Below are 144,179 nucleotides of genomic sequence, written 5' to 3'. Positions count from 1 at the left end.
AGGTGATGTCCACCCTCTGCTCATACCATCATTTCCCCTGCCATCATGGAGCTTTCCTTTGAGTCTGTAAACCAAAATAAATACTTCACTCCCATAAACTGCTTTTAGTTGGGTTTCTTGTTGTAGCAACATGAAGCTGATTGCAACAGCCATCATCATTGAAATGAATGAGCACTAAGATCTGTGTAGTAGAATCACTAATGACAGTTTTGTCCTTATGCTCTTGTACCTTTAAAACTGCCTGGCTCATGTAGGTGCTCAAAGGCTTAATAAATGCATGAATAAGTGAATCCTAGTAAGCTCATCATGCACCAGATAAAACAACATCAATTACTCTCAAGGAAAGTGATCCACAAAAAGATGGTGGACTATAATTCCTGATACATCAATTCTTAAAGTACTTTAAGATGTCATTTGAAAGGATTGCCTCCTTGTCCTTCTGTTTTGCTTTCCGTTCTCCAAAGTGCATCTTACTGTAGAACAAGCCACATTTTTACTTAGCATTTCACTCTTTGTCTGCCCCCTGCTACACACCTCTCAAATGTCACATGTACATGTATTAGTTTTATTCACGGAGGGTTCTTAGGGCCTGGACAGAGAAGACTGAGACAGAAACCGAAAGTCACAGTGGTAAAGATATGGCCCTGCCTCAGGACAGCCAGAGGTTCTGGGGACCAAGAAAGCAGCTTCACATGTGATATGCACTGTTTTGTGCACACACATTTGTATTGTTTTTCTTTTTGAGACAGAGTCTTGATACATAACCAAGCTCACCTCATGCTCATAATCCTCATGCCTCAGTCTCCCAAATACTGAGATTACAGGCATATGCCTCCTCGCATGGCTTGGTTGCCTAATTTAATGCAAAAAGGAAAGCAAATATATCATAAGGCTAGCATTAAGCACATCTAGATATCATCTTGTCTGTTATTACTGTTCACACTATTACTTTAATATCTGTGATGGTTCATCCTCATTGTCAGCTACACTGGGTTTGGAATCGCCCAGGCGATTTCAGAGGAGACCCACCCTGCCTGTGGGCAGCACTGTTCCATGGGCTGGGTGCCTACACTGAATAAAAGCAAGAAAACAAGCCAAACACCAGCTTCCTGACTGTGGACACAACGTGACCCGCCGCTTCATGCTCCTGTGGCCATGCCTTCCCCACCCTAATAGACTATACCCAACCATGAACCAGAACAAGCCCCTCCTTCTTAAAGTTGTTTTTATCAGGAATTCTACCACAGCAATGAAAAAGTAACTGATGCAATATCCACATACTAAAGTAGTGAGGGGAAATTAATCTCAAATGTAAGATTAAGTAACTTTTCACATATGGCTATACCCAGGCCACCAAGAGCTAAATTCATAAGGAGGAATGTTCAGATCATAAAGAGAAATAGTTAAGGCTCTGTAGGATTTGCTGACTATTCTTTCTGGTTTCTGCCAGTCTTGTCCTGAATCTTAATTCTGCATCAATTTTTGATCGTTTGTGCAAATTCTTGAAATGCGCATGAATGAATTCATATGATATGTAATTATGTCTGGCTTTTAAACTCAAAATCCTTGATATTCATCCGTTTCTGAATATGCTAATAGTTTACTTTTGTTGAAGTACATACTTATAAAGTATAACATTGTATGAGCATATATCAATTATTTATTGCTTATCTAATACTTTGTTGTAGGTATTTTATCTTTCTTCTCAGATTTGGTCAGTAGGCATTAAATATTCATAAACTTATAGACACATTTGTTTATGAACACATGCCTTCATTTCTCTTGGATATATTGTAGAACTAAAATTTTTAATCTTAATCATATGTTATAATTAGTAAAAATGGCCAGTTTTCTAAAGTAATTATAGCATTTATCCTAGTGCCAGAAGTAGACAAAATTTTCTTTTTTAACTATTTAACAAGTTTCATCAATACAGACAATATACCATGATTATAATCCCCTCTCACTCCTCTCCCTCGTCCCCCTCCCTAAGCCCCACTCTGCTGAATTTCTTCATCTTTCCAACTAGTGTCTTCTTCTTGATGCCAACGTTTTTTCCCCTCCTATCATGCAGATCTTGTGAGGTCATGAGTATCAAAGCCACATTGAGTCTGGATGACAGCATTGTAAGCCAGGCATGGTGGCACATGCCTTTAATCCTAGCACTCAGGAGGCAGAAGTAGGAGGATCCCCATAAGTTTGAGATCACCCTGAAACTAAATGGTGAATTCCATCCAGGTCAGCCTGAGCTAAAGTGAAACCCTACCTCGAAAAACCAAAAAATCAAAAATGACAAAAAAAAAAACAAAAACAAAAAAAAACACAACCCAGCATTGTAAGTAGTCCTCTCCTTCCTTTTACTCTTACATTCTTTATTTTTTTTCCAGGTAGGCTTTCACTGTAGCCCAGGCTAACCTGGAATTCACTATGTAGTCTCAGGGTGGCCTCAAACTCATGGCAATCCTCCTACCTCTGCCTCCCAAGTACTGGGATTAAAGGCATGCGCCACCACGCCCAGCGTGACTCTTAGATTCTTCTCACCACCTCTTCCCCGATGGATGCTGACCCTTGGAGGGTGTGACAGAGATGTTTCAGTGATGAACACTCCACTGTCACTTCTCAGCACTATGGTGAGTTTTTCATTACCCCAGTGGTCACCACTGTCTGAAAAGAGAAGCTTCTCTAACCAAAGGTCAGAGTAGCACTAATATATGGGCATAAACATAAGTGTTTAGAGGGCAGCTTGATGGGCATAATATATCCATTTAGCCAGACAACAGCAGGTGTTACTTCCCTAGGGCTTATGATCTCCCCAGCCATAGGCTTTTAACTACACTTTCAGTATCAGGCATGCATTGCCTCCTGCGAAACAGGCCTCTAGTCTTATCACAGAGCAGTTTGTTACCTCCATAACAGACTGCCACTATTGTGCCAGTTGGCACATTTGGCCTTCCTGGCCATCCTTATGGCTTTCAGGGTCCATTGCTGCTTAACATTGTTGGTGACACCTCTCCTCTGAAAGGCTGCATGCATCATAGCTCTTTCCAGCATCCTCACAGATAGTGAACAGGGAGGAGATTTCCAGCTCAGCTCCAGCTTGACATCCCAGTCTTCAGCAATAGGGTCTTAACATCTAGTTATGATGGGAAACCAAGACAATGGCCCATAAAGTTTGGGGGGCATCAGAAACCTCTCTGGCCAAGACCCCACTGGAAGGTACCCACTCCTGGCACTGAAAATTTTCTAATAGCAATCTATGGCTTCTGGATGCACTATTATCCATATCCATAGGATATTCCTGCCCATATATGTGTGTATGTGTGGTTAGCAAAGAAGTAGGTTTCCAAATGGCTTATTCTAACATCTTACATTTTGATTAACACTCTTTCTACCGTTATTTTCCTCCATCCCTCCACCCTAGTAATTTTTCCCTCTACTTACATATCTATAATACCCTCCCTTTAAGCTCTCCTCTTTCCTCCCACTTTCATAGCCCCTTTCTAGCTTCTTGGCCTCTGCTGTTGACTTTTATTCCAACTCACATACAAATCTAAACATTTGCAGCTAGGGTCCACAAATGAGAAAGAACCTAAGGAATTTGACTTTATGGGCCTAAGTTACCTTGCTTAGTATAATCTTTTCCAGATCCATCCACTTCCTTGAAAAATTTCATAATTTTGTTTTTTCTTTACTGCTGAATAAAACTCAGTTTGCATAAATGTATCATATATTCATTATCCATTCATCAGTTGAATGGCTAGATCCCTTTCCTAGTAATTGTGAATAGAGCAGCAATAAACATGGATGAGCAAGGGTCTCTATAGTAATGTGTAGAACCCTTTGGGTATATGACAAAGAATGTAATAGCTGGGTCATCTGGTAAATCCATTTTTAGCTGTCTCAGGAACCTCCACATCTGATTTCCATAATGGCTGTACCAGATTACATTCCCACCAATAATGAAGAAGGATTTTTTTTTTTTGTCCACACCCAGCATTTATTGTCATTTGTTTTCTTGATGATAGCCATTCTGACAGGAGTAAGATGGAATCTCAAAGTAGCTTTAATTTGCATCTTTCTGATGGCTAAAGATGTAGAACATATTTTTAGATGTTTATTGGTCATCTGTATTTCTTCTTTTGAGAGTTCTCTGTTCAGTTGTATAGTCCATTTTTAATGGGTTGTCTAATTTCTTATTATTTAGTTCTTTAAAATATTTATTTGAGAGAGAGAAAATGGCTATGCCATGGCCTCCAGTCACTGCAAAGGAAATTCAAGTGCATGTGCCACTTTGTACATCTGGCTTATGTGGGTCCTGGGTAATCAGACCTGGGTTCTTAGGCTTTTCAAGCAAGTATCTTAACCACTAAGCCATCTCTCCATCCCCTATTCAGTTTTTGAGTACTTTGTATAGCCTAGATATTAATACTCTGTCAGATGTACAGCTGACAAAGATTTTCTCCCATTCTGTAGGTTTCCTCTTTGCTCTATTCAGTGTCCTTTGTTGTATAAAAGCCTTTTAATTACATAAGATCCCAGTTGTTGATTAGTGATTTGATTTCCTGAGCAACTGGTATTATATTCAAAAAGTCATCACCTATGCCAATATGTTGAAATGTTACCCCTACTTTTTTTTAAATTTTTTTTTTTTTTTATCTATTTGAGAGCAACAGAAACAGAGAGAAAGACAGATAGAGGGAGAGAGAGAGAATGGGCGCGCCAGGGCTTCCAGCCTCTGCAAATGAACTCCAGACGCGTGCACCCCCTTGTGCATCTGGCTAACGTGGGACCTGGGGAACCGAGCCTCGAACCGGGGTCCTTAGGCTTCACAGGCAAGCACTTAACCGCTAAGCCATCTCTCCAGCCCTACCCCTACTTTTTACTCTAGCAGCTTCAGAATTTCAGGTCTGATATTAAGGTCCCTGATCCCTTTTGACTTGATTCTTATACATGGAGAGACAAGGATCTATTCATCATTCTACATATATATACCCAGTTTTTCCAGCACCATTTGCTAAAGAGGCTGTCTTTTCCTAGTGTCTTCTGCAATTTCTCTTTTGAGTGTTTTAAAGTTTTCAATGTAGAGATCCTTCACTTCCCCTTGGTTAGGTTTACTCCAAGGTACTTTTTTTTTGAGGCAATTCTGAATGAGAGTGATTCTCTGATATCATACTCACTATAGATCAAGAAATATCAAAAGTGACAAAAATCAACCTCCAAACACAACTTATGTAAGAATGGCAAAGTAGATTAAAAATACATTGATCAAATCTATCACATCAATATTTTTGCCTTAGTGGACTGGGTTTTGAGCTCTTTTCCTTCCTTGGATTCTTTTTTTGTTTGTTTGTTTTTATTCTTTTTTTAAATAATATGTCCTGATATAGAAGGTACAATCAGCACTTCCAGTGCAAGTCTATATACCTGGCTTTGAGGTAGGTATTGACCCAGTGTTAAACAGCCCTGTTGCCTTTTGGGGGGTGACTTCCTATCTTACCTGCATTGAATGCAAGGCTGGTTTCCTCTTTGGTGCACTGTGGGCTCAGCTCGGCTGGTTGGGTTGGTAGGTCAGCTGTGATGGATGGTGTGTGGCTGAGGGTGGCTCCTGTTCCTTGGTGTCCCAAGATCTCCAGTGGTTCCTGGTGCTAAGGGGAGGCTGTCGAGAGTGTCTGCAGTTGCTCTGGAGGGGCTTAACTGGGCCCACTTGTCTTCCCCCTCAGATTTTTTGATTTTTTCAATGCCAGCCTGAGTGGAGAATCCCCTCACCATAATTCTACTCATGCTGGCTCAGGCAGAGCCCATTGAGTAGAAGCTCTTCCCCGCTAATTGTTAGTTGTTAGAAGGCCCAAGCTCCCTCCTGCTTCACACTGGGGTCTCACCTGAGTCATTAATTCCCTAGACATCTGCACTTTTTGGCAGAAAACTGTAATGTGTGTTATCTCACCTCTTTTTGTTTCCTTAGGTTTCTTTGGCATGACTCCTATTATGCCACCTTAACCAGATGTCCCATGAGCTCACTGCCCTGGGCCTCTTTGTTTTTTTCATTCCGTTTAGACAGCAATTTAAGTTGTTCCAATTCTTAGAGAACACACACTGCCATCAGTCAGTTTAAAGTTTAGCCATTTTGATTGGTATATGGTGATATCTCATTGTGGTTTTAATTTACATTTTTCTTTTTTTTTAGACATATTTTATTTATTTGAGAGAAAGAGAGAGAGAATGTGCAAGCCAGGGCATCCAGTCACTGCAGATGAACTCCAGATGCATGTGCCCCCTTGTGCATCTGGCTTATGTGGGTCCTGGAGAATTGAACTGGGATCCTTTGCTTTGCAGACAAAGGCCTTAAACACTTAGCCATCTATCTTTCCAGTCCTAACTTACATTTTTCTTATAAATTGATAATGCTAGACACTTGGGTGTACTTGTTAGTTACTTGGATATTGTAGTGGTTTGATTCAAGTGTCCCCAGTAAACTTAGGGATTCTGAATGCCAGGTTCCCAGCTGATGGAGGAAGTGTATTGTTGGGGGCTGGCTTATAGGTATTATATCCAGTTTCCCCTTGCCAGTGTTTAGCATGCTGCTCTGTTGCTATTGTCCACCTGTTGTTTAGGAAGTGATGTCCACCCCTATGTTCATGCCATCATATTCCCCTGCCATCATAGAGTTTCCCCCCAAGTCTGTTAGCCAAAATAAACCTCTTTTTCCCACAAGCTTCTCTTGGTTGGGTGGCTTCCACCAGCAGTGCTAACCTGACTGCAATAGTAAAGTTGATACTGAGGAGCAGTGTAGTGTCATTGCTGCTTGAAACCTGATATGTGGCTTTGGCCTTTTGGAGCTGATTTTCAAGAGGAATGTGGATGAATTTGAAATCTTGGCTTAAGAGATGCATTGCAGTGCTGCAAATACAGCTTGATGTACTATTCTGGTCAGAACTTAAAGACCTGAATACAGTAAGAACTATGGACTGTGAAGTTTAGATTGTGGGGGTGAGATAGAGCTTTGCCTGGACTTGGCTCAAGCAGTTTGTGTGAGAGGCTTGCTGTTATGCCTGTGTCCTGAGAGTATGTACAGGATTGCATTGCATACAAATGGATTGGTGTGAGCAGAAGGGTATGGCACAGAAAAAATTGAAGTCTTTGGGCTGAAACTTCTGCCTGTTGAGCTGCAATTGCATGAGAGATTAATTACAACCATTGAGATTGGGCCAGCAGACCTGCATTGGGACAATAGAAAGAATGCAGTCTTTTGATGGGGCCTGAATGCTCAAGGAGTGCCCTTCTTTTGAAAGTCTGCTTTATTCCCCCATGGATTAACAAATTGGTAGTCCACCTGGTATTACGGAGTATAAGAAATGCAGGAAGGAGAGGGTCACTGGATTTGCAACACTGTTTTGTATTTTGGAAATGGCCATGGGCAGTGTGAAGCAGGCTTGTTGGTTTACCTGTATAGAGACCTGATGGAGCAGTGAAGATGAACCGTGGGTTGTAGTGGAGACCCAGTGGAGATGCCAGGGCCATGAGATGGCTGCTGAGGAAAGCTGCAGGCCCCAGATGAAGTTTTCCAGGTCTGTGAGTAGCCTAGCTGGAGGAGCAGAATTTGAACTCCAGAGACTTGTTGCTGGTTAGAACGATCAGATTTGGAGAGTTGTCACTGACTACAGCTGTTAGACTTGAAGCTTCAGAGTTTGATGTTTGCCCTGCTTGTTTGAAATCTTGCATTGGTTGAATATTTCTTTGCTATGCCCAATGCCATCTTTTTCAGTGTGTGTTTATTCTGTGCCATTATGGGTTTGGGGGTGATTTTTTTTTTTTTTTGGTGTTATGGCTGTTAAAAGACCTTGGATTATGAGGGTGTTTGAACATCATTGGGATTGATAAAAATTATGGGGACTTTTAAGGTTGGACTGAATGCATTATATTTTATAAAATGTATGGTTATCAGTTTGTAGAGGCCAGGGGCAGATTGTGGTTGTTTGATTCACGTGTTCCCCCATAAATTTAGGTGTTCTGAATGCCAGGTTCCCAGTTGGTGGTGATTTGGGAACTAATGCCTCCTGGAGGCAGTGTACTGTTGGGGGCTGGCTTATGGGTATTATAGCCAGTTTCCCCTTGCCAGGGTTTGGCACACTCTCCTGTGGCTGTTGTCCATCTGATGTTGGTCAGACAGTGATGTCCAGCCTCTGCTCATGTCATCGCTTACCCCTGCTGTTATGAAGTTTCCTCTCAAGTCTGTAAGCCAAAATAAACCTTCTTTCCCACAAACTGCTCTTGATCGGGTGAGTTCTGCCAGCAATGTGAACCTGAGTGCAGCAGCTATCCTCTTTCATAAAAGACTTAATTTAGAATATTAGGTTGTTTGGGCTTCCCTAATATCTGTTGGAGTCCACCTACTCTGGAGAAGTTACGTCATGTCTGTATTGTGAGTATCTTCTAGTCTATGGGCTGCTTTGTACATTCCTAATGATGAAGATTTTGATGAGACTACACATCTGTATTTAAATAACAGAAATATTTTAATTTTTTTGACGAGAGAATAGGCCTTTCCTCTTTTCTCCTAAGCAAAAGACATAGCTCTGAGTCTTCTCTCCTTCCTTTCCTCCCTTTCTACTTCTTTTCATCTTTCCTTTGCTCTTTCTTTCCTTTCCTCCTTTCTTTTTCTCTTCTCTTTCCTCTTGTCTTTCTCCCCTCTGCATTACTACTTTAACTCCTAGTTGTACGATCAGCAAAGAGGATATAACTTCAGAATAGGAAGTTCACTTCTGCATGTTTGCTGTCCTTTCCTGGCTTCTGGCTCCTTCCTCCTTTGTCAAGTCCTCCATTCCAGCTTTGAGGACAAGCTGCTTTCCTGCAGTGGCCTGGGGCTCCAGCCCTCATTCCTCACAGCTGGACGGGCAAGGAGCTGATGAAGGGCCTGGGCATGCTGCAGAAGACTTGTCCCCTAGGGGAGTGAGAGGTCCCCGGCAGGTACTCCAGGTGCTGCTGGCCCGAAGCATGGGGTCTGGTGCTTCAGTGTGGCTGTGTGAGGCTCCTGCTCAACTGGAAAGCACGCGGGCACCCAGGGTCCCCGGGGCCCTGACCCTGCAGTACGACTAGCCCAGGGCCCTCTGCTTTGCAGGCTCCGCATGCCTAGATGTTGCAGCCAGAGGAACTGGGAGGAGGAAATGGGTGTTGTGCTGGGTGAGAGTCAGAGTTAAGTCCCATCAGAGTTAGAACCCAGCACAGGGGAACTGTCAATCTAAGAGGCAAGCTGCCTTTAGCTCTCTGAGGTGTCCACACCCAGGTGCTCAGCTTGCCTTTGGGTTTGGAGTCCGAGGCCTAACTTGTTCCAGTGTGAGCCTTGAACCAAGTCTGGATTGATCACTTTATGTAGATAGATGTCCATTGTCTCATACACATCATTCTTTGTCACTGGTTCTAAAAGCGTGGTTTGCTAAGAACTGCTTAATAAGTATTTAACTAACAACTTCTGGCTATCTAGAGAGCCAAGTCTTCCTAAACATTTATCTTACTTTAAGACTAGAAAACAATTCCTGTTGGAAAATGTCCCCTTTCTAGGTATAGCATATGACATTATAGAATGAATACGCTAGGAAAGAAACCCAGATCTCTAACTTCAAAGCTTTGCACAACAAAGCAAGCCTCATAGAACTTGGAGAATAGTTATCATGGCAGAAATCTCTCTCGTTGCCATTTTCAGTGGTAAAATTCCTTCGGGAAGTTCTCTGTGTCTCAGACCCAAATTTCAATAGGAGCTTTAAGTAGCAAAGTTTGATTTAGAAAAGTAGATATGTAGAGTTCTGGGTTCTCTGGGGTCAAATAAAAGCATTCTATTTTATTTCTGAAGGTAAGTCAAAGGGGTGGATTTAATCTACAAAGCCCTTTTGTTCATGGTCTAAAATTCCTCAGCCATCTCAGCTCCCCTTCAAGTACTTTTCACAGCAATTGGATGCTGGGATCTCAGTGCTTATGAAGCAAATACCTGACCTCCAGGGAATATGAAATTTGGTCTTGAGGAAGATAATACCCCAAGCACCAATCATGCCCTATGTATTCACTCACGTTGGATTAAGCAAGTACAATTCTAACATCCAAACTCTCGCTTTCCAAAGTTTGAAATCCATGACTGAGTAGGTTGAAAAAGGTTTCACAAGAAATCACAAGCATAAAATAGTAGATTGGAGAATAGTGCCAAATAACTTACAGAGCAAAAACTACAGGTACCATATTATAAAACAAAGCATATCTTTTAAAAAAGAATGCATAGTAATCTAACAAAATGAAGGAGGTTGAATTTAAGAAAAACATTCTTAACAATGATTAATCATTTCTTTTTTTGCCTCGTGCTATGCCACAGCTCATATGAAGGTTAAGAAAGCCTATTAATTTAAACCTGGTGTTTTTTTTGTTTTTGTTTTTGTTTTTTTGGTTTTACGAGGTAGGGTCTCACTCTAGCCCAGGCTGACCTGGAATTCACTATGGAGTCTCAGGGTGGCCTCGAACTCAAAGCAATCCTACTACCTCTGCCTCCCGAGTGCTAAGATTAAAGGCGTGCTCCACCACACCCAGCCAAGAAAGCCTATTAATTGATATAAAAATTTATCTGGCCCCTAAAGATCCTTAAGAGCTGGTCTGAAGGACTGGGAGATACCTCAATATACTTGTCACCTAAGCATGAAGGCCTAGGAGGACCTGAGACTGACCGAGTTCAACTTTTCAGAACACACATAGAAACTCTGGGCATGGCCGCGCACGTCTTCAACCCCAGCCCATGAGGGCCAGTGACTGCAGAATCTCTGGGGCTCACGAACCAAAAACTGTGGCTCCAGGTTAAGGAACAGACCCCATCTGGAGGAAGTATCCAAGGAGCAACAGAGAAAGGCAGCTGAAATTCTCCTCTGGCTACCTCACCATGCCCATGGCATGTACACACATGTGCATACACCACACATAATATACGTATATTCTATACACACACACACACATACACACACACACACACACAGAGAGAGAGAGAGAGAGAGAGAGAGAGAGAGAGAGAGAGAGAGAGAACGCAGGACTGGCTCTGCTACAAATTTTGAAGCATCTTGGCTTTTTTACTCCTGGTTTTACAAACTTCTCTCAGCCCCTTTTCTTCTCTGTAGTTCAATTTATAATTCTAGACATTAATTGGGAACTACACATCTAGTTCACATGGCTTTATCCTAGTGAGAATTTTGACCTATGCACCCTCTCATCTTGGGTTAGCTTGTGGTACACAAAACATCACACACTCTGTGTTGTAAACCACAGCTTCATGAATTGTGGGTTGTGGGGCTGGGTAAATGGCTCTCAAGCCTGAGCACCCAAGTCGGATCCCCAGACTTCATGTCAAAAGCCAGAATTCATGGCAGGCTTCTGTAATCCCAGCACAATGATAGCTAAATGGGAAGCAGAACAGGAGAATCTCCAGGAAGCTCAGAAGCCTACCGTGAGGACAGCTATTAAGAACAACAGAACCAAGTGAGACCCTGTTCCAAACAGGGTAGATGTGGGCCTCCCCAAAAGTTGTCCTTGACCTCCAGACTGGCGCTTCCACTCACATGAACACACGTTTTATAATTTAAACATTATTGTTTAAATAATAAATTTTGAATCTGTGGGTTATGACTCATGTAACTGAATGTGGAGGTCATGAAAAACTTGACCAAAAATTAATTTAAAGTCAAGCATGTAATGAAGCTGAGGTTTCTTTTTTTTTTCTTTCTTTTTCTTTTTAGTTTTTTGAGGTAGGGTCTCACTCTGGTCCAGGCTGACCTGGAATGCACTATGGAGTCTCAGGGTGGCCTCAAACTCATGGCCATCCTCTTACCTCTGCCTCCTGAGTGCTGAGATTAAAGGCGTGCTTCACCACACCCAGCTCTTTTTTTATTTTTATTTATTTATTTTCTTTTGTCAGTGCCTGCCCATGTCGCATCACATGATTTCACCATAGCCTTGAGTTGGGGTGCAATACATGCACACTTTGCATGGCATACACCATGCAATGACAGCAAGCAGCACCTGAAACACCTCAGCTCAGATCTGTGGCTTCTTCATGTTACAAAGCATTGCAGTCCTTTTACTGTACATACAGAGTTTCCTGCCTTATTGGAACATTATGGCTTAATTGTGAAAAACAAAGACAGATGTTTCCCATCATAATCAAAGGGCATATCAAATTAGCATATCTTTGAATTGGACTGCATTGCAAAGTTTGGTTTTTGAAAACTGGTATTTGGGTTGCTGATTTGAGTTTTATTTTTTTAAAAATTTATGGAATGAAAGTTGGCTTGGGATGGGTGCAGAGTCTTCAGGTTCTGAACTGGCCCTGACCATGCCTCAGCCATTCTGCATGATGTATTCATGCCTAACAGCACTCACAGCTCAGAGTTACAAAATCAGAATGCTGATCAGCAATGAGGAATGTTGAAGATATTCTGTGATCCACAGATTTTATTAGGTTTGTTTTTATGAGGATGGGGGTGTTAAACCATTGGAGCATGGGCAATCCACCAGTGGCTACAAGCTACAACACTGAAGAATATGGCAATCCCCCCTCGACAAAACATCACTAGAGGGGGGGCTAGAGTGTCCTGAGCCCTCTCCCATCCATCATCCAATGTTAATAGGCCCAGTTTTGTGCAGGAATTTCACAGTTGTTATGAGTTCATGAGTATAATGGCCACATCATGACGGCATAACACAGCACTCTTCCCCATCCTCCAGCTTCAGTTCCTTCTGTCTCCTCTTCTGTGACATTCCCTGAGCTTAGAAGGGCTGACTATATACTTATTCACAACATTTTGAGCAAATATGCATCACTTTGTTAACCATGGCCTACTACAAAAGGGGCAACACTAAATTTACATGTATAGATACAAATATTTAGAAGAGTATTTGACAACATGTCTATTTTACAAAAGAACAGTAGTAGATGTTTCCCTAGGGCCTACGACCTCCCAAGCCATGTGCTTTTGACCAAGTTTATGGTACTAGGCATGAACTCCCTCCTCTGGAGCAGACCCCAAAGCCAATCAGAAAGCAGCCAGTTACCCCATGAGAGTTTTGTCACCATTGTACTAGTATGCACATCCTACCTGACAGGTTGGTTGTGGTTTGAATCAGCTGTTTCTCATAAATTCATGTGTTCTGAATGCTTGTTCCCCAGTCGGTAGAAATTTGGTGGAGCCCTGATAGATAAGGTGTGTTTTGGGGGCAGGCTTTGGGGTGTTATAGTCAGCTCCCCTTTGGCTCACTCTTCAGCTGCTGTTTTCCCATCTGCTGTGGCAAGGAAGTCATGTCCAGTTTTTGCTTATGCCATCCTTTCCCTGGATATCATGAAGCTTTCTCTGTAAGACAAAATGAATACATTCCTTCCATAAGCTGCTTCTGGTTGGGTATTTTGTCCCAGCCAACAGTAACGACAATACTTATAAAGCATGCATCGTCCACACCTGAGTAATACTGTTGATGACTTTTCTCCATTAGCAGCCGACATGGCATCTTTCAGCACTATGAAAGCTAAGCCAGCAAGTAGGAAGCTTCCAGCTCAGTTGCAGCTTACTCTACATCCTGCAACTGTAGCATGTGGTATCTTTAGCAACAGGATCTTACCATCTACTTTTGGTGGGCAACAAGGAGCAATGGCAAGATCTGGTAATTGTTTTGGGGGCCTCTATGGCTTCCCTGACCAACAACCCATGCCTGGCACTGGGACTTTGATTTCATAACCTATGGCTTCTGGGAATAGCTTTACCTGCCCATGTAGGGCTCATCTGTATACTCTCCCTCTCTTTTTTTAAACTCTATTTTTAATGAGCTTCCAAAAAAGCTTCTTCAGACATCTTTAGTTTTGATTCACCTTGCTTCTTAACTCTTCCTCTTCTTCCTTTATTCTTTAACAGGGTCTCACTAAGTTGGTCCAAAAGTGAGATCGAGCAATCTTCATGCTTTAGCCTCTGGAGGAGATGGCAAGAACATGCCACTATACCCACTTCTTGACTGCAATCTTAAGACAGCTTTAGTTACAGTTGAAAAGAAAGTCTTAGGCTGGTGTCAGTGACTGCTAGGATTTACATCATGGAAAAGAAATGTTCTCTCTGTGATCTGCTTCTCCAAAGACTAGCTGGAATGCTCAAAAGCGATATGTGTTAAGAGAAGTTGATATCATTGAGGGTCCAGAGCAAGGTACCAAAGTGATCAAAGGAGTGACGTATTCATTAAGATCAAGAGTCCTGGTGGTGCAGGCCACGTAACGGTGGCAAGGAGACATGCAGTACCAGATAAGAGTCCACAAATATTTGAAAGTGTTAACTCTACGAAAGCGAGTCCTTGTTTTGCTGCTTGGAGGTGACATAATGGGAATTAACAAAGTTAACACTCAAGACAGAACAATGCGTTCAGAAGATCAGAAAATACTTCTTACATAGAAAATGCAGATTTTGCAAACACACCAGTGAGAAGTGTTAGACTGATGGATAGCAAAAGCTAACCATGACCCGCGTACAGATCCCTGGATTTCACTGCCTTTCTTGACTCATTTGCCCACGATTTAATTCTTCTACATTATACCCAAGTTCTTTCACACTTTTGTGGGTCCCACCTATGACACTAGATGTATTCTCTGTCGCTTGGAAGTCTGCTGGAGGCTCAGTCCCCAGTGTGGTAGTGGGGGCAGAGGTGCTCTGGAATCTTTAAGAAGTGAGACCTAGTGGGGAATCACTGGAGGAGAGGGCCCTCCACAGGAGTTAAAGAACTTCTCACTAGACTCTGAGTCTGTTCTCTTGGGAGGGCTACGCATCACGCTGGCCCCCGTGCAGCAGGGCAGGCTTCCTGGATTGAAATGGGATCACATGCGCTCCTACTATTGTGTGTTTACAGCACACAAATGATTATGTAACTTGCTTTTTAAAGATTCAACATATGGGCTAAGGAGGTAGCTCAGCAATTGAAGATGCTTGCTTGAAAAAACTGCCAGCCTGGACTCGATTCCCTAGTACGCATGTAAAGCCAGATGCACAAAGTGATGCAAGTGTCTGGAGTATGTTTATAGTGGCAGGGGCCCCCAGTGTGTCCATATGCTCCCCCCCCCCCTCTCTCTCTCTCTCTCTCTCTCTCACACACATAAATAAAATAATTGTTTTTTGTTTTTCCAAGGTAGGGTCTCACTCTAGCCCAGGCTGACCTGGAATTCACTGTGCATTCTCAGGTTGGCCTCAAACTCACTGCGATCCTCCTACCTCTGCCTCCTGAGTGCTGGGATTAAAGGTGTCCACCACTACACCTGGTTTAAAATAATTTTTAAAAACCACAAAATGCAAAACACACATTTTGTTATGCATCTCTACCTTATTTTTTAAATCCACAATTTAACTGTTGCTCTGTTTCTCAGTTTTATTTATTGCTAACAACGTGGAAGACAGTCTCCCCTTCATGTTAGTTATCATGGAAACTTGCTCCCTAGATGTGTATGCTAATGTTAGTTTAAAGGCGGCACCTCTGAGCAGTAATGAGGACTAGGTAAGGCTGTGTGGGGGAGGGGTGCAGCATGAGGTCCACCAGATGCTGAGGAGATGATGGTTGCATGTTCTTGGGTTTTCCAGCTTGCAGAAATATAAGCCAAATAAACTTTTTTGCTTTACAAGCCACTTAGACTCAGTCATTGTGCAATAGCAGCAGAAAACAGATGGTGTCTGCCTATTCCCAGGAGGAGAGCAGAGATGTATCAGCAAGGCCACTCTGCAGCCACTGGCATTGGGTCTTTGGCTGGCTGGCTGGCAGCCTCTTCACCTTGGGGTCCACAGCAAGGTAGCTGGAGCTTTTCAGAAGATTATGGGTAAGGAACTGGGTGGGGTCTTTCCAAAACAAACTAACAATGGATTTTCCTTCTGTTTTCAGGTCAAATAGACACCTTCCTTCAAGGGTCGTGTTAATAATTTTCCTGAAAGGCTGAGGAAGTGCCCCAAGTATTCTGGAGTGTCACAGCATTAGGGGGAGGGAGCTGAAGGAGCTGGTCACAAGTCATCCATTCAGTCTCTGTAGTATGCTCCAGACAGAGAAAAGAGAGAGGATAGCAATGGCATGCCCTGGTGTCTCTCCAGCACAAACATCAGCCTGGATAATCTCCTCACGTACTTGAAGAAAACATAATTTACCACAAGTCTGTATGGATAGTTTGTAACCACGCCTTTGCCCCTTCTCACCTGGACTCAGATTCCCTTCCTAAAGAATAATGACTTTGGCTGAGCTGGGATCAAAGTGTACCAACCTCTGTCAGCCCAATTTCTATGACAAGGTCCTCTACATTGGTAGAGAATGCCTCAGGGTGAGGCATCGGGATGAATAGTACCACAGCAATGACTTCTGCTTTGATTTCAAATTGCCTCCACCTGAAAATGTTGTAGAAACCTGGGTTCGAGTCAGCGGAGAGGTTGGAGAACTCAGATGTGGTTTACCTGCGGGCCCAGAGGGTTCACACTCCAAGCTCTGGCCCCTGAGCTCTGGTGGCTCAGAGCTTTTGTAGGTAACACGAAGGACAGTTCGACATCTTCTTAAGTTGTTTCCATTACTGGTGGGTTCAAACTCTCAAGCTATGTGACTAAGGGCCATAGGTGGGACGTTTCTTAGCTGTCAGCCATTAAAGAAGCAGGGAAGCATGGGGTAGTCTGATGTGGCTGTGCTCGTGAGAGAACATGTAGTTGCAGAGAGGGTGAAGCTGCGCAAAGGACGGGGTAAGGGTGGAGGTGGAGGAAAGGCGGAGAGGAAGTGGGGGTGCTGCTCAGTGAGACAGCGCTGGGAGTGCAGGATGCCTTCGCTCACTCTTTGCCCTTCAACATACAAGCTAATACTCAGAAAGTGACTTGATAGCTTGATGTCACTGTGAAAAACAAGGAGAGAGCCTGGGGAGATAGCTCAGTGGGTGAAGTGTTTGCTTCACAATCTCCAGCACCCATGTGAGAAAGCCAGGCATGACAGAGAGCGCTGGCAAACCCAACGCTGACACAGTGGAGACAGGGGGATTGCCCAGAGTTCACTGGCCAGGTGGTCTAGCCTAAGTGGTGAGCTCCCGGCCACTGAGAGACCCTGTCTAAAGAAGAGGTGTACAGCATTCTTGAGGATCACAACTGAGGTTTCCCTGGTTGCACACATGCACACACACCTATACATACATGTGCCAACATACACACGCACAAGAAAAAATGAACAAAACTTGTAAAAAGATAATAAAATAGATTAAGAAGGAAACTCCAGTTCTGAGAAGTCAGGCTTGTATAACTGTAATATGAAATGCAAAAATTATGGAGCACAGAAAATACAAAATGTTCTCAATCACACAATTAACAAGAGTGGGCACTGAAGGGGTGGATCAGAAAATGAAATAAGGAATGAGGTCAGACAGAATAATATAGACATACAGTGAAGTAAAATATGGTGAGATGTGACACAATATAATACTCTATGACAGACCAGAAAAGTCTGTGCTTGGGCAAGAGAATAGTATTATATATCCTGTATACTATTGTATGCCCTGTACTGAGTAAACAGTCTGATTGTGCTGTTTCTTGAACGGCTGACAGCTAAGAAACGTCCCACCTATGGCCCTTAGTCACATAGCTTGAGAGTTTGAACCCACCAATAATGTAAAGAACTTAAGAAGATGTCGAACTGTCCTTCGTGTTACCTACAAAAGCTCTGAGCCACCAGAGCTCAGGGGCCAGAGCTTGGAGTGTGAACCCTCTGGGCCCGCAGGTAAACCACATCTGAGTTCTCCAACCTCTCCGCCAGACGCTTGGTTTCCCGCTGACTCGAACCCAGGTTTCTACAACATTTTCAGGTGGAGGCAATTTGAAATCAAAGCAGAAGTCATTGCTGTGGTACTATTCATCCCGATGCCTCACCCTGAGGCATTCTCTACCAATGTAGAGGACCTTGTCATAGAAATTGGGCTGACAGAGGTTGGTACACTTTGATCCCAGCTCAGCCAAAGTCATTATTTTTTAGGAAGGGAATCTGAGTCCTGGTGAGAATGGGCAAAGGCGTGGTTACAAACTATCCATACAGACTTGTGGTAAATTATGTTTTCTTCAAGGACCTGAGGAGATTATCTAGGCTCAGATTTGTGCTGGAGATACTTATAAAAACTGCTTCAAATCAATAAGAATACGCTAAATAATACAAAGCAACAGAAAATCATGATAGTGGAAATATACATGGCCAGAAACTATGTGAAAAGGTAAGTTCTTTCTTTAAAGGATTTTATTTATTTATTTGAGAGAGAGAAAGAGGCAGGGAGAGAGGGAGAATATGGGCATACCCGAGCCACTAGCCACTGCAAACGAACTCCAGACGCATGTACCACCTTATGCATTTGGCTTACGTGGGTACTGGGGAATTGAACTTGGGTTCCTAGGCTTTGCAAGCGAATGCCTTAACCACTAAGCCATCTCTCCAGCCCCAGGTAAGTTCTTTTAATCTAAGGAGGAAAGCAAGCTAAACCAATGTGAATCTATTTTTCTCCTAACTAAGGAAAAAGCTGAAAATGCCAACAAAATTCAGTGCCAGCATAATGAAGTTTGGAGTAAAGAACATGTTTTCACTTTCATCTGCAGCCGACAGAGATCATAACCGGTGTGACCTCTGCCAGTGATGTAGCAGCCTGTAGGCAATATCCATCTCTTTCATCAAGTCACCCATAGACTCTGAGGAGCCCAAGTGATTATTTTCCATCTTGTAAGGCCAGGTGCAGCCCGGGGGGGGGGAGGGGGGGAAGAAGGCAGTTCACTGCCTGAGCATAGAAAGTAACTTTCATAGGGATTGACCACAAGTCCCTTCTCCCTCTGTCCCATGGCTGGGAACTTGGCAGGGATGGGGGTTGGGGTGGGAATGTCCAATCTTTCTAGTGTTCTGATGTAATCCCTCTCCTGAGATCCTTCAGCTTCTTTGTTTAGCTAACCTTAATTCAGATTCTGCATTTCAAAGGCACGAGACATTTATCTATATCTTGGTGTTCTAATGTCTCCAGACCCTAAAGAACACGAGGCATGCGCTGAGTCACATTGCCTATTAGTGAATTTCCACTCTGGACAAAGGCATCTACATGGGGGAGGGGAGGGATGCCTCTTATTTGTTAAGCCTGTAAACTTAAGTCTAATGTGAGGAAATTATATATACTGAAAATGAGCCATTATGGTATTCTTATTTCCTATAGCACTGTAATGCTTTGAACGCTTAACCGTTTGACCTACCGTCTGCAAGGAACCTTTCTTGGCAGTACACATAGGCAGGACTATGACATAACATTATTTGCAATACCTACCAAAACCTGGAAATAACTATAGCTACCAAATATAGTTAGTGTATGAAAGTGAGTTATAAAACAATATAACATTAGCACTGTTTTGTTTTTAAAAATAAAATAGGGCTGGAGAGATGGCTTAGTAAGCACTTGCCTGTGAAGCCTAAGGACTCTGGTTTGAGGCTTGATTCCCCAGGACCCATGTTAGCTAGATGCACAAGGGGGCGCACGGGTCTGGAGTTCATTTGCAGTGGTTGGAAGCCGTGGTGCCTCTTTCTCTCTGTCACTCTCAAATAAATAAATAAAAATGAACCAAAAAATATTTAAAATTAAAAAAAAAATAAAATATATGTAGGGCTTATAAATGAACATTTATCTATGTAAGGCATGTTGGGGATGTGCGTGTGTTTCTGTGAGATTGTGAGGGGTTATGGGAAGTTTGGGTTGCGTGATATATGTGTGTGAGAGATCTGTGGGGTGTTTTAGTGTGTGATGCGTAGTGAACAGTACATGTGTGGCATCTGTAGTATATGATGCTTGTGGGGTGTGCATAGTAAGTGCATGATCGTGAGACGTGTGATTGTGAGGTACCTGTGAGGTTTGTGTGATGAGTGTTGTGTTGTGAGCAGTATGGATGTGATGTATATGTGTGTGTCTGTCTGTGGGGGGGTGGATGTAAGGCTTGTGGGTATGTAGTGTGTGTGATATAAGCAACTGTGTGAAGTTTGTGATGTGTGTGGTATGAGCAGTACCTGTGTGGTGCATGTAGTGTTCATGTGTCTGTGAGGTTTGGGGGAGGTTAGATAGCATGTGTGTGGTGTCTGTCTGTGAGGTATGTGTGTATATATACATATGTATGTGTGAGGTTCGTGGGTGAGAGCTGTTTGAGGGGTGAAGTAAGTGCATGGGGGGGGTGAGGGGGTGCTGTGCAGGCGGCAGCAGGGAGAAGGACTCTACTGCTTTCGCTGCCCCCAGTCTCTGAGTTCCCATCGTGCACCTGGCGCCACTGCTGGGGTCCGGGTGATGTTTCTCCTCTCATGCTGGCCCTTCAGGGAGGAAGTGGTGCAATGTCTATCCTAAGCCCGACACAAGAGACCTTTCTCTTAGGAATCTCCTTTGAGGTCCGTCAGAGATGTTCCCAGTGAAGGGAGGGATTGTCAGAGGAGTTTGTGACATAAAGGCTTTGTGCTGGATGCCGTTGTGAGACGGAGTGCTGGCAACACGCGTCGGGTATTAAATGTCACGCCGAAGGAGCCCTCCACACCTCCAAGAAGGTTAAACCAACAGGTGAGAAAGGGCAATGTTTCTCTATTCAGAATTTGCCAGGAGGAAAGAGGCTGCACCAGTGGCTCAGTGTTCCAGTGAAAGGGGCACCTGGCAGTGGACAGGAGGACCCCAGGGCAGCAGGGAACACAGGCTTATGCCTCTTGCCTTAATGGTTTGTATCTGTACAATCTTTTAAGGAACAATAACCATTAAAAGGGATACAGGTGGGATTTTTCTTTATTTTTCTATAATTACCCATCTTCAGTAACAAATTGTGTTTGTTTTCAGGGCACAAAATGGAACTTAAAATATAACATTTTTGTGGCAATATAAACATTTATTAAGGCAGTATTTATTATAGGGTAAAGATACAAATGCTGAAAAGACAGGCTTAACAAAATACATTATCGATTTGCAGATACTAAAAACAAAACTGTAAAAATATTCAATAACCTCAGAAAATTGTCACCGTCTGTTAAGAGGAACACCACAGGCAGCAAACAGCGCAGTATACAAAGGCACTCTGCTGTGAGCATGTGCAAGTCTCACAGCTTTAAAGGAAGACCCCTGCTTCCAGCTGGGAGTCTCTCGGGCCCAAGAAGCCAGCGGCTGTGAACCGCCAGGGCCGCCCACCTGGGAGCATGCGGGCATGCGTGTGTAACGGGGATGGCTAAATGTGACTTGCGGTCCAAAGATTCGTGTCTCCAGAATGGTGTTGTTCAGAAAGGGGGGAGACTCCTTTACAGATGATCGGGGGCCCTGCCTTAAGAAGAGATTTATGCACGACTCCAGGGACTCCATGAGATCTGCAACAATGAGTTCTTATAACAGAGCACGCACACTTGGCTCCAAAGTCCTGTAGCTCACACCAGGCTTGTCACGTGAGCTCTTCTGCACATGCGTCACTGATATAATCTGCCTTGAGGGCCTCTCACTGAGCAGAAGCCAATGATAGCTTTTTTTTCTTTCTTTCTTTGGCTTGTGTGTGTGTGTGTGTGTGTGTGTGTCTGTGCACATGCCCCACGTGCTCACCTATGCCAAGATGCTCACCTGTGTGGCCAAAGCAGAACACTAGGTGTGCCACTCCACTGCTCTTCCACCTTTTCTTATTTGGAGCTGGAGTCTCTTGCTAAGACTAAAGCTTGCTATTTTTCATGAGCCCAGGTAATTCCTTGAGGAAACGCATTGAACTGCTGAGCCACCTCTCCAGCTCAATGTTGGGCTTTTGAATGGAACAGCCTGTGAGTCAAATAAACTTCTTTTCATTTAAAGTATTCAGCCTCTGGTATTTTGTTATAGTGACAGAAAGCAGAATTCATCTACTGAATCAATTTGCTTTACTATTACTGGAGCCAATATATTACAGATAGCTAACCTTGACACACTGTGACCTTAGAACCTCATGAAGTTGGCAGATTACCTAAATCACTACTTGCTCTGGTATCTTGTAATTATGGTTAATTACTTCTAATTTACAAGTTTACATAAGGAACATTTCAGTTAATAGTGCTGTAGCACCCAAAATAAAATAAATGTAAGATTTCAAAAATTAAGTACTGTAAGGCTTAGTGATAGCCCAGCTGTAATTTTAGCATTCGGGAAGCAGAGAAAGAAGGACCAGCCTCATTTAAAGAGTGAGTTCAAGTCACCCTTGGCTAGAGTGAGAACCTGCCTCAAAAAACAAAATATAAAATGTATGTGCTCTGGTTGTGTGTAATGGTGAACATATGTATCTCAGATACATATGAGGCTGAAACAGGAGGACTGCTTCAGTCCAGGGGTTCAAGGCCAACATGGGTAACATAGTGAGACTCTTCTAAAAACAAGCACTTACACCAATCATTATGGAAATGAACATTGCTTCTCTGGTGATAGACAATTCTATCTACAATACATAGATCCATGATGTAATGACGTATTTATGACACAAAGACAGTCACAACGAGTCACAAATATTTGGAATAAAAGAATTCTAGTGTCTGATCACACAGAGTTTTTATTCCTTAGAAATGATGGCATCCTTTCTTTTTTTTTTAAATTCTCAGTGCCATGGAAGAACATATTTTTTTTGTTCATTTTTATTTATTTATTTGAGAGTGACAGAGAGAGAGAAAGAGGCAAATAGAGAGAGAGAATGGGAACGCCGGGGCTTCCAGCCACTGCAAACGAACTCCAGCCGCATGAGCCTCTTTATGCAACTGGCTAATGTGGGTCCTGGAGAATCGAGCCTCGAACTGAGGTCCTTAGGCTTCACAGGCAAGCACTTAACCGCTAAGCCATCTCTCCAGCCCTCCTTTCTTTTTGATATTTGAGAAAGAGAAAAATGAAAAATATTGACTAGGCCAGGTGTAGCGGTGCACACCTTTAATTCCAGCAGTAGGGGAGGCAAAGTCAAAGGCAGGAGGATCACCATGAGTTCAAGGCCACCCTGAGACTGCATAGTGAATTCCAGGTTGGCCTGGGCTAAAGGGAGACTATACCTTGAAAAGCCAAAAAAAAAAAAAAAAAGACTAGATAACTATAATGATTATAAAATCACTGTAGTGTTCAAAGAACTTGTGATTTCCACACCAAATGTACAAATCATGGAAGATTTCCAACCTCAGAATACAAAGTAAAAGTCTAATCAAGATGAAAATTAGTGACTTTCGAGATCCTGACCAACAGGCTGAGTTTGCAGGGCAAAGTGGCTCCACTGCACCTGGAAGCCAGCGTCCCTGGTGGCCATCTTCAGCTGACCTGAGGCAGATGCCACAGAACCAGCGAGCCCCAGGACCCTGGAGTGAGAACTTGGGGGGTTTTCTAGGTGCTGCCTGTAGACTCCTGTAACTTAACAACTGGAGAATCCAGGTTGGTGGCAGCACATACGTTCACAAATTCCAGAAGGTTCTCACAGAGATGCTTGGGAGGCAGAAAGTGAGACTGTTAGTGACACTGGGCTTTGAGTAGTGGCTGAGAGTGACTGTCCTTCATGCATTTATAATCAGTCAACAGACTGGGAAGGAGGAAATTAAAGTTTCTTCAGAGATGACTTGACTATGTAACAAATCCCAAAGATTTGACCAAAAAAAAACCGTTCTCTTGGAATAAATGATCACAACCAGGTTGCAAGATGTGAGGTCAGTAAACAGTGCTATTGAACTTCAACATATGGACATACAGATCTTTAGATGAGCTAGAGCTGTGTAAGGAGCCCTAGAGATTGCCAGGGAGAGAGTCTGAGGAGCGATGAAGGGCAAGTTCAGCATTGCGTTCCAGCGCAGGCAGCTTGTGCGGCTGGGAAGGCTCCTTATTGCCAAGATCTTGTTTTCGTCAGTCAGTGTGATCTGTAGATTCAGCGGAATCTAATCAAACTAGCTGCAAGGATTTTTGTTTGCTTTTGTTTTTGTGGATACCAGCAAACTGTTGTAACGTTTGTGTTAAAGGAACAAAATAGCATAATGCCAAAGGGCGTGCAGAAAGGTTAAAGGGAGCCTTCCAGTTAAGAAGGCGGAATAGGAACCTCAATGAAGAAACCTCGGGCGCAAGGGGGGTGGATGGAGAAAGAGGCAAGGTAAACACACAATTATGCCCCATTTCCAAAAAAAAACGTCCAAGTGTGTCAGGATCTTATTAGGCCAGGTAAGTTCCCCACACACATACCCCCACCCCGCAGGGAACCAGGAGGGAGCTACCGCAAGGATGGCCTGAACCATCGGCTTCTGGGACCTGGGACCAACCTGAGCCAGCGAGAGCGGGGGGAGCGCCCGCAAAGGGAGTCTCCCCACTCACACTGGTCCTGCAAAACCAGAAGAACCCGAAGGGGAAGACGACAGGGACCAGCTGAGATGATCAGGTGAAGGACACCTCCTCATATCTTCTGCAACTTCCCTCACACCAGCACCAAGTGCCTCCCAGGGCACCAGAGAAACCAGCCACCCTCCCCTACACAGCGTCCAGAGCAGCTGATGGGAAGGGCCGGCCTAACCAGGCAAGACAAACCAGAGGGTACCAAGTGGGGCCCAACTTCACGACTCAACGTAGGTGAGATAGAAACTCACCCTCAAAAGGTAAGTAGCCGCTCTGCGTAGTTTACACTGGGACAGTATAGACCCCAAAGCTGCATATATTAAAGGTCTGAGCTAGATACGCACATTGCACCTTCCATCCCAAGGAGGGAAAGAATTCAAAGCCCAGCCCACTAAAGCAGAAATACTTACTTGTTAGATCTGATGTATGTTTAGTAAACTTTGCCATTTTAAATTATTTGTGTGTTAGGGTTTTTTTTTTGTTGTTGTTGTTAGTTTTGATATGTCTTACTTTTTAGTGACTTTTGTTGTTGCTGTTGTTTGTTTTGAGGCAAGGTCACACTGTGACCCAGGCTAACCTGGAACTCACTGCAGCCCAGGCCAGATTCCAGAGCACCTCTACCTTAGTCTCCCAAGTGGCTGCATTAAAGGCATGAGCCACTACACCTGGCACAGGGCCTTTTTGTTTGTTTGTTTGTTTGTTTGTTTGTTTGTTTTAATCTCCACCCACAAAATGTATTCCATGATGGATGTGTTTGTATATTGCTCAGTTGAATTTTAGGTTTGCTCTGTATCTTTCCCCACCCAGACTACTATTGGAATCTCTCTACTGCTCTTTGCACACACAACCAGATACTTTCCCTCCTTTGCCAACCTTGTTTCACATCCTTTCCTCCTTACCCACTCCCCTTCATTCTCCTGAACTAAAACCTCCCACAGCTCCAACAAACTCTAAAATCTGTGGGACCTAACGGTATCCCAATGTCTCTCTCCCAGCTGCTTCCGTGACCTCCATCTTTCTCAAAGTTAATACTGATCCTCATCCTAACTCACCTTAACACTGCTCGCACTTCTAAGTAGTCAAAACCCTAGCGTACTTCATACCAGCCTTGCTCATGTCCCCACCGGCAATCACTGAAGTCAAAAGAAACATTGTTGCTAACTCTGTCCTAGGACATTCACACAGCAGGCATAGCCCCCAGCTTGGCTCACGCCTTCTGTTACTCTTGCAGTAATGTAGAGGCCACATCTGGCGCTTTGAGCTCATACCCTGAAGATACAACTTCTGATCTACACATCTAAGAATACAGCTGAAAACAGAAAATCCAAGTAATGAAATAACCCTAGATGTGAAACTCTAAACACAGTAATACAAGAAACACAAAAAAAAATGCTGGGAGTGGTGGCACACGCCTTTAATCCCACCACTCGGGAGGCAGAGATAGGTGGATCGCCATGAGTTCAAGGCCACCCTGAGACTACATAATGAATTCCAGGTCAGCCTGGGCTAGAGTGAGACCCTACCTCGGAAAGCCAACAGCAACAAAATAAGAGAAAAAGAGAAACACAATTCTTCCAAAAATTATAAATCCAACAACAATGATCTACAGTGAGACTAAATTAGATGAAATGCCAGAGAATTCAAAAGAATGATTATAAGTATACTAAAAATATAAGAAAGTTCCAAGATAAAAACAGGCTAAAGGAAACCATGACCACTCAACCAACTCCACAGAAAATGCTTAAAGGGATCCGTCAGACTGACAATAAGGAAAAGCATATACATGAGACCACAGGAAAGAATTAACCAGGCTTGAATAATCATTAACCAAGAGATTAACAGTAAAACGGAAAATACTACAAAGTCAAAAAGATTGAAAAAAATGTACACTTTTTAAATAATAACTCTGACTATCAACAGTCTCAATGCCCCAACCAATAGACTCAGACTAGCAGAGTAGATTAAAAGTCAGGATATGCTTATGGCCTCCAAGAAACTCACTGATCCATAAAAGATAGACATTCACTTAGGATGAAAGGATGGAAAATGGTATTTCAAGCATATGGTCCTAGGAAACAAGCAGGTGTTGCTATGCTAATATATGACAGGATAGACTTCAAACCAACATTAGTCAGAAAAGGAAAGAAAGCACACTTTATACTGACTAAGGGAATGAACCAACAAGAGGACATTGTAATTCTAAACGTACATGCACCAAACATGGGTGCACCCAATTTCATTAAAGCAACACTACTAATTCTAAAGTCACAGTTTAATATATGCATATTAATGGGCGACTTCAAGACCCAACACTGAGAGGTCATCTGGCAAAAATAAAAAGAAAGAAAGGAAGAGGCATCTAGATTAAATAACATCATTGAACAAGTAGACCTAATAGACAGCTACAGAACATTCCATCCAAATGCTATAGAATATACATTCTTTTCTTTTTAAACATTTTTAATCATTTTATTTAGTTAGTTATTTATTAGACACAGAGGAATAGAGGGAGCGAGAGAGGGAATAAGTGCACCAGGGCCTCTAGCCACTGCAAACGAACTCCAGACGCATGCCCCACAATGTGCATCTGGCTAACATGGGACTTGGAGAATTGAACTTGGGTTCTGGCTTTCCAGCAAGCACCTTAACCACTAAGCCATCTCTCCAGTCCCAAATATACATTTGTTTCAGAAGCACATGGAACATTATCTAAAATAGGCCATTAGGACATTGTTAGGACAAAAAGTAAATTATAATAAGTTCAGGAAAATTGAAATAATTCCCTGTACTCTCTCTGATCACAGTGGAATAAAACTATAAATCAATAGCAAGAAAGACTATAAAACATACATAAACTTATGGAAATTAAACAGCATACTATTAAATAAAATTAAGAAGGATATCAAAAAATTTCTAGAATATGAGACCCACTCAGTGGAAGGGAATTCATGCCTGGTACTGAGAACCAAGTCAGCAGCCTATGGCTTAGAAGGCCATAGGCCCTAGAGGCAAGATTCCACTGTTCTTTAGTTAATGGAAGGGGGTTTATTCATCAAAAAGTGTTCTAAATGTCTTTGTTTATCTCTGTTTATCCATGCCACTCTCACAGTTTGCTAGAGAATTTGCTTTTTACAGATGGCAGTGAACACCTAGGAGAACCAAGCTCCATCAGCACGACAAGAAAGCTGACTTTCTATCCTGAGAGGAGTCATCTCTATCACTTCTGCCAGGGCCAAGAAAGCTTTACAGAGGAAGTGGTGAGTTAAGTATCAGTGCTATTCTCAGTGCTAGCTTCAGAACCTCCTCCAGGGAGATGGCTGTAGGCACTGAGGAGACTCAAAACTCATCAAAGCAGAAAATCAGGGGCTGGGCTGGATAGATGTCATAGTAGTTAAGGCCTTTGCCTACAGAGCCAAAGGATCTCACTTCAATTCTCCAGTACCCACATAAGCCAGATGCACAAGGTGGCGTATGCATCCAGTTTGTTTGCAGTGGCTAGAGGCCCTGGTGCACCCATTCTCTCTCTCTTCTGTCTGCCTCACTCTCTTTCAGATAAATAAACAAATAAAATAAAATATTATAATAAAATTTAAAAAAAGAAAATCAGAGGCTACCAAGAGCTCAACACACCCTTCTAGACTCAGGGAACATTGGCAAGGAGGGTAAGACCTACAGGATAAGAAGGTATACTCTGAGGCCTTATCCCCTTATTCCCACTATAGAGGCCGGCTGGTACATTCATAACCCCAAAGAGATTAGAGATATCTTCACTGAGGAGAGCCATCAGTCAATAGGGGTGTAGGAGAAGAGATACAAGAGTTTAACTCAATCAGAATATGAGCAATTTTCCCATATATTAAAGTTCTCAATAAAATAAATAAATAAAAATTTCTAGAATCAGGGCTGGAGAGATGACTTAGAAGTTAAGGTGCTTGCCTACAAAGCCTAACGACCTGGGTTTGATTCCCTAGTGCCCAAATAAAACCAGATGCACAAAGTGGCGCATGCATCTGGAGTTTGTTTGCATGTACCTGGAGACCCCAGCATGCCCATTCTCTCTCTTATTGTGCCTATCTCTCTCTCTGCTTGCAAATAAATAAATAAAATATTTTAAAATTTTTCTAGGGCTGGATAAATGGCTTACTGGTTAAGGCACTTTCCTGCAAAGCCAAAGGACCACGGTTCGATTATCCAGGACCCACATAAGCTCAATGCACAGGGTGGCATATGCATCTGGAGTTCGTTTGCAGCAGCTGGTGGCCCTGGTGTGTGCATCCTCTCTGACTCTCTCTCAAATAAATTAAATAAATAAAAGTATTAAACATTTTTCTAAAATCAAATAGTAATGAAAGAACAACATACCAAAACCTATGGGATACAATGAAGGCAGTCCTGTCAGGGAAATTTATAGCTTGAAGTGCTAATAATAAGAAATTAGGGGCCAGGTGTGGTTGTGCACACCTTTAATCCCATAGAGGATCTGGGAGGCAGAGGTAGGAGGATTGCTGTGAGTTTACGGCCACCCTGAGACTACATAGTGAATTCCAGCTAAGCCTGGGCTAGAGTGAAAAACCCTACCTCGAAAAACCAAAAAAAAAAAAAAAAAAAAAAAAAAAGGACATAAATAATTAACTTAATGCTATACCTTAAGGCCTTGGAAAAAGAAGAGTAAGCCAAACCAAAAATCAGAATATAATAACAATAATAATAAAGATAAGGGCAGAAATTAATGAAATAAAACTAAAAAATACAAAAAAGCAATTAAAAATTAGTTCTTTGAAAAGATAAGCAAGATCATTAAGCCCTTAGTGAAACTAGAGACCCATAGTAATATAATTAGATATGGGCTGAAGAGATGGCTGAGTAGTTAAGGTGCTTGCCTGCAAAGCCCAAGGACCCAGGTTTGGTTCCCTAGAACCCACGAAAGCCAGATGCACAAGGTGACACATGTGCACAAGGTTGCTCATGCACACAAGATGGTGCATGTGTCTGGAGTTTGATTGCAATTGCTAGAGGCCCTGGCATGCCAATTCTCTCTCTCTCTCTTTCTCATAAATAAAATAAATTTAGAAAATAAAATTAGAGATGAAAAGGGCACCATTACAAAATATACGAATGGATGGAGAAATGGTTTAGTGATTGTGGCATGTCAGGTTCACATTGCTGGTAGAAATCAACCAACCAAGAGCAGCTTGTGGGAAAAAAAGAGGCTTATTTTGGCTTACAGGCTTGAGGGGAAGCTCCACGATGGCAGGGAAAAACAATGGCATGAGCAGAGGATGGACATCACCCCCTGGCCGACATAAGGTGGACCACAGCAACAGGAAGGTGTGCCAAACACTGGCAAGGGGAAACTGGCTATAAAGCCCATAAGCCCACCCCCAACAATACACTCCCCCCAGGAGGCACTAATTCCCAAATATCCATCAGCTGGGAACCTAGCATTCAGAACACCTAAGTTTATGGGGGACACCTGCATCAAACAACCACATTCCGCCCCTGGCCCCCATAAACTGATATCCATACATGATGTAAAATACAATGCATTCAGTCTGACATTAAAAGTCCCCATAGTTTTTATCAATCCCAATGATGTTCATACATCCCATAGTCCAAGATCTTTTAACTGAGCCATAATACCAAAAAATAACCTCAAAAAACCCATTATGACACAGAATAAATATTCACACTGCAATAGATGGCATTGGGCATAGCAAAGAAACATTCAACCAATACAAGATTTAAAACAACCAGGGCAAACATCAAACTCTGTAGCTTCAAGTCCAGCAATTCTAGCCAGTGACAAATCTTCAAGTCCAATAATTCTAACCAACAACAAGTCTCTGGCATTCCAATTCCACCCCTCCAGCTAGGCTACTCACAGTCCTGGAAAACTTCATCGGGGCTGGCAGCTCCTTGGCAGCCATCTCATGGTCCCGGCATCTCCACTGGGTCTCCACTGCAATCCACAGTTCATCCACATGGCCCCATGGGGTCTCTATGCAGGCAACCAGCAAACCCACTTCACACTGCCCATGGCCATTTCCAAAACACAAGACCATATTGCAAACTCAATGACCCTCTTTCCAGCATTTCTTATACTCCACGATACCAGATAGGGAGCCAATTTATTAATCCAGGCGGGAATAAAGCAGACTTTGAAGAACAAGACACTCCTGGAGCACTCAGGCCCTTTCAAAAGAGTCTACTTTCTTCTTGTTGCCCTAGCACAGGTCAGCTAGCCCAGTCTCAAAGGTTGTAATCTTTCAGTTGCAGCTGAATGGGCAACAATTCACCCAAAGATTTTTCTTTCTGTGCCATATCCCTCTGCACACACCAGTTCATTTCTACGCAAAGCAACCCTGCACAACTTCTCAGGACACGGGCACAAGAGCAAGCTTCTCACACAAACTGCTAGCCCAGTCCAAGCAAAGCTCTTTCTCGCCATCATAAGCCAAACCTCACAGTCCATAGTTCTTACTGCCTTCAGGTCTTTCAGCTCTGACCAGGATAGACCATCAAGCTGTACTTACAGCACTGCAAGGCATCTCTTAGGCCAAGGTTTCAACTCCTCCCACATTCCTCTTGAAAATCAGCTCCAAAAGGCCAAAGCCACACAGTCGGGTGTCTAGCAGCAATCCCACTCCATGGTACCACTTTACTGTTGCAGTCAGGTTCACATTGCTGGTAGAAATCACCCAACCAATACAAGCTTCTGGGAAAAAGAGATTTATTTTGGCTTACAGGCTTGAGGGGAAGCTCCTTGATGGCAGGGAAAAACAATGGCATGAGCAGAGGGTGGACATCACCCCCTGGCCAACATAAGGTGGACCACAGCAACAGGAAGGTGTGCCAAACACTGGCAAGGGGAAACTGGCTATAAAGCCCATAAGCCCACCCCCAACAATACACTCTCTCCAGGAGGCACTAATTCCCAAATATCCATCAGCTGGGAACCTAGCATTCAGAACACCTAAGTTTATGAGGGACACCTGCATCAAACCACCACATGGCACTTGCATGAAAAGCCAAAGGACCAAGGTTTGATTCCCCAGAACCCATGTAAGCCAGATGCACAAGGTGGCACATACATCTGGAGTTTGTTTTCTGTGGCTGGAGGCCTTAGCGCACCTGTTCTCTGTATCTGCCTCTCTCTCTCTCAAGTTAAGTAAATAAGTAAAATAAAAAAGATACCAATGAAATTCAGAAGATAAGGACATTCCTGAAAAACATATACTCCATTAAGTTGAAAAATCTAAAATAAGTGGACAAATTTCTAGACATACATGACTTGCTCAAATTATACCAATAACCAAGATGAAGTAAACCATTTAAGCAGACCTATAACAAGCAACAAGATCAAAGCAGTGGTCAAGAAAAATCTCCCAACTCTGTCCTTCAAAGAGAAACACCAATGCTTGTCAAGCTATTACATAAAATAGGAAAGGAAGTTACACTATCAAATTCCTTCTATGGAATCAGTATTACACTGATATCAAAACCAGATATAAACACATCAAATAAAATTACAGACCAATCTACCTCATGAACTTAAGTGCAAATATTCTCAGTGAAAACTGGCAAGCAGCATACAAGGAAACATCAAAGCGATCATTCACCCTAATCAAGTGGCCTTTATTTCAGAGATGCAGGGATGGTTCAACATTTGCAAATCAATAAAGGTAATACACCATATAAATGAACTCAAGGACAAAAATCACATAATCATTTCAATAGACAAGGAAAAGGCATTTGATAAAATCCAACATCTGTTTATGAGAAAAGTCCTGAAGAAACTGTGAATACATAAAACATATCTTAACATAATATATCTTTTATACATGCAACAAACCAGTACACAAAATTATACTAGATGAGGAAAGACTCAGAGTATTTCTACTAAAATCAGGAACAAAACAAGGGTGTCTACTTTCTCCACTGTTATTCAATAAAGCAGTGGAAGTCTTAGCTACAACCATCAAAAATGGTTTACTTCATCTTGGTTATTGGTATAATTTGAGCAAGTCATGTATGTCTAGAAATTTGTCCACTTATTTTAGATTTTTCAACTTAATGGAGTATATGTTTTTCAGGAATGTCCTTATCTTCTGAATTTCATTGGTATCTTTTTTATTTTACTTATTTACTTAACTTGAGAGAGAGAGAGGCAGATACAGAGAACAGGTGCACTAAGGCCTCCAGCCACATAAAAGATATACAAATAGGAAAGCAAGAGGTCAAATTATCATTATTTGCAGAGGACATGATTTTATATTAAAGGACCCTAAAACTCTGCCAGAAAACTGTTAGAGCTGATATATGCGTTCAGCAGAGTAGCAGGATACAAAACTAACACAAAATCAATCACCTTCCTAATATGCCAATATCAGCCATGCTGAGGATGAAATCAAGAAGACACTACCATCTACAACTGCCTCAAAATGATAAAATAATAATAAAATACCTTGAAATAAATCTAACCAAGGAAGTGAAAGATGTCTACAATGAAAATGTTAAAACACTCAAGAGAGAAATTGAAGAAGACACTAGGAAATAGAAAGAAATCCACGTTCGTGGATTGGAAGAATCAATATTGTGAAAATTTCTGTCTTATCAAAGGCAACTGACAGACTTAGTGCCATCCCCATCAAAATTCCAATGTCTTTTTTCACTGAAACAGTAAAAAAAAACACTGAAATTCATTTGAAAGCGTGCGCGCGCGCGCACACACACACACACACACACACACAACTCTGATAGCCAAAACCATCCTGAGTAACAAAAATAAGATTGGTGGTATCATCATACCTAATGTTTTTTTTGGGGGGGTAGTGAAGCAAGCTCAACAGACTGGCCGTGTTTTTATTGAGAGAGCAAAAGTGAAAGAGACAGACAGGGAGAGAATTGGTGTGCCAGGACCTCTAGCCACTGTAATCGAACTCCAGACATGTGTACCACTTAGTACACATGTGCAACCTTGTACACTTGTGTCACCTTGCATCTGGCTTTCGTAGGACCTGGAGAGTCAAACATGTGTCCTTAGGCTTTTCAGGCAAGTGACTTAACTGCTAAGCCATCTCTCCAGTCCCACTATACATGATTTTAAGGTATGTTACAGAGCCATAGTAATAACAACAACAAAAACAGCATGGTACTGGCACAAAAACAAATATATAGATTAATGGAACTGAATAGAGGACACAGATATATACCCAGGCAGCTATACCCATCTGATTTTTGACCAAAAAAAAATATATATATATCTATGTAGAAGAATGAAAATAGAGCCTTATCTCTCTTCATATACAAGAATCAAGTCCAAATGGATCAAAGACCTTAAAGTCAGACCTGAAACTCTGAAATTGCTAGAGAAAAAAAGTAGGGGAAACACTTCAACATATAAGACTTTCTGAATAGAACCCTCCAGTTGCTCAGGAAATAAAACCACTAAACAACCACTGGGACCTCATGGAATTACAGAGCTTTTGTACAGCAAAGGACACTGTGAAGAGAGCAAAGAGTCAGCCTACAGAATGGGAGAAAATCTTTGCCAGCTACACATCCGACAGAGCATTAATATCTAGGATACACAAATAACTAAAAAAAAGCCCTAAATAATAAATCAACTCAATCTAAAAATGGGCTATACAGATGAATCGAGAGTTCTCAAAAGAAGAAATACAAATTGCCAGTGGGTATTATTTTAATATTCAGCATCTTTAGCCATTGGAGAAATGCAAATTAAAAGTATTTTGAGATTCCATCTCACTCCTGTCAGAATGGTTGTCAAAAGAAGTCGAATGACAATACATGCTAGAGATGTTGTAGAAAAAGAGGTACCCTTCTATAGCCTTTATGAAATTAAGTGTGGGGGTTCCCAAGACAGTTAAAAATAGATGTATCATATGAACCTCTCAGCTATACCACCCCAAGGCATATATTGTGAGAGGGAAATGAGAGATGAATAAGCGAAGCCTTAAATAATTTCTGCTGCTTATGTCACACAACTCCCTGTAGCAGCTGCCACAGAGCTGGACTTACTCAGGTGTGCAGAGTTCATGCCCAGCCTCTTCTGGATGCTACACCCAGGGATGTTGGCTTCTTATTCAGCCCTATTCCAATAATAAAAAGCCCCACTGGAGCCCACAAGGGGCTTCTATCTTCTTTCTGGCTCCTGAGCTATTCACCTCTCAGAACCTGAGGTTTTAGCCACCAGTAAAGTTTGCCTTTCCCACCCTGACAGGTTAGTTGCTACTTAGATGCATCTATCTATAATAGAGTTTTATTTATCTGTAAGGAAAAATGAAATGATGAAATTCTGTGAAAATAGATGGATCCAGAAAAGATTATGCAAAGTGAGATATCCTAGGCTCAGAGAGTCAAACATCACATGTTCTCTCATATCTGGGTCCTAGTTTCAAAGTTTTAGGTCAGTATTTGAATTAGAGTAAGAATCAGCAGTAGAGGCCAGGAAGCTAGACAAGAGCCATGAGAGGGACAGCTTAAGGAAAGAACACTGGAGGCAATATATATATGTGTGTGTGTGTGTGTGTGTGTGTGTGTGTGTGTGTGTGTGTGTGTGTGGTCAGGGTAGGGGATGGGGAAAGGAGGAGTTGGAGGAGATGTTATGAACAAGCTGGAAACCTACTTCTTCACTACCTAAAAATATACATGTGCAAAATGTATATTTTGGCAAACGTACCCTGAGGGGATTGATAATGCTATGCCTAAATGCCATAAATTGTTACAAGAAAATTTTAGTGTCAGGGGTGTGATACCTTCCAGTGAGGTGTTGACCAGGGATGTCCCTGGTGCCCCCAAAATAATATAGGCTCTAAATATTACCAAGACTCTCAGTTGTTCATCAGGCATAGATGATAAGAACCTATTGCTGAAGATACCACATACTTAGGCTGCAGAACACTGAGAAATTAAGCTGGAGCTGAGCTGAAAGCCTCCTCCCTTTTGACTAGCTGTCATGTTGCTGGAAAGATCTATGCAGCCTGTTGGGGGAGAAAAGTCATCAATTGTCTTAACCCACAGGGGACCCTGCAAGCCACATAGCTGTCTAGCCAGGCAAAATGTGCCAACTGGTGCAATAGTGGCATGTCTCTTATGGGGGAAACCATCAGTTCTGTGATTAGATCTGAGGCCTGCTTCGTGGGAGGGAATTCATGCCTGGTACTGAAAACCTAATAAAAAGCCTATGGCTGGAGAGGCCATGAGCCCTAAGGGGCAAGCCATGACTGTTGTTTGGCTAAACATATATAGTATGCCCACCAAGTTGCCCTCTAAATATTTATGCTCATGACTATATATTAATGATACTCTCACTTTTGGTTAGAGAAGCTTCTAGTTTCAGATGGCAGTGATTACTGGGATGACCTAAAACTCACAATGTGCTGAGAAGTAACAGTGAAGTGTCCAGCACTAAGTGAGACATCTCTATCACAACCTTCCAAGGTTCAGAGCCCATTGTGAAAGAGGTTGTGCAAAGAATGTAAGAGCCACAAGAAGGGAAGGAGTGCTTTGGAACACTGTCTTCCAGACACGAGGGGCCATTGCATTCATTAAATCATTATTGAAGGAGCCTTTGACCAATGGAACTCCGCATGCAAACAGACAAAAATGAATGAAGGCAAAAACTTCACACCTATCTCAAAAGATAGCTTAAAACGGGGCTAGGAAGATTGCGCACTGGTTAAAGGCACTTGCTTGCAATACCATTCTGGGAATCATCTCCCCAGTACCCATGTAAAGCCAGGTGGAAAACGGCACATGTGTCTGGAGTTTGGTTGCAATGGCAAGAAGCCCTGGCACGTCCCCATTCTCGCTCACACACACTCTCTCTCTGTCTCTCTCTCCCTCCCTCTCTCTCTCTCTCTCTCTCTCTCTCTGTGTGTGTGTGTTTATTATACTAGGGATAAAGTAGGGGTATAGACCACACCACCTCAGTTAGTGTACATGCTCTATGGTGTTTGCACCACACACTTCTCAGAACAAATCCCCATGGGTAAATGACACATGACCCTGTGAAGTGCAGTGACATTTCTTACTGTGGAGCATTTGATTTAATCTCACTAATCTGTGCTTCTTGGGAGTGGAAGAGCAGAGTCTCGCAGTTGCTCGCTTATGCTGCTGCTCTGAAAGCACAGAGGCCCAGGCCATGCCTCTCACTGAAGGGATGCTAGTTGAGTGCAGTTCAAAGGAGCCCAGAGCCAGGAGGTCACTCCTCCTTGGAAGCTAGCCTTTAGTTGACATCACAGACGGGGCCTTAACTTTAGCCCCTTTCCTCTCCAACATGAAGAGTCCTTGACTTAGAAGGACCAACTGAAAACGGTTTTCAGTTGCTTGATGTATTCGGGTTTTCTCTAAGATGGCACTGCCCTGCTGGCCACATCGGAACCAGACTCGATCAGAGAGATTATCCAGACAGAAGCTAGTGTGATTGATGTGTTCATTGATGTTTCTGCTTCCAGATACCTCCTGGAAGCTTCCAGTAGAGCTACGAGCATCCAAATGCAGTCCTTGACCCATTTCGACAAGTGGGAAACTATAGAGACCTGGGATCCATTGGTTTATCCAAAGACAAGAACATCCAGTTGTTTCCACTCGACACAGCAGTGTGTGAGGAACCTGACTTCAAAGTGCAGTGACAGGACGTACAGCCATACCAGGGGCGGGTGGGATGTCTTCAGAAGAGAAGTGGCATAAGTCTTCTTGGAGAGTCTGTCCTTGTCAATATTTTCCTTCTATGCTGGAGTTAAAGGAGTTTAGGAAGTATGTGGAATGTCTTAGAATATATTTTAAAAAAAAAAAGACACCCAACACTGAGAGATGGTATACACCTGGAATCCCAGAACTTGGCAAGTTGAAGGAGAAGGGCTGTCCAGAGTTCAAAGCCAGCCTGGGCCACAGAGTGAGTTCCAAGTCAATGCGGACTAGAGTGACTCTGCCTCACCAACAAACCGACAAACAGCAGGAACCCACGAGCGGAAGCACATGAGGCTGGAGCTGTAACTCGGAGGCTAAGTGTTGGCCAAGCGTGCTTGAAGTTCTGGGACCAATCCCAGCACCACCTAAAACCTGGCGTGGTGACACACACTTATAATCTTAGTGCTTAGATGTGGAGGTCTGCGTCAGCTATAAGTTCAAGGACAACCTGAGATACATGAGAACCTGTATCCAAAAAAAAAAGAAAAAAAGTATAATGTGAGATATATCTTAAGAAATGATAATTAAAGAAGCATAGGCCCTGACACTACCTCAGGGACAGGCTTACCTAGCATGTACAAGACCTCAAGTTCCATACCTAGCACCCCACCTTCTGAGAAAGAAAAGGAAATTCCAATAAGGAAGCATTAAAAAGCAAACAGAACTATTTAAAATGTGAGACTGAACTCGTGTACTGTTTAAACCAAATATTTTGCTATTAAGATTTATTCAAGAATCACAGACATGTGGAAATAAACACACCATAACTACATTTTCAAATATCACATTAGGAAAAATTAAATAAAACCAATTAGAGAGGGGAGTTACAGGAAGAAAGATTAAACTTTACCCTCCTTTAAGTTTTGCAAAAAATATTTTCCACTGACCTAAGAGGTTTTACATTTCCATTATGAAATAGAACATTTTTTTCTTCATTTCATAAAAGAGCATTTCAAAATTCACAAACACATTCTGCATTCTAGAGTGCAGTGAAACTTCGCTCATGTACTGAATATGAAGTAATTTTACTAGACAGAATATCCCACTGTTATGGAAACTCCAAATAGCGTGCAATAGATTTAATTGTAAAGAAAGAAGAATTAGACTCAGGTGGTGAGTCTAAATCACAGGTTGGGTCAAGCCTTGAAAGGGAGGAAGCTCTGGAGTAACTACAGGCCAAATACTGTCCTCCACATAACTCTTCTTTTGTGAGTTTCACAATGCCAAAGAAGCATTCATGGACTGGGGAGATGGCACAGTGGTTAAAGACGCTTGATTGTGCCCGACGTGGCGGCGCACGCCTTTAATCCAGCACTCAGGAGGCAGAGGTAGGAAGATCGCTGTGAGTTCAAGGCCACCCTGAGACTACATAGTGAATTTCAGGTAAGCCTGGGCTAGAGTGAGACCCTACCTCGAAAAACCCAGAAAAAAAAAGATGCTTGATTACAAAGCCTGCAGGCCAGGGTTCAATTCCCCAGCACCCACATAAAAACCAGACACAAAGAGAGGCCTAAGCATCTGTTATTCATTTGCAGTGGCAAGAGACTCTGATTTGTATGCATGCCCACCCTTTCACACACATACAAATAAAAATTTTTAAAGATGTATTTCTGACTTGTGCCAAAGTATCTTAAAATCACATTAAAAAAAAATCTCTAATTTAGATTAATTTAGGTTCAACCCTAAGTGTCAGAAAGGGTGACAGTTGACTTTCTTCTCTTCCATGAACACCACTATTTAACTGGAAGTCAAAAGGTAGTAATTTACTTTTTCATTAAAAGACATCCATTAGGGCTGGAGAGATGGTTTAGAGGTTAAAGCATCTGCCTGCAAAGTCTAAGGACCTAAGGACTCCACCTAAGTCAGATGCACATAATGGGACATGCATCCGGAGTTCCTTTGTAGTGGCACGAGGCCCTGGGGCGCCCATTCTCTCCCGCTCCCTCTGATAAATAAATAAAAATAAAATTTTCTTTTTTTCTTTTTTTTAAGGACATCCATTAGAAAGAAAATCAAACTTTAAAAATGCTATATATCCTTAGCCTGGGCTAGGAGATCGTGCCTCTGGAAAAAAAAAAAAAATCCTGTAACTCTGGAAGTAACCTGGGTATTTGCGGGGGCGGGGGGGGGGGGTATTGATGATTCAATGCTGTTGTTAACTCTGCACTTGGGGCACCCTGCGTTGGTGCGAAAATACGATTTTTATCTGCCAAACCATGGCTAAAAGCTGCCATTTGTAACCCACGTCCTCCAGGGACCTGGTCACCCTCAAGTGCAGCGTCGTCGCAGCAGCAGCAGCAACCTCCTTGTCCCTTGCAGCTGGCAGGCAGATAGCCCACGGGGACCCCGGGACCGGATCGGTCCAGAACCCCCCTCCCCGCGGCGGTGCAGCTCCCCGCGGGTGCCCGCGGCGTGACGTCATGGGTCCGCGGCGCAGAGATGAAAGGGATGTCGGCCAGCGGCGGGCGCGTCCGGCTCGCGGCACAGCCCACAGCGGCCCGGGGACGGCCGCCCAGCCCCAGCCCCAGCCCCAGCCGCGGAGCCGGCGCTGCGGGAGAACCGCGCGGGCCCATGTGGAACAAAAGACCGTGTGGCCTAGGGGGAGGCGGGCGCCGGCCGGGTACCTGCTGCCCGCGGGCTTCGCGGGTCTCCGCGTGCGCGCGGGCTCAGCCGCGCCGCCTTTGATGTCGGGCGACCGATCAGCGATCAGATTACAAGCATTTCATCTCGCTGCTCGTCTGCCTTTGATCTGCGCGGGTAATTTCATTTCCCTGGATTTGAAGTTTCGTCTGGGCTTGTGCTGACACACATTTGAGAGCGGGTGCGGGGGGTGGTGGTGGTGGAGTGTGTGTATTGGAGAGGTGGGGTGGTGGGGGACACGGGAGAAGCGTTTTGGCGTGGACATGCTGCCAAAGGAGGGACCGGCTGCCTGAGGACCGCGAGGGAGGGCCCCGGGCGGAAGCAGGTACCGCGGCTGCGGGGTCGTGTCGCTTTCACTGCGTTTCCCGCGGGGAGGGGGGGGCGGGGGGAGGGGGAGAGATTGAGATTTGTTTTTCTAATCAGTTACCAACAAACATCTCTGTCGTGGAGCACTGCGTGCCGCTGCATGTGTGCATGCGAGTACATTGATTCGTGATGCACTTCCTTTTCAGCAGCTTGCTCCAAGAGTTTGAAATCTATCATGCAAATTTTACTTGGAAATGAGTTGTTGGAACAGGACAAAACAGAACAGCGCTGGCTTTAGCATGCAAGCAGGGTTTCAGCCCTTGAAATCTGGACACGATCACAGCCCTATTTACAGGTTCTTTTATTTAGTAAACAGTGGGACTTGCTGAAAATGCTTTCTTTGTTTTCTTATACAAAAAAAAAAAAATGCATCTCTGGCAAAGCTATCTTAGTTTTTTTTTTTTTTTAATCTTATCATCTCTAACTTGTTAATATATCAGATATATTTCTTTATGCAGTTTGCATGCTCAAGGGAATCACTGAACAGGCATCAGAGCTTGATCAAAGCCTTTTAAGTGTAAAACTGAAAAAATTAGAAGCAGTGAGGGGGTAAAGTTGCGCTAGGCTTGCTAAAAATATTCTAGCCATGTTCTGTAACCTTTGAAAATAGCACAAGCTTTGTTTACAGAAACATTCACGAGGTTAATATTCTTAAATTAACATTTACTTTAAATTTATACAGACAGCTGTTGTAAGTTACAATTTGCCAACTGTTTATGAAAACCGAGTAATCAAACAGTTATTATGTTACATAAAGTATTTTAGTCACATTTTCACTTTAGCTAATGCTCTACAAAACCAAATTATACTGCTCTGATGAGTTTAAAAGTCAACTGTTATTTCTTTGTGAATTCATTGCTACACAACTACACACACACACACACACACAGAGAGAGAGAGAGAGAGAGAGAGAGAGAGAGTAAAATCTTTACATTGAAATGTGAGAACTCAGGACAGTGGGAAAGTAAGAGCACTACGTTCACACTGGTTTTAACCTTCTGGTTCTAAGCTTATTTGGGCAATATATTTCATTTTCATCACAGCAGTTCATTTTATACCAGCTGAACCATAAAGAAACAGTAAGGAATAAGGATAGTTATATTTGACTCTGAAATTCTGATGAAACAGGAAAAGACTAGTACATCTGATTTCATATGTAATTAATTTTTGTGATCCAATTAATTAAATTACTTTCAAACTTTCCCTTTGCCAGTAGGAGGGTAATTTGGATTGTTTGCTTAATTTTAAAACTTTGACAGTTATTAAGTGGACATTACTTAGAACCATTCCAAACTGACTGTATTTTAAAAGGTATCTTTAAGAATTTAATCTTAAAAATTTAACTCGATTTTAGTCCTGCTAGAAAAGCATTTTTTTCTAAAACTAATACATCCAATTATGTTCATAACATACTGATTTTAAATAATTGTTTTAAAAGTCCTGTCTAAGTAAAAAATATTAATGTTCATATTCTGAGAAGAAAAATTGGTCTTTGAAATAATCTCAAAGATGATATCTAAAGAAAAAGTGTGCTTGGAACATGCTCATTTATTTCACATTTGGAATTTTGAACATTTGTTAAAAATGAGTTTATTCTGTTTCTAAGTTCATGTTAACAAGTAGATTCTCCTTAGCATGAAACAAAGGGGAGAATTAACAATTATCTGATTAATTTACGCTTTGTAGAAAACTAGCTTGGGCAAGTCAAGTCCTTGAAAATCCACTTCAGTGTCTGAATTAATTCAGTTAATTGTTTACTTCTTATGTCTTTGTTGAGCAATGAAACGGAGTGCATTTGGCTTTAAAGGAAAGGAGACTCCCGCTGCAGGCACAGGAGCACTCTCAGAGGCATTTCTTAATTAATTGCCACAGATGCCCCTGATGGTGATTTAGTGGATATGTCCAGCACAGCTCCACTGAACGCCTATAATATTACATCTTTCAAAGCACTTGCCTATCTGTTGCTTCAATAGAAGCTTTGTTCCTGCATAAAGGCCATGTCTTCAAAAGACTTTTATTTTCAGTCCTGATGTGATGTGACCTTAAGAGTCACTTCATTACTCAGCATTCTCACGTGTAAAGTGAGGGGGTTGATCAGATCATTTTCATGGAATGAGCACAACTGGAATTTTCATAGCCATTGTACAGATGAGGCGAGCGGGAGAATAGGAAAGCACGCTGACTATCTTAATTAAGGTTCCACGGCTAATTTGCTGGTTCCATGTCCTTGCCCATCTACTGTGCATGGTCTGTTTTTCAACAACTGCTTAAACAAATGCACTGTTGGGCTGACCACAGAACAGTGTGGGCCTGAAAGGTAAAAATAGCTACTTCCTACAGCCGTCTCTTCTTTTGTTCCCATGATAGATAATGTCAGTCAGCTGGATCTGTCCAATTACTTCTCAACTCTTCCTGTGCTTTCTCTCTTTCTTTCTCTGTGTGTGTCTCTCCTCTTTCTCAGACTGGGTCTCGCGTAGCTCAAGCTAGCCTCAAACTCCCTGTGTATGTTTGGCTGGTCTTGTACTCCTGAACTCACCTCCTACTTCTACCTCAGGGCTGTGCCAATGTGCCTGACTTTCTTAACATTTAAAATAATTATTATAAAGAAATAGAATATATCAATGATATATTGTGTGTGTAATTGTATGTCAGAGTTGAAATCATAGAAGTATCCTTGTGTTCCTAAATTACTGATATTTTCTTAAGATGTGTCAGTAGGATCCATGAAAAGTCTAATAGTTAATTAAAAGTTATTATCCCTCAAGGGCAATTTACAATGTGCTTTTGTGAAGTCAGTTTGTAAATTTTATATAGCTTCATACATGATATGTGTGACCTAGCATGTTTAATTATATTCCAGCTTTAATTATATTAAGAATCAGTGAATGCATTCTTTTTTATTGTTGTTGTTGTTGCTTTTGTTTTTTGGCATGCCAACAGACATGCCATTCTTTATGTGAGAGAGAGGTGGGGAGAGAGAGAGAGGGAGAGAGAATTGGTACACCAGGGCCTCCAGCTACTGCAATCGAACTCCAGACGCATGTGTCCCCTTGTGCGCATGTGTGACTGGTGCAGTTGCGTCACTGTGCGTCTGGCTTACGTGGGGCCTGGAGAGTCAAACAAGAGTCCTTAGGCTTTGAGGCAAGTGCCTTAATTGCTAAGCCATCTTTCCAGCCCTGAATGCATTCTTTTTTTTTTTTTTTAATTTATTTATTTGAAAGCGACAGACAGAGAGAGAAAGGCAGATAGAGAAAGACAGAATGGGCATGCCAGGGCTTCCAGCCACTGCAAACGAACTCCAAACGTGTGCACCCCCTTGTGCATCTGGCTAACGTGGGTCCTGGGGAATCAAGCCTTGAACTGGGGTCCTTAGGCTTCACAGGCAAGCTCTTAACCGCTAAGCCATCTCTCCAGCCCCTGAATGCATTCTTATTAACTCTTTATTTTCTATTTTCTTTTTTTTGAAAAAAATGTTTTAAAGCAATTAATTTAGCTATTGATTAAAATTTCACATCATTATATTGCTTTCAAGGCCAAATACCTATCCATTGTACTATTTTTAATAAATCTTATAAAGTTTCATATGTATCTTTATAGGTTATTGCTAAAATTTATTAATTCAGTGATTATTAATTTGATATTGGGTACTTGTATGCCAAGCACACTACAATATACTTTTTAAGTACTATCTTATTTAAATTCACAGATAATGAGTGTGTAATTCCCATTGCGTGCATGTTGAAAATGAGTCTTTAGAGGAATTAAATAGCTTATTCAAGCCCTCTGGACTCATTCAGTGGAGTCCTAGAGTCTATCTGATTTACAGCTTAGGTTCTGTTGTTCTAGAGCCAGGCAGTTAATTCCTCCTATTATAAGAATTACTTAGAGTTGAACTCTTTTGTCAGCAGCTCCCTCCTCCATGGGTTCTGGTTTTTTTGTGTGTTTGGTTGACATATTTTATAAGAACTTTTAGACACTTTAGATAGAGTTTTCTATCAGTTGGACTAGAATCTCGAGCTATAAAGGACCTCAAGACATAAACCTTTCCTCCTGTGCTTTAAGAGTGCACTGACATCGAGCACCCCACTAGCCGACCTGCCCAAACCAGCCAGGGAGAGCTCATATTTGGTGCCCATTTAAAGAGTCATTCTTTAACATTTACTTAGGGTGGGTGAGATGGATGAAGAACGAGCAGAAGGAGACTCCCTGGAATCTCCTGTTCTATCACAAGCCATTCACCCTGGCTTCCATGGTTAACCCTTAAATCATTCACTTGCCTGAATCAAGACTCACATCCTAGATTGAGAGGGTAGCCTAGCACTGCTTGCTGTGACTTCAGTCTGCTCTTTCAGGAGAAAAGAGAGGCCAGGAGAAGGTCAAGTGACTTTCAGAAGCTATTCCTTTCAAATGAACATGAGTTCTGTTTCCTCCATCCTGTTAGCTGTCCCCAGGCCACTGGCCACCCTATAGCTTCACACTAGGGGCTGTATGACCCAGCCAGACCTGTTCAGGGTGAAGGGAATTCTGTAGTGCAGAAGGGGAACGAAAGGAGGGTGGGTGGTCTTCTTTCTAACTGAACTTATGAGCAGTCTGGCCAGTGAACTCACACCCTGAAAAAGCTTCACGAATTTGACTAAACAGGCTCTTTGGGCTTTTTCTATGGCGATGGATGTGCCAGTGGTGTGTAGTCTCAGGGTGGTCTCGACTCACAGTGATCCTGCTGCCTCTGCCTCCTGAGTGCTGGGATTACAGGCCTGCACCATCATGCCCTCCTTCTTTACTAACCTATATTTGGCAAACTTTATTATTCATGACTAGCCTGATAGTCACTGTTTTAAAGGGAGCAAAATATTCCCAGCCCTAACTCAAAGCATTACTTTCCTTGTGAATGTGTCTAGGAGTCCTATGAGAGTCCTATGATCCTTCCTTCATTCCCCCCTCCCTCTGTTTCTTCCTTCCAACAAGATCTTTCTATGTAGCCCAGGCTGGCTTCAAACTTATGATCTTTCTGCATTAACCTTCAGAGTGCTGGATCATAGGCCTGGGACCCCACACATCTAGGTCACTTCATTCTTTTGGAACAATGCTGGTACTCAACTACAGGGTCTGAGTTCTTATTCAGAAACTGTCACCAGATCATATAAACACTCAAAGTGAGACCAAATGGAGATTCAGTACATATCCCAGAGATAGAGGGTAGAGGCTTGCCCGCCCTTTTTCCATTGCCAATTGTCATTTCACTTAAAATTTATTGACTGATATTCCTACTGAGATGGTGTCATTTACTGAGCATGTGTTATGTGCCAAGTATTAGCCTAAGTGCTTTAAATACCTGGTGTTATTTAACAACTACCAATGAAGCCACTTGCTGTACAGAGAAAGAGAGCTTACAGTGGTTAACTGTCCCAAGGCCATACAACTAGTGCATGCCAAGTTGGCATCAGGAGCAGATTGTCTGATCCCAAAGCCTGTGAGTGTTCAGTCAGGTCTCTGCACAGTGAGTGAACAGGCTAACTGGCAAGATCAATCAAACACATGAAAGGATTCAAGAACTAATGAACTGAATAATGAGTTGCTGTCCTGAAGTACAAAAGGAGGTCAGACAGGACAGGAACACTTGGCTGAAGTCACAGAAGGTAGTTCCTGGGTTGACAGATTAAATTCCACCAGAAAACATTGTTTTTGAACATTTGTTTTAATGGCTGATACCATCAGGGGTAGAAATTGGAGCAACATTTTCCTCTTCTCCAGAAGTGTTTTAACTCCTTGAGGCAGAAAGCTATGTCCACAGATCCCCTTGACATAAGGCAGAATGTGGCCAGTGCTAAGTTATCACAAACCTTGGAAGAGAGAAGTTAGAGCTGAGGGTTAGGAGAAAAGTTATGGGAGATGAAGCCCCTCAGCCAATTCTGAAATAGGAGTAAAGAGTCAGGGAGGCAAGCGAGATGTGTGAGCACAAAGAGGAAGCCTCCACAGCCCAGAAAGGGCAAATTCAGGCTACACTTGAGGCAAGGCAAGCAGACCAGTTTGGTCAGAATATAAAGTAAGAGGTCTAAGGGAAAGATAAGACTGAAAATGTGGGTGGAGACCAAGCAAGGAATTATTTGCATGCTAATCCCAGAAGCATGGAAGCCCCTTCTCCAGACGGCAGCAGTCAGAAAAGCAGGCAAGGGCTGAGAGGATTCTCAGGGACGGTGGAGAAGCCCTGTACCATGGAGGAAGTGGTTGGCATGAGGGGAGATGAGCCAGAAGAAGGGTGAGTGCCTTGGATCTTGCAAAGAAAGAAGCAATAGTTCTGCTTGTAAAAGACAACGAGCTGAGTACCCACTGTGTGCTAAGCTTTGGGCTGTCAGTAACACAAGATGTGACCCCAAGGGATAGAGGTGTAGATGGGGAGACACAAAGCGATTGTTTCAGCACACACAGTGTGGGAATGAGTATGTTAATCACATGCTTAGGAGTGCTCGTGATGGACAGGACAGCGAAACTCACCCTTGCCTTCAAGTCTGCATAAGATCATGTACCTTAGATGTCAACCACTTACAGGTAAATTGTTGCTATGATTTCTGTGTGGGATGGGTTAATTTGAAGTCTATGACCTCAAGGTATGAACTTAGCAATGAAGATATTTTCTTCAGGGGAACTTAATACTGCACTCCCTTGATTTAGGTAGGACAACAAGATGTATTTAGGGTAATTAATGATAAAAGCTTAATGAGATATTAGCTGAGAGTCTACACTGGAAGCACACAGAAAAGAAACACAGATTCCATCCAAAAAGAAGTACAGTTAACATAGGAAGGCCAAACACATGTAGTGATACCTCTTTGGATCAAAAAACAGCACTTGGGAGGCAGAGGTAGGAGGATCACCATGAGTTTGAGGCCACCCTGAGACTACATAGTGAATTCTGGGCTAGAGTGAGATCCTACCTCGAAAAACAAAACAACAGAAACCCATGCAGTTTCTTGGGTTTGAAGGAACCTTATTCACTGACCAACACACTGAACAGACAGAATAATAATGGCTTACATTTTGGTAGCAGTCTACTGAAGAAACAATTTTTTTTTTTGATTTATTTGAGAGAGAGAAAGAAATAGGGAGAGAGAGAGAGAGAGAGAGAGAGAGAGAGAGAATGAATGGGTATGCCAGGGCCTCCAGCCACTGTAAACAAACTCCAGATGCATGCACCCCCTTGTGCATCTGGGTTATGTGGGTCCTGGGGAATGGAACCTAGTCCTTTGGCTTTGCAGGCAAGTGCCTTAACCACTAAGCCATTTATTTCTCCAGCCCTATAGAAACATTTTTTATAGTTACTTGTAAAGTAGATACTGTTAGCACTATTAGCCATGGGGATGGACCCTCTGCTTCGTCTCCCTGCCCCACAGCCAGTGGCTTCAGACCTAGTGGGTAGCTCTAGCAACTAGACTGGGCTGTCTAGAAGGCTCCAATGCATTCATTACCAGCCCCCAGTTCCTATGTCATGCATGGAGCCCGTCCTGGCAGATTATCTTTTGAAATATATGAGCCAGTGAATCTGTGCGGCAGGGTTAATGAGCTGGGTTATCACAAACACTGAGTGACCCAAACTGAGGACACAGTCAAAGACCTGACCACAGTCTTCGCGAGCTTTTCCTCCTCTGCAGACGGGATGCAATATGGCGCGGAAAAGACACAAAGGTTTTGGAGAAATACACCTGGGGTGGAAAGGAATGCTCCCTCCTTCTTTTTTTTTTTTTTAATTTTTTTTTAAAAACTTTTTATTTATTTGAGAGCGACAGACACAGAGAGAAAGACAGGTAGAGGGAGAGAGAGAGAATGGGCGCGCCAGGGCTTCCAGCCTCTGCAAACGAACTCCAGACGCGTGCGCCCCCTTGTGCATCTGGCTAACGTGGGACCTGGGGAACCGAGCCTCGAACCGGGGTCCTTAGGCTTCACAGGCAAGCGCTTAACCGCTGAGCCATCTCTGCAGCCCAGCTCCCTCCTTCTTGAAAGGAAGTTTCTCTAAGACAACCAAGCTTGTGGTAGTCACTGTTGACGTGCCCCCACTCACCTGCCTCAGCAGCCTGTCGTGTATGCAAAAGAGACAGATCACCAGCGCCTGGGTAGGGGCTGAGACCTGAGCAATAGCTGAAGGAGTGGGCGGGGCTAGAATGGGGGGGTACTCCAGGGAGAGTCCCAGGGGTGAGGCACCGCCTGTGGGCGTGGCTATGCCTGGGGAGGGGCGGGGCCACGACCCCCAGGGTGGGCAGCGCAGTCTTGCGGGTGGAAGCACAGGGGCGGGGCTTTGGAGGCGGCTGCGGTTGCTGGGCTACGGCAGTGGCCCGGAGCTGGGAGGTGATCGGGCGTGCGCGCCCCAGGATCCGGTCCCGCCGGGACGAAGCTTTCCCGAGGACCCGGCAGGAAGAGGAGCTTCTCCGGACATCGGGCAGGTGGGTGTCCCGCGCCTCCGGGGCTGCGGGGCGCTGCGGGCCCAGTCTCGCCCCCCTGGACCCCGCAGGTATGGAGCGCAGAGGGGCAGCTAGCTGCAGGCGGGAGGTGACAACCGGGGCAGCCGCGTCCCTGGAGGGTCGCAGGTGTGCGTTGGAGGGAATGACAGCACCCGGACCCCCACCGAGGCGTGCGTGAGCGTGTAAACCCGTGCAGGCTGCGGCTGTCCAGCGCAGGTCTCTCTGCCCAGCGCCCGTCCCCATGCTGCAGGCTGCCTGGGCAGGGCGAGATGTTTAAAGATCCACCTGCACAGTCTTAAATGCCAACAGTATTTGCTACATTATAAACAGAGGATGTGATCGATTTAGAAAGGAAGGCAGTTCCCAGAGCCCTTTTCAGTGTTCCCATGCCATTTCACGGCCACAAGTTCAGTTTAGTCTAGTTATTGATCGGGATCTCCCACAGTAGCTAAGGTTGGTCCCAAACCATGAGCATTGTTTGGTCTTCTTCAAGGGAAGCAGTTTAGTTTATTTAGGAAGATGTCGTTTTTATTCCAAGGACACACTCTTTGACTACAAGACAACTTACACGCCCCGGAAGCGGTTATTGTTAAATGGCTTATATAAACGGGGATTTGTTGTTCTTTCAGCATCTGATGCTTAGATGGCAAAGGGAGAATTATACTGCATTAGTTCAAGATTTACTCAGGAGCTGGGGCGATGGCTCAGCAGTTAAAGGTACTTGCTTGCAAACTCTAAAGCCCTGGGTTCAGTTCCCAGTACCCATGTAAAGTCAGATGCATAAAGCCGCACGTATGTCTGGAGTTCATTTGCAGTGGCAGTAGGCCCTGGGGTGTCCAATCTCTCTCTCTTTGTCGCTCTACTTGCAAATAAATAAAATTATTTTTAAAAAGATTATTCAGAATGCTTTCTGGGTAGGAATATTAAACCTTAACCATTTTTTGCCAAGGTTGTTTTCATGGAGTTTTAAGATGCATTTTTACTTCAAGCATTATCTAAGTTAATGGTATGTAACTAGAGAATTAAGTCCTGGTGTGGTGACAGTTTTGAGGTAATCAGAGGTGTGGGAAACAAAAGTAATTTTGCTTTGCGTGTTATTTATTGAGTTGTTCTGAAAAAAAAAATTCACACAAAATGCAAGCCAGCATTGTGGAAGTATTGCCTTGGCCTTGATGCATAGGGCATTATTATGAGCTCTGTAAGTACTTTTGAATCAATGAAATGTCTTATGATATCTACTTCATTACTGGAGCCACATGGCTTTATTGACTTTAGAAATTTTTTCCCATGTTAACTTTGGGATGTTGTGTTGGTAGTTTCTGGGACAACTGTGGAGTTAGTATTCATCAGCAGTGTCTGATAAATGTGTCAAGGCTGGATTTTGAGTCTGAAGCTAAAGGAATTATGAAAACTTGTCACTAGAAAGTGCACTGTAAAGTGCCTTACTAAGTAGAAGACTTGAATAAGGGGAAGTGCTAATATTTAAGTGACCACAAGAGTTGTAAAAGAAGGGAAAATTAATTCATATGTCTAGGTGATTCTGAGCTTTAATTGATTCATATTTCAGAATGAAAGTGAACTGGATGTCTGCAAAGCAAGAGTACCCAGGTTCCATTCCCCAAGACCCACATAAGCCAGATGCACAAGGTGGCACATGTGTCTGGAGTTTTGGAGTTTGTTTACAGTGGCTAGAGGCCCTGGCACACCCATTCTCTCTCTCTTTCCCTCTCTCGGCCTCTTTCTCTCTCCCAAATAAGACATATATATATATATATGTATATGTATATATATGTATATATATAATTATAAATAATATCTATAAATAATATATATAATATAATTTGGCATTCTTGAGGATGACACACTAGCTTTTCCTCTGGCCTCCACATCATTTGTGCTCTCGAGCATTTTAGGTAAAGAACACTCAATCTTGTTAGAGTACTGTATCCAAGCATGAGGTCCTTACTTGGATCTTGTTCTACCATGGTAATTTATATTTCAGTCTCAAGTGCTATTTGCACATATTTTCACATACATTATTTCACCCCTTACAACTCTAGTAGATGAAATATCCATAATTAATGAACTTCTTCATTCATTTGACATATATCAGGCACACGCTTTGGCTGACTTATGGTTCTAGAGTGAGATTTGGGTGTCTTTGACATTAAGTCCCCAAATCCTAGTAGGTGGTCAGATGAGGGAGGGAGGTCATGGGACAAGGAAGAGAGGAAGAGACAGGAAAGCACATACCTCTTCCCACAAGGGACAAGCCATGCTCAGCTCTGGTTCACCTTACCTGGATGTGGTCCCAATGAATGACAGATTTGTCTAATGTTTCAAGAACGTCCTTCATTTAAAATTAAAATTTAAAAACCACATATTTTCATGGCTAAAGAAAATAGGTGCTGGCTAGTTGTCACACAGTTTGGAAGGATAGAGAAGCAAGCAGATAGGGGTGCTCTGGAAACACCATGGTAAGGTACCCAAGCTAGATTCATGGGGATCCCAGACCTTAGGAAGTCATTGGTTTAAGGGCAGTACTAATGGTCTGCCCAGCTCAGAAGAAATGGAACCTCCAGGGACATGGTCACCTGAGCTGCCACCTCAAGGTCCTTTTACCTATGAACATGGCACATTTTTTTGTGATTTCTGACAAGCACCTGTTTTCCATACCTCTGAATGGAGGCCTATTGGGACACATCCGCGTTAGTGCCCCTTCGTGCAAATGAGCAGGTTGAGAGGCTTTATGTGACCAGAGCCTTGTCTGGTGCAGCTCGAGGGATGTTTGCCAGCTCTGCTCTGTAGGCTCTTTGCTGGGCTAGCTCTGATACCAGCAGCCTGCTTGCTGTGGCTATGGGCAGACAGCTTGGTGTTGTAGGAACAAAGAACACCCTGAACCACCTCAACCACCTTGGAAGTGCTCAGCCAGGGTCACAGCTCTGCACTGGTTCTTCACAAGAGGGCTATGAGTGGTTGGAAGGTGTTTCCAGATATTTTTGGTAAAGTACAAAATTTCCAGTGTACAGCCACATGTACATAGCCACAATATATTTTTTTAAAATCTCTTGGGCTTGGGAAATCAGTCCCGAATAAATAGAACTCTGAAACATGGAAAACATTTCCATTTTCCCCATCTGCTCAGAATTCAAAAGCAATTTTACTAATAACCTTATTATTGCGTTATTTTTGTTTTAAATATTACTTAAAAATAACTTGTTTCATTAACATTTCCTTCTTTTTATGAATGTCAAAGAATTTCATAAGGAATTTTATTGTATTCCAGGAAATTCAAGGTCACACTCATAACATTCCACCAGCTAAATTGTTTATATCGAAAGTGCTCTTGGCTAGGAGACCCCCCCACCCCTGCCAAGCTCAGAGTTGCTTCAAAGTGTACCTGTCCAACACTGGCACCCACTGCAGCTTCCCTTCACTCCCAGTGGCTTGAGGAAGTAGATGAATGATTGAATGTGTGACTTCATATACATGCCCCTGCCATCAGATTTGTGGATCTGCTTCTGTCCATGGTGGAAGTGGTCATTGTACACTGACCGCAGTTGGACTCAACCCTACACTGACATAACAGAAGGGCCAGGACTCTACATGGAGTCACCAGGCATGAACTGGATTTGGCCTTCCTTAGTTCTAGCATGTCTATCTTTTCACTTTCTGTTTTCTCTCCAGACATGCGGAGGTAGATACTTACTTTAAAGAGTGGTAACAAGGGCACTGAGGAGATCGTTCGGTGGTTAAAGCCACTGACTTGCAAAGTCTAAGGAGCCCAGGGTTCAATTCCCCAGTACTCATGTAGAGCCAGACACACAAAGAAACACATGCGTCTGCAGTTCATTTGCAGGGGCAAGAGGCCCCAGCATACCTAGTCTCTTTCTCTCAGATAAATCAATAGATAGAATTCTTTAAAAGAGTGGTATCAAGAAAAAATATTATGCTTTTTATAAAGCATTCATATAGCGCTTGGCTGTATAGGTGCTTGGGTTAAACTTTGGACCAGTTCTTGATTTTCCAATTTCTTTTGCAGGCCCCAGGACAGGAGGTCTACACAGTGGAGCTGAGTAGACAGCTCATTAGGTAAAGTGTTTGCCACACAAGCATGAGGACCTGAGTTCAGATCCCCAGCACCCATGTAAAAATACTGGGCATGGTGGCACACACCTGTAATCCCAGTGCTGAAGATGGGATATAGAGAATAGGGCTTACTGGCCACCTTGTCTACCCAAATTGGTGAGCTCTGAGTTCAGTGATAGACCTTGTCTAAAAAAAGATGGAGTGACTGAAGAAAATACTTGACAACTGCCTCTGGCCTGCACGTAAATGTGCACACACGTACACACACCTGTATGAACATGCAAACATACACTACACACAAACATACAGGAGACAATAGAGAGATCATCACTGTGGCTTTGCTCCACTGTGACATCCCACATTTGTCTGTCCCATACGGAATCATTTGCTGCTCCACAGAAATGCCATAACATGCTTACACTGTACAGTGGTCACCGTGTGTCAGAAACGGTTTGTCTCAATGCTCCTACCCCACTTCACAGCGGCTAGATTCTCTTGGCCTGAGGCAGTCTGCACCGGGAAGACTATTACTCTGCCCCATAGACTAAGGAGCGCGCGCTTGCCGACACAGCTGCTGAATGATGTTCTCCGTCAGCAGCTACACCGGCCACAGTGGCTGTCAGTGATTCACGTTTATTCTGAGCAGTGTGGTTGACTCAGATCTATAATCCCAGCTACCCAGGTGGCCGAGGCAAGAGTACCGCAAGTTCAAGGCCTGCCTGGAGCAATCTAGCAAAACCCTATCTCAAAATAAAAAGCGAAAAGAAAAAGATGCTGGGAATGTACCTCAGTAGTGCAGTACTTGCCTAGAGGTCATTTTCACACTAGAAAAAGTATTTTTTTTTTTTGTTCTGTTTTGTTTTGTTTTGGTTTGATTTGGTTTTCCAAGGTAGGGTCTCTTTCTAGCCCAGGCTGACCTGGAATTCACAATGTAGTCTCAGTGTGGCCTTGAACGCATGGCAATCCTACCTCTACCTCCTGAATACTGGGATTAAAGGGATGTGCCACCACACCCAGCTCTTTTTTTTTTTCTAGATTGAGGTACTGGTGGAAGCACTGTGTATGCATTCCAGTTAATCCTTACTTCATCACACAAAATGCATTCAACCTTTTTCTTTGCTTTCTTTTGAAAACATGTGTGGTGCATCCATGTGCGGATGGGCATACACGTGTATGAGACTGCATGTGTATGTGGAGGCTAGCAGTCCACTTTGAGTGTTCCCATCAATTGTTCTCCACCATGGTTTTGGACCCAGAGTTCTCAGTAACCCTGGAGCTTGTAACTCAGGCTGGACTAGCTAGCCAGCAAGCCCCAGGGACTGCCCTCTCTCTGCCTCCCCAGCTCTGGGACCACAGGTGTGCACTACCCCACCTGGGATCTAGTTTGCTTGCTTAGCAAGCACTTTACCCACCCCTCAGTCTCCTCCTTTATTTCTTTATACATTTGCAGTCTCAGTCTGACATTGCCCAGAAATTCCTCATTTTGCCTGTCCTCCCCAGTAGTTGGCATAATGTCCTCCAAAGATATTCTGTCCAAGACAGTTGCTTGGCTATGATATATACTGACTCAGGCTATCAATCTCTCTCTCTCTCTTTTTTTTTTTTTTAATTTTTCTTATTTGGTGTGAATGCTTTGCTACTCAAGGTTGGAAATCACCAACCCCAAATCTGGAATGCTCCAAAATCTGAATCTTTTTGAGGCCCAACATGATATCACAAGTTGAAAATTCCACACCATGAAACTGTCTTTGATGCATAAAATAATTAAAAATATTATACAGAATTACCCCCAGGCTAGATACTTACATTGTACATGAAACATATTTAAATTTTGTGTTTAGACTTGGGTCCCATCCCAACAATACCTCATGGTATACATGTAATAATATTCCAGAATCTGAGAAAATCTGAAGTCTAAAGTTCTTCTGGTCCCAAGCATTTCATGTAAGGGAAACTCAGCCTGTGTGTACCCCCTTTTGCCCATATTGGTTTGGATTCCATAGAAAAATCACATATTTTTAACTTCTAGAAAGTCACGCATTTTTCACACCTGAAGCCAGGCATGATGGCTCACACCTATAATCCCAGCACTCAGGTAGGAGAATTGCCATGAGTTTGAGGCTAGCTTGGGCTACAAGTAAGTTCCAAGTTACCCGAAGCTATAGTGAGAAGAGAGAGAGCAAGTGAGAGCCTGAGGCATACTCTTTAGGGACTATGATTCTGTCCCCTTCATCTGCCCCATGGGAGTAAATTGCACTCAGGGTAGTTGTAGCATGGTGTGCTTGAGATGTGGGAGAGGGGGAACCATGACAGAGGCTGAAAAAGTGAGTTCACTCAAACGAGGTGATTCCTTCAACAAGGGCGCAATGGTGCTTGCTCCAGCAGCACCCTGGCCATCCATCTGAAGTGAGTGCACTGGGCTCTAGCCCCTCCATTGTCTCGGGCCTCCCTCAACTCTGGGCTCTTATAGGTCAATCAGCAGGTGACAATGGCCTTTATGCTCAGCTCTGCTCAGCTTCCTTTGCTCCTGTTGATCTCATTGCCCCTGCTCTGATTCTGTGCCTGGGTTTTTTTTTTTTTTCTTCGTAGTTAGATGATCCCATCCAGGCTATGCTGGTTTTGGGAGATTCCATTTTATATGAAATCAAACTGCTGTTTCTCTCCCTGAAAGATGGAGTCACCAGAGGAGACTTCATGTTTTATTTAAAAAAAAAAAAAATTCTGTTCCTGACCTTATGCTTATCTGAAGAACAGAACAAGCAAAGAAACAATACATTGTTGTTTCTATGATTTAGATTATTCCTGATGAAAAGCAAGAAGCTGGGTTTATCTTCATAGAAATGCTGGGCCATGCCTCTGTTGCATCATTTGTGACATTTGGATGTTTTTAAATGCATGCTTGCCTTTTTTGTCAGTATATGATCTGCATTGTGCAGCTTAGGGGAAGCATTCACAGATGCCCAGCCTCAGCTGTTTGCTTCTGAGAGGAGGTGAAGCTCGGAAGATCTGAGCACACTGTTCTGCTGGACGTGAGTGACTCAGGGACTCTGGAGCCCACTGACCCGGATTTACATCTGGCTTGACCTCTTCCAGACAGGGTAACCTTGAAGAGGTTACTCAGCCCTTTGTGAGCCTCAGTTTCCCCATCTCTAAATTGGAGAGAATGATAGTGCTGACCTTCTAGAAGGGCTGCAGAGATGGATGGAGTTAGCATGCTAGAAATAGCACCTGGCTCACAGTGTTTAGCAAGTGTTGTTAGTTAATCATGGTTGTTATCCTGTTGGCACAGTCTTCTAAGTGCACATAAACCAAGGGCTTATAAGTCACTGTTTGAATATGATTCTCTTCTGGAAAGTCTTGGGTAGAAAATAAAGGCAGGTGCAAGCCAGGGATTCAAAGACAGTTGGAGTTTTATATGTGACATATGGATAAGCAAAGCATGAATTGTCATTACATGAATTGTATAAGAATTGCCTTTTTCTATGGTATCATTTTAAAAAGAGGTTCCTTTTAAGGCAGATATGTTCCTGAAGTACGTGATGAGAGCCATCATATAGAAAGAAGAGCTCACTGTTGCTGTTTCATGTTAACCTTGCCTTCCTTCTTGTTTTTCATTTAGACTCTCCAAGGATAAATATACTTGATAAAAGAAATGGCTTTAAAGGTGCTTCTAGAACACTCAAGAACATTTATCACCATCCTACTTTTACTGGGCTATTTGGTAAGTAAAGTCTTCTCTTTGTCATAAGAATATGGAGACAAAATTCATATAACTAGTCCCAAGATCTCAGCATGGTGGTGCAGACCTGTGATCCTAGCACTCAAGAGGTTGAGGCAGGAAGATTGCATATTTAAGACCAGCTTTGGCTACAGAGCAATGGCCTTTCTCAAAAGTAAATGAAAGAGGGGCTGGAGAGATGGCTTAGAGGCTAAGGCATTTGCCTGTAAAGCCTAAGGACCCAGGTTCAGTTCTCCAGTACCCACTTAAAGCCAGATGCACAAAGGTGGCACATGCATCTGGAGTTTGTTTGCAGTGGCTAGAGGCCTTGTCATGCCCTTTCTCTCTCTCTCTCTCTCTCTCTCTCTCTCTCTCTCTCTCTCTCTCTCTCTTTCTCTCTCTCAAATAATTAGATCAGTTACATATATATATATATATATTAAAATTAGTGGATGAAGGAATGGATGAATAAATAGTACCAGGACTATTTTCTACTTATGATCTCATTCTGTTTTATTTCTTTCAAATTTTACTTAGTTATTTTTGCATTTAGAAAGCCATGAAGTTTCTAACAAGTGTTGAAATTATTTTATTTAAATGTAGATGGGCATGAAGTTGCCATGTTACTCTTGGAATTAGGATGATGACATTTTCTTGGATGTGTGAGCATATTTCTATCACAACACATCCTCTAATGAAACTATACATTTGCAGATAGTCCCTATGGTTTACATAGTTTAAGAAGAATTAAGAATACATTTTTGGGGGGCTGGAGAGATGGCTTAGCAGTTAAGCGCTTGCCTGTGAAGCCTAAGGACCCCAGTTCGAGGCTCGATTCCCCATGACCCATGTTAGCCAGATGCACAAGGGGGCACACGCGTCTGGAGTTTGTTTGCAGTGGCTGGAGGCCCTGGCACGCCCATTCTCTCTCCCTCTCTTTCTCTCTCTCTCTCTCTCTGCCTCTTTCTCTGTCTGTTGCTCTCAAATAAATAAATAAAAGCAACAAGAAAAGAATATTAAAAAAAAAAGAATACATTTTTGGGTTGGAGAGCTAGCTCATGGTTAACAAGCACTTGTTTTCAAATTCTACTGGTTTGGGTTTAATTCCTTTAGCACCCATGTAAAGCCAGATGCAAAAGGTGGTGCAAGCATCTGGCATTCATTCACAGGAGCAAGACAACTTGGCTGGCACACCCATATGTACAAATAAGTAAAAATAAAAAAAAGAATAGATTTTAAAAAAATTTTTTTTCATGTGGCATCTGTATCTATCTGGAGTTCAAAAACTGTTAAAGACTAATAGAGAATTTTAATGTTTGAACGTATGACAAAGGGCATATGAAGGTGTGTGAATTGAAATTTTGTTCCTCTAGAGACAAATAATATTGCAAGGATTTTTTTTTAATTTATTTATTTATTTACTTGAGAGAGACAGACACAGAGAGAAAGACAGATAGAAGGAGAGAGAGAATGGGCGCGCCAGGGCTTCCAGCCTCTGCAAATGAACTCCAGACACGGCGCCCCCTTGTGCATCTGGCTAACGTGGGACCTGGGGAACCGAGCCTCGAACCGGGGTCCTTAGGCTTCACAGGCAAGCACTTAACCGCTAAGCCATCTCTCCAGCCCTGCAAGGATTTTTATACTGCACAGCGTACTAGAATCTTACAAGACAAGGTGGGAGGAAGCAGCTTGGGGTCCTGAATCCAGTGGCTGAAGTGACAACCTTCTTTATGTTCATTGAACAGTGAGTAAATGGTGTAGGAGAGAGATTTTGTCAACAAGGTTATAGTATATTTATGGCAAAAAAAAAAAAAAAAAGGATACTCCTACCCCTGTTAAGCAAAGCCAGACTCCTCTGAGATGGCAGGAGGTAGGAGAAAAGACCACTAGACCTTTAGCTCCAAAAGCTTTTCTCTGGAAGGGGATGGTGGGTATCACTGCAGGCAGTCCTTCTTCCAACCGGACATCATTCGTAGAACTGATGCTTAGTGTCACTAGCATCCAAAATAATGTCCCATGCATTGCATGTAACGGTGTCTGTCCCCACAGGACTTTGGAAGAGTTTCAGCCTTCATTTAGGAGGACAAAATTATAGTCAATAATGTTACTTGGTGTATTCCTGTTTGGGATAAAATGTCAGTCTGAATTGTCTTCACCAACTCTGAGATGCCATTAGTACCAGTATTTTATATACCTGATAATAGGCAGGCAAACACAGTTGTAGCATGATAGTAATAAGATGAACTTGTTTTGAGATAAAATAAGAAAAAAAAAGCTTAATTAATTAAACTAGTTAATCTTGGAACATGACTTACACCTTCCTTTTTGCTGATGAATGATTTCTCCATCTAAGTCCTGTGCTCTGTGCATGGTTTTAGGAGGCAACCAGGTGGTTTTCAGTGAGAATGCGAGCTTGTATTTATGTAGTGCTTTTGTTTTGAAGAGTTCAGAGCTTGGCCATTTGTCATCTCACCATGCCATCCTCAGGAAGTTGGCTGATCTCATGCCTGTCAGACAGGATTTTTGAGAGACGATCTCTAGTAAATGTTATGTTACTGGAATGGTTTGAACATCTCCATTCATCCAGGTGACAGTACTTGGGAGGCACAGACAGGAAGATCAGGAGTTCGAGACTAGCCGGGGTTACATTTTGAGGCTTTTTCCCCAAACAAACGAGTGAACAAACAACAAAACTGGCGCAGAAACATCTAAAGGATAGTTACAGGGTCTTGTGACTATCTGAATCGATGATATTTTTTCAAGTTTGAATACTTGAATGTTTATATTTCTTTAAGTTCAAAAATTATTGTTTGTTTAATTCAAAATTTTTCGGGTAATGAAAGGACCTTGGGTCCCTGTAGAGCTGTTCATTTATAAATCATCTCAGAATAGCTGTCACCCTCTAGGTCACTTGAGCCTGGGTACTCAAAAGAGAATCAAAGAAAGACTGTATGTGGTTAACTCCAGGGCAAAAGGAACCCTGTTATGGAATGAATGATCATTCTCTAGGATACAAAGAAGAGTTTGAGTTACATACTTATTTGTTCCATTGACTCATTCAGAAAGTGGTTTTTCTTCTTGAAGTGAAAATTAAACTGACCTCCCTCAGAGGTGATGTTTACACTCAGTGATTATGTGACTAACACTGAAGATATGACTCCTTTCTTGCAAACAATGTAAGGAACGTAGTGGAAGATAACGTTTTGTGAACATTTTTTTTTCCAGTCATGTAAAGTGCTTTGTGAGACCGGAGACTGTAGACAACAAGAATTCAAGGATCAGGCTGGAAACTGTGTTCTCTGCACACAATGTGGGCCAGGCATGGAGTTGTCCAAGGTACATCCGGGGTATATGGCTATGTGTCTGTTTGTAAAATGTATCCTTTTAAACTAAATCCTTTTGGTTAACTATTAGCAAAACTTTCAATAACATGACAGAACCCTTGGTCCATTATGTGACTTTAGCCAGATATTATTTAATCCCCTTTCTATTCTTCTGATTTGTCCCCACCTTTCTGAAATGAATAGGTTCTAGCAACCAGAATTCAAAAAATACCATTAGCTTATATGTTTTCATTTATAATAGTCAATTGATAGACTATCTAAGGTTTATTTGAGTTAATTAAAAAGAACAGACATTCTACTGACAACTTTAAAGTAAAGCATCAATAACAGAAACTAGTAATGCTACTATTTACTGGGTCTTCTTGTTCCTAAAATGAATGCTACCCTCTTAGAAGTGTCCTCAGTAAGGATGCCCCAAGGCCAGTTAGGGTTTCCTTCAAACATACATTATCATCTCACCACACTGAGTGTCCATCGCTCCTGGGAACACTTGACCAGATTCATTTTCACTCCTCTTTATTTAGAAGTGGTGTGTCATAACGGGGCATATCTCACAGTCCTGCCTGACCAGCTGCCTGTCCAGAACTGTTCCTTTGCTTCATTTCTTCATCTTTTGATGATGTTACTAGTTGTAGTTTGGTTCTAAATAAAACATCAAAACCTTCCTGTTAAAAAAGGGACAATGGATTTTTGTTTTTATTTAAAGTGACTTCTAAAAGAGAACTCCTTTTTCTTATAGAAAACCATTATTTAAAGCTGAGTCTTACCATTCATAGACTTTGGTCAATGATATACAAACATCAGGAAACAAAGAATTAACACATTCCATGGGTCCGTCCTGGTGGATGACTTTTTGGTCTGGTTGTATTGAAGAGGTGGTGATGTTCATGACTTTACATCTAGACTGAAACTGAAGGAGGGCCTTCAAACTCTGTGTGATAGCTGGTTAGTTTCAGCATCTCAGCAGATACTTTTCAGTCCCTGTTGATTATACTAATGTTCGTTTTCAGACATAGGTTCCTCCATCTTGGGTAGGAAAAGATTTACAGGTAAAGAGTCCCTTTTCCCAGGCCGGTGAACAAAGTAGAGTGCCAGGGAACCCAATGGGAAAACATAACATTTCTTCCCTCCTCAAATGACCTGTGTCACCATTTCTAAAATATTGTCCTAAACAAACAACCCAGAACATTTTATTTCAGCTCAGGCTGTTCTAAATCTATTGGATGCTAGACATACTGAGAACTACCTCTTCACTTAATATGGGGAAGTTACCTTAATAAAAGTATGACAGTAAAAAAAAAAAAAAAAAAAGAATTCTCAGCTGATAGAGCTGAGGAGTATAGACTGAAAGTTCTTCTTTGTATAATTTGCTATGAACATCAGAGTGGTGAGGCCTGGAGAGATGGCTCAGCAGTTAAGGGCGCTTGATTGCAAAGCCTGGCATCCTGGGTTTGATGCCCCACTGCCCACATAACACCAGATGCACAAATTGGCACATACATCTGGGGTTCCTTTGCAGCAGAGGCCCTGGCATGCCCGTATTCGCCCCTCCTCAAATAAATAAGTAAATAAAATACTTTTTAAAAGAAAGAACATCAAGCCAGGAGGGGTGGCGCAAGCCTTTAATCCCAACACTCCTGAGGATCTCTGTGAGTTTGAGGCCACCCTGAGATTACATAGTGAATTCAGGTCAGCCTGGGCAAAAGCAAGACCCTACCCTGAAAAACAAAACAAAACAAAAGAAAAAGAAAAGGAAAAAGAAAAGAAAGAACATATCAGAGTGAAATTGGCAGTTCCTGAAGTGAATAATCATTTCTAAGAGATTCATCCTTTCTATATAGAGAAAATAACATTAAAATAATTGGAACATCAGGCCAGAAGGCAACGGTTCAATCACCTGGATTTTTAAAAAAAAATTATTATATTTTTAATTTTGATTGTTTATTTTACTTCCTTTTTTCTCAATTTTTATTAACATCTTCATGATTATACAAACTATCCCATGGTAATACCCTTCCTGCCCCCCACTTTCCCCTTTGAAATTCCATTCTCCATTATATCCCCACCCCATGGAATTTTTTTTAAATGAGAAAATAATTCATTTTCCAGCTTCTGGTTCCACATGTCACGAGCTTCTAAAGAGCTGAACAAAAGCAGGAGTCAGCAGGTCTTCTTAGATAGTGGAAGTGAAGCCGCGGCCACAGGAAAACGCTCTCCCCCCCCCACCCCAAAACACACAGAATCGCAGCACACTGCAGCAGAAATCGCGCTGCACCAGTCCTGGGGCAGGAAGCCTGAAGTGGGGTGGCAAACTGCCAAAGCCTAACGATGGGAAAGGGGGAGGCAGAGCTCCGGGGAAACTGGTCCCTGGCCTCTGTGCTCGCATTTTACTTCGAGGGGATCAGGTGTTGTCTCACTGAAAATATCATCAAGAAAACTTTCTTCTTCCCTTTTTTTGAAATGTGCCGGATCGCTGTGAATCCGGATCCGGATCGCGGATCACAAGAAAAAACTAGCAAACCAGATAGTAGCACACTGGGGTATCCACAGAGCCTAACTGACCTGGGGGAGAGAAAGACACATCTTTGCCGCTCTCGCTCCCCTGTGTAGCTGGTAGGTAGGTGGAGGAGGGCATGAGGACTTTGCAGGTCACAGTCTCAGTTGCAGCATCACCAGAAGGCAGACCTAATCCAAGAACCATAGACGGCTCCCCTCCCCTCATAACTTTCCTACACATCACTGACAGTTTACTTAGAGCAGTTCCTTTACCTGCATCAAGTATAGCTTGTAACAGAAAACTATAAACATGGCAGAAGTACTGACAGTATTAGAGAATTTAAAACATCTGTGACTAATTTGCCAAGGGCTGTATGGGATAAAATAGACGTTACGTGAGAGTAGATGGGCACCGTAAGCCAAGAGATGAAAAACCTAAGGAAGAATCCAAAAGACATGTTCTGGATGAAAACCAGTAACAGAAATGAAGGACGCCTGTGATAGACTTGCTATATAGACTGAACACCACCAAGGAAAGAATCTCAAGAGGCCTAAGGAGGTATCAACGGACGCTTCCAGAAAATAACATCAAAGAGAACAAAGACTAAAGGAAAATCAGCAACAACAAAACAAAGAAAAAAACTCCAAGCACTGTGGTATAAACATGCAAAAAGAACGGAAGAGAAGAAATATTTGACAAAAAATAATGACTTAGAATTTCTCTGTATTAATGTCAGACACCAAACGGTCTAAGTCCAGGAAGACTACAGAATACCAAGCAAAACAAATGCCAAAAACTATTCATACACACTGCAGGACAACAAAGCTTGAAGGAAAAGTCCCAAGACAAGTGAGAGGAGCAAATGGAAGCTCTGCAGAGGAGCAGAGACAAGGATGGCATCTGACTTCACAGAGAGGCAAATAAGAAAAGAGTCGAGTGATATTGAAGCGTTGAAAGGAAACCCCAGCCCAGAATTCTGTGCTTGGTGAAATGATCCTTCTCAAGTGAAGTTGCGTGTAGGAATAGTGGCCCATTTGCGATGCTCAGGCTGATCATAAGTTGAAGTTTAAGACCATCCTGGACTACCTACTGAGTTCCAGTCTCAAAGAAAGGGAAGGGGAAGGACAGTGGGTGTCTGATAGACTGATAGAAAGAAGTATGAGAAACAGATGAATCCACTATAACATGGAAAACTTCAGTATCCCTCTACCAGTAATGGGCAGATCCAGCAGGCAGATTATCAGCAAGGACATGGCTGAAGTCAGTACTGCCATCTATCACTTGGATGTAACTGACATTTAGAAACCCCTTCACCCAGTGCCAGCAGAATCCACATCCTCCTGAAGCTCTCGTGGAAAACTGACCAAGCTAGACCACATGTTGGGCCTCTCGACACTTCTTAGCAGATTTAAGAGAATATTTCAAACTTAATGACTATAATCTACCACCTCAACATACTAGGGAGGAAACATAACATCTATTCTCAGATCACAGCATAATAAAACAAAAATCAATACCAGAAAGATAGTTAGAAAAATTCCCAAGTCCTGGAGAGTAAATAACATGAGGCTAAATAACTCACACATCAGAGAAGAAATTACAAAATAAATTCAAATTATTTTAATGAAATGAAAACACAACTTGTGAAAATTTTTTAGATGCAATTAAGTGATACTTGAGTAAGTTTGCAGCATTAAATGTATGTCTTTGAAGGAAGGAAGATCTGAAGTCACCAAGCTAAGCTTCTACATTAGGAAACTACATAAAGAAAAACAAATCCAAAGTGAGAAGAAAATAAATTATGACAATTAGAGAAAAAAATCATTGAGCTTGAAAACAGGAAACCAATAGGGAAAAAAATAACAAAAACAAAAGTTCATTGTTTGGAAAGACAAGTAAAAATGATAATCCTCTAAACAGGCTAGCTAAGAAAATAAGAAATAGAGTGCATATTACAAATATCACAAATTAAAGAGGATGTCACTACAGATTTCATGCACATTAAAACTTGATGCTTACAGATTTGATATCATTGATGAAATGGACCAACTCTATGAATGAGACAACATGCTAAAAGACACAAGAAGAAATATACAATCTATATAGATTTACATCTACTAAAGAAATTCATTCACTAATTAGTAACCTTCCAAACAGAAAGTACCAAGCCAAGACGAATTCACTGGTAAATTTTACCAAACAATCAAGAAGAAAGTATACCAATTCCCTACAATGTATACTGAAATGGAGAAATAAAGCACTTACTTCCAAGCTTATTCAGTAAGTATTAGGAAATAATACAAAAGCATTATAAGGAAAGAAAATCACAGAAACAAAATATTACAAATATAGTTATGAATATCTTCAACAAAATTTAGCAAGTTGTGGGCTGGAGAGATAGCTTAGCGGTTAAGCGCTTGCTTTTGAAGCCTAAGGACCCTGGTTCGAGGCTCGGTTCCCCAGGTCCCACGTTAGCCAGATGCACAAGGGGGTGCACGCATCTGGAGTTCGTTTGCAGAGGCTGGAAGCCCTGGCGCGCCCATTCTCTCTCTCTCCCTCTATCTGTCTTTCTCTCTGTGTCTGTCGCTCTCAAATAAATAAATTAATTAATTAAAATTAAAAAAAATTGAAAATTTAGCAAGTTGTGCGCCAGAAATATCCCCCTTGGTGACAATGATATATATGATCATATATATATGTGTAGTATCAGCAAAATAAACATCATGACCAAGTGGGTTCATCCCCAGCATGAAAGACAGGTACAACATTTGAAACTCAAATAGGTGTAGCCCATCACAACAGCAGACTGAAGAAAAATCACGCAATTTTCAATAGCTGCAGAAAAAGTATTTTAAAAAATAACACCCTTTCAAAATAAAAACTCTCAGTAAACTGGGAATACAGATGTTCCTCAATTTAATGAAGAGTATTCGCCAAACCCCAGTACTTAAAACTGTACTTACTGGTAAGAAATGAGAAGCTGGTCAGGAGTGAGGCAAGAACTTCTGCTTACCACTCCTCAGCACCATAGGCATAATGCTATAAAAAAAGTAAATACAGGGGCTGGAGAGATGGCTTAGCGGTTAAGCGCTTGCCTGTGAAACCTAAGGACCCCAGTTCGAGGCTCGATTCCCCAGGACCCATGTTAGCCAGATGCACAAGGGGGTGCATGTGTCTGGAGTTCCTTTGCAGTGGCTGGAGGTCCTGGCACACCCATTCTTTCCCTCTCTCTCTCTCTGTCTGTTGCTTTCAAATAAATAAATAAAAATAACAAAAAAAATTTAAGTAAATAGGTACACTGATTAGGAAGGAAGAAGTAAAGTTCTTTTTATTGCAGATTAAATGATGTCCATGTAGAAAAATTTGAAAGACTAGACAGAAAACTCCTGGAACTAGTGGACAATGAGTAACAGTGCAGGGTACAGGTCAATAGACAAAAATAAATCACTTTGCCTTCTCCCAGCAATTGACAAGTGAGCACTGGCCTTATAGATATGTTACTACTTTCATTAACACCTCCAAAATTGTATGTTTAGGTATAAATCTAGCCAAATATGTACAAGAACTATATGAGCCAAACTGTGAAGTGCTAATAAAGAAAATGAAAGAACTAAACAAATTGAGAGACATTGCATGTTCATGTGCAGGGATATTCAATATCGTTAGAATGTTAGTTCTCAGAGTGGTTGGTAGATATAATGCAACCCCAGTTAAAATTCCAGCAAGAATATGATGGAGAGTGGAATGTCAAAGGGGAAAGTGGGGGGGGGGAGGGTATTACCATGGGATTTTTTTTTGTAATCATGGAAAATGTTAATAAAAATTAAATAAAAAAATAAATTAAAAAAATTCCAGCAAGTTGGGGGATCGAGGAGATGGCTCAGCAGTTAAAGGTGCTTACTTGCCAAGGCTGCCTGCCTGAGTTCAGACCCTAGTATCCACTTAAAGCTAGATTCAAAGAAGCGGTACATATATCTGGCATTTGTTTACAGTGGCAATTCCCTGACGTGCACACACACACACACACACACACACACACACACACACATGCAAAGAAATAACAAAAAATTTAGCAAGTTATTTTATAGATATCAACAAACTGGCTATAAAGTTTATATTAAAAGAAACAAAAGCAGAATAGGCCACATAGTCTTGAGGAAGAAAAAATTTAGACAACTGATACTATCTGATGTCAAAACATACTATGAAGCTACTATACTCAAGGTAATATTAGCAAAATCAGGCAAACTGATAACTGGAACAGAACAGAAATATAAGAAGCAAATGATATAATGGGGACAAGATAGTTTTTTTCAAGCAAATGGTACTAAAACAACTAGACATCTACGTGCAATAAATATATAAATCTAAACAAAACTTTACACCCTTCCTAAAAGATTAACTTATGCTTTATAGACCTAAATGCATAAAGCAAAACTATGAAAGGGCCAGAAATAACAGGAGAAAATCTAGGAAAAAAAACTTTTTTGATATGACCCCAAAGGTACCATCTATGAAGCAACTGATAGCCTGGATTGCATTAATATTTAAAAATGTGATATTAGGGCTGGAGAGATGGCTTAGAGGTTGAGCGCTTGCCTGTGAAGCCTAAGAATCCCTGTTCGAGGCTCTATTCCCCAGGACCCACATTAGCCAGATGCACAAGGGGGCTCACATGTCTGGAGTTCGTTTGTAGTGACTGGAGGCCCTGGTGCAGCCATTTTCCCTCTCTCTGTCTCTCCCTTTCTCTCTGTGTCTGTTGTTCTCAAATAAATAAATAAATAAATAAATTTTTTAAAACTGTGATACTAGAAAAGACAGTCAAGAGAAGGTAAAAAAAATACAGACTTGAGGGGAATATATGTAAATATGCCAAAAATATTTTTTTTATTTTTAAATTATTTTAATTATTTGTTGGGGGGGCAGATAGAGAGAAAGGGAGCACCAGGGCTTCTAGCCACTGCAAACAAACTCTAGGCACATGTACCACCTTGTGCATCTGGTTAATGTGGGAATAGAACCAGAGTCCTTAGGCTTTGCCAGAAAGTGCCTTAACCCCTAAGCTATTATTCCAGTCCCTCAAAAATGTTTTGACAAGGATATCTGGAAAAAGACTAGTACTGAGAATAAGGAACTCTCAAAATTCAACAATAAGAAAACAACCCAATTTAACAATGGTTCAAAGACCTTAGCAGATGCTCCACCAAAGATACAACACTGCAAATAAACATAAAAAGATGACCCAGAGCAGATGCCATTAGGTAAATGCCAGTTAAAATACCAATGAGCTACATATTTCAATGGTTGAAACACAAAGCTTTAATATCACATGCAGGTGAGGCTGTACAGCAGCAGGAGCTCTCATCACTGCTGTGGGGGTACAGGGGTACAGCCACTTTAAAAGAGTTTATAGCAGGGCTGGAGAGATGACTTAGCGGTTAGGCATTTGTCTGTGAAGCCTAAGGACCCCGGTTCGAGGCTCGATTCCCTAGGACTCATGTAAGCCAGCTGCACAAGGTGGCACATGCATCTGGAGTTCGTTTCAGTGGCTGGAGGCCCTGGTGTGCCCATTCTCTCTCTCTCTCACACACACACCCTTCTTTCTTCTTTCTCTCTCTGTCACCAAAGGCAGCAACCCTCACAGTGCCTTGGTGTGTGCTCTGACATGCAGATATATGACCGTAGCACATGGTTTGTGATGTCCCCTTGAGGATGGCCACCCCTGATGTCCAGCTTTTTCTCCCTACTATCCTATTGTCCCAGGTGCCCAGCCCCTCAGACATAGTAGACTTACTCAGGGAACGAATGAACCTGTCTACCTTGAGTATTTGGGGAGGAGGGAGGACAAGTTACATTTTAATAGCTAGTATTATGAAAATTAATGAATTTGTATATATTATAAGGATTATATTTTACAAAGTCCTTAATCTTAGTTTTAGGTCATAGTACATACAATTAATGATAAAATGAAAGCTAGAGTTGTTTGTATCTTAACAGTGAAATAAAGTCTTGTTTTCCCCAGATATAAGAGCCCATAAATAGCTCATTGAGCCATGGTTTTGTTTCCTTGTTTCATTATGTTAAATAAAGCTTAATCCTTGGGTACATTTGTGTGAGCATGTTTAGCGCTGTGGTCTGCACCCAAAACCTTGTGCATGATGGGCACGTGTTCCATTACAGAGCCACATCCTCAGCCCTCGTTTTCTAAGACAAGGTGTGTCTGTTTAAAGCAATAGTTCATGGGTCATGAAGTTCATTCCATTGCAAGCATGTATCCATGTCTTCAAACTAAAGCTTGGAAAGGCTTTGGGTAGCAGACATAGTTACATTTTCCATCTGTGGTTTTATTACTCCTAATTATTATTTTCTTTGGAAGGCATTCAACTCTGTTTTCTCTCAAGGTGTCTAGGCTTACTCGCCCATTGTTAGGTTTCTAACATTTAAACATGCACTTGGGGCTTGCTGGAAGCGGCTGCAGCAACCTTCCTGGAGCTGCTGTGTGCCTGGCTGCGTCGGCTGTCAGGTGTCAGTCTGTCTGTAGCCTTCTTTCACTTCTAAATCATTCAGCAGGAGGAACTGTGCACAGGAGCTCTCGGTCTGATGCGACATTGGTAATTCAGATCAACACTCGCCCTCTCTGTGGCCACTTTTACAGATTACGTATTTGAACCTTTCAGGAAACCTAGTTTCACTCGAGGTACATGTCTTAATAGAACAGTCCATGTCTCACACATCCTTGTCATTGCATGATATGAATCACACACCTGTGAGGCATGTCATGCACCTGAAACAAGGGCTGGCTGTCATTATGACAAGCGAAGTGTGATCGCATGACTTTGTGCACTAAATAATGGGATCCTTTTATGTCCTAAATAAGAAGTATGACTGCTCCCCTCTTACAGATGAGAAACAGACGCCCAGGGGTTGATTTGTCACTGTGGTTACTAGCGTGAAACATGCTGGGATGGGGCGCTGTGGAACCCCTTGGAGTAGAGACCTCTCATTCTGAGGCTGCCGGCTGGGTTATTGTCCAGCAAGTACAGCCTGTGGCTGTGCCTCGGTCACCCACTGTGGGAGACGCTGGCCATTGTGGCTGCTGAACACTGGAGATGAATTTAGCCAGGGTTGCTGAGAAACAGGGAATTTAATTTTATTTCATTTTAATCTTTTCAAGTTAAGTTAAGCCCAGTGACACTCCGGCCTTGGGATTTCAAAGTGCAGCTCTAGAACTACAAAGATTCTTTGGGAAGCTCTGCTTAGGACCAAGTTCTCTTACAGAGGCCCTCCAAATTGTGTCTAGCCAGTGTGTGCCAGGGCCTTTCGCTCCTACAGTGTGGAGCTGCCTTGTGGGCTACCCTGCTCATCTCCTACCAACGCACAGACATGAACCCCACCTGTCTCAAGTGCTCCAAGCCCCCCACACACACACCCAGTGTTGTGCCCTGCATGGTGCCACGCCAAGCTGTTCTGCCCTTCTCATTGGCTCTCTGTATACCCGTGCTCCCGCCCTGAGAGTCCCGAATGTCCTCTCTCCCCTCTCTGGTTGTTCTTAGTCATCCAGCTTAATAAATAGCTACGGTTCCTGTATTGTTGGAAAAAAAATATAAGACAGATGACTGCGCCCTGTAGAGTCTAGAGGAACTTTATCCCACTGCGCTCGCTGTATTTACTTTCTCTCCTACCCCACTACAGGACTTCCTTTTGAAAGTTTCTACAATGACAGAGAATGTTTTGTCTCCTTCCAAACCACAAAGGGACAGCTCACGTGGCCCACAGGTAGACCTGCTGGACACTGGGCCGTCAGTGTGCCCTAGGAGCGCTGCTCGGCCCTCGGCATCCTTTCAGCTCATGGGAGCGAACGTGGCTTTGGGAAACATGGGAGAGGATGATTTTTGTTTTCTCAAAGTAACCACATAAGAGTTTTAATTCTTACTGCCTAGAATTGGCCAGCCGCGGCCCCTCCTCCACACTGAGAATGAATGCCAACAATGTGCTTTTAACATGATCGCCTCACAGCAGTAAATCAGGAAACTAGTTTTTGCATGAACCACTTGAAACAGGCTTCAGGCCTCTGGCATGATTTTCAAAGTCAGCTTTTCTAACCAATTATTGGGATGACTTTAGTTAATGTGAAAAAAATTAACTCCTGTAAACAACAACATACTTTCCTCAACAGGGCACGTGTCCAACTTCATGTTTTTAAAGATGTCTAATTTTTGTACACGGCTTTCATCCTTATGAAGAAAGTCGCCAAAAACTAATGTAATTTGCAAGTATATAAAAAAGATTCATTCCTGCCCTTTAATCATGGTGTTGCTCACTTATTTTGTTTAATTGTTCATACCTGATGGGGGCTCCAGGATATTTAGTAGATAGTAACAAGCTCCCTCTTGTCATTTTTCTTTAAAAATCCCAACTCTAGGTTTTCATGGCTCTTTGGTTTTGTTTTATTAAAGGAAATTGAAAGGCTGATGTGCCAGCCACATAAATCTCATTTGTCATTTTCATTTTCGTGTCCTTGATTTTCTCCACAAATAACTTCTTTCCCATCCCAATTTGAAATTTAACATTTAGATTTTAAAGTTCAAAGAACCAAAGTAAATAACTTACTGGTTGTACAAATAAACAGTGTGTTAGGCCCGAGGCTCTGGAGTGTCATTCCTGGACACAGAGGTCTCGGGGTCTCTCTTGTGATCTGGGAAGCTGTCCCTCTCCCATGAGGGTGGGACCAAGCCTGTGTTTTTTTTGTTTTTGTTTTTGTTTTTTAAGTGTTGGATTTACAGAGGGATAAAAGAGAGAAGGGGCTTGGGATACTGTTTACTTTGAGTCATTTTGCTACTGGGCAGCCACCAACTGTGGCTTCAGGATCTTGGGCAGAGAGACAGCCACTGTTGCTGCCAGTCATAGGGAAGAAGCTGGGCGGGTCCAGAGCAGGAGGAGGGATGGCATCCTGCCCTGCCCCCAGCCCACCACCCAGAGCCCAAGAGGCTCCTGGGTGACCACAGGGGAACCTCGGCTTCAGCCTTTACAGGCCTTGAAACTTAAAAAGAAAGGAAAAAGATTGTCTTTAGAAAATACTGTCTTAAACAATATTTGCTCATCCATTTGTTGATTCAGCAAGCATTCGTGCTTTTCTCACTGGGCTGTTATGGTCCAGGGGTGGTGATGAGAGGGCATTTGAGAAAGAAAGTCTGGTACCAAGGACTGTTCATGTTGTGTACAATTTGCAGAAGGAAGGAGTAGAGCCCTCTAACAATACTTTTTTTCCATTGTATTTTACCTATGGGTAGTTTTTTTAATCTTAATTTGTTTGCATGTCTGTATGTTTATATGGCTATCCCCAGGGTCTCTTGCCATTGCAAACGCATACCCATGTGGCTTTTTCTTGGGTGATTGGAGAGCCAAATTCAGGCTGGCAGGCTTTGCAAGCAGGCGCCTTTAACCATGGAGCCAATCTCTCTAGCCACTGTGTGTAAATTTTCTGGCTGAAATGTTTATTAATAAAAAGGTCTATTCATACATTTGTGGGAAGTGCTAGTTATTTCCTTCAAGTTTTTAAGGTACCATTCACAATTTTCAAAGTAAAGACAGTAGAGGATTTTAAAGACAAAATCCATTTCCACCTTTGAAATTTAGGGTCAACCATGTTCCACAGAAAAATGAAAGCTAGAGGGCCTGCTTCAGTAAAATAAAGAGAACAGGGAGGAAGACATCTTGTCAACCTCTGGCCTCCACATGGTAAACACATGAGTCTGCATACATACATACATACATACATACATACATACATATATACATACATCTACACACTCACACACACACTATTGGTACATGTACCCCTCTTCCTCCAGGTGAAACCTATACCTCATTCTGAAATTCAGGACAGTGATGGGCCTCTGCTCCCTTCTTCCTCCCCCTTCCCTTGCCTGCCCCTATGCAGCCCTTCTTTTGAACTCTCCCAGTCTGGAAAATGTGAAAGAACACTCAGAACAGGACAGTAAAGTGCTAACACAGGTCTCCTTCAGGACTCCTGCAGCAGAGAGAAGACATCAGAAAGGAACTGGACTTAACTGTCAGTATAGTGTGGGCAAGGGGGTTTGTACCCAGCAAACGGGCAAAAGGGCTTGGAGCCAAGGAGCAAGCATTTTTCCTTGGATGGAAAGTGACTGAGGGGAAGCACCAGGAGCATGGAGGATGCTGGTTAAATTGACCAAATAGGATTCTTGCTAAGACAGTCCAGGGTGGCCAGGCATCACCAAGGAAAGGGGCCAATCAGATATGGGAGACCAACTAACTGACTTGACAGGGCTCAACCAAGCTGTTGAGGACAAGGTCCAACAAAACCATGGCTCAGAGAAGTCTGTTTAGAGTTGGGCCAAGAAGGATCTTTGTTAAAAATCTAAACCCAAACGTATTTCATGCCTTTACTTATTTACTTATTTACCTGTTTTCCTGGTGCAAAAAAAAAAGTGTATATATCTATATATATTTAGAGGGCTGGAGGGATGGATCAGCAGTCAAAGACAATTGATTATAAAGCCTAATGTCCCGGGTCTGATTCCCCAGTACTCATGTAAAGCCACATGTGGAAAAGTGGCACATGTGTCTGGAGTTTGTTAGCAGCAGGAGGCCCTGGCATGCCCATTCCATTATCTGTCTGTCTGTCTGTCTGTCTGTCTGTCTGTCTCTGTCTCTATCGTCACCTCTTCCTCTCTCAAATAAATAAAAATATTTTAAAAAATAATGTATCTAGAGAAACCCTACCTCCTTTGGTCTAAGTATAATGGGGGAATCACAGACTTGAAATTGTTTTTGTTAAGTGTACAGGGAGGTCATCTCATTAATGCAGAGGCAGTTGGCTAAACCTGTGTGCATTATGGACACTGACACCGTGAGGACTACATAGAGTCGGCATTCCCCAAATCGCTGGAGGGAAGAGGAGCCATTGTGTTCAGTGTGTGCACACATACACACACAGGATATTTCCGAGAGATCACCCCCAAACCTGGCAATATATCTGGAAGGAGTAGTACAGTAGGGACCTGGGATGGGAAGAAAGCTATGCTGTTTAGTGTTTTCAGCCTTATGTGTATAGTAATTTTCAATGTGCAGAGTTCAAGGAGAAGACGTAGGCCTCTGCTAGGGAAGTGGCATAGATTTGCACATATCATGAGCCCACTAGGATTGTTATGGTCAGACACTATAGTGTTGTTAGCTGTTTTACCTCCTCTTATTCTATTGGGAGTTATTTTTTGAAGTTTGTGGAGAAGATTTCAAGGCACTTTAAACACCTGGCTTTACTGAATGAAATAAAAACATCAAAGCAGACATTTATATTGGGGGTAATTTAATATTTATATGCTGTTTACTTTATAGCCTGGATTACGAGTAATTATGGTGTCTGTGTGTTTATAGTGCTTTAGATGCATGACCATCTGCTCAGAAAGTGACTGTTGCCATGGGTTCTAGACTGTAATTTCAGTCCTTGGAAATAAGGTCTCTGATTTCCAGTTAGTTTCTTGAACAAGGTTTCTGGTTAGTTTAATGTGTAGAATGGTTGCTGTGTTTTGTTTTTTTTTAAAGATCATGAAATTTATTCTGTTTTATTTGTAAATTTTAAAATAATATTAGGCTAGTTTTCTAAGATTATCTTTTGAAAGTGGCAAATACTTTAGCATATATGTATTTTAAGTCAAATTCTACCCCATAAGCAATGTTGATAAAAGTTCCTAAGAAAGTATATGATATATATCCTGTAAATTTTAGTATTTTGTGAGTAGTGCTGAATACAGGCTTTATCTCATCTGCACTCATCCTAGTGAAATGGCTCTTGCTGCCACCAGATGAGATCTGGCACAGTTAGAGTGGTATTGCCACACTCTCTGCCACCAGAACATTTAAGTTCAGACACAGCAAGCTGGTGTCTGTGTAAGAGCAGCGAAGAGTGAGGGTGTGGAGCCTGGCTGCTGCTTCTATCAATGATTTAGTGCAGTGTATAATGGAACACCCATGCACACACACCCATGCACACCCACACCCATGCACACACATATGCACATGTACACATATACATTTCAAGAGATGTGCATTCTACAAAATACAACCACATGTGAGTGATGCAGAAAGTTGTATGGTGTGCTGCATTGGTCAGTATGGTGTTTGTATATGGTACAGACCATAGGGTACAGTCAGGGGTCAAAAAATACACACAAAGACATCCCTGTGCCAGCATGCCTATTCCTTTTTTAAATTAATTAATTTTTAATTAACAACTTCCATGACTGTAAACAATATCCCATGGTAATACCCTCCCTCCCCCCACTTTCCCCTTTGAAACTCCAGTCTCCATCAATCCCCTCCCCATCTCAATCAGTCTCTCTTTTATTTTGATATCATGATCTTTTACTTCCTATTATGATAGTCTTATGTAGGTAGTGTCAGGCACTGTGAGGTCACGGATATCCAGGCCATTTTGTGTCTGGAGGAGCACGTTGTAAGGAGTCCTACCCTTCCTTTGGCTCTTACATTCTTTCCACCATCTGTTCTGCAATGGATCCTGAGCCTTGGAATCTGTGATAGAGATATTGCAGTGCTGAGCACTCCTCTGTCACTTCTTCCCAACACCATGATGCCTTCTGAGTCATACCAAGGTCACTGCCAACTGAAAATAGAAGGTTCTCTAACCAAAAGTGAGAGTAGCATTAATATATGGGTATGAACATTAAGAGAAGTGCTTACTGGGCAGTTTGATGAGCATACTATATACATTTAGCCAGATAGCGGTAGACGTTACACCCCAAGGGCTCATGACTACCCCTGTTGTAGGTTTTCAGTATCAGGGATGTATTCCCTCCCATGCAGGGGGCCTCCAGTCAAATTAGAAGGCAGTTAGTTTCCACCATGACAGACATGCCACTATTGCACCTGTTGGCTCATTAGGCCTGGCTGGCAAAATATAAGGCTTGCAGTGTCCACTGAGAGTATCTTCACTGGTGATTTCTCTCTCTCCCATTGGACTGCATGCAGAATGCCTATTCTTTTTGGAAGAGATGAGGCCATCAAAATTCCTCTTGGTTTTTAGTTGTTTTGAGGCAGGGTCTTACTATGTAGTCCACCCGCTCTCCTGCCTCGGCCTCCTGAGTGCTGGGATTACAGGCATGTGCCACCATGGCCAGCTCTTCTATTATCTTTACCTCAGGACCAGTTAGGTCACTTGCCTGGTCCTCCATGAGGGGAGGAGCTGGGCTGTGGCAACGTGTTGCCCAGCAGGAGCAGGGAGTGAACCAGCAGAAGCAGACAGTGGTGCTGCCTGTGGTCTGTGTGGCCAGCAGGTGACTCAGCAAGCTAGGTCATTTCACTCTGCTCCCTACGAGTTTTTCTTTTCTTTTTAATTTGGAAAACTTGCACGTCATTTTTCTCATAAAGATGTTTCAGTCACCCAGAAAACAAATGGAATCAGAGAATCCTCACATTCCCTAATGAAGTATCATCGGACATTTTCTTCTTTGTTTTTAGTGCTGGGGGAGCCCAGGGCCTTGCACATGCTGGGCAAGAGCCCCCAGGACTCCACTGCGGCACTTACCTGGCCTTTCACAGTCCTCCTGCTCTGCCTTATGAGTACAGTTATACTTTAATCGGAAAAACTGACTTATTGGTTTGTAGAAAATCCAAATAATGACATCCGTAGGTATTGTTTAATGGGTGCCCACCACACTTGATTTGGTTCAGGTTTTCCCATTTATTCTTCAAAGACACCCAGTAGGCAGACATTACTATGCCCATCTTACATATGAAGAGACCATCACAGGTCTCAGACACACAGCAAGTGGCAGAGTTGGCTACAATATAGTGAATGTAGGTAAATATATATCTTCTTCCTCTTACATCAATGCTGGATTGAAAAAAAACTTCTTTTTTCAAACCTCATTTCTTCTCAGTCACCGCCCCTTTCCTGTATTCTCCTTTCTCCTTCTCTTCCTTTGCCTTCTTTTTTCTGCCTCTCCTTGCTTCCTCCTTCCTCTTTTGTTATGTTTTAACTTGTACATGAGTTCAGGCTGCCTGGATCAAAGCCCGATTTTCAAACACTCTTGCTCTGGCTGGAGCCTTTGACAAGACCGGGACTTCCCTTGTGAACAATGGGGCACCCGCCTCCAGTGTCACGTGCAGGGATCGCTTTGATCTCTGAGATGGTTTGGGGGAGGCCTCTTCAGTACTTAAATAAAGCCTTTGCAAACCCAGGACTCTCTCAGCAACCAAAGTGCTGGGGGGGGGGGGGCGCGGGGGACAAACGTTCATCTGTCCCAGCATAGCCGCAGACACGCACAGAGGCAGGGACAATGACCTCCTGCAAAGACCCAGCACAGGCCAAAGACATTCTTTCTGAATGCCTGTCTTTATTGTTCCGCTCATTCTTTCTGAACACTTGTTGTAACTGTCCTCCTGATTTCAGAACAAATGGATGCTTTTGAAAACATTAATGAATTATTAAAAATTGAAAAATTACAGATTTCTACGAATGGGCAAGAGGTAATCTCTGCCAACAACCTTCAAGACATTCTGACTTACGACTTGGTTGTTCAGGTCACTGTGGTGTGTTTGCATCTTTCTGTCTAGTCTGTGTATTGTTCCTAACACTATTGTAGCTGGAGCACTCAGAATTAAGAAAGTAGTTGAAGCCAGGCCTGGTATGTCAGCTACTTGGAAGGCTGAAGCAAGAGGATGGCAAGTTCAAGGCCTGTCTGGGCTACAGTGTGTTCAAGGATCACCTGGGAAACTTAGCGATTCCCTATCTGAATAAAGACTAAAAAGGAAGCATGTATAAGGCTCTGGGTTCAATCTGAGAGAGAGAGAGGGAAAGAGAAATGAGGGGGAGGGAAGGAAGGAGGGAGAGAGAAGATTAAGAAATTAAACTACATAACCTTTATGGAAAACTGGGGATTTTGGGACCTGCATTCTAGCATCTAGGTTTATAAAGGAGAAAACACACACCCTAAAGAGATTTTTGTCTCAGCTGTTGGTCAGCCCCTTTCATGGGTCAGAAATAGGTGTGTTTAAGGACCATCACAAAGCATGGATGGCCAGAATTATGACTGTGTAACCTTTAGACATCTTCCCACATATATGAAATGCATATATGGAGAGCGCCTGCATGCCCTCCAGTGCAGTGATTGGAAAGCCTGGCTCTGGAATTTTCTGTGTAGGTTCAAATCCTGGTTCTAACATTACCTATGCCAAATTGCTTAAGGTCAGTTAATTTTTCAAGGCCCCATTCCTATCAATGCAGTGGGCATAGGACAGTGTTTACCCTCACAGGGGATGAATATGGCTAATTGAGGTAATGCATATAAATTTCTTTGCTTAGAGTAAGCACTCAATAAATTCAGATTTTTATTGGTTGAATTGAGATCAGTCTACAGACATTTCAATTCAAACATTATTCTTAATGTATGTACTGAAAATGATTAGTGTTTTTTTTTTTAAATGGTTATTCAAATGATATCCCAGCTTCAAATTTTCCTTCACAGGTTACCAAGAACTAATACATTCAGATAGCTCATGGGCTGGGTCTTTGGTCCCATCATATATACTAACTACATTCTCAAGTTGTCAGTCTTTTCATAACAGACTAACAAATTATTAGAAAAACTGGACTTATGTGTCCAGAGATGCTGTGGTATACATCCTATACATCCATCTGACTGGAGAATGCCCAGTGTATCAGGATAACTAGTGTGCTTGTTATCAGTGGGATCATGCTTCTTGCTCTCCGCCATACTTCCTGCTTCCTGTTTCAAGTCAGCAACTCAGAACTAGAACTGCATCTTGGTTTCTGGCGGCCACGTTGCAGTCATACTGAATGATGTGCTGTCATTTATTTCGCTCTCAAACTGGTGGAAATAATGACCTGTAGGTCAAAGAGCCACTCACTTTGTCCATCCAGATAAACAGTCTCGTGTTCTGCTGTGCACATCTGGAGAAGCTAGGGCCTTTGGTATTTTTTTCTCTGTAGTAACAACTGGACCCAAGGCCTCATGGAGACAAGGAAACACTTTACCACTGAGCGACACTCCTACCTCTCCCTTGCAATCTTTAAGTCCCAGTTTTTAAAAAATATTTTTTGGTTATTTATTTATTATAGACAGAGAGAGGGAGAAGAGAGTGAGAATGGGCATGCCAAAGCCCCTAGCCACTGCAAAACGAACTTCAGCCGCATGTGCCACCCTGTACATCTGGCTTATGTGGGACCTAGAGAATTGAACCAGGGTCCTTAGCCCTTGCAGGCATGTGCCTTAACCACTAAGCCATCTCTCCAGCCCATACCAGGTGTTTTTTTTTTTTAAAGAAGAATTTAGCTTTGAACAAATATATAAACCCCTTTCTACTCACAAAAGATATTACTTGCTCAGTGTTTCAAGGCACTTTTGCTGCAGACTTGCTAGTTTATGAAATCTCCCATGCAGTCATCTGGATCCTGGACACTAGCTCCCCTGATCCCCATGGGTTTCTGATCCCCATGGGTTATTTCATGCTTTGATAAATGAACAAGTGTTTGAATGTTCTGCTAGCTTTTGCTTTTGCACAGTCACATGGCTGGCTTAATTAGGAGAGAAGAAAGTGCCATAATTCTGTCTTAATGCCCCAGTGGGGGTCCAGGCGACCTTTTCTTATGCACATGCCCACTACCTCTGGAAAAAAAGTGGAAGCTAAGGACACTTCTGGCAGTAAGAGAGATTATTAGCCAAGGAAGGCACATTTGAACTTGCTGAAAGGGCGCCTTTGAGCCCAGAAAGGCGGACCCTTGGTGCTGATTAGAGAAGGCCCTCCTTTATTCCAGTAGTATTTCCTTTCTCATGCCCTGAAGACTAAAGGGATGTCTGTTGCCTGCTAATCCCCACAGGAATGTGGCTTCGGCTATGGGGAAGATGCGCAGTGTGTGACTTGCAGGCCCCACCGGTTCAAGGAGGACTGGGGCTTCCAGAAGTGCAAGCCTTGTCTGGACTGTGCTCTGGTGAACCGCTTTCAGAAGGCCAACTGCTCGGCCACCAGTGATGCTGTCTGCGGGGACTGCTTGCCTGGGTGAGTTGGGTGATTTCTTTCCCCATATGTCGTTTCATTAAATGTTTTCAAGGACACGTCTCTGTTCCCTATGCCTCAAAGTACACTGAGATGCACTTGAACACATGTGGGAAACACTTGGATCATCTGTTTCAAATCAGCTGTACTATCTCTATGCCAGGCCTGGTGATGGGCACTGGTGACAAGTCCGATGAATGAACAGGCACACTCACAAAAGAGCTGTGTCCTGAAACCTAAGGGGTCCCACAAACCAGAGAATAGCGGACCCAGAAAACTTGGCCAAGGCATAAATACGCATCTCACAAAAGAGATCTGTGCATGGCCAGTAATCTCGTGAAGGTGGAGGGCACTGGCGGTCACAGAGACACAGCAGCAGGATTCTGTCCTTTCAGCAGAGTTCACTGGGCTGTCATGGGTACATCCAGAGGACCTTGGGATACGTCAGAGGAGAAAGTGTGTACATGTGGTGGTGGTGTGGGGATCCTGCCCATGCACAGTTCTTATCCTAATGGTGCTTTAAAAAGGCTTGGACAGCAAATAGCAAAGAAATAGCATCTGCAGAAAGATAGAAGGTGATAACTGCTATGAAAAACAGAACCTAAAGTAAGGGTGAATAGGCACACCTCTGGCCAGGGGGAAGCAAGTCACTATTAAGCTAGGGACGGCGTAAGTAAGCTTAACTGCAGAGGAAAGATCCGAGCGAAGATCCGAAGGCGATGAGAGCCACTGCTGACGGGCGGCCCAAGGAGAAGCCAGAGGAGGGTGTGAGCCTGGTGCAGTTAAGAACCTCCAGAGAGCCAGGCCCGGTGGCAGAGGCCTGTGATCCCAGCAACTGAGCAGCTGAAGCAAGAAGGGCGAGAGCTTAAGGCCTGCCCAGGCTACAGAACACGTTCAAGCACTGCCTGGACAATATAGTGAGACCTTGTCTCGAAACTAACTAACTAACTAACTAAATAAAGAGGGCTAGAGATGTAGCTTAGTGACAGAGTGCTTACCTAGCGTGTCTCTCTCTCTCTCTCTCTCTCTCTCTCTCTCTCTCTCTCACACACACACACACACACACACACACACACACCTTGCAGAGAGGCCCAAGGAGTCCCAGAATGAGGGAAGAGTGGAGTAGGAGAGACAGCAGGTGTTAATGATGGTGACAGCCTTTCATGTTGACATGCATCTTAAGAATTCCTCACATCTTTTGGATAAGCTAGACTCCTCTCAGATACAGGATTTGCCAGCATTTTCTCCCACTCCCAAAGGGTAGCCTTTCTTTTCACTTTCTTGAAGGTTTTCTTTGAAGCCCCCAAATTTTTAATTTTCATGAAATCCAACATGCCCCCTCTTTTTTCCTTTTTGTGTGTTTTTCATGATAAGCCCCATTTTTGCAGCTCCTTAGATTCTGGGTCAGTGCAGAAGGGCTTACCTGACGCACCATATTCTTGACAAAGGGCTTGAATGGTGCTTTCTCCAGATAATGCAAGCCAATGGCCAGTATGCAGTGGAAGACACAACTGCACAGAGCCACACCCACTCACACTCACCACAGTGACCACGGCCAGAGAGATGACCATAAGGTGTGGGCTAGAGGTAGGAAAATGGGAACCTTCCTCCACTGTTGGTGGGAATGTAAAGCTACTGGCAAATAGGCTGACTTTTTCTTAGAAAGTTAAGTGCACGGTTACCACGTGACCCAGAAGCTCTAAGTTATGGCCGAGAGACTTGGAAATAGATCTCTACTCAAAAGCTCCCTGTCATGTTCGTAGCAGCCTTGTGTCTAAGGGCCAGAAAGCTGGCACAACCCTGCTCGAATGCGGCCTCCAACACTCAAGTTGCACTGCAGGCTGTGACATGAGGCTGTAATTTGCACTGGTCCCCTGAGGCCCCTCCCTCACGAAGAGGGCATGGACGAGGGAGTTCACCCCTTTCCTGCCCTTCTACCTTCTGCCGAGGTGTAAGCAAAGCACAGGGCTCATCCCTTCGTGAAGACACAGCCCCATGTCCAGCCCCAAGGCTGCCACCCTGATCTTAGGCCTCCACCTCTAGGACTGTGGGACCCAGCTTCCTGTTCTTTATATAGAACGCAGTCGGTGGAATTCTCTTGTAGCGACATAGGTTGACTTCAGACAAACCCAAATGTCCATCAGCTGGCGGAGGGATTAACAAGACGAGGTGGACTTGAACAACGAAATATTCCTCAGCAATTAAAAAAGGAAATTCTGGGCAGGGCGTGGTGGCGCACACCTTTAATCCCAGCATTCGGGCGGAGGCCACCCTGAGACACCATAGTGAATTCCAGGTCAGCCTGGGCTAGAGTGAGACTCTATCTCAAAAAAAAAAAAAATTTAAAAATTTAAAAAAAGGAAATTCTGACACTTTATAACATATTTGAAATGGAAAACATTATGCTAAGTGCAAGAAAGAAAGAACCCATATCGCATGAGTTCGTGTGTGTGAGATGACCAGAGCAGACGCATGTACGGGCAGAGTGCCAGCTTAGACTATCTGGGCCACACCAGGAAGGACGGGGTGACTGTTAATGGTTGTAAGGTTATTTTGGGAGTGATATAAAAAAATGTTCTAACATCTACTGTGGTGATGGCAAAACAACTCTGAATATACTAAAAGTCATCTATGTGTGCCCTTAAGATGGGTGAGTTGATGGCATGTGAATTATGTCTCAATAAAACTGTCATTTAAAAAACATACTGTCATCTCAGACCTGTAGCGACATCTGTGGATACCAGCACTAGGGGGTTTGTGGGGTTTGCTTTGTTTTGTTTTGTCGAAACAGGGTCTTGCTGCGCGTACTAATGCTGGCCTCAAACTCACATCCCTCTCCCTCCCTCCCCAGTGCTGGGATCACAGGCGTGCACCACCATGCCCAGCTATTACTAGAGATTTAATCTCGTGCAAGCTTAATTGAGGAACATGACCTGAATATCTGACAAATCTCTGGTGCTCACGGTCTCCAATTCTGGGATGAAAGCGTGCCTGTACCTGTGTACTCTCCTCACTGTGAGACAGGGCCAGCGAAGTGGAGGTCCCCCGAGATGTACAGCCTAGGTAGGCAGCACCTCCCAGGCTTCTAGCAGGATCCCCAGCAGGGGGGGTATGCTATCCACAATAGGTGTGAGAGAACAGGCTCTCTCGGTTTCCCCCCTTATCATGGACATCTGAGCCCATGACCTCACATAATTCATTATTTAAGCAAATACTTACATGGAGGTACATTATAAATGAATAGACATTTAGGTTTATTTATATGATTTGTTTAGAATTACATCTTTCTGAGGCAGTACTAATGCATGATGCAGGTGATAATTATATAGTGACCTGTTCCCGGGTTTTTTTTTTTTTTTTAGAGCATTTTGGAAGTACACTGGTAGCTTGACTAGCTTTCTGTGAAGACGGCAAATAGTTGAAACCCATTTTGCAGACAGAAACCCCAGTGCAGAAAGCAGACATGTAAAATGCCTTTGCTTGCAGCTGCGAGGGGGACTTTGTCACTTCTGGAACCATCCAGCCTCTGCATCCTTAGCCCTCTTGGTACGCTGTGCACGAAGGCAGCGCTGCCCAGAGCCCGGGCTCCCCACCTTCTTGTCAGTGGCCAGAGTCAAGGTGTGTGGAAACACTGTTCTCAATGCCCACAATCTGACTGGTGGTGACAGAGAGCTGATCCCCTGATGCCCAGATATGTACAATGACCCTGGCCCAGTAACACCATTATTCATACCTATAAAGCTGCCATCTGAGAGTCATTCCATCCTGCAGAGTGGTGAGACGTTTACAACCATAATGCACCGAAATTCCCAGCAGAGCACCTGGTAAGTACTGAGTATCAGATGTAACTGGCCCCGTAGTGGCCTTGAGGCCAGGGAAAGCTTTGTGCGTCTGTCTTTTTTCCAGTGCAGCCATCAGGCCTCCTGGGCCGCATCCCTTTCTGCCACAGGCATAACCTGCCTACAGCCATCTCTTTGCTGCTTCTAGTGACCTTGTCATTCAGTAAGCACTTAGCTATGTGCTAAGCACATTCTACAGCTTGTTTAAAATCCTTCAAAGTAGAATGAGTACTACGCAGCTATTACAAAGAAGGAAGCTGATGCTCAGAGTGGATAACTGACTTGCTTAAGGTCACCCAGCTTGTGAATAGAGGGCTGGGGTCACTCCTGTCATTGTACCAGGATAGATACCTCATCCATGTCTGCCTGCCCTGTGCTCCAGGCCCACTCAGCACCCCCCAGCCCCGCTGTCAGCCCAGTGTTCCTGAAAGCCCCATGCGATACCTTGGGCGGCTTCTGTTTTCTCCTCCTGCTGCCCAGTGCCTCGTCCTGTTCGCAGTGGCTATACTGAGTGACACTGTTGATGAGGTCTGGGCTCTTAGTAAGAAGTGTGTCATCTTGTGAGTAGCACTTGTACAGTTTCAAAAATGGAGTGGCCATGGCTGTGGACTGCTGGGTGGGCTGAAGAGCGGGGTGACCAACCAACTTGAAGCCAATTGCAGGGAAGTGAGCACCCAGTCCCCCAGGGATCGGCCTCTGTTGTGTGCACTATGGAAGGTTCAGCTGCGGCTGGACTGTGACTTGCAGGTTTCTTCAAACAGTGGCTTTCCAGCACAGCATTGCCCAAGCTAGCCAGTGTTGTTTGGATGGAGTTCAGTTAAATATTCTCTTCGCTGTCACAGAAAAGTTTGAGTTTGTAAGAGATACTTCTGTCACTTTTCATCAAAGAGTGTTTAAGCAAATATCATTGTGGTTTTCTTTTGTCTTTTTACATTAACTACCTGAGGGGCTAGAGAGATGGCTCAGCATTTAAGGTGCTTGCCTGCATTACCTTTGTGAAAGCCAAGAGTCAAATTTAACCATTGAACTTCAGATGTCGGTTCCATCATTCTTTGTGTAGTGAATGTCTTTATGCTTTTATTTCTTTCTTTTTTTTTTAAGATTTGTTTCCTATCTCACTTGGATAGGAAATGGAATTAAGAGTGTTTCTATGTTCCTAAAACTGTGGCATCTTAAACAAACTAAAGGGAAAATAAAGTCCCACAGTGTGGCTCTGTGACAGGATGTATGCTCATTTTGAGAGGCCTTGGGGCACATGTCCAGTACCAAATGGAAGGAAGAAAACAGAAAAACAAAGTAAATGGGAATTTTTTTTTAAATTATTTATTTATTTATTTGAGAGCGACAGACACAGAGAGAAAGACAGATAGAGGGAGAGAGAGGGAATGGGCGCGCCAGGGCTTCCAGCCTCTGCAAACGAACTCCAGATGCGTGCGCCCCCTTGTGCATCTGGCTAATGTGGGACCTGGGGAACCGAGCCTCGAACCAGGGTCCTTAGGCTTCACAGGCAAGCACTTAACCGCTAAGCCATCTCTCCAGCCCGAATTTTTTTCTTTTGAGGTAGGATCTCTGTCTAGCCTAGGCTAACCTGGAATTCACTATGTAGTCTCAGGCTGGCCTCGAATTCACGGTGATCCTCCTACCTCTGCCTCCTCAGTACAAGGATTAAAGTCATGTACCACAGCTTGTAAGAGAATTTTTAAGTTTAATAAACCTCTTTGTTCATTTATAAATGTTGTATTCATAATTCTTGTTGGCATCCTCATCTTCATGTTAGTTTGTAATTTTGTGGAGGCTTGTAAAAATCAAAACAATGTCTTTGGTCTGTACTACTGCCCATTTATCTGGGGACAGTCATGTGCTTAAGGACTCTGACCTTAAATTTACTGTGTACCTTGAGTCAGTTGAGAGATTTGAAACCATTCTTAGCTAATTATGCTGGTGACCATCTGTAAAGTTAGGTATGGAGCTAAGGCAGGAGGATTGTGAGTATGAGGCCAGCTAGGGCTTCATGACCAAACCCTAACCGAAACAAAGCTAGAAATAAAATCATAGAGTCTACCCTCAGGTCCTTGGAATCAAGAAGCCAGCAGAGCAGGTTCTGTTGTCCTGTGAAACTGCTGCCCACTGCTGACAGTGGCATCAGAGCACACCTATGCATGCCTCCCCCTGTGACCACCACCACCAGGGACCCTGTGAGTTGTGCCCACACAAACTCCCTTCTACTGTTTATATTTAGTCTCTAATGGTCATTCAGAACGTGACGAGTTCCGCTTTTCTTCTAGTCTCTAGCGTGGTGAGCCTCACACGTCCGATATATATTAGTAAATATATTTTGTCAAATTGATTTTGTTCAAATATTAGGGGAAGTTCAGACTTCAAAGCTATTTCTTCACAAGGCAAATTCCTTATTTTAAAACTGTTAAGTACATTCGATTCTCAATATCTAGTATCTCCCTAATTTCTTAAAGTTTTATTTAATTATTTGCACAGAGAGAGAGAGAATGGGCACACCAGGGCCTCTTACTACTACAGACACATTCCAGATGTGTGTTCCACTTTGTGCAGCTGGCTTCATGTGGATACAGGGGAATCAAACCCTCCAGGTTGTTAAGGTTTGCAAGCAAGCGCCTTAACCACTGAACCATCTCTTTGGCCCATAAAAGTTTTTATACTTTTTTACACTTTCATACCCTGAATATTTACTGTCAAAAGTTCTATGTTACATTTTTTTTTACATAGAGTGAGTTTTTATATATGACAAGCAATTGTAGACTTTCTCAATATCTAATATAATCAACTTATAATTTGGTAAATTTTCTGGCTTGAGGGACAAACATACCTGCCTATGTTGCAATATTTAGCAAGAATCACCTGGAATGAAAAAGTTCCTTTTAGCCATCCAACAGTAGTAGTAGTAACAGGGTTAGGACCTTCCCAGTCAGAGGAGACTAGTTTCCTATACCAGGCATGAAAGCCTGATGACTAGAGAAACTCAAAACATCAAAGTGCTGAGAAGAAGGGCCAGTAGGGTGTCTGGCACTGAGACATATCTCTCACACCCTGCAAGGCCCGGGGACCATTGCAGAAGAGGTGGTGGGAAGAATCCAAGAGCCAAAGGAAGGGGAGGGGTGCTTTAGAATGCTGTCTTCCGGTCATGGATTTCATGACCTTATAGTGGCTGCAATACCTACAAAAGGCCTGCATAATATGAAGGCGAAGAGAAAAAAATCAACAACAGATGACATCAAAACAGAGCAGGGACTGGTTGGAAAGAAGAATGGGTTCTAGAGTAGAAATATGGGAATAGGGCCGGAGAGATGGCTTAGCGGTTAAACGCTTGCCTGTGAAGCTGAAGGACCCCAGTTCGAGGCTCGGTTCCCCAGGTCCCACGTTAGCCAGATGCACAAGGGGGCGCACGCGTCTGGAGTTCGTTTGCAGAGGCTGGAAGCCCTGGCGCGCCCATTCTCTCTCTCTCCCTCTATCTGTCTTTCTCTCTGTGTCTGTCACTCTCAAATAAATAAATAAATTTAAAAAAAGAAATATGGGAATAGGACAAAAAAGTGTTGTGGGAGGAGTGATGATCAGAGGGCATTGTGTATATGTATGGAGGTTGTCAATAAAAAATTTTTTTTTTAAAGAAAGCTATCTTACACTATTCTTATTTTATTTAAAATTGTATATATATTTTTTCTGTTGTGGTAAAAAGTATACCAGCTTCATATGTATACTTCATTAGTGTTAAGTGCATGCGCATTGTTTTGCAGCTCAATGCTCCCTGTTAAGCAATCACCCCCTTTCCACCCACGCCAGCCCTCTAACTACCCTTCTACTTTCCGTCTGTAAATCTGATTACTCCAAGTACCAGATGTAAACAGAGTCATGCAGTATCCAATCTGTTGGTGATTGGCTTATTTCAGTGTCTGCAGTGTCCTCAAGGTTTGTCCATGTCATAACATGTGATAAAACTGACTTCCTAAAGTTAAGTAACATTTCACTGTGTTATAGGGAATACCAAATGTATTATACGTGTTTGTCCATTTATTTGTTGATGAACATTTGGTTTCCTTTTCCTTTTGGCTTTCGTGAATAGTGCTGCACTTGTGTACATAAATATCCCTTCAAGACCCTGCTTCACTTCTTTTAGGTACATACTCGGCAGTGGGGCTGCTGGGCTATACGGTGGTTCTATTTTCATCATCTCGAGGAACCGCAGAAACGGGAGCTGTACTATCCCACAATCACCCCACCCAGCACCCAGGATCCCCTTCTACTCCAGCACCTGTCACTTCCTTATTTCTTACTGTTGCCTTGTCTTTAATAGTAGTCACCCCAGTGAGTGCCATTGTATCTGCAGCTCCCTGACAATTAGTGACGTGCGCAGCTTTTCACACGCTCACTTGCCGTGCTGTGTCGGCTGTGCAGAAATATCTGCTCAAGAGGTGTTTTTTTTTTTTTTTTTTGCTCACTTTTTAAATCTGATTATTTGTTTTAGGATGTTATTGAGTTATAGAAGTTCTTTATATATTTTTATATTAATCCCTTATCAGATATTTACTTTCATTCTGTAGGTTCCCCTTTTACTCTGGTGATGTGTCTTTTGATCCCCAGAGGTTTTAAGTGTGATGTGTTGTCACTGGTCAGTTTTCATGTTTGTGTAATATCTACACTTTTGCCCAGTTCAGCGTATATTTTCTTCCTCTTATGTTTTCTTCTTGGAGTTCCACAGGCTACATATTACTCTTAGGTCTTTAGTCCATTTGAGGTGGATTTTGTACATTGTATATAGATAGTCCAGATTCTTTCTCTCACAAATGATATCTCATCTTCTCAACACCATTTCTAGTAAAACAGTCCTTTCCCTGCCCTGGGGTCTTGACACATTTGTCAGAATCTTTAACCAAACATTCAAAGGCTGATTTCTGGACTCTCTTTTGTATCACATTGGCCTGGACCACCCTATTTTGACCGTTTTGTAATTACATCAAAATGAAGAAATGTGAATCCTCTAACTGCTCTTTTTTAAATGTTTATAAGTTCCAAAGTGATTATATAAAAACCTGGCAGGAAGTCACAGTATTAGATATTATTTGGATATATTTTCTTAGTCAAATCAAAGTAGAAATTAGCAATCACTGGATATATCTAGGCTTTTTGAACTAATTCACCCAACTCCATAAATGGCACAAATTTCTACTGCATAAACCAGTTTCCCAAATAGTCACTTCAATTCCCACCACCTAGAGACAGCCACTGCAATATTTGCCATATAATTTTCTTCCAAATATTTTGAGTGCATATGTCTATACATAAATGTTTTCATATGCATTGTTGAATTATCTGAGAGAATGTGTATGAAAGTGTTTGTATGAAATAAATTCAAATCACTATTTTCACTTAATATTTCATAAATTTAAAATGCATGTGTGGTCATTCATTCATTGCCTTGGGTCCACCATGGGTGGACATTTCTACTATTAGACGTTGTTACTGTGCCGAGTCAACACTTTTCTACTTTGTACCAGTGCCATGGTTGTATTCACAGAGACAGCTTTACCCAGCTGATATTTCCTTGGGATAAATTCCTAAAAATGAAAATACTAAGTAAAGAATGTAAACTGTGCTAGTAAGTTCTGGTGTTGCATTACTTATTTACCTTCCTAAAAGTAGCATGTCATTTCCTGTTGTATATATGTATGTGTATATATGTGTATGTATGTGTATGTGTATATGCATACCTATTTGCTGCTATTCCTAATAAAAATGGCATGTTTTCACATTAATTTTCATTCATTTGGTTATTTATAAGATCAAGCTTTTAGTATCAATTTTTTTTTGAGACAGGGTATCACTTTAATTCAGGCTGACTTGGAACTCACTTGGTAGCTCAGGCTGGCCTTGAACTCATAGCAATTTTCATACTTAAGCCTCTTGAGTACTGGGATTATAGGTATGAGCCATCCCACCAGCTAATATCAATTTTTTAAAGTTAATCATATTTTTGGTTTTAATTATAAAATATTCTTTGGAGAGTAAATGATCTTTGCCCCTTTTTTCAGTTGTAGAATTCAAGATCAGTGTAATGAGCTTTAAATTTTCTCTCATAGTTTTAAGTTGTAAATAGTGATATAATCAAAATAATTTTTACAGGTTTTGCTGTCCATAAGCTATGTTGGTGATACTTTATTTTTGCCCCTTACATGTCTTTAAATATTTATTTAGTCAGTTAGTCATTTTAAGACAGGTGCTTGCTAATGGAGCTGACTGGCCTGGAACTTTCAGTCTGCCTACCTCAGCCTCCCAGGGCTGGGATTATAGGTGATAAATGTGTCCCCACACCCACTGTTTATTTTAGTAATTTTAAGAACATTTCATTTATTTGACAGAAAGAGAGAGGGAGAGGAAGAGGCAGATAGAGAGAATGGGCACACCTGGGCCTCCAGCCACTGCAAATTAGCTCCAGATACATGCACCTTTGTGCATCTGGCTTTACGTGGGTGCTGGGGAATTGAACCTGGGATCTTAGGCTTTGCAGGCAAGTGCCTTAACTGCTAAATAATCTTTCAGCCCCTGTTTTAGTTTTTGCTCAGAGCTATGGTTCTTTTCCTCTCTGCCTTCTAAATGGCTTGTCCTGCCTTGAAAGGTATCCCATATCAAGACTGCAATGAGTATCTGTCTAAATTTTTGCATTGCTTTCCAGGTCTTCTTGATTTGGAGGAAATTATGTCTCTGAAAAAAGTAAATCAATTCCTGTCATCTAGAAACAGCTACTGTTAGTATTCAGTGCACAGTATCCTTCCCAGCATCTCTAGGCAAATATTTATACTGCTTTTTGGTCACTGAACTTAAAGGGTGTTTTATGGTTCAAATAACAATTGCTGAAGCCCACTGACTGCATATTAGCCTCACCTGCACCCACCCCAGTACAGGAAAAAGGTAGCCCTAGAGAACCCTGAACCTACACATAGAGGAATTGAATTTCCAGAGTGCCGGCATCTGCTCAGAACTCCCAGGGTGTGTCCAGCTGAGATATGTTCTATTTGAACTGGACCTGGTCACAAAGACTGCTGGTCACTGGCGAGCTAGGTCTTCTTGGCTGCAGCAGTGAGCTCAGATGACCACTAACGAGGTTCACTTTTCTTTCTCTTCTAGATTTTATAGGAAGACTAAACTTGTTGGTTTTCAAGACATGGAGTGTGTACCCTGTGGAGACCCTCCTCCTCCCTACGAACCGCACTGTGAGTGATGCAGCACACGGCACCTGGCCTGTGTGCACAAAGTTGTTACTTAGATCTTTCTTTGTCTGACAAAAGAGTAGAACCTGTGTGTACTGCAGCGCTCCGAGTGTGTGTGCCTAATGTGTGCTTAACCCTGTGTGTACTGCGGGGCTCCTAGAGTGTGTGCTCAAACCTGTGTGTACTGCGGGGCTCCTAGAGTGTGTCCTTAACCCTGTGTGTACTGCAGGGCTCCTAGAGTGTGTGATTAAACCTGTGTATACTGTAGGGATCCTAGAGTGTGTGCTTAATGTGTGCTTAACCCTGTGTGCACTGAGGGGCTCCTAGTGTGTGTGATTAAACCTGTGTGTACTGTGGGGTTCCTAGAGTGTGTACTTAGACCTGTGTGTACTGTGGGGCTCCTAGAGTGTGTGCTTAATGTGTGCTTAAACCTGTGTGTACTGAGGGGCTCCTAGTGTGTGTGCTTAAACCTGTGTGTACTGAGGGGCTCCTAGTGTGTGTGCTTAAACCTGTGTGTACTGAGGAGCTCCTAGTGTGTGTGATTAAACCTGTGTGTACTGTGGGGTTCCTAGAGTGTGTGATTAAACCTGTGTGTACTTTGGGGCTCCTACTGTTTACTTAAACCTGTGTGTACTGCAGGGCTCCTTGACTGTGTACTTAAACCTGTGTATACTGCGGAGCTCCTAGAGTATGTACTTAAGCCTGGCTTAAACCTGTGTGTACTGCAGGGCTTCTTGACTGTGTACTTAAACCTGTGTGTACTGCGGGGCTCCTAGAGTATGTACTTAAAGCTGTGTGTACTACAGGGCTCCTTGACTGTGTACTTAAACCTGTGTGTACTGCGGGGCTCCTAGAGTGTGTGCTTAAACCTGTATGTACTGCAGGGCTCTTTGATTGTGTACTTAAACCTGTGTGTACTGTGGGGCTCCTAGTGTGTGCTGAAATCTGTGTGTACTGAGGGACACCTAGTGTGTACGCTTAAACCTGTGTAGTGTGGGACTCAAAGTGTGTGTGCTTATCCAGATCCCAGCAGCACAGAAAGCCCTTTGTCGCTTGCCTCAGTCAATCCTATCCTTTGCTGTGAGTCCTGGAAGGAATTGGGCACTTTGCCACTGTGTGTCCTATTTATTCCCCACTTTCATTCTAGATTCACAGTGCAGGAGAGTTGACTTAGTTAGGTGCACTGGATCCTAATGCCAAAGATTCCCTGGCTCTCCTTTCTTGGTCCCAGATAGGATCATGCCTTGGTGTCTGTCTTCTCAAGTTCTTGCTGAGATTTTCCTGTCCATCTCATTCATTCCTTCACTTTTTCTCCTTTAACAAATCAGTGGGAGAACTCACTGTATGTTGGGGTCAGTACAAGCAATAGGGCCTTTCCTTTGTGGGTTAACATTAATCTTTTTGATCATAGCTTTACTTAGGAGATAAAAGGTATGTATTGGGTGTTCTTAGCCAGCATGGAGAGAGAGTGACACTCTCTTAACGCTCAGCAAACCTGGCCAACAAACCCCACAAGCAGGGTTTGGGGAGGTGTGGAGCATGCTGGGCTGTGTGGGAACAGGGCTCCCCACTGCTCCTTGGAACACAGGAAGAACTATGCTGTCCAGGCCGGAGGGTGGAGGAGTGCAGTCCCCTCATATGCATTCCCACTATGTCTTCTGGGGAGTGTGGGGGGACATTTTTTCATAATGCATAAATGCTTGCCAAAAAACTCATGACAATGAACAATTGCAGTATTGGGTCCCTGTTGTAGAGAGTCATAGTACAGGTGCTTTATTCATTTTACTGTTCTCAACAAGTCTCTGGTCAGCCCAGATATGTGAGTGAGAAGACCAGCCCAGAGACCATCAAGACATCTCTGTTGTGAGCTGATCAGTGCAGAAACAGAATTCCAGCTCATATCTGTCTGTCGGCAGACGCTGTGCACTTTAACCACACTCTGCTGTCTTCTCACAAAAGCCACGTATCTAATCTAAATACGGTGGTGACCTCATTTGTTTCAACATCATCACTTAACTAAGCTCTACAAGTCTACACAAAGGGGTCACTGAAGGGTCCTCCTTGTGCAGCTCCACAGCCCGTAACAAGGCTTGTCCTTTTGGCAGTTAACACACAGTGACCTAGTCCTAGCCACGGGTCAGTTCAGCCTTCGCGCGGTTTGGAAGGCGTGTTCATCCTATTCACCACATGAAGAGATTCAGTAAAGAACCCTTATCAGTACCACCCCATTTAGAGTTGGAAAGTACTGAGGTGTTTCCCCTTTAATTCACTGGGTTTAATTTAGTATAATCTAGTCAAGTCTGAGGCTTTGGAATGTTTTGCCTTTGGGGTTCTGGCTAAGCTTCGATGTCACAAGTGAGCCTTTGAACGTTGGTCTCAAGTGCAGCTTTTATGTCTCGTGAAGACTTTGGTAAGGTGTAATTTCGAAGAAAAGAAAATTAATTAGTTTAACATATAGAGAAATCGATTTCTTCATGTGTGAAACTTTTTAGAAAGCAAAAGAAATATTGGTGAAAGCCAGAAATGTAGTGTTCCCAGCTCTGGGCCTTTCAAATCACAGAGCGACAGAGTCGGGGGCTCTTTAGCGAGCTTATCTCTGTCAAAGCAAGATTGCTGTCTTTGGCACTCTTCTTGGGAGCCATTCCAGAACTGAACTAATCTCCTCAAAGGAGATCTTGAAGTCTTTGGGGGAAATTATGCACGGCGCCTCGTGTTTTGTTTTCTTCTCTTCTTGTCTGCGCTTTGCAGCTCATCCACAGAGATCCCGCTGCGGCTTCAGCACTTCCCCCAGATGAGCTCCTGCGCCCTTGAGCTTCTGGGCTGCAGGAACAAGGTGTCTCCCAGGCCGCCTCAAGTCCTGGGGGCCAGCTTCCAGAGCGCAGGCAGGAGAAAATGCGCCCGGGCCTTCCAGGCTCCAGGTAGCCCTGTCCAGCCCTGGGCAGAGGGCAACCTTCTCCGTCTAGGGCAGCCCTCTTCTTCCTTTCTGGGCAGTCCTGCGGCCTGAGGGCCAGGGTTCCCCAGCAGCCACTCTGAGTCCTCAGCCCTCCGCAGTCAACCAGCTGTGCCCGTGGGTCACTTTGCACTCTACTTGCCTGGTCATGTTCCTTCAGGGCAGACGGACGGGCCCAGTTGCAGCCCACCACTCTGTGAGCACCGTGTTTACCCACGCTGCATAACCAACAACCTCTCTGTCAAAGACAAGCTGTGTATGTAACGGCGGCCCCGTCATAGCAGAACCGCTGCCTCGGATGGTTGCTACAGCTCTGCTGCAGCTAGATCCAGATACTCAGTGCGGTGTTACCGTTGCCATAGCCAGTTCAGGGACACATTGTAGCCCAGGAGTGGCAGACTAGCCCCACAAAAGGCGAAGGTGTATGACAAGCTATATTGTCTAGGTCTGAGGAGATCAGCCAGCAGGGCATTTCTCAGAACATGTCCCCAACACCAGGCCATGTTTGATGTCACTTCAGGAAACAGGAGAACAAATCCCCTCCTTCACGGGGTGGACAGGATAATGGCAGAGGTGAGAATGGCAACTGGGAAGCAGGCAAGTGACAATGCTCCACACAAAGATACTAAGTGTGACCGGGAGCCACGTGGCTCCTGGCAGGACCCGTAGTGCTCGGAGAACGTACGGCGGTCAGTGTTTGTGGCAGAACCAGGCACAACTTCCTGAGTGGTGACCTCGAGGCATCCCCTAAGGGGTGCTCAGAGGAGGACAGACCTGATCACAAGAAAGGGCAGCAGCGAATCGTGCCCTGTGCCTTTGGCTTTTTTGCGCGTGTCGAGTCGGGTAGAAGCCAAAGCCAGATTATGAGGGAATAAGAAGCTAAGATAAAGGGAGGCCTCTGCAGACAGCTAGGCTGGGCTGACAGTGGACATGGGCTGGTTCGTGCACTGGTCGGAGCACAGCGCGTCTGTATCCACGGGGTGCGTGAGGTGACACGCTCTGCCAAAGGGTGGCAGAGATGAGGTGAGGCAGGAGCCAGGGAGCTCGGAGGCCAGGAGGGCCCAGGCGGCTGGGGTTCTTCATGGAGAGAGGAAGTGGATGCCATAACACAGTGGGTTTCCTGACAGTGTCAGAGTCCAGCTGAAGCTTTTGGTCAAAGTGTGACAATGGTTTACTTGTCACAGGACCTCTCTAGCAGGACAGGTGTCTGCTGCAGGGAACACCAGACCAACTCTGGAGCCACCTGAAGACATACCTAAGCTGCACCCCAAGTGTGTACAAGCTACAAGCTAAGTGTGCACCAACTGTCTGTTCTTATGCATGTGTGTATGTATATGTGCACATGCGTGGGTGCACACAGGGGCATATGTCTGCGCATGTTTCTGAAAGCCAAAGGACAGTCTCAAGTATTGCTCTCAGGAATGCCACTATGCCATTCTCTCATTGGCCAAAGGTTTGCCGACTAGGCTAGACTGGCTGGCCACAAGCCCCAGGTTTGGGCTCTGAGGCTCCAACCTAAGTCTTCATACTTGTGAAGCAAGCACTTTACTGAACAGACTGTCTCCCCAACTCTACGTTTTTCTTTTTTGGCTTGTTTTTGCTTTGTGAGACAGGGTCTCCCTCTGTAACCCAAGTTGGTCACAGAGTGACCACTGCGGGAAGGTGTTGGATACCGACTGTGAAGTAAGCAGATAACATACCCCACACAAAGATTCAGAGTGTGACCTCAGTGGTCACTGTGTAGCCCAGGCAGGCCTCAAACTTGAGGCAATCATCTTGTTGCAGCCTTGCAAGGGCTAAGATTACAGATATGAGCCCCCACACCTGGCTCAGGTATTACATAAACGTAAAACTCCTTTCATTTATGTAACACCTGGCTCAAAAAATATATATATTTTTACATTTATGTAATACCTAAAGCAAACCAAGAAACAATAGGAAACACTAGGTTGAAACCCTCTCATGTTTGTCAGCTGTCCAAGAGCCACCCTGGCCCCACACAGCTTATACCATCCGACCTTTGGCAAGGGGAAGAACTCCCATGTGCCAGGTTTCTTGGTGGTAGGATGGAGTGATAGCTGCCTGCTGAGGTGCTGGGAGTCCTGGACGAGGTTAGCTATGGGAACCACCAGTACAAAGTCAGGCAACTCCAGGCCCTCGAATCTGATGACCTCTGTCCTGGCTCCTCTGGCTCATCAGAGCCGTGGGACGCGGAGTTCTCATCTCCTGTTTCAGGAGCTGCTGCCTGTGGCCTTCGGTACAGGCGGTGGTTCAGAGAGCAGCAGTGGAGTTAGTGTGGCACGACTTCAGCTTTGTGCAACAGGAAATGGCCTGACGGGAGATGGACGAAGTTGCGCTCATAAGAGGATGAATAAGTTACCTATAGCAGCGAGCTCAACTCAAGAACATGGGGACTGCAGGCGGGGCTCGGTGGCACAACTTTCGCCTAGCAGACACAAACCCTGGATCGAACATAAGTACTGCAAAATAAATTAGAAATTCATACTGTCTGAATAGACATTTTTGTCGTTATAGAGCAAACCTGTGTTCCCCATAAAGTGATTCAAAAGCTAGAAAGAAGTGTCTGTTTCCTACGATTTGTCCTGAAAGGTGCAATGTGGTTGAGAGCAGGCAGGGCAGAGCAGAACACAGCTTCCGCCTGTTGGCAGAATGTCACCCTAGTCTGCTCTTATGCCATGGTTCTAGTTTATGCCAACGGTGTGGCCTTGGATAAATCACTTCCCATCTTTGACTCTCTGTTTTCTCCCTGGAAAGCAGACAGACTAAATACTCAGGTCTGCAGATTTGGGATTATAACTAAATGAACCAGTGTCCATTATGGTGCCACAAAGCCTGGGCTCAGCTCAAGAACAGGCCCACATAGCCTTTTAAGCAGAAACATCCCTTGGCCCCACCCCACCCAGGCTTACTTTTGGAGGGTATGATGGTCAAGAGTTGTCCCCTCCTAGGAAGGTGTCAGCATGTTTGCAGTGAAGGACAATGCATTGAGGCAGTCTGCTGTTTGAGCAGCCCCAAGGGCTAGCTAAACCTCCAGGCTAGGAAGCCCTGACCTTGCTTCATCTCTTTCATGCCTATCTCGTTCCCACACCCCAAGCCCCAGCAGAGGAGTGCTAAGTCTTCCCCGCAATAAGAGTGCATTTGTGATGGTGATCGTTTTGTCTGCCTGCAACTCCTTTGTCAGGCTACTAATAGCATTAATTGGTGGTAATACGGGATTGGACATAGAGCCTGAGGCTCTCATTGTTGTAAATTGCAAATTTGCAGAATCCCAGCTGCTGGCTCTGCTCTGTCTTCCATTCCTTATGTACTTCCACTGGGACATTCAGGAGAAAGAGAGAAAAACACCCTAGAAATTTTAGAACTATATCCTGCCTCTGGTCTGATAAGAAATAGATTTTTGTTGACTTAATTGGGAACAAATACTGTGGTTGGAACAAATGGTTTAGAAAAATTTCAAAGCAGTTTTCACCAGAGTACAACTGTGTTTAAAGTGTGTTTAACCTAGATGTTTGCTTTGTTCTCAGGGGCTTTGTAAAACTAGCCACGTGATTCTAAAGCCATAACGATCAGATAAGTCCCTGCGTGTGGGAGAAAGAAAAGCAGGAGCCAGACCGACATGCAACTAGTTAGAAATTGTGCACGGCTCAAACACCAAGAGCCGTTCACAGCACTGTGTACCAATAAGTAATAAATCACATTATTAAATAGTGATTACTTTCCAAAGGAAGTCCAGAAGGCCTTCTTATACAACAAATCAAAGCAATTTCAAAATGAACTTTGCAAAGCAATATGTACCCATTAAAGATCATTTTTTTAAAAGTCTAGTAGGAAAAAGGGGAGGGACAGAACATCTATAGTCCCCTGGATAAATAATTCCAGCAATTGGAAATTGCTTTTAAATCTTTTTTTTTTTTTTTTTTTTTTTTTTTTTTTGTCTATCTGGATGTTTCGGAAGGTAGGTGCAGGATCTGGAGAGTGGAAGAGCAGGTTCATGGCTTTTGTGTCCCGGGCTCTGTGACGAGAAAGGGCTGGACTGCGCACACTGTCTTCATCCTTTCCCACTGCAGACACTTTTCTCATACCATTCGCAAGTGCCGCAGCTTTCCTGAGTGACGCCTCACAGAAGCACTTGAAATCTGAAGTGAGGCCATCTCTGTCACCCATGCTGCTGGATGCCTGGCCATGGGTTACCTACCCATCACCCATGCTCACCATGTCTGTTCTTCCAAAGAGCACTTTGTTTTTTGTTTTAAACATGGTCTTTCTGTGGAGTCTAGGCTATCCTGGAACTCACTAATGTAGTCCACGATGACCTCCAACTCAGGGCCACCCTTCTGCCAGTGCCCCCTGCGTGCTGAGATCACAGCTTTGCGGTAGCACACCTGACTTGATATTAAGACTTTTGTCTCTGGACATGCAAAGCTCAGTTGTTGGGTAGAGTGCCTGGCAAACATCTCTTTAAAAGAAAACAAAGACAAACTTAAAAGGAAATGAGCTGGAAGTCAAGAGCAACGTTGATTCCAGGTTTTCTTTAGAAAAGAAGGGAGGGAGGGGAGAAGAGATGCTCCGAATTTCTTGTGGTGAACTCCACGTTGACCCCCGCTCATCCTGGGTATTTCAGCAGCTCTGAGTTTCAGAAGCCAACTTCCTGATCTCCTCCGATCTTAGGTTCAGAGAAATGACAGTGTAATGGAGGCAGAAGAGATACCCGTCTTTTGCATGTGCTGGGAACACCATGGGGCTTTTCTTGTGTGTATGTGAGGCTTTTGTTCTTTCTACAGCAGACATATTGGAGTGCTTACTGGAACCTCTACATCACAGGCCCACAGAGCCAGTGTGTACCAGTTCATAGCTATCTCACTGGGGGGTGTGCAGGGGGCTGAAGCCATCCATCTCTGATCACCAGACCAGGGCTCTTGGTGTATGGTCAGGGGATTGATAGGGAAATGCCACTGATGGAATCAGCTGTTTCAGGGACTGTTTCAGGAACAGCTAAGTGTGACCATGCCTCTCAAATACCCATAGCAATCAGAAAGGAAGCTGCTTTTCCTGCGAAACAGAACTTTGAGGGCAGGAAAGGTGAGGACAAGGAGATGAATGCACACAGAACAGCCCTAGTTTGGAGGAGGGTCTTCAGGCCAGCCAGCCATTCCTGCCAGCCTAAGAAAGGAAGTCGTCATTCATGGTTGCTTAGAGGTTGGTCGAAAGTGCCCTTAATTGCGCCTTCTGCCCTTCCTCCCATTGTCAGTGCAGTTCTGTTCTCTGGATGCCTCTTCTTCTTCACACCATGAAGTGGTCCCATTATTTCATTGAAAAAATATCCTATCATTAATACCAGTTATCATCATTGTAACTGTCAAAGCCTGCTTACGTGGAAGCCCAATAAACACAGGTGATGACTCAAAAACAAGCCAGCACGATACCTGGAAGAACGCCACCACTAAGGACCTCTGTCCAGAGGACACTTTTTTCACTTTTTATTAACTACTACTACTGCTATTATTATTATTATTAACAACATATTTCATTCCCTCAAAAAATAACTGACTGCTGCTCCCACAATGCATAACCCACAACCCCATAAGAACTAGCTGCAACCCCACTGCAGAGTGTCCCCAGTGGAATAGGGGCACAGGGACAAGAGAAAAGAGGGTGCAAACACATGATGTATCCAGAGGACACTTTTTAAGCCCTCCTTGGAATCCATTTTTTGCTGTGCAAGTGATCACGCTTAGGACATGTGCTAGCCAAGTGCTCTGCTGCTGAGCTACGTCCCCAAGCCTTAGTATTCTAAGATACGGTCTACCTATATACCTCAGACTGGCCTTGAGCTATCTATGTAGCTCAGGTTGGCTTCAAATGCATTGTGTGGACCAGGCTGGCCTTGAACTTGACATCCTGCTGGACTGCGAGAATGGGCCTGTGCCACCACTTGGCTTTCCACTTAGCTTTTGTGGTAAGCACTGCTGAACCAAACTAAACCAGCAATGTGGAAGGAACGGTGAGAGAGGGAAGAGCCCTGTGGAGGTGGAGAGTTGGATGTGACTACGATACTCAGAGCCCAGAGCAGCCACAAGAATCCAGAACACGGTCATTTTGTAACATTCAGTATGGAGCAAACGGACCTACTCATCCTAATGGCTGATCTCTGAGGTTTCTCTCTAATACCACTGAGTATGCTAATTACAGTTCTCATGATGATTCTGAATGCCAAAAAGGGTGGAGAGTGTGATCAAATTATATTTGTGGAAGTCTGTTTTCCCCCTCCTTTGTTCTTTGTTCTTCTTTATTTTTCTTTTTCTTTACAGAGATAAGGTCTTACTCCGTAACCCACATTTGTCCCAAACCTCAGGTAATTTTCCTACCTCAGCCTTCCAAGGGCTGGAGTTACAGGTATAAGCCACCTTGCCCAACTTTTTCACTCTTTCCTTGTTTTCTTCCTTCCTTCCTTTTTTCTCTTTTCTTTTTGCTTTGTGGTGGTGCTGGGAGTCCTCACTAAGTGCTGTATACTCCCGAGTGCTGCCTTAACTACAGTATTTGCAAGTACTATATACTTTTTCTAAAAAGTTTTTAAAATAAGGTTTCTTTCTTTTTTAAAATTTTATTATTTTTGTTTATTTATTTGGGAGAGAGAAAGAGAGAGAGAATGGGCCCACCAGAGCCTCCAGCTGCTACAAACAAATTCCAGACTCATGCACTACCTTGTGCATCTGGCTTACGTGGGTCCTGGGGAATTGGACCTAGGTCCTTTGGCTTTGCAGGCAAGCGCCTTAATGGCTAAGCCATCCCTCCAGCCCCAAGTTCTATATACTCTGGAGCCCTCCCCTAACTATGGTATTTTCAAGTACTATATACTACTGAGCTGTACTCTTGACTACGGTATTATTCCAACTACGATGTAAGAGGCAGTGGCCAGGCCAAGCCAGGCACAAGCCAAGAGCAGGGTATAGAGGCAAGGTGGCAGGCAGTGCTGGTCTCCCAGACAATGGTCTCTATCAGGCTCAAGTGAGAAGACCCCTGAAACCTAGTGATGCTGCACACAAGCTCCCATCCATCAGAACACTGGGGACAAAGATAAGAGTTGGAGTATACAAAGGGCTTTTTTCAGTAAAGAGGAACAGAAAAGGGGATATATCAGACCACAAATGCCACTACAGTCACACTGCTAAGAATCCTAATATAGTAAAGGGCAACAATAATTAAATGTGGAAAAAAAAAAAAAGATTATTGATCTCTTGTTTAAAACTTACTTGTTTATGGTTACCCTACAGTTGCTTTCTGGTAGCTGACATGCCGTATTCTGAGGATGGTAAACACAAGGCCTGGGCAGTTTAAATGTTCTGGCCCTGATGGTGATTGCTTTGCATGATTATTTGATTCTTCAGTCATGTGTCCCTCAACTGTCTTTCTTTGTCCCTAATTTCATCATAGTTACAGAAATAAGAAAATCCCTTAAAAAGTGTCGTAAATTTATATGCTCTGCATTCATTCTTTTCTCCAAAATTAAAGTACCAAATGTTTATATGCCCTTAATTTTGTCCGTTACCCATAGAAGAAAGAGCAGAAAAGTTAGATGTCTTGACCAAGTCACAGCCTCCCTGGAGGTGGGTGGCACCTTTGAGGGTTCCTGTTTGAGTTCGCAGGAGATGAGATTGTCCTCTGCGAAAGGGAACCCTTGGTTATCCTGTCTCCACCACGTGCACCTTCTTAGCTTTTAGATCAGTCTCCTTCAGACTGTGAGCTGGTTTAAATATTTATTCACAAATATGTTGTGGCTGGTTAAAGGGCATCACAAAATAAAATGAATTTTAGATTAAGTACAGTTTATTTTCACAAAAGCATAACATCCACCAGCTTGTTTCACTAAGTTGCAACCCGAGTTGTTCTGTGACTTGTGGCAGCTCAGAAAATGCTGCGGGGACAGGTGCGGTGTAGTGGTCAGCCTTTTCATGTAGGCAGCATTTACCGTCAAGATGTGGCCTGTGCTGGGGCAGCTCACTCACCTTCCAGAAGGGATCAGGTTAGGCGGCCTTTACCCTGGATGCCGGGCCACTTCCAGGTCAACTCTAAGGAAGAGGCTTGTCTTGAGAAGCTTCATTTTGGGAAGGGAAAGAAGAAAGCACAAGGATAATGAAAAAAGAAAATACTGCTTGAATTGGGGGAGGCACCCGGCTCCCTGCCCATCTCTCTCAGCCTGCCTTGTGGGCCCCTTAAACAGCCTCACTTCATAGTTCCACGGAAGAGGAGATGGGATTCTACCCAACCTTGCCTGACAGCGCAGACATGCCAAATTAAAGTCGCTGCTACAAGTAAATCTCACGAGAGCAAGATTTGGGGAGCGTGAGATACACTGTAACTGGGAATATGATTTAGACCTACTGGATTTGTGGCCACACCACCCTCAACAGGCCCCATCTCATCTGATCTGGAGAGGCTAAGAGGGTGGGGCCTGATTAGTACTTGGGTGGTAGATACAAGGCTTGCCTAGTACCCTGGGTTCCATTCTCAGCACTGCAAAAATAAAAATAAATATATGGTTATGCCTTGGTATCCCTAGAGGATTCCTTCCAGGACCACACTGCAAATCGCAGGGTTTCAGGGTCCTCGAATGTTCAAGTCTTTCTTGTATGCAACAATGTAGCATTCACATAGAGCCTGTGCATGCCTTCTATGTAATTTAAATAATCTCTAAATGAGTTGTAATGTATAATACACTGTAAATGACATATGAGTTGTATTATTTAGGGGATACTATCAAGGAAAAAGAGTCTATGCATGTTCAACACAGATGTAATTATTTTAAAATACTATAATTTAAAAACTAAGAAAAAGGATCAAAAAATGTAATTTAGTCACTCTACTTATAAGAAAAGTAGATAAAAATAACTCACAGGTTATAAAAGATATTAGAAGGTTTAAAATGGACCAGGTGTGATGGCTCATGCCTGTAATCCTAGCACTTAAGATAGCCTGTCTCAAAAAGAAAAAAGTTAAAAATAGAAGCTTCAAGTTGAATTTCAAGTAGGGATCTGTTTTGTAAAGTGAAGTCTTTTAGATCTTTAAAGTATTATCTTAACTTCTTTGTTTATTTTGACCATCTCCAAGAATATTTTAAGTACCCATTAGAGTTTTATCTATATTATTGATGTGTGTAGCCATTTTGTTAATTAAATACTCAAGAAACATTTTTTCTTGATACACAAGAGGATATGCCTACTTTAAGTGCATTGTTCAGTGAGTTTTGACAGGTGTGTATACAATGCTTTAACCATTAACCTCATCAAGATACAGAGCCCTTCTGTCACCCCCTCAATAGAAATGTCTGGTTTTAGCCATGATTCTCCTAGAGAGGCCTTAGAGAACTCTGTGTATGAATGGTCTGACATCCCTTGCTATTTTAAAATTTACATATGTATATTTTACTGTATTCCATCCATGTCTCATTCTCCATTTCCTATCAAAACCTTTAGGCACTCTGAAGGACATGCTAGAGGGGAGGAGGCAGACCCTCTCAGTAGAGACTGAAACTCAGTGTGAACAGGGGATAGAGTGAGGTTTAGACCAAGTTGCTTGGTCAGGTCCTGTGAGTGGACCATGGTAACTACAGCAATGGCTACTGTTGAGAAGAGACTTTTGGGGAGCAAGGAAGAAAGCAAAAACTTAATATCCCACTTCAGCAGCACATTTCTAGCTGCTATATATTAATGCATACACTTTGAGAAATGGGCTTTCTTCCCCTTTCTCAAGGACTAATTGTTAGTTTAATTAATTTAAATTTCAATTTAATTATTATACTCTAAGACCATAATAATCGTATTTATCCATTTGGCCCTCCATATCTATGGGTTCCATATCTTCAGATTCAACCAATCCATGAGTCAAAAAATATTCCTAAAGAGTGTGTTTACAAGGAATATGCACAGACGTTGTCATCTTGTTTCCAAAATACTACACCATAATTGTTTGCACGGCATTTGCAATGCATTAGGTGATGCAAGTCATGTAGAGATGCTTTAAGTATATGGAAGATGGGTTAAACTACTTTACATAAAGGACTTGAGTGGTATGGATTTTCACATCCAAGAAACAAAATGTGGGGCTGGAGAGATAGCTTAGTGGTTAAGCGCTTGCCTGTGAAGCCTAAGGACCCCGGTTCCAGGCTTGTTTCCCCAGGACCCATGTTAGCCAGATGCACAAGGGGGCACACGCGTCTGGAGTTCGTTTGCAGTGGCTGGAGACCCTGGCTCACCCATTCTCTCTCTCTATTTGCCTCTTTCTCTCTCTGTCTGTCACTCTCAAATTAATAAATAAAAATAAGCAAAAAAAACAGTTTTTTTAAAGAAACAAAATGTGCCCTGGAACTGATCCCCCAAGGTTTCTGAGAACAGCTTTCCCATCCCCCCTATGACATCAGTTGACAAAGGACAGAAAAATGGCATTTGATTCATTTTTCTCGTAATTCTAGTAAAATGCACATTGGGAAAAGGCTAATAAAATTTTATGTCCTACCATAAGACTTTACGTCATCTTTATAAGAAGTAACAGAATATGGTTAACTTCCCAAAGTCATCTCATGGTTCAAGGCTCAAGAAAAGCGCTCCTTTTCTAATGTGACCTGGAGTGCTTTGTTCTCTCCCTAAATCCCAACCATTTAAAAATTATAGGTGAGCCAGTTTCAGTAAGCACTCTGATAAAATAGGAGTCTGAAAAATATGCTATCTTAAGATGTAGATTTTTCTTTTCATCTAGACACTGTCAGTCACAGTAAACTGGGCACAAATATGCATTTCGCCTTTTCAGCAAGTTAATGGGATGAATTAATTTGAGCGTCATCTTATGTGGATAATTTCATAGATTACTTCTGTAAACAATGCAGTGAAGCAAGTAGGAATTACCCACTTCACTAATAACAGGGAACCCAAGAATGGCAGGGTGCAGTGTCCTTAGGCTAGAATGCGCCTGTCTCAACATGGCTTTTGCCATGGTGTGGCCACGCTTTCCAGGGGCTTGCAGCTGGCCCTCGAGGGGTTAAGAAGAGTCCATGCTCAGAGCAGGAAGTGCAGCCATAAGGTGCATGTCTTTGCTGGACTCCCAGATAGCAGCTCTGCCCAGATCCCCACGGCAGCCCAACTCTTGCCGAGCTTGCTGTCCCTCGGCACAGATGTTCAAGACCACAGCAATGTGTTTCCTTTAGGGTGTCTTTTCTGTCTCTTGGTGTCGACGTTTAAAAGCTTCATTGTTTTACCAGGAAAATAAACACTGCAAGACCTTATAGGTCGGTGGGATAATAAAATGAACAAATACATTCTTGAAAGCAGGAAAAAAAAGTTCTCTTAACTTTATTGTATTTGCAGAGCAATGCTTACGGATGATCGGCTGCCATTTTTTGTGGCTTGTAATTTTTCGGTGTTAATTATAGTATTTATGGTAATTAAAGTTCTGAACAGTTAGAACGGAGCAAGTGCTAACGAGGAATGTAAAGGAATGAGCTCACTCCTGGGGGAACAGACTTCCTTTGAAGAGCACGTGGCCTTCAGTCCATCGGATAATCATGACCGCGGGCGCTACTGGCCTGTCAGTCACCTCCTCGCCTGGCTGGCCGCTCTACTGCGGTGGTGGTTTATTCTTTCTTCCTATTTTTTCTTCTCTTACCATCTGACCTGGTGAGAATTAGATACCTCAACCAAACAATCCGAAATCAAGATTGAGAATGGTAGAAACTGGGTCTCTATAAATTACCAAGCCTTCACTCCCGTGACCTTCAGTCTTCCAGTGCTGTGTCCCTGCCTTGGGTTTCTCCTGGGGTTATGCATCCACATGCTATGCCTTAACTTCTGGATCTCATGGCTCTTAACCAGGCCCTCACCAGCTGAATCCCTGCGCATCACCCCGGCCCCTCTCAGAAGTCCTTTCATATCTGGCCATCAAGTCTGTCTGCCTCTCCTGGCATCCCCTTTCAGTTCGGTAGCAGCACGGTTCTAGAATCCCTGCAAAGACAGCATGAGGCACACATCTTAGGGAGAAGAGAACAAGTCCTTATTATTTTCTTTCCCCCTACTGAGAAGAAGCAAGAGGCCCACAGTTCAGTCCTGTAAGTATAATTAGTTTTAATTTTCTGGATAGAGACATTCACATTTTAAAATAAAAATCCAAAGTGAAGCTCAAAGACCTTTCAGAATTCTTTACTACTCACTGTTGAGAATAGCCAAAAGTGAATGTAACCCCAAAGTCAGCTTTGGGTGCTTCTGGTGGACAACTGATGTTAGATTTTCAGGAAGGTCACTCTTCCAGGGAGCTAACCCCTTTGGCCCCTGGCCTCTGCCCACCACTGTTAGGAAGGAACCATTAAAGATTATGGTCTTCAGAATCCATGCTTCCTGCTTAGTTCCCACCTGGCTCCCAGCAGCGAGGTTTGATATGCACCAGGTAGGAGGCTTGTGTGGTTGATCGAGCCTGCATAGCACTGGTCTGTGTGCCCCGAGTCAGAAGCACAGAAGTTAGGTAGGAGTTTGTGACCATGCACCCGAGACAATGGCAGGCAGGGGGCAGAGGAAGAGAGCCTCATGTCTTAGAAATATGATTTTCAAGGTAGCAGATACTGCTGAATTTGAAAGAATGTGTTAAAACCATTCTTTTTTTTTTTTTTTTTTTTTTGCCTTGAGGAGGAAAAATCAATGACACCAGCAAGAGCACAACTTTGTGCTTAGGTTGTTAAGTCCAACAACCAACTTTATGGTCTTAGATGGTGTTTACATTTAACTAATAGACTTGTGTGCTATGAAAAGAGCAGTGAGAAGCATTCCGGGTGGTGTTGTCTTAAGACAGAAAGGAGTTTGGCTGCCTGCAAGACTGTTAAAACATGCCATTGGAGGCCAATTATATAGCTGGAGGAGATTGGTATGGAAAATGATGGTCTCAATTGGACACAGAACCAAGCCCATGTCTATACACACCAAGCAGAAACTGGATGACTTCTGGCTTCTTTTTTTTTTAAGTCAGTTTTGTTTACCAAGAAGGTAATGCCAGAAAGCATGGCTAGCTGTGTTGATGAAGATAACCAGAAACTTCCGAATTTCTACTTAACTTCACACTGCCAGCTGTATTTACAAACAAATGCTATTGCTACAGACAGCTGGCTATGGGCTCTTTTGTTTTGTTCGAATGGAAACAGTGACTAGGCAAGGAACAACTCCCTAGTGTTGGCAGCCCTGAGCTCTCCAGTGCCGGAAGCTTTGGGGCTGGGCTTTTGAACCCAGTGGCTTATAACATTAGGCCCCGAGAACTTGAGCCTTATTATGGCTCCAAGCTTTAAAAGCCAGACACTTAACAGCTAGCTCTGGGTGCTCACATCAGAGCAAGCTCTGCGCTTTTAAAGCCAGAGGCTTATGCTGTCTTCCCTTAAAGTACAGGCTTATTGCTTCAAGCTTTGGAGCCAGAGACTTAGAGTGCTCTCATAGATGCTCAGTCTTACAGCTCTGGGCCCGAGAGCCCAGTACCCAGTAACTAAGTGCTGTAGCTTCCAAGTTCCAGCTGTGGGGGACACTAGAGTTTTAACCCATGGCAGATCCCTAAGAACTTTTCCGTGGACAGAGTCTCGCTTTCACCATGTCAGTTCCTCACAGCCTGTTTGTGGTTTCTCATGGCCTGTTGCCTTCTATAGCCTCAGTTTTGGACAAGTTTCTGCTCCAAGCATCCAAAGAGCACTTACAGCTGCTGCCACTTCTCTTTGGTGCAACTAACTTATTTTACTCTACCTGTGTCCAACACAAGTAGGCAAATAAAGCACCATTCCCTTGAGAGAGGATTTTATTGGGATGTAATATTACAATACCTGGGTGTAGTAGTAACACAGAAAAGGAGCCTTCCAAACTGACCTGAAGAGACTGTGGATCAAACAACTTACATGGCTCAAAGGGGGGCATGGAATGCTTGTACACGGCTTCTCATCCCACCAATCACGAGCTCAAATGAGCCATGTAAGCCTTTTGCTGAGTCAACGGAAGTGCTCTGCCCTGGCCTAAGCAAGATTAAGTACAAGATGAATGGGATCAGTGCGACTCGTCATGAATAAAGTTAAGTTTCTGGGAGCTGTTACAAGCTGTTGAGGCTAGTCATGGCTGGAATGGGGCCTCCTGAAGCAGGAGTGATAGTTGTCATGGTTTCTGTAGCTGAAGTGGGGTTTCCTCCGAATGTCCATGAAGTGTTCAGAGTAGCTAGTCTGCCATCACGATAGTCTGTCCAGTCAACAAATTTTTTTTTTAAAGTAGCAAGTTGGGCTGGGTGTCGTGGCGCACGCCTTTAATCTGAGCACTTGGGAGGCAGAGGTAGGAGGATCGCCATGAGTTGGAGGCCACCCTGAGAATACAGAGTGAATTCCAGTCAGCCTGGACTACAGCAATATCCTACCTCAAAAAAAAAAAAAAAGAAAGAAAGAAAGAAAAGAAAAAGGTGCAAATTGATTGGCAACTCCCCATTAAAGGCCACTGGGCACAAGGGAACGGTCTGACAGCTATCTGTCAAATGGCTAAGTAACTTGGCCTTGACAGCTCCAATCATATAAAAGGGAAAAGTATAAAAGGTAGTTACAATAAAGTCCTATCATATAATGAACCTTCTCAACAGTACTTAACAGTGTATGACCCCTAGCCAAACGCCACAGAATCCTTCTGCTCTGTCTCACTGTCCCCAGTGCCCTTGACTAGAAAAATGTACTCAACTTTGAATTGTAGCTTAATTCTCTGCAGAGGGAGGGAGAAGGAAGGCTTGAGACGGGGTGGAATGTTCATGAATCAGTTGACCTCTGGGGTTACAAATGCTGTGCTGGGCCAGGCAGTCTTCTTGTCTTCTTTCACCTTCTAGTTCTCCCCGTTATCCTTCTCCCTGTACAGTAGTTTTCCTCTCCATGCTGATAATCCAGAATGTCAAAGAGATGTGTCTATCATCAATTCCCTCTTGTGACAGAATTAAGTCAAAGTGAATTACTCAGTAAGAGAATTATCTTGTGTCCCTGTCACTCAGCCTGTTCCGTGTCATGCTTTTACAGGAAAGGGAGACCGTGTGAATACCGACAATAGAACTGGACAAATAGATGTATGAGGAAATGTACATTTCTTCTCCGTGTTCCTTACAGGCCTATTTCCATCATTATTTTTTCCATGACCATTTACATGTGATTTAAATATTTAATGTATGTTTTGGTTAATGATCATGTTTCTATTTATTTGGAGTTAGTAAGTCCAGATTGTTAAAAGACAAAATTCAAGGCTGGAGTGATGACTTAGTGCGCTTGCCTACGAAGCCTATGGACTCCCCAGGTCCCACATAAGGCAGGTACCCAAGGTGACGCAAGTGCATGGTTGCACATGTGCACAAGGTGGCACACACACCTAGAATTCAAGTGCAGTGGCTGGAGGCCTTCGCACACCAATTTTCTCTCTCTTGCGCTCGCTCTCTCTCATAAAAAACAAAAGTTTAAAAAGACAAAATTCGAACAAATTTAAGTAGAAACACCCTGATAAGTTATAGCTTGGGTTCGTGAACTGTTTGAACACTGAGCTGGCCACTGTGTTTGGCTAAGACTGAGCACTTGTTATAAGAGTAGGTTACAGCCTGCTAACACATCAGGCAGGATTGCAGTTTGTTATGCACAGAAAAAGCTTTAGGTCAAACTTAACAAACCATGGTCTTCGTGCAGCTAGGGAGAGAAAACTGTTTCAATTCATTCTATCTTAATACCTATCCTTTTGAAAAAGAGATATATTTTATTTATTTAAGAGAAAGAAAGCCAGATGTGATGGCTCACACCTTTAATCCTAGCAGATGGGAGGCAGAGGTAGGAGGATTGCTGTGAGTTTGAGGCCAGCCTGAGACTATACAGTGAATTCCAGGTCAGCCTACACTAGAGTGTGACCCTACCTTGAAAAATCTCAAAAAAAAAAAAATAATTAAATAAATAAATAAATAAATAAAAATGTGTAAGAGAAAGAGAGAGCAAATGGGCATGCTAGGGCCTCTAGCCATTGCAAACAAACTCCAATTTCATGTACCACCTTGTGCATCTGGCTTTACATAGGTTCTGGGGAATTGAACCCAGGTCCTTAGGTTTTTGCAGGCAAGTGTTTTAACCACTGAGCAATATCTCCAGTCTGAATACCTATCTTTTTATTAAGTATATCTTTATACCTCCTCCAGCAACGCTCCTCCTCCAAAATTGCCATCAGCTAGGGACCAAGCACTCAGAATACATGAGTTTATGATGGGGAACATCTGATTCAAACGATTGGTTTTAATTACTTAAATATTCAGTAGAATTTACCAATTGAACCCTCTTCATTCTGAACTTTTCCTTGTCGGGAAATATTTGATTACTGATTCAGCTTCCTCACTGATCATCATTCTATTCACATTTTCAGTTTCTTATAGTGTTTTGAGTTGGAATTTTTCCATTTCATATAAGTTGCCCTATTTATTGGCATACGTGCTCATAGTGTTCTTATATAAGCCTTTTTATTTCTATAAAGACAGTAGTAATGTTTTCTAATTAATTTTCTGATTTTAATCATTTCAGTCTTCTCTCTCTTTTTCTCTTAGTCTGAAGTTTGCTGATTTTGTTGATCTTTTTAAAGAACCATCTTTTGGATTTATTGATTCTCTTATGTCATTCTACTCTATGTCATTGGTCTCTGCTCAGAGTCTTACTGTTTCCTCCTATCCACTATTTGGAGGAGGGGAGTTTATTCTTTCTCTAATGGAAGGTTAAATTATTGACTCTTTTTTGAAATGGGGTCTCACTGTAGCTCAAGCTGTCCTGTAACTCACTCTGTAGGCTGGCCTCAAACTCATGGTGGTTCTTCTACCACAGCCTCCTGAGTGCTGGGATTAAAGATAAAACCATCACACCTGCCTTTGTTTTTTAATATTGATATTTAATACTATATATTTCCCTCTAAATACTGCTTTCACCATCTCTCAGAAGTTTTGATGTGTTGTAATCTCACTTTTATTAATCACAAAGTTTTCTAATTTCATGCTAGTTTACCTTGTTCGTTGGTTACTTAGGAAGTTGTTGTTTACATTCTAAATATTTGTGAATTTTCTCATTTCTTCTAGGGTTTTTGTTTTATTCCATTGGGAAAAAAATATTTTGTATGGTTTCAGTCTTTTCAGATTTATTGAGATTTGCTTTGTGGTCTGGAGAATGTTCCCTGTGCACCTGAGAAATATGTTGATCCAATACTGTTGTGTACATCCTATTACCCTTAGAGTTGAATTCAAGGTCTTTACTGTTTATGTAAATTCTACATGCCAACCCTGCCTAACTGCTCTGGCATCATTTCCTTCCATTCTTATTCTTGTTATTGCTCAGGATTTTTTTGATTGACCTATTAATTAAGGTAAGCTGAACCATTTTAATTGCAATAGTAAATATTCTAATAATATGTGGAACAATTACAGTGTATCTCTGTGGAAAGTTTTAAAATATCTGGAAAAAGCTTGCTTATGAATGCTTCATAGCAGCATTAATCACAATAGTTAAAAGGTTAAAAAAGCTCAGATACCTATAAGTAGACTAATGGATAAATAAGATATATCATATCCATTCATTGAAATATTGTTAAGCCATAAAAATGTAAAGTTCTGTTGCAGCAGCATGTGGATGGAGTTTGAAAACGTGGTTAAGTGGCATGGGGTCTTCTCTGTTAGTGAAGAAAATATTCTGGAATTAGTTGAGATGGTAACACAGCAGAGTGAATAGACTCAGGGTCTCTAACTAGGTTGTGAACCTTACAATATTTTATCACAATAAATAACACAATGAGAAAATCAGCCAAAATTTAAAATGTAGATATGGCTACAGGCAGGAGAACAAACAGAAAAAAAATCTCATTTTGAAATAATAATCTTTCTCCATTTTTAAAAATAAAATGAAAGTCTAGAATGAAGAAAATAACTGACGAAGGCTCATCCTTCCCATTTACCCATTGCCAGGGTTCTTAGCATACTGTGACCAAAAAAAGTCCAGCTATTTTGTTTATTGGCACTCTTTTGCGGTGCATCTGGTGTTCATATGTTGAAGGTTATCGTGGATAGTTTTGTTTGACCAGTTTAGGATAGCAAGATAAAGCCTGCATTCTTGCCTCAGTTAAGACTGCAAAGAGTTCTTTGTTAGTAATTTTTTTTATCATAAAGCATGGCTAGAAATAAATTAATCATCAATTTTAATCTTGTTAGAACTTTATTGGGCTTGGGCTTTTTGTTGTTGCTGGTGGAAGCACAAAAACAGTGGACTAAATTGTGGCTTACTTGTAACAAATATAAAAGTCAAAGATAAAATGTTTTATTGAGAAATATATTAAGATGTCTGGATTCTATTCTTTTGTTCCAGAACTGTTCATTAAACTGCATGTTCTAAAATTAGTAGGGGAAAGTACTGGCATTTTCCACTTGCTGGACTTTGAAAAGCGGTTTTTGTTTTTTGGACTTTTTTTGTTTTTGTTTTTTGAGGTAGGGTCTCACTCTATCTAGCCCAGGCTGACCTGGAATTTACTATATAATCTCAAGGAAGCCTGAAACTCATGGCAATCCACCTACCTCTGAAAAGGGGTATTTTACTTGGTAAAATCCCATATGTGTTATTGTCATATGTTTAATTCTCTAATGAAAACACAAGGCGTTAGTTAGTTAGATCTTAAAAATTAAGGACTGGAGAGATGGCTTAGCAGTTAGGGCTCTTGCTGGCAAATCCAAAGGGCCTAGGTTCTATCCCCAGAACCCACGTAAAGGTATCTACAAGGTGGAGCATGTATCTGGAGTTCATTTGCAATGGTTTGAGACCCTCATGTGCCCATTTGCTCTATCTGCCTCTCTGTGTCTCTGTCAAATAAATAAATAAGTAAATAATAGTTTAGAAAAGGAAAGTCCAGACCCAAAGCATTATTAATTATCAATTACCATTTCTTCTTCAATGCTGCATTTAGTCAATACTTACCTGATTATGAAATATAGATTTTAAAAATAACAGGTGAAAAAGAACATTTAGAAATCACATGTTAGACTGGAGAAATGGCTTAGTGGTTCAGGCACTTGCCTGTGGAGTCTAGTGACCCAGGCTTGACTCCCCAGGACCCACGTAAGCCAGATGCATAAGGTGGCACATGCTTCTGGAGTTCATTTGCAGTGGTTGAATGCCCTGGCATGCCCATTCTCTCTATATATCTCCCTCTTTCTTTCTCTCTCTCAAAATAAATAAATCAAATACTCTTTAAAAAGAAATTGCCAGGCATGATGACGCATGTCTTTAATCCCATCACTTGGGAGGCAGAGGTAGGAGGATTACTGAGAGTTTGAGGCCACCCTGAGACTACATAGTTAATTCTAGGTCAACATGAGCTGGAGTGAGATCCTGCCTCGAAAAACTTTTGAAAGAAAGAAAGAAAGAAAAAAAGAAAGAAGGGGGGGGAAGAAAGAAAGAAAGAAAGAAAGAGGGAAAGAAAGAAGGAAAGAAAGAGAGAGAAAGAGAGAAAGAAACAAGGAAAGTTACATGTTGTTTTTCACAGTAGTAAAATTCAGTAGCCTTTCTATTCTTAGGCATGACGTGTGTTGAATCTGTAAAGCCATATTTGTTTTACATCAGGTCAAACAATATTGTATATGCTAGCTAATTTACTAGAATTTATTTGCCCTACACAAAATCAGAACCAGAAGCCATTACAGCATACATAGATATGTTTTCTTCCTAACGAATGGAAAGAATTTAGCATAATGTTAAAAAAAAAACAACACAGCTTTTAGAATCAAGCAAACCTGGGCTTCAATATAGATCCAACCATTTAATGGTTTATTATATGAAAAAAAAACTATTTACAGATACATGGATTTCTTCATGGATAAAAACCCTTAGTGTGAAGCAGTACCGTGATACCTAGAGAGCGAGAAGCTAGGCGCTGGCCAGGGGTGTTGAGCAGGTGGCAGCTGTAATGATTTTCATAGCTTAGATAGCTTTCTGCCAAAGTTGAGTGTGAGCTCCTGAGAGCAGCTTCCTGGGCGATCTTGTCATTTATTCTCCTCCCCGCCTCTGACCTAGTGTGTATGGCGGGGGGGGGGGGTGCAGAAATGTGAGATTAGTTTGATGTGAGGGTGTGGATGCTCAGCAGTTACCAGTTTGTCCTCAAATTAGTTTTTGATGGAAGATATGACTGACCTTCTAGAGCGTTTTCTTTCTCTAGTTTTCTCTGGGCACTCGTAAATCAGCTATGAGTTTATATGTGATGGCTCTTCTTATAGCCCTGGTGCCCAGAGCTTAGCATGCAGGTGAGAGCTGGTCCCCCTTAGGAGGAGAGCTTAGTGGGGGCTCGGTGTCTGCGAGCCACTGTCTCATCCCCCTTGAAGGAAACAGATTTAGAGAGGAGAAAGGTCTGGTTCCGGGACAGGGTGGGAAGTGGCTGGATCCCTGAATTCTGAACCCCAGTTCCCATTCTCTCAAGCCAGCCCTGTCTGAGCAGAGAGCCCCTTGTTTGGAAGGTTCTGTGGGAAGATGGAAGGATGTTTTGTCCCGCAAGTTTTTGGATTCCAGGTGCTGGAAAATGAGTGAGGTTCAGCCAGGTGAAAGAGAGGCACGCTCCGGAGGCCGCAAAGCCTAGACCAGGTCCACACAAGAGCTCGGAGCTTTCAGCAACTGGTTTGCATGCCTTTCCCCCATTATTCTTTCTAACTGGGCCCTTTTCAGAACTGCGTTGAACACTGTTTCCCTTCCCCAGTGACACCAGCCATTGATATGCCTGCTATGACTGCCATGCCTATCCACAGTGGCTTCTGTGCAGACACCACAGCCCCCTGTGAGGCTGAGATGAGCTCTCCTCTGGTGCCTGATGAGCGTGTGCACAGACCAGAGGGCTCTGGTGAGGGGTGAAGCAGGATGCTGAGATTCGCTGCTCTGCCTCTGTGCCCTGGGTTCTCACAGCCCACCATCACCGGGATCTTCACCTGGGTGAGGTGTCACACTCCAGGAGGTGCCAAGTGGACTTTCTGAAAATGCTTGTGAAACTTGCCTGGTGCCTATGCTTCCTTCCTCCGCAAAGTCCCCTCACCTCCTGCAATGCCCCGAGGAGTGTCTTTCTCCTCCCAGGTGCTCAGCACATACCTGTTCCATTGAGTTGAACTCCTAAGATGGCATATTGTGCAAAATCAAGCCTAGGTGACACCTGTCAGTAACATAAAACGGTCTTCACTGGGCAGTAACTGCCACAGGGCAGTGCCAAGGGCATGGAGGGCTTAACCAGTTCATTGGTTAGGGCCAGAGACGGCCTTGCCCTGAGGAAATGGGGATGAGTCAGCACAGCGTGGATATTGTTGACATTCCTCTCTTCCTCCTCCAGAAGGCCTGTCAGAGTCCTGATGAGGTTGGGGTAAAATTCCCTGCAGACATTCAGTCTGCTCAGAGGCCTCAGGATGAGAAGAAATGCAGTCGGGTGGGTAGAGCCCCTCTTCGGTGGAGCCCACGGCAGCGGCCACAGAGTAGGACAACGCAGGCCACTTCTTTGAGGGTTTCTTAGCCGTGTCTCCATCAAGCTTAGGAAGGAAGGAATTGTATATAGCTTACGAAAACCTCCCTCCATTTTTATTTCATATGACTAAAGTTCTTTTTTTTTTTTTTTTTTTTTTTTTTGGTTTTTCGAGGTGGGGTCTCACTCTGGCTCAGGCTGACCTGGAATTCACTATGTAGTCCCAGGGTGGCTTCGAACTCTCGGCCATGCTCCTACCTCTGCCTCCCGAGTGCTGGGATTAAAAGCGTGAGCCACCACGCCCGGCTGAAGTTTTATATATGTGTCTCAAATCTTAATCTAGGAGCGGGTGCGAGGGGCTTTTAGAGGTTCTCTAAGAATCCACTGATACTAAGCCTGGGCTTCCATGGCTTCCGGGCTCTGTCAGCTTTGTGTAAGACAAGGGAAGCTGAAAACAAACAGCTCCTACAAAAGTACTGGCCTGCTATGGGTGCCACCTTAAACCAAGTGCAGTTCAGGACCTGTAAGGATGCTGAGGGCTAAAAAGGCGCCTCTTCCCATGACAATGTCCAAAACAGAGACGCAACTTGTGTGTTTTCCTTGTTTGTCTTTAGGTGCCCTTGGCTAGAAAAATAGAGAAGAGGTGTATTGGGAGCATTTTTCTTTGAAATGATATTATTGGGGTAAATTGATGTCGTTTAAATTACAGTACTAATACCTGGCCTTGGAAGGATGTCTCTGATCAAGATTTATCTGTTTTCACTTTTATAAATTTGTGTGTGTGTAAATTTTTTACATAGGTTATAGTCTTGTATCCCCTCACCCCATGTCTATTTCCCTGAGGGTCCTCCTCAGTAGAGTCCTTGATGTTCACTGTGGGGTAATTAGGGCTTTGTTAGTTTCTGCATAGTACTGTACCTCAGGATATTTTTACTCACCCTGTGGCTCTTACAATCTTCCCACACCCTCTTGCACAACAATCCCTGAGCCTTGGGTGTGTTAGCAGTTTGATTTTAGTGTTGAGTTCTCTGTAGCCTCCATATTTCTGTTATGATGCGTTTCAGTTCACCTCTGTGTTTGTTGCTATTTCCCTGGAGGTGGTTGTCAGTCTAGCAGTGGGAGCAGTAGTTGTGTTTCTGCTTCTTCTGTGGTTTCTTTTGGACCCCAGAAAATATGATAGAGGTGGCACAACTTGTGGTGGGCAGTGGGCTTTTTTATTCTTACTCAATTGGTGGATCTTGAGCCAGGCGTGGTGGCACACACCTTTAATCCCAGCACTCAGGAGGCAGAAGTAGGAAGATCACCATGAGTTCAAGGCCACCCTGAGACTACAGAGTTAATTCCAGGTCAGCCTGGACCAGAGTGAGACCCTACCTCGACAAACCAAAATAAACAAAAACAAAAAAACAATTGGTGGATCTTGGAGCTCCCCAGTATTCTCTGCCATCTATAAAATAAAACAGATTCTCCAACCAAGGGTAAGGACAGCTCTGATTAAGGGGAATATGCATATACTTTTGAGAGACATTATGTAAGGATGCCCAATCAACTTGTCAGAGAACAATGGCGGCTTCTCTCTTTGGGGTTGAGTATCCTGCCTGTGGGGCCCTGACATGGTTCCCAGCACCAGTTATGAGCTCTGTCCTATTGAGCAGGTCTCATGTCAAATCAGAGGGCAGTTAGTTACCCACAAAGGCTGAGTGAAGTATTGCACAAGCGGGTGTTTCTTATCTGTCTGATGGGTTGCGTAGTTTCCAGGATCTCCTGCTTATTCATGCTGTTGGTCATTGTCACACAGCAGCTCTCATAGCACTTTCCAGTGCCATGAGTGTTTGTCAGAGAGGACTGGCTTTCCTCTCAGCTCCCCCTGGGGTCTCTTCGTGTCTTGCGATGGCAATCCTGTGGTATCTTCAGCAGTAGGGTCTTACCTATTGTTGGGTAACCAAGTGCTTGGCAATGGCCTAAATTGAATTGGAGACTTCACAGATTTCCCTGGCCAACTGCTCGCTGTGGTAGGTGACTCAGTTCTGGTCCTGAGATTCACAAGCCAAAGCCAGTGGTTTTAGGATAAGTTTTCTCCATTTTCTTCTGGGCATATAGGTCAGGTCCATTCACCTCCCTTAATTAGGGGTCATATTTGGTATGCTAGTATCCCGGAGGGCAGCTCTAATGTGCTAACTACTTTAGTTTTAGTCTTTAGTTCCCCCCCCCATTTCTCTTACCCTCCTACCCCAATATTCTTTCCCTCTATTAGTTTGTCTGTTATACTTTCCTCTCCTCCCTCCCTGTTTTTACATGTCCCTGGTCTCATTCTAGGTACACACCCACAGTCCTAATGCTTACAGTCTTTTGCCCTCCTCTTCAGCTGGCTCATTTTAGGAGCCACATATGAGAGAAAACATGTGGTATTTGACTTTCTTAGACTGCGCAACCTCACTTAGGATGATTTTGTCCAACAAATTTTATTATGTCATTTTTTTTCCCTTTACTGTTGAGTAGAATTCCATTGCGTATATGTACCACGACGTCATTATCCACTCATCAGCCAGTGCGCATCTGGGTTAATTCCACTTCCTCGCTATTATGAATAAATTGACAATAAGCATGATTGAGCAAGTATCGCTAAAATAAAGTGTGTAGTCTTTAGAGTAAATGCCCAGGCGTGGAATATCAGGGTCAAATGGTAGATCGGTTTTCATCATTTTCAGGAGTCTCTATACTGATTTCCAGAGTCATTGCACAAGTTTGCACTCCCACCAGCAGTGAACCCTTATAGTTCTTTCTCCACAGCCTTGCCAATACTTGTTATCATTTGATATTTTTTTTTTTAATGATTGCCATCCTGACTGGAGGAAGGTGGGATCTCAAAGTTGTTTTAATTTTCATTTCCCTGATGGCTAAGGATGTTGAACAGTTTTTGAAGTGAATAGTGGTCATTTGTATTTCTTCCTGTGAGAATTCTCTGTTCAGTTTTCTGGCCAATTTTTTTTGAGTGAATTATTGGATTTTCTTATTTTTTATTTTTACATATTTTTAATTTTTTGTTTATTTTTATTTATTTATTTGAGAGCAACAGATAGAGAGAAAGAGGCAGAGAGAGAGAGAGAATGGGCATGCCAGGGCCACCAGCCACTGCAAACGAACTCCAGATGCATGCGCCCCCTTGTGCATCTGGCTAACATGGGTCCTGGGGAATCGAGCCTGGAACCTGGGTCCTTAGGCTTCACAGGCAAGCACTTAACCGCTAAGCCACCTCACCAGCCTTATTTTTACATATTTTATTTATTTATTTGCAAGGAGAAAGAGAGAGTGCACACCAAGACCTCTAGCCACTGCAAATGAATTTTAGATGCATGTGTCACTTTGTGCATCTGGGTTTACATGGGTACTGAGGAATCAAATCTGGGTTGTTAGGCTTAGAGGCAAGTGCCTTAACCACTGAGCAATCTCTCCAGCCCTTTTTAATTTTTTAAATTCTTATTGTTTGACTTTTTGTAGCTTAGTTTTTTTGAGTTCTTTGTAGATTCTAGGTATTAGGCATAGCTGGTGAAGATTTTCTCCTATTCTGTGAGTTGTCTATTGGTTTGTTTATGGTATGCCCATCTATACAAAAGCATTTTAGTTCCATAAGATCCCCGCTGGTTGAGTGTTTGTTTAATTTCCTGAGCTACTAAGAGTATTGTTCAGGAAGTCTTTCCCCACTCCTATATCTTGGAGTATTATCTCAATTTTTTCTTCCAGTCATTTTTGAGTTCCAGGTCTTATATTAAGGTTTTTAAACTATTTGGAGTTTGTTTTTGTGCAGGGTGAGTGAAAGAAGTGGGTCTGGATTCATTTTTCTACATGTGGTTATCCAATTTCCCCAGCATCAGTTTTTGAAAATTCTCTTTTCTCCAGTGTGCATTGTTGGCTCCTTTGTTGAAGATCAGGTACGCACTCTAGTTGCTTAAACTAAGGCCTGAATTTTCTATTCTGCTCCATTGATCTATATGTCTGATTTTAATTTTTTATTTAAATATTTTTATTTAGTTATTTGAGAAAGAGAACAAGATATATATATAGAGAGAGAGAATGGATGTACCAGGGCAAACAAACTCCAGAGTTATGTGCCACCTTGTGCATCTGGCTTATGCTAGGGAATCAAACCTAGGTCCTTCAACTTCGCAGGCGGGCACCTTAACTGCTAAGCCATCCCTCCAGCCCTGTATGTCTATTTTTATGCCAGTACCATGCTGGTTTTATCACTGTGTCTTTGTAGTATAACTTGAAATTGTGTATGGTGATACCTCTAGTGGTGTTTCTTTTGCTAAGGATAGTTTTGGATATCTGAGGCCTTCCGTAGTTTCCATATGAATTTTGAAACTGTTTTATTCTACCTCTGTGAAGAATGATGCTGGAATTTTTATTGGTATTGTGTTTAATCTGTATATTGTATTTGGTTGCATGACTATTTTTACAATATTAATTTTACTAGTTTATAAACATGGGCGGTCTTTCCATCTTCTGTGTCTTCTTCAATTTCTTTCTTCAGTGTTTTTTTAAATATTTTATTTTTATTTATTTGAGAGCAGTAGAAAGGGGGAGAGAGAGAGAATAGGCACACTAGGGCCTCTAGCCATTGCAAACGAACTCCAGACACATGAACCAGCATGTGCATCTGGCTTACATAGGTACTAGGGAATCAAACCTGGGTCCTTAGGCTTCATAGGCAAGCTCCTTAACCACTAAGCCATCTCTCCAGCCCTGCAGATTTTATTTTACTTGCATTTATTTATTTTTGAAGCTTAGTTTCACTAGGTAACTTGGGCTGGCCTCAGACTCTCTATGCAGCCAAGGCTGGCATTGAATTTTCAATTTTCCTGCCTCAGCCTCCCAAGTGCTGGGATTACAGGTGTACACCATCATGCTCCACTTTGGAGGATTTTAAATAATGATGTCACCTAACTGTAAGGTCTCTTTAACTCTGTTTAAGAGCGTTTCCCTGAACACACAATGCTGTGTTAATTGGTGAACCTCATAGTCACTAGGAAGAGTGAGCTCTTCAGCTCCCATACTGGTCATATCTGGTTGTTTTTATTTTTGTTTTGGGAATATGTGTATGGTATGTGTGTGTGTGTGTGTGTGTGTGTGTGTGTGTGTGTGTGTGTGTGGTGTAGGCATGTGCAGATGCTCATGCCCTGTGTGCATACAGTGGAGACCAGAAGAAGAGGTCGGGGGTCCTCATCCATCACTCTTCCACTGTATTTTCCTGAGATAGAGGCTCTCACTTAAGCTGGAGCTCCCCATTTTTCTGTCAGACTAGCTGAACAGTGAGCACCAGTTATTCCCCTATCCCCATCCCCTCAGCCCTGGGGCTACAGGCATGTACAATCTACTTGGCTCTTTACATAGGTGCTAAGGATCAAACTCGTGTCCTCATGCTTGCCCAGAAGGCCATGGTGAAGAGGGCTGGGTCATCTGATCAGAGGTGGTTTACCTGGGGAAACTTACGCTCTGGGGGACAAATAAGCAGTGACACTTTCCCACAACTTTATTTTTGGTCCAAACAGATAATGCTCATATTTTCAAGTCCCTTCCCTTTGCGACGGCTCTCCAGGATACAAGCTCTTTCCTATTTGTCACTGTCTGTGCAGAAGGGCCTTCTGAGGTGCTGTCAGCTGCTGAGGCTCTTCCAGAGGTTAAGAGTTTCCAAGATCAGGGGTGTGATGAATTTTTAGTATGTCCTATTTGGTTATTATAGTTTATCTACATAGATGTAGGTGGTTAAGATATGTTGTAAATCCTAAGAAGTGTCCTTCAAAATGTGATTTCAAAATGTATGATTGGATTTCAACCCATGTCCAAGCCCTCATGACAGAAGTCTCTGAGACCAGAAATACCCTACCTACACATGCCCCAAGATGATAGCTCCTACTGTTCTGCTTTTATGATTGAGTACTCCTGACTCAAGTATTGCTCTCTGGTCCCATTTTGAAATGTCATGTCCACTCTTATTGGAGGCTGGAGATACGTAGCCAGGGACGAGGGGAAAGGCACAAAGTGATGAGTTGTCTTGCCTTTAGGTGCCGTGTTGAATAAACACACATAAAACCTTGCCATCTTCAAGGTTTTGTCACATGTGGCTACTGACAACTTGAAATGTGACTAGCCTGACCTGAGGTGGGCTGTCTCTATAAAACCTCATGGGTTTTGAAAGCTTAATACAAAAACAGATAATTCAAAATATACCCTTAATAATTTTTTATGTTATAAAAATACGCTAAGAGATCCCGGCTAAGCAAATTAGATTCAACTTAAATTTCCTGCTACTTTTTACCTTTTGAAATGTCATTTATAGACAACTTAAAATGACAGGGGGAGGTTGAGGAGGTGGCTCAATTAGTAAAGTGTGTGCCACACAAGCATAAGGACCCGAGTTTGGATCCCCTGCACCCATGTAAAAACTGGGTGTGGTGACGTGTACCTGGGACCCCAGTATGGGGAGGTGAGGCAGGAGGGCTTCTAGGGCTTGTTGGTTGACTACACTTATCAAATTGGTGAGCTCGAGGGTCCTGAGAGACCCTGTCTCAGAGAGTAAGGGGAGAGCACCTGAGAAAGATGTCTGACACTGACCTTTGATCTCCGCCCTCACGTGCACAAAGGTGCGCACAGGTGTACGCACACTGCATACAAACACACATGCGCAGCACATACACAGATGAGGCCCCAGCTGCGCCTGTGGTGGAGCCATGGGTCTGGGTCCCTCCATGTACGGCCTAGAGCTCTGAGGACCAAGGGCGGCTGACGGGGAAGCAGGATGAGGCCGACTGCTCAGCTTGTTGGGGAAAGACAAGCCTCACTGCTTCCCTCCGTGGGTTCTGTTCTTTTCCCTAATTCATTCGGAATGAGTTAGATAGGGCATGCTTAGCTCTACTGAGCTTAGACTTCTGATTTCTTTAAGTTTGTTCATCAAGCACCCAAAGGATGGTTAAGTGCATATCACTATTCCTCCTATAGCTCAGACATCTCCGCATAAGGCTCCCCCCAGACCTGTGCTTCTCATAATTCAGGCAATCTTTGGCATGGCGGTGGAAACTGCTACGGGCATCAGCCCATTCAACTGATGTCAGCTTGAGATTCAGAGAGACTACGTGTGTGGCTCAGGGTGGCACACGGGAGACTGGCTCAGGCTATGGGATTCCCGGATTTCCGACTGGTGACAGAGTGGCACTCGTCTCAAATGGCATCGTGCCTGTACTTTGCCAGTAAGCTGCCTCGCCTGCCACCTCTGCACATTCCTCAATAAATGACAGCACAGCATCACGCAATAGCGACGGTCTCGGGAAGCTGGGGGTCTACTCTTCAACTGCGAATGATCCAACTCTTCTTTTCTCCTAAAATATATGTGTCCAAAAGTACACTTCTCTCTTAAAAAAAAAAGTACACTTCATTCTTCTTAAAAACATAGATAGTATAATACTAATTAAAAAAAAAAAAAAGAACTCAATACCTACTGAAGGAGTTCAGAGCACCCACCCCAGAACGTGGTGCTTTGCATGAGTTAAAGGCACGGGGGAGCCTGAAGCTCCTGCTCTGAGGTCACCATAGCCACTGGACGAGGCCATGCATCTCACGGGACACAGTTGACTCGGGTCCCCTCTCTGAGATTCCATTTAGCTAGAGGAGGTTAAGCTCATGTCACAGGAAATGGGCATGTCACCACAGCTGGGAAAACTTGGGCATACGTATGTCTGCTCAAAGAACAATTCAGGCAAGTGCCTGTTGTCTAGGATCTGGTTCATTTACTCCCCACAGCCATCATTTTCTGCACCTCATAAATGGCCTACTTCCTTTTCTCCCTCATCCCTACAAATGTAGCCCGTTAGTAATGACCTATAATACCAGCTATTTGGGAGGCTGAGGCAGGAGGATCACAGGTTCGAGGCCTGCCTGGGTAACTTTGTAAGACCCTATATAAAAATAAAAAGAGAAGGAGGCAGAAGAGGAAGGGGAGGAAGAGGAGGCGTTACATGGCAGAGTGCTGGAGTAGCACGTGTGAGGCCGCAGCTTCAATCTCCAGGGGGGAAAAGCATGGGCCTTTACAGATACAACCCTCTTGAGTTACTGGGCACCCATCTGGATGTCCCATGCATGTAAATAAACTTGTATGCCACTTTCTCTTGTTAATCTGTCTTTTTTATAATTATTAATATTTTTTGGTTTGGGGTTTTTTTATTAACAACTTTCATAATTGTAGACAATAACTCATGGTAATTCTCCCTCTTGCCACTTTCCCCTTTGAAACTCCACTCTCCATCATGTCCCCTCCCCCTCTCAGTCAGTCTTTTTTATTTTGATGTCATGATCTTTCCCTCCTGTTATGATGGTCTTGTGTAGGTAGTGTCAGGCACTGTGAGGTCATGGATATCCAGCCCATTTTGTGTCTGGAGGGAGCACTTTGTAAGGAGTCCTTCCCTTCCTTTGGCTCTTACATTCTTCCCACCACCTCTTCCACAATGGACCCTGAGCCTTGGAAGGTGTGATAGAGATTATTTCAGTGCTGAGCACTCCTCTGTCACTTCTTCTTAGTTTTATTGTGCCTTCTGAGTCATCCTAAGGTCACTGCCATCTGAAAAGAGAAGGTTCTCTAACCAAACGTGAGAGAGTAGCATTAATAGATATAACACTCTTGAGTTACCAGGCACCCACCTGGATGCCCTACGCATATAAATAAACTCGTATGCCACTTTCTCCTGTTAACCTGTCTTTTGTCATTTTGTGTCAAGCAAACATTCAGCAAGCAGAAGGGAAATTTCCCCTGACCCAGCACTATAGTGTGTGAAACCCTATGGCACACAGTTTAGCTAGAGATAAAGGTGGCAGCCCAGCTTTCCACTTAAGCAGGCCAGGGGCAGATATGTGCCACACAGCATGGTGAGGAGTGTGTGTCGACAGGAAGGGAAGGGGAGCACACCCCGTGCATTCTGGGATTCGAGGAATTCTAGCATCTCAGATCAGGCATCTTCCAGGAGGATGGAGTACCTGAGCAGCCCCGAACCGCTCTCGCCGCTTGTCTCCCGTTGTGTTTTCGTCACACACTTGCAGGGGGCGCTCTGACTCCCTTCCCGTGCTTCCAGGTACCAGCAAGGTGAACCTCGTGAAGATTGCGTCCACAGCCTCCAGCCCTCGGGACACTGCGCTGGCGGCGGTCATCTGCAGCGCTCTGGCCACCGTGCTGCTAGCCCTGCTCATCCTGTGTGTCATCTACTGCAAGAGGCAGTTCATGGAGAAGAAGCCCAGCTGTAAGCGTCCCTCTCCTGGCTTGTCTTACCGCTGTGGGGAAGTGAGCCTGCTTGCTTTGTCGCTCATGTGTTCGCAAGAAGCATGGCAGAGCTGAGTGTGCGCCCAGCAGGGAAGGACGTGGGGCACGGGAGAACGTCCCGCCAGGGGTGCAGGGCGTCACGGGGACATTGGCAAGGGGCTGATGCTTGCCGGCTACAAACACAGCAACACTCGCTCTGAACCATAACCTCTGTAAATCTGTAAATTCTGCAAAGTCAGTAAATTATTCACAGATTGTTATGCCTGTGCCTAAGAAAAATACCCCTCAACTTAGCGTGTTTGGTTTCACAAGTTGTCACCGTTATGATAGTGTGAAAGCGCGTCTGCACGACCCCGGTGCTCCTCCCTTTCCGTTCAGTGTTCAGCAAGTCCCATGGGAGGGCTGGAGAGATGGCTCAGCAACCATGAGGGCCTGAGGAGGCCCAAGAGACTGCTGGAGTTTGAGCCCCAGGGCCCTCATAAACAGCTGGGCATGGTCATACATGTCTGTAACCCTGTCCGGTAGGAGAGCAGAGACCCACAAATCACTGGAGCTTGCCAAAAAGGAAAGAAAGAAAGAAGGAAAGAAAGAAAGGAAGGAAGGAAGGAAGGAAGGAAGGAAGGAAGGAAGGAAGGCAGGCAGGCAGGCAAGGTCTGGTATCAGTAAGAGACACCAGCTCAAACAAAAATGGGCAGGTGAGCAATCGAGTGGAACACCCAACATTCCACCTTGGCCATTGCAGGAAAATGCACCCCACCACAGGCAAGTGCATGTGCGTACAACACACATGCACTACCATCATGTTACACACACACACACACACACACACACACAAGCAAAAAAGAAAAAGGCAAGGACATGGAAGTTCAACACTGTTATAAAATGGGCTTTGGTGGGCTGGAGAGATGGCTTAGCAGTTAAGCTGCTTGCCTGCAAAGCCAAAGGATCCCAGTTCGAGGGCCGATTCCCCATGACCCACATAAGCCGGATGCACAGTGTTATCTAGGGTTTGTTTATAGTGGCAGGAGGTCCTGGCAAGCTCATACTCTCTCTCTCATAAAAAAATGCATTTAAATAAAATGTGCTTTGACTGGGTTGTAGTGTGAGCATAAGCAATGCCCTAGGTTTGGACCCCAGTACTGCAAATACACACACACACACACACACACACACACACACACACACAATGGTCTTTGTATTGAATGATTTTGCCCAACTGAAAGCTAAGGGAAGTGTTATAGGCAAGGTTAAGGTAGGCTAAGCCAAGCTATACTGTTTGGAAGGTTAGGCTTATTAAATCATTTTCTACTTACACTGTCTTCAATTTGTATTGGATATAACCCTATTTTAAGTTGAGGAGTATCTGTAATGAAAGCAAGGCTGCTACTGGGCTTCTGGATGTAAGAAACTGTTCACCACAGAATTCTCTCCTTCATCCTCCAGGGTCTCTGCGCTCACAGGACATTCAGTACAATGGCTCTGAGCTGTCCTGTTTTGATAGACCTCAGCTCAGTCACTGTGCCCACAGGACATGTTGCCAGTGCCACCGGGACTCAGCCCAGACCTATGGTGAGTTTGACCCTGAAGGGCCGTCAGAGGGGCTGGGTTACAGCGCAGGTGCTGCGGAGTAAGGGGATGGCTGGTCTAGCTTAGTGGCTCTTTACTGCCTCCTGTTGGTTTGTGCTCTCTGAGTCTCTTCAGTATGGAAAAGAAATAATGAGGGCCGTCCCAAGATAGCTCCTTGGTAAAGTGCTTGCTTTGCATGCATGAGGACCTGAATTTAAGCTCCAGTACCCATGTAAACATTCTAAGCATGCTGGCACACACTTGTAAGCCTAGAGCTAAGGAGGCAGAGACAGACGACTCCCTGGAGCTCCGTGGCCAGCCAGTCAGTCTATACTAATGGGTGAGCCCCAGGCCATTAAGAGGTGTTGTCTCCCAAAATGGGGGGGGGGGAGACTGGAGAGATGGCTTAGCAGTTAAGTGCTTGCCTGTGAAGCCTAAGGATCCCGGTTTGAGGGTCGATTCCCCAGGACCCACGTTAGCCAGATACACAAGGTGGCACATGCATCTGGAACTCATTTGCAGTGGCTGGAGGCCCTGGCGCGCCCATTCTCTCTCTCTCTCTCTCTCTCTCTCTGCCTCTTTCTCTCTCTGTCTGTCACTCTCAAATAAATAAATAAATAAAATAATAATAAGGTAGTATTCCTGAGCAACTACTCCTGAGGTTCTGTTCTGGCCTCCACACACATATGAACACACACATTACACAAACACTTCTTTTTAAAGAAAATAAGCATCTCATTAGACTTCTAGAATTTTTAAGCAACTTTTTAGGCAAATTTTCCTGTTTTGTTTTATATCAGCTTCACTTATGGTCACATTCACCTATTGTGGAGAGGGGCCAGTGTCCTTTGGTTACCTGGCCTATTCAAACTGAACACTAAAGTGCCTGGTTTCTGGCTTCTTTGGTCTTGTAAGAAGAAGGGAGGGCCATGTCAGGACTTTCTAGAAAACCTTAACTGCCTCATATCATTGTCAGAGTGGCAGCTTAGCAAATGGAGATGAGTTTCTGACCCACACAGGCAAAGGTCATAGGGACTTTCTCTGCCAAGTGTCTTTACTTCGTCTCCTCCTCCAGGGCACAGCAGGCAACCTCTTCAGCAAATTAAAACCTGTGTGGCTCACAGCCTTCCTGCAGACTGGCCTAGCCCTGTCCGTGAATGTCTGTTGTTTCTCGGACATTTTTTAGCTGTTTAAAGTCAGACACATCCCAAGCAGATAGGCCTGTCCTCTTGGAACCATCCAATGTCTCTGTGACATTGTGGGATGGAGTGTGTCAGTCTCAAATTGCATAAATAGAACCCCCCCTTTTTTTCTTTCCTCCCTCCTTCTCAAGTTCTCACTACAGTGCTCAGACTGGTCTCAAACTCTCAGTCCTTCTGCCTCAGCCTCCCAAGTCACTGGGGTTATAGGCCTTCATCAGCACACCAAACCTACCTTGTTCTTTTCCTATTGATCATCACGATCTCCTTTTTTAGAAATGGCTTTATATGTATCACTTTTTGTGGGGTATGTGGACTTAGCCTTTGCCTGCAGATAATAGACTCAGCTCTTGATGGTAACAGGGCTCCTTGCACATTCCCAAGCCTTGTGTCTTCCTTGCACACTCCCCCATAGACTGCCGCTAGAATCAGAGGACATGCACAACATTTCTTGAAAGATAGTACTAGATAGTACTAGATACTAGTGGTAAATGTCATAATATATAGTCTTATGCAAACTTGGCCCCATCCTAACTTCTCCTCTGAAAAGCAAGATTAAATTGCCGAGTACAAATTTATAATCCAGGCACTTGGAAAGCTGATGTGGGAGAATTGTGAGTTTGACTTCAACCTGGGCTACAAAATGAGGCCATATCTAAAAGAAAGAAAGGGATCTGGGTAGATGACTTGGCAGATAAAGCGTTTGCAAGCATGAGGACAGAGTTCAGACCCACAACCAGACAGTGCAGCACAAGTATGATGTATAGATGTTTAATCTCTGTGCACCTACAGTGAGGATTGCCCGGAAGCTTGAGAGCCAGCTAGCCTGGCAAACAAGACAATGAACAGCAGAGATGACGCCACAAATAAGGTGGAAGGGGAGAACTGCGCTCGTTTTCCTCTGACCTCCACACGCATGCACACTGTGACGTGCATACCCACCCTCACACATATGAGCATGCACACACATCGCACACAGACAGAGGAGAGGCGAGAAGTAAAGACAAGAGGGAAGGAGAGGAGAGAAGGAGATTAGGGAAAGGAAGGAACAGTGAGTCTCGTGATGGTCTGATTGTATGTCTGCTCATGCCAGAACACTTGCTGTTTCAAGCATTTATTCCTCACTAGTGGTTGCCTTTTTAATCATTTAACACTAGATTTGCAGAAAGGTTGAAAGAATTGGAAAAAGGATTTCCACATATCATTTACCCAAGTTCACTAAATAGTAATGTTTTATGCCATTTTCACATTGGCCTCTCTCTCTCTCATGCATATCCACTTTTTCATTTTCTATTTAAACACCAGCTATGATGTCCTTTGAGCCCTCTGCATCTCAGGGCCTGCTTCCCAGAACAAGGACAGAATCTCATATGACAACACAAATTCTCATGTAGCAACAGCCCCATTATTAAGACTAGGAAATTAGGATTATGTGATCAACACAGCATATTCAGATTTCCCCAAATGTCCTTCATTAGAAAATTCCAGATAGCACAATTGTGCTTAGTTGTTAAATCTCTTTAGTCTATCTTTAAAAATTATATTTTATCTACTTTTTAATTTTTTATTAATTAATTTACTCATTTATTTATTTAAGAGAGAGATTGGGAGAGGCGAAGAGTCAGAGAGAATGGGCACACCAGAGCCTCCAGCCACATGCACCACCTTGTGCATCTGGTTTACATGGGCACTGGGGAGTTGAATCTGGGTCCTTAGGTTTCACAGGCAAGAGTCTTAACCACTAAGCCATCTCTCCAGCCCAAGAAACAACTTCAGATTAAAAGACCAAAGAGGGGCTGGAAGCCCTGGTGCACCCATTCTCTCTTTCTCTCTCTCTCTCTCTCTCTCTCTCCCTGGCTTTTTTTGCTGCTGTTGTTCATTTTTATTTATTTATTTGAGAGTGACAGAGAGAGAACAAGACAGAGAGAGAGAGAGAATGGGCACGCCAGAGCTTCCAGCCACTGGTAATGAATTCCAGATGAGTGCGCCCCCTTGTGCATCTGGCTAATGTGGGTCTTGGGGAATCAACCCTCGAACCGGGATCCTTAGGCTTCACAGGCAAGCACTTAACGGCTAAGACATCTTTTCAACCCTCTCCCTGCCTTTATCTATCTATCTATCATCTTATCTACCTGCCTCTTTTTCTCTCTTAAATAAATAAATAAAAATAAATTTTAAAGATGTTTAAGTTGCTCCTTAATGTATTTTTGTGTTTTATGGCATTGGTATGTTTCAAGGGGATAGGCCAGTGATTTTTCCAGGGAGTCCGGCAGCTTGAACTTACCCAATGTTTCCCCAGGCCTAGTTCAGAAGCTCTGCTGAGGGAGCCGCGTCCTCCTCGGGGCCCTGTGTCAGAGGCACCAGCATGCATCCATCACATGCTGGCCAGTTAGTTAGCAGCCTGTGTGCCTCCTCTCTTCTCTGCAAAGCTGCTGGTCCACTTACGTTTCATAAGCATCTGTGGAGAGACACTGTGGGTCCGTGCAAGCTCCTGTTGCTCCCCAACTTCTAAATTTTTTTGTTTATTTTATTTATTTGAGAGTGACAGACAGAGAGAGAAAGAGGCAGATAGAGAGAAAGAGAGAGAGAATGGGCGCACCAGGGCCTCCAGCCACTGCAAACAAACTCCAGACGCGTGCGCCCCCTTGTACATCTGGCTAACGTGGGTCCTGGGGAGTCTGGCCTCGAACCAGGGTCCTTAGGCGTCACAGGCAAGTGCTTAACTGCTAAGCCATCTCTCCAGCCCATTTTTTAAATTTTTTTTGTTTATTTTATTTAGCTCTCCAACTTCTACTTCAGGAGTGTAACGTCCTCACTGGGTCTGGCTGGTGTGCTTCACAAAGGCTACTTAATTCTGTCATTCTCTTCATCTTTGCTGTTCCTGTAGCAATAGGGAACTTTCCCTTCTTCCCACTTCAGCTATCGTAGATTCCTGGGCCCCATTAAATGTATTACAGTCTTTCAATGTTATTATTTTATTGTGCTCAAATTCTCCTAGGTGTGGCCTGTGGAAGTCCCCCCGCCACCCTCCACCCCATCAGAGGGCTCATAGTAAGCTTGACACTTGTGTTAACTGGCAGTGGATGCAGGTGAGGTCACTACAGTTGTAGTTAAGGGTCACCATGTCACAATCAGATGTCACAAGACGGAGGAGGCCTTGCTTTGAGCTGTAGATTGAACTTGTCCATCCTTCTGCTTGACACTGATTTTCAGTTGTGTTTCTGTATTTGACATTCGTTTTATTTTTTTTTTTTTTGGAAAAGGAGATTATTAGCCTCATAATATTTATTTTCCTATTTTAAAAGATATATTCCTAATGAAAACTTGGCTGTACACACAAACTTACATACATATACACATAATTTTCCCTCTCTCCTTCTTCTCTCTCTCTTTCTTTTTGATTCCCAAATCCTGTTCTTTTATTTTACTTTGAATCTCACTAAGTTATCCAGGCTGGCGTGGATCTCATCGGTAGGTCAGGCAGACCTTGCACTTTCACATAGACCACCTCAGCTTCTCAGGTAGCTATACCACTAGGTCTAACTTAGTTGTCTAATTTCTTCAGTCTTTTTCTTTACGTTCATGTATATCTTTAAGTTTGTATGCTTCAATGTTATCCCTTAGGAAAAATCAGAATTATGCATATGCCTATAAACTGAAAAGTATTCACCAAAATGTTTATAGTATTTGGGTAAGATTTATTTTTAAACTGTCTATCTAATCGCTCTGTTTTTATTTTTCCCTTCTGCAAAATTATATAATCTTTGTAACCAAAAACATATACTACTACTTTAGTACACTAAACATACTGGTTTGGAAAGTCAGACACACACATCTGCTTATTTCTTAACTTATTTTCTGCAAACAAAAAATATATTTTGTGCATGTAAAAGTATTGCACTGAAGGCTTGGAACATTTTAGTGCTCTTGTCTACACCAGCAGAGCATTTGATAGGAAAGCAGTACTATTTCTCCTGTCCTGAGCTGCACACCACTGCCCTTGCACACACCTAACAGACAGCATTGTGACCTTGCACCGTTTTCTGTTGTGGCACATTCGACCCACTTTTAGTGAGCGGTTCAGTGACAGCAAGTACATTCCCATTGCTCTATCACCACCACCTGTCCTCACTGCCCTCTGAAATCCTCCCACTACCCTTCCCGCACCCCGACAGCCTCCAGTCCCCATCTCTCTCTATGCATTTGACAACTCTCAAACTCTTAGAAGTAAGTGGTCTATCAAGTTTAGGCATGGAAAAGTGAACTTCATGTCCTTCCACTACAAAATCACCCTAGGGAAGCAGCTGAACTGTGAAGCGCAATGCTGAGCTGGTATCATACGAATGAGAAAGTTCCAGAGGAAAGCACTGAACCTCACACTCTGCTTGCTTCCCCAGGACCAGTTCACCTGATCCCTTCTCTGTGCTGTGAGGACACCTGCATCCCTGCCCGGACTACCCTTGGCTGTGGGCTGAGGCCTACAGCAACCCTTCAGGACAGGTAACTGGACCCTTGTGAAGACAGGCATCCACTGATTTCGTGTTAAACTATAGAGATGCTGCTTTCAAAATGTTACTAATAACAGTCTCAGAATCTGGGTGGAGAGATCCTCTGGTAGGAATTGCATATGTCTCCCAAGATTGCTAATGTAGAATAGAACATTTTATATACTTTTTTCTCCATCTACTTTATTTTTGCCTTATATTCAATGACATTTCTGTCATCTCTAAGTAACCTTTCACATGTCACATTCTGGTGACATACTGCTGTAGAATCTTAGAACCTTCTAGAAAACTCAGCTAAGATCTAGGAACGTGCAGGTATCAGATGTTAGATATGCTTATGCTTATCAGAAATAGGTAAAATTAGCTTTCAGTCAATGGAGAAGTTTGACTTCCTATCCTGAGACAAATTGATGTCAATAAAGAGCACTAGCATTTTGACAGTATTAGAATTTCATCCCTAAGCCTGGAAGCTGTCCTTTGTAGTAGTGGTTTTCATCACCACAGTGTACTTACATGTCTTTGGAACGTGTGTTCAGAAACGCAGCTCCAGTGGGAGACATGGTTCCAGCTTTCTTTGGGTCCCTTTCACGGTCCGTCTGTGGCGAGTTCTCCGATGCCTGGCCTCTGATACCGAATCCCGCAGGTGGTGACGACATCTCTTTTTGTGACTCTTATCCTGAACTCACTGGAGAAGATATTAATTCCCTCAGTCCTGAAAATGAAGGCTCAATATCTCAGGATTTCACTGGTGGTCAGGATTTGGCTGCTACAGCTGTTCTGGCTCCTTCTGGCAACTTCACAGAAACTGCTGACTCATCGAGCTATGGGGATCCGGTGAGGGAACCGAGTCTAACTCAGGATGCTCAAAGGACTCCAAGCCAGCGAGGTCAGGAGGGTGGCGATGCCTTGAACCCAACCATTCCCTCCTCCCTCCAGGTAAGACACTGACAGATCTGCCAGAGTTTGGCATTGGTCTGTCTTAGGCCAGAGGGAGCCGAGCTCTGTCCCACTGTGAAACCTGGGGAGACTGATAAGGGTAGCCATCATTCATCTATCGTTCCTTGCAGAAGAATGTTTTAAAGGACGTTTTAAGAGTCTTTTTTTTTTTTAACCCCAGCAGCGTGACCATCCCTGAGCTTTTTCATGGGTGCTTGCTAACAAGCTTGGGTCTGTGCTTGCCCAGCCAGCGTCGTAGCTACCAGAGCTGTCTCCCCAGTTCCTCACTCATCTGCTTCAGTCTGACCGCTCAGCTCGCGTGCATCCCTGACTGACAGCTGGGCTAGTAATGGCATTTTGGCGGCCATTCCTGACCCACTGCTTCCTTGGGAGATCTTACGCTCAGAACTTCAGTGCACTTACCTCTTCGCCTGGTTAGGAGCAGTGATGAGTGCAGAGAAGCTGGGATGCCCGCAGGCCACAAAGTTGGCACCAGGGAAGTTACTAGGAGAATGGGCACTGCCCTGCTTTCTCCTATAGGCCATCTTACCCATGAACATCTCCTTACATGGACCTGTAGACCTTGCTAGCATGAGTTCAGGGACAAACTCCTGGAGTACAAAAGAGCAGAGGCCCAGAGGCCACAGGACCACACCCGACACAGCTGGTCTCACTCTCTCTAGGGCATGACCCTTCCCAGAGCACCGGGTGCCAAACTAGCATAAAGACTATGCATGCTCCTGAGAGGGGCCTCGACTTCCAGGGTGTCACTCACATAGCCTGAAGTTAGAGTGTTATATGCAGGGTTCTTTTTATAACCAGTCTCAAGGTCATAGGTCACACATTGATGTAAATCCTCCATGCTTTTTTTTTTTAACTACAAAGAAATTTTCTAGAGAATTTATGTAGAGAATTCTGTAAGCAAAACATTTGTTGACCTTGGAAGAAGAAAGTGTTGGTTTTGGTTTCCAAATGGGGGAAATGGAGAAGAAATAAGTGAAGGGAGGAAAAATAAACAAATTTGACAGCAAAAAAAAAAAGCATAAACTAGGGGCTAGGAAGATGGCTCAGTTCGTAAAGTGTTTGCCACAAAAACATGAGGGCCTGAGTTCAGATCCCTAGCAACCTACATAAAAACCAGGCATGGCAATGCACCCCTGTAATCTCAGTGCTGGGAGGTAGAGAAAGGGGATCCCTGGGGCTTGCTGGTAGCTAGTCTAGCCGAATTGGTGTACCCCAGGTTCAGTGAGAACGCTTGTTTCTAAACATAAGGAGGGCGGGGAGCAGGGCACCGGCAAGAGAACAGGAGAGGGGACTAAGATGCCCATACAGTATATACAAGTACGAAAAGTTCATAATGAAAGTCATTGTTTGTGTAATGAATATATGCTAATAAAAAGTAAATTAAAAATAAGAGGGTCAGCACTCAGGAGGCAGAGGTAGGAGGATCACCATGAGTTCGAGGCCACCCTGAGACTACATAGTGAGTTCCAGGTCAGCCTGGGCTACAGTGAGACCCTATCAACATAAATAATAATAAGAGGAAGAATAAGATGAAGAGCAACGAAGGACAATGTGGACCTCTACACACACACACATACACACATACTTACAAACAAAAATGCATAAACTATATATCTAAGCTATTTTGTAGCTAGAAAAGAATGTTCGCTGATCCTATTTATAGCTATCCCATAATTTTCATAATTCATTCTTTACCATGGGAAGGGCCGGGCGGAACCTCTAAGCACTGTTAGCGCAGTGTGCCTGCAAAAATTAGAAACAAGGCAGGCAGGTGATGCACACCTGTAATGCCAGCACTCAGGAGGCTGAGGCAGAAGGATCCTCATGAGTTCAAGGCCATCCTGGGATACATAGTGAGTTCAAGGCTAGCCTGAGCTACATAGCAAGACCTTATCTTTTTAAAAGGCAAGAAAATAAAATAAATGTTAAAGAATTTGATTTCAATAGCTTGCTATTAGAATCAAAGCATAGGGCGTGTAAGTTTTTTCGTACTCAGTTTGGGGAGGCATCATATTCCTGCCTGGGGAGCAGCCACAACCATTCGTCACTGAAGTCTGTTTGGTGTGAGGCTGCAGTATCTGAAGAATGATGCATTTGTTTTCACAACCTCAATTTTTACACAGTAGTTTTCTTGTGGGTGGTTCAGGACCACCCGGGGTCAGAAGGTGATACAGTTTAGGATGAATAGACAAGAGTGAGAGCCACCTTTAGTCTCTGAGTCCATTTAAATCACCATCTCTGTAGAAGGGAAGGGAACCAAGGGCTATTGGGAAGAAGGAAGTTAGCCTGTGTACTTACACAGCAAGCTTGCTTGGTATTATTTTTTAAAGCATCATTTAAATATCAACATAAACGAACAGAAAGTTAGAAAGATCTGAGAGGGCCAGGTTCCCATTTTCCAGTCTGTTGAAATCTGCTCTTTCCATATTGGGAAAATGAGCATAAATTACTTCCTGCAGTAGTGTTAATGTGGTTAGTTTTACAGCATCAATTGATCACAATATTTGATTAAAAAAAAAACATTCCCCAGTATTCAGTCTTCAGAAGGTTTTATCTCTAGATAATTTCATTATCTAGAAAAAAATCTCTATAAGCTTATCTTTTTAAAATTTGTGTATTTATTTATTTAACAGAGAGAGGGAGACAAAAGACACAGAGCCGGGCGTGGTGGCGCACGCCTTTAATCCCAGCACTCGGGAGGCAGAGGTAGGAGGATCGCCATGAGTTCAAGGCCACCCTGAGACTACAGAGTTAATTCCAGGTCAGCCTGGACCAGAGTGAGACCCTACCTCGAAAAAAAAAAAAGACACACAGAGAGAGAGAGAGAGAGAGAATGGACATGTCAGAATCTCTTGCCATAGCCAATGAACTCCAGATGCATATGCCACTGTGTGCATCTGGTTTTTCATGAGTACTGGGGAATCGAACCCAGGTTGCCAAGCTTTGCAAGAAAGCACCTTTAACCACTGAACAATCTCCCTATAAGCTTACCTTTGCTGCCAGTGTGAACTGGTGGCAAACACGGTGCTGAAGGAAACCTTACTTGAAGCCAAGGTTCTAGGGTTGCTCAGTTGGCAGTGATCGGCTCCATCCTGAGGTGGGGTTGGTGCTTTTATGGTAAGGATGTGTCAGGTGGCTGCCCTTCGCCAAAGTGTTTATTTCAAGAAGCCTGTGACTGTTCAGGAAGTCACCAAAGGCATCACAGCCCCTAACTTATCAACTACTCTGGTGGTTGAGTGGGCGATTGAAGGCCCGTGACGGAGTTGGAAGATGAAGCATGGTGCTGTTTCTCAGTCACCTTTGTTCCTTGAAGGGACTTGAATGGCCCTGAAGTCTTTACCTTCCTAATCAGTGAGAGAATTGTGACTACTATGGGTTACATTGTGATCTTTTATAGTAATCTTGCCTCATACTGAGTGACTGAGTTGTTAGGAAAGCCTGTTTTTCTCAGAAGACAAGACACCCGGGGTATTTGAGTACTGTAGATACTGTTAATAGTTGTGCATGATTTTCACAATGGAAATCTAGCAGCTTTAACTTGTAAGGAACCATTTGTTAAGCTTTCTTCTGTTGCTATTTCAGGAAGCTTGAGGACCCGTCTTCCTGCAGTGGAAGTGTGGGTCTGGACCCCACTGTGTGAGGCTTATGAACTGAGCAGTCTGGGCCGTGTAGGGGAGAAACTAATTCTGAACCAAACGGACGGCATTTTACAACCTTTCAACCAGTTGCTTCTGAGCCAGACCGGCTGTGAGCTGGAACCTCACCAAGAAGCAAGAAAGACTCTAGATGGCCTCACGTCTCCCTACGCAAGAAGCTTCTTGGCAAGGGCAACTTGAAGGACTGACGGGATGGAGTGAGGCTCAGTGATCACGGGCACGCCGTGGGACCTGGTGTGCCTCCTGCTTGTTTCCATGGTGATGTGGTTTCACAAGCCCCTTGATCCAGAGCATAAACTTTCATTGACATTTTCTTTAGAGCTCGTTATTCCACTAAAAAGCCATGACCAGATTCCTCATTTTAGGTGGTGTGTTCAGAAGGCTTGGAGATTTCTGTTGAAGCAGGTCACTTCAGCCAAAATGGGTTCCCTTCTGGAGTTAGAAGTGACCTCACAGCCCTGCCCAAACTTTGGTTTGTTAGATGAAGTCAACTGACTTACCCAGTTACCAGCAGCTATTCCAGAACCTGCGCTGCTAGCCACAGCTCTACTTCATGAACACGTGACATTGCAGACAGGACAGGGGACCCAGGCTGGGGAATGTGGGAAGGAGCGCGGGGTACTGGTGGCCCTGCCGTGGAAACCACAAGACACATGCGCCGAGACTTTGGCACACAGGTTAGCATCCTGATGTTAAAATAAGTTGTTACAGAAGCAGTTGCTACATCTGACCTGTGCCTGAGCTTACAGGCTCCATGTCTTTTTATAGAGAAAATATTTATAAATATTGTGATGTGTGATCGTCAGTGTAGCTTATCCTAAAGGCATCGGGCACACCGGGTTCCTAACTACTGCAAAGGTCTTCAGTGAGAATTCACTGCATACTAGAACCAAGAGAAAAAGCAAATGACAAGCCTTGCTTGGGAGAACAGTCCATAACTGGTACCATAAAGTTTAACCAGCACACTGTAGTATTCCCGCTAGTAACAGTCCTGCGTGAGCCTCGTTCTCTGATGTGAGGGTGCCGAGTTCTATTAAGGTGCTCCATCTTCTCCCACAATGTTACTGTCCCACTAGAAGTGTCTCTAAGGCTAAGGAGGAACTGGGCCCAGCTCAACATGAAGCAGGGGCAGCTAATTTGCCTTAATCTTTTGCCCTAGGACTTGAGCAGGATTTATTTTGTTTCCTGTTTGAACCTACATGGTCAAATCTGGCCTGTTTTCTTCCTTTTACTCTGTCACGTTTACATTTAAACAACAGAGACACCTTCATCCATCAGTGTGATAGAGTGTACTGAGTTTTTATATTGCCCTGTCTAAACTGGCATAACTGGCATAAACCTAACACTTCAACCTTAGCAGTCTTTCCAAGGACATTTTTTTGTTGTTGTTTACTTATTTCTCTATGGTTTCCTCTCCTGGCAGTAACAGAACTTGAAAGAGTGCTCTTCTGTGTGGCCTTTTCTCTATTCATAATTGTAGCTGACATGTGTCCACCAGTATGTCTGAATCTAGCTAGCATCTCTCATGACTTTACATCCTTTACCTGGAATAGAAAATTTGTTTCCCATGGTAACTCACATCTGTTGTCATGTCTACCCTATGCTTGGTCATACCTGGTTGGCTTTTTTTTTTTTCTGTTTTGTTCCCTGTTTTTAAAGCTTAAACCAGTGATTCCTAAACTTAGGTAGTCCTCCACTCTTAGGAGAATTGCTTTAGGAAACTCATAAAAGATTTAACCACAAGACGTCTCTGAGAATACAAGTTGATTTTCCCTGAGTGGTCTCATTGTGCTCCACATATGGACCAGTGCTTGCCTGATCGTCTCTGTTATGACACATGGGCTGATCAAAGTCGGCGGGGTTGTGTTCCTTTGTGTAACCTGAATATATTTTCCATATGTCTGGTCCCAGTGCACTTCAAAGACAGACACTGGCTGAAGAAAGCCAGACTGATGGAAGTGAGACTTTGGCCTCAAATTCTGAAATATCACTTTTGATCAGTAGAGAAATGCTTGGGGTTGAAAATTGATTTCACTTGATATTGCTTTAGAATAACTTTGGGCTCTTTTTGCCAGCATGCAGACATCTTACCACCAGCCACTCTAGAGATTTACAGAACTGTTTTATATTTTACAATTTTCGTAAACACTCAAGAGAAAAAGGCAACTTGCATTTGACATTGTTGGGACATCCTAGAAGGCTCCAGAGCAGCTGGAGCTCTGATGGCAAGAAAGCTGTACCAAGAAGCCCGAGTGGCCCAGGGGCGCCATGCCACAGATGCTCATTGACACAAAAGAGACATGGATTTCAAAAGGAACCAAGTCATGCATTTTCTAATTTTGAGTATAATGGACTATATTTTGAAATGTAGATTTTCTACCTTGAAGTGTTAATGTTGCTATTATGTAGTTTAAGCACTGTTGTCCATGCTAGGAAAAAGAAAAACAGAAAAGGAAAGGGAAAAAAATTACTGCTATAAGATAGAGTGAGTCAATTTAGACATCATTATCGCTGTTTTGCATACTGAAATTTATAAATTTGTAAATTACTGTTTTCCTATACAAATAGCTTTGTAATACTTTTTAAAAGTTTGTGAATAAAACTGTACATGTTATTCTTATTTACGTGTCAGGTGAAAATGATCTCGAGGGGGTGGCTGTTGTAGTGCATAGCCATTGTGTCGCACTCAGTCATTATTAGAATCTCACGCACTGTGTCATACAGTCATTGTGAATATCACACCCAGCAACTGTCATCTGTGGTCATGAGTGTTACACATAGTTATCATCACATGTCAATAGGTCACATACAGCTATTGCGTGACACAGTATTTGTATCACATAGTCATGTGACTGCCAAACAGTCATTGTGCCACACACCGTCATTGTGTCAAACACAGTTATACTGTGAGTGTCACATGTCATTGTGAGTGTCATACCACGTCTAGCTCCTTTGGACAGAGCCTATCTGCAGGCCACACACCAGGACAGTGATTTGAAATCCTTACTGTTGAGCAGGTCGTGTTGCTGAGAGATGTTGGAATTACCTTGAGATGTTTGGTTATCAAGACTTTCTCACGAGCTAGGTATGGTGACTCACTCCTATAATCCAGCACACAGGACACTGAGATAGGATTGTTATAAGTTTGAGGCCAGCTTGGACTAGAGAATGAGTTCCAGTTCTGCCTGGGCTAGGGTGAGAAACTACCTCAAAAAAAAATTGGGGGATAAAGATATGACTTTAAGCAGTTAAGGTGCTTGCCTGCAAAGCCAAATGACCCAGGTTCAATTCCTCAGTATCCACATAAGCCAGATGCACAAGGTGGCACATATGTCTCAAGTTTTTTGGCAGCAGCTGGAGGCCCTGGCATGCCCATTCATTCTTTCTCTCTGCCTGTCTCTCTGTCCTTACAAATAAGTAAACAAAAATATGTAAAAAAAAAAAAAAAAAAAAAAAGAAAGAAAGAAAACTTAATCACTCTGGGCTGAAGAGATGGCTAAGTGGTTAAGTGCTTGCCTGTGAAGCCTAAGGACCCCGGTTCAAGGCCTGATTTCCCCAGACCCACATCAGCTAGATGCACAAGTGGGCGCATGCATCTGGAGTTCGTTTGCAATGGTTGGAGGCCCTGGTGTGCCCATTCTCTCTCTATCTGCCTCTTTCTCTCTGTCGCTGTCAAATAAATAAATTTTAAAAAATGAAAAAAAATCTTTATCACCCCATTTTTCATCTCATAACACAAGAAGGAATGCATGAAACAAACATGGTTTGTCCCTCTACACCTTTATGAAGGTCCATGGGGTATAACCTGCCAAACAATGGACTATAAGACAGACAGATGGACAAGTGTGTGCAGAGTAGAAGTTGTCCCCAAAGGAATCCCTTTTTAATTGTTTTTAATCCCTCAATGTGCCTGCCTTGTTTACCAATTTCAAGACAGAAGTTTACATTTCCTGAGATTTTTTTTAACTTTAGCATGACAAGCATGCGTGTTCAGCACGTCCATCTCTGGTGTTAAGTGGCATTGGATTCCATGAGGAAAGAACAGCGGTTTATTTTCTTTCCCACACTCCAGCTCCTGGTCTATGGAGACTTTCCTGGCATTGGGCAGGGGGTGTAAACCATAAGTTCATCAGATCACTGAAAAACAGAACTCAAGTTTCTGAGGCTCTCACAGAAGGGCTGCCGTGTTCTGTAGGAATACCAACCACCACCTGTGTTCATTATTACCCCCATTATGAAGGTCTTACACTTAAGTTTGTCCCATTTTAGCCTGTGAAAGTGTCTGATGTTTCAAAAAGCAGTCTGGCACCAATGACACCTGGCTTTCAACTTGATGGGTGTTGCAGTCAGGTTCTCATTGCTGGTAGAAATCACCCAACCAAGAGCAGCCTATGGGAAAAAGAGGTTTATTTTGGCTTGCAGGCTCAAGAGGAAGCTCCATGATGTCAGGGGAAAATGATGGCATGAGCAGAGGGTGGACATTACCTCCTGGCCCACATAAAGTGGACAATAGCAACAGGGGAGTATGCCAAACACTGGCATGGGAAAACTGGCTATAACACCCATAAGCCCACCCCCAACAATACACTGCCTCCAGGAGGTGTTAATTCCCAAGTCTTCATCAGCTGGGACCCTATCATTCAGAACACTTGAGTTTATGGGGGACACCTGAATCAAACCACCACATTCCTTCCCTGGTCCCTGTAAACTGATAACCATACATGATGTAAAATGCAATGCATTTATCCAACTTTAAAAGTCTCCATAGTTTTTATCAATTCCAGTGATGTTCATACATCCCCATAGTCCAAGATCTTTTAACTGAGTCATAATACCAAAACATAACCTCAAAAAAACCCATAATGGCACAAAATAAATATTCATACTGCAAAAGATGGCATTGGGCATAGCAAAGAAATACTTAAGCAATAGATGCTTTAAACAGGGCAAACACCAAATTCTGTAGCTCCAAGTCCAACAACTCTAGCCAATGACAAATCTCCAAATCCGTTAACTCTAACTAGCAACAAGTCTGGATTTCCAATTTCGCCCCTCCAGCGAGGCTACTTACAGTCCTGGAAAACTTCATCGGGGCCAGCAGCTCCTTAGCAGCCATCTCATGGTCCTGGCATCTCCACTGGGTCTCCACTGCAATCCACAGTTCATCCTCATGGCCCCATGGGGTCTCCATGTAGGCATCCAGCAAACCTGCTTTACACTGCCCATGGCCATTCCCAAAACACAACACCATGTTGCAAACTCAATGACCCTCTTTCCAGCATTTCTTATACTCCACAATACCAGGTAGGGTGCCAATTTATTAATCCGTGTGGGGGGTGGGTCAAGCAGGCTTTAATGAACAGGACTCCTTGAGCACTCAGGCCCCTTCAAAAGAGTCTACATTCTTCCTGTTGCCCAGTGCAGGTCAGCTGGCTCAATCTCAAAGGTTATAATCGCTCAATTGCAGCTGAACAAGCAGCAGTTCACACAAAGATTTTTTTTTTTTTGTAGTCAGTGAATACAGTTAAGGTGGTACCACTGTTAGCTTCCTCCCTGTCCTCGCCCCTCTGCAGGGACCATCCTTGTTGGGGTATATGGGTCATGAATTGGGGGATTAGCCTTTAGTTTGGGGTAGGAGGAAATGTCTCTGAGTGTCATGACCCAACATGTGGCTCTGACATTCCTTCCACCCCCTCTTCCACAAATTTCCCTGAGCCATGTTGGGTTCACTTTAGGTCTCCCATGTTGACAAAGATTGTTTTTTCCCTGTGCCATATCCCTCTGCTGACAATAGTTCATTTCTACACAAAGCAACCCTGCACAAGTTCTCAGGACATGGGCATAACAGCAAGCCTCTTATACAAACTGCTAGCCCAGTCCAAGCAAAGCTCTTTCTCACCCTTATCAGCCAAACCTCACAGTCCATAGTTCTTATTGCATTCAGGTCTTTCAACTCTGACCAGACTAGTCCATCAAGTTGTACTTACAGCACTATAAGGTGTGTCTTAGGTCAAGGTTTCAAATTCTTCCACATTCCTCTTGAAAATCGGCTCCAAAAAGGTCAAAGTCACACAGCCAGGTGTCTAGCAGCAATCCTACTCCTCGGTACCACTTTACTGTTGCAATCCGGTTTGCATTGCTGGTAGAAATCACTCAACCAAGAGCAGCTTGTGGAAAAAAGGTTTATTTAGGCTTACAGGCTCAAGAGGAAGCTCCACGATGGCAGGGGAAAACAATGGCATGAGCAGAGGGTGGACATTATCCCCTGGCCAACATAAGGTAGACAATAGCAACAGGAGAGTGTGCCAAACACTGACATGGGGAAACTGGCTATAACACCCATAAGACCGCCCCCAACCATGCACTGCCTCCTGCAGATATTAATTCTTAAGTCTTCATCAGCTGGGACCCTAGCGTTCAGAACACCTAAGTTTATGAGGTACACCTGAATCAAACCACCACAATGGGATTAGGAATCACCATGGAAACAGATCTCTGGAAACGTCTGAGAGGGATCGTCTAGATGGGTTAATTGGAGTGGTAAGATCCCCCTAACTAGGCAGCAGTATCCTATAAACTAGGGTCCCACATTGATTAAAGGAGAAAGTAAGATTATGTGATGATGTGACACTGGTTGTCTGCTCCTATGTGCTTTCCCTGCCGCAATGGACATCCCTCAAAACTATGAGCCCACCTAGACTCCTTCCTTCCCTAAACCACTTCTAGTCAGACGCTTTGTCCCAGCACTGAGAAGGTAACAGATACAGCATCCAAGGAGGTGTGCAAGTAAAGCTTCAATTGATCACATCAATCATATTGAAATTCCACAGTGACCTAAGACCTGCCAGCTTTCAGTAAGTTCTTGTGTGTGGTCACACAGATGCAGTTATGTTGAGTCAAGTCAGCAGTGCTCTTAATTATGTCACATTTCAGCCACAGAAGGGTCCCAAGGCTTCTATTACAAGGACCGAGCTGGCCAGGTTCCAGCAGTTTCATAACCCTCCAGTGGCGTTTGAATTGCAATGATTTATGGTTGCTTTCAAACTAACCTTGCTAGGAAACAGGAATTTTTTTAAGCTTTCCGGCAAAAACCTTTTCTCTACAACCGTGAGTGGTCTTCTAAAGGAAGTTTCAGTTGTTAGTCAGTAAAGACATGATTCTTCCCCCATCAATCTTGGATTTTGTGTGTGTGTGAGTGTGCATGTCGATGTGTGCACATGCATGTGAAGACGAGAGGAAACTTTGAGTGTCCTCTGACTTGGGCACTGCCCACCTTTATTTTTGTTGTTGTTTGAAACAGGGTCTGTGTTTGGTCTGGAGCACACCATGCTGACAAGACAGGCTAAAAAGTGACAGTGAACCTAGGGACCCTGTCTCTGCCTCTCTAGTGCTGGGATCATGATGAACACACAAATACACCACCTCCACACCAGACTTTTTTTTTAAATAAGTAGAAACTTTGTATGGACCCATCATGTGTTGGTACCATCATTTCCCTCCTCTCTGTCCTCACTCCACTGAGGGCCCTCCTCAGTGGGATTTCTGGTATTCACCATGGGGTTGTGGGTTAGGTGTTGTGAGAGCAGCAGTCAGTCGTTGTGGGGGAGGGGTGGGAAAGGCTTCTGGACATCCCCCCCCCCACCCTCGCCCGCCATCCTGTGGTTCTTACAATCTTTCCACTCCCTCTTCCACAACATTTCCTGAGCTGTGATGGGTGTGTTTTAAATCTACTTTAGTGCTAAGCTCTCAGCAGCTTCTGGATTTGTGCTTTGGTGTGTTTTGAGGACATGTTTTGAGCGTCTGTCTCCATCACCCTGGCACAGGTTTTCAGACTTGCCACGGGAGCAGTGCACTTGCTCATCTCACCAATCCCTCTGCTTTCACCTGGGCCCTAGCTGATGTACAAGGGGTGGCCCATCTCATAATGGGGAGTCACCTCTCTTTTCTTGTCTTGTTGTTATATTTTGGTCATTCTTGGGTCTTTCTGCCTTCTGTAAATAAAAGAGATTCTCCAGTGAAGAGTGAGAGCAGCATAGGTTAAAAGGGATAAACACAGTTAACTAAGAGAGATTTTGATGGGTGTAACCTCTCTTTTGGCCAAAGACTAGAGGGAGCTTCTTGTTGGAGTCCATAATCATGGTCTCCATAGGATTCTGACTTGGCTCCCAGTTCCAGCTATGGGTTCCTTT

The 144,179-nt window shown here is 43.3% G+C and overlaps 1 protein-coding gene across 4 annotated transcripts; it reads left to right on the top strand.

Annotated features, from left to right (window-relative positions):
* The first annotated feature begins 39,664 nt into the window (after window positions 1-39,664).
* On the top strand, window positions 39,665-138,610 carry Tnfrsf19 (TNF receptor superfamily member 19). 4 transcript variants are annotated; one of them, XM_045154549.1, is made up of 11 exons: window positions 39,665-39,838; window positions 52,580-52,629; window positions 56,246-56,347; window positions 59,570-59,680; window positions 79,083-79,261; window positions 90,250-90,335; window positions 123,920-124,084; window positions 125,548-125,673; window positions 131,267-131,369; window positions 131,911-132,310; window positions 135,917-138,610. In XM_045154549.1, exons 3-11 carry the CDS (start codon window positions 56,279-56,281, stop codon window positions 135,923-135,925), a joined length of 1,248 nt encoding a protein of 415 aa, XP_045010484.1. In that variant the 5' UTR covers window positions 39,665-39,838; window positions 52,580-52,629; window positions 56,246-56,278; the 3' UTR covers window positions 135,926-138,610. The 4 variants fall into 4 exon arrangements, with proteins under 4 accessions (XP_045010484.1, XP_045010483.1, XP_045010485.1 ...); XM_045154548.1 differs by lacking the exon at window positions 52,580-52,629 and having other exon boundaries at window positions 39,666-39,838; XM_045154550.1 differs by lacking the exons at window positions 39,665-39,838; window positions 52,580-52,629 and adding an exon at window positions 39,978-40,046.
* The last annotated feature ends 5,569 nt before the right edge of the window (window positions 138,611-144,179 follow it).

Source organism: Jaculus jaculus, chromosome 7 (genome assembly GCF_020740685.1).
Source record: "Jaculus jaculus isolate mJacJac1 chromosome 7, mJacJac1.mat.Y.cur, whole genome shotgun sequence".
NCBI lineage: Eukaryota > Metazoa > Chordata > Mammalia > Rodentia > Dipodidae > Jaculus > Jaculus jaculus.
The sequence above is the reverse complement of the archived record's forward strand: the minus strand, read 5'-3'. Positions and strand labels throughout refer to the sequence as shown.

Excerpts from the sequence above, each read along its gene's own strand:
- Tnfrsf19 (XM_045154549.1), top strand. The coding sequence starts at position 56,279 with ATGGCTTTAAAGGTGCTTCTAGAACACTCAAGAACATTTATCACCATC. Across the intron at positions 56,348-59,569 it reads TACTTTTACTGGGCTATTTG|TCATGTAAAGTGCTTTGTGA; the intron begins GTAAGTAAAGTC and ends TTTTTTTTCCAG. Across the intron at positions 90,336-123,919 it reads TCCTCCCTACGAACCGCACT|GTACCAGCAAGGTGAACCTC; the intron begins GTGAGTGATGCA and ends CCGTGCTTCCAG.